This window comes from Bos grunniens, chromosome X (genome assembly GCF_055505025.1).
Source record: "Bos grunniens cultivar Pamir isolate PY7600 chromosome X, Bosgru_T2T1.0, whole genome shotgun sequence".
Lineage (NCBI taxonomy): Eukaryota > Metazoa > Chordata > Mammalia > Artiodactyla > Bovidae > Bos > Bos grunniens.
Window position 1 is genome coordinate 87,885,133 of NC_141194.1, and position 144,179 is coordinate 88,029,311.

A 144,179-nucleotide genomic window follows, 5' to 3' on the forward strand; every position below is an offset into this window, starting at 1 on the left:
ATCATCCCTGTCATGGAGCAGCAGATTATGGGTGAAGGCTTTTTACACACGTCTCCCTAATGGTCACATGCTGTTGTAAACTGTAATTTTAAAAATATCCACCTTTCTTTCCTGTACAGCCTTCTATGTTGGCTTCCATTTATTGTTCTCTTTTAGATAACCTATAATCCAGGTTTTTACCTTGTGCATTTAAAACTCTTTTTACCTTTCTTCACTGTTCCCTAGCTTTCCTCCCGTTACATATCCTCCTCCCACTTTTCCTTATCCTTTGGATTCAAATATCCAGGATACTTAAGGCTGGCCCGGTTTGCAGCCCCACTGCCTCATAACTATCTGGAAAAGGCATTTGGGCAAAAATATATTGATGACCACAACCTCTCCACAGGCAGCCCCATCCTCCACGGTACCAGCATCCACCAGGTTCTGTTGCATTTTGCTGCCCAAGAGTACAAATTGGTCTTCTCTCTACCAATACTTCTCTCGCCCTGGCCACCCTCATCTCTCCCTTGGACAACTGCATGGCTCCATAACTGACCTTCCTCCACACTTAGCTCCACCCAATCCATTCTTCACATACTGCCAGTCTATTTTATCTGTCTGGATCTGATCCTGTCAGGTCCCTCTTCCAACTTTCAGGGGTTCTTCTCTGCTCCTAGAATGAAGTTCACACTCCTTAGTATGTCTTACAAGTAGGATAGCATGTGATAGCTGACTCATTTATCCAAACCAGGACAGCATGGAGGGGGTGCTGTTACTAAGTGCCCTGGGAAGACAGGCATCCAGTCATTCTTATACCATCCGTTATGATCTGGTCTTCCCACCCCCGTTACTCATTACAGCTCCCCATCTTACCTGTAAACACACACACATACCAGCCCCATTCTTGTGTTTTTTTTTTTTTGGCTACCCTGGGTCTTCATTGCCATGCAAAGAATTAGTTGCCCCAGGGCATGGGGAATCTTAGTTCCCCAACCAGGGATCAAATCCACATCCCCTGCATTGGAAGAGTCTTAACCACTGGACCACCAGGGAAGTCCTCCTCAGCTGCATTCTTTTTTGCTATTTTTTTGCCTGAAAGACCCTTCTCCCCAAACCCCTTTGGCCAACTTGTAAGCAACTGCTTTAAGTCAAAATGTTTTCCTTGAGGAAGCTTTCCCTGACTTCCACCACTGGCTCAGGTGACCCTCTTGTGCTCCCATCGCACTTGGCTCTTCCCTCATCATAATCTCTATCACACCAAGTTGTAATGCCTTATTTCACCCTCTAGACAAGTGCTTCGGGTAAATAAGAGTTTCCTTTCTGAGTTCTAAGCATCTAGCACAGCACTTGGAATGTGCTTACACTGTGTGCACTTTCCTGTCTGCTGAATGAGTGAGAATTGAGCACCGTGTTGTCACCCTGACTGCTGGCGACATAAAGGGAAAGAGGGGACCTGGAGAGCTCTAAGCTCTTAGCAGGTGCTTAGAGCCCTAAGCAGGTTTGGCTCCCCCTGGTGGCAGCTGAGTAGTAGTAACAGGCCCCGTGGGAGACGGCTGCAGGAAAAGGATGGGAGGGGGAATCCTCCTCAAGCCAGGCTTCAGCAGCTCTCCCCATGGCTGCAGCCCTCCTGCATAGTAAGTCCCCAACCCCTGTCATCAGAGGCCCTACCCCAAGAACTTTGAGGATGAGAACTACAGTTCAGTGGAGTGGCTCCAGGCTGACTTACTGCTCTGTGTATTGCCCGGGTGAAATGGACAAGGCTGACTGTCCTGTTTTTACATTCAAACCATGAATCGAAACCCCAGTATGTGTGTGAGCTCATGGCAACTGTATGGGTGAAGTGACAAGACCTGGCTGGAACAGCAGGTGTGGAGGTGAACTTGGAGAATACAGACACAGAACTGAGCCAGTTGAAAAAACGAAGGACAGAGAGGAATGGGAAAAAGGCTTCTTGTCACTCTGCAGGGCTTCAGACATTTTTGTTTCAAAAGGAGCCTTCCCCTCCGTTTTTTTTTTTCAACATGTCACTCTTTACCTTTTAAAATTTTTACTTTTTGGCCATGCTGTGAGAAATGTGGGAATCAGTTCCCTGACCAGAGATCAAACCCATGCCCCCTGCATTTGGCTGTGTGGTCTTAACACTGGATTGGAAGTTCCCCTTCCCGCCCCTTCTGTTTTTCACAGGTGGCTGCCTAGCTACTGAAGAAATGTGCTGGGGAAAAGACCTCGGGGAAAGGGAAAGATGAACAGTCAGACTCTGATGGCTGGCTTTGGTCTCCCTCGGGGCATGGGGCTGGGGACAGTGAGCTGTCACTGGGGGGGCATATAATAGATCAGCAGCAAAGAGGATCAGCTGGAAGAGGAGCTAGCCACAGGGACTCAGCTGGAAGAGGAGCCAGCCAGCTTTCTGAGGCTCTGGGGCGGGTAAGGTTACCAAGGGTTGGGATGGAAAGTTTCCCTGCCCCTCTGGGTTTCCTTTCCTTTCATTCTGGAATCTAAAAACCAAGGGAACATACTCAAAAACACAGGGCCTAAAGACCTTCATGGCATAATCAATGTCCTTAGGAACATCAGAGACTAAGGGCATCCAGGCAGGAGAATGGGGGTTGGGGGAATGGAAGGTGGTAGACAGGCCCTCAGTGCTGAGACAGGAAAGCAGCCTCGGGAAGGGAGAAGCAGCAGGGCCTGTTCAGCCCCTGCAAGGCCTTTGCAATCTTAGAGGCCAATTCAACTTCCTGAAAGCTTTAAGGAAAGAACCCTACCCTTGCTTCTTTTAACCTCTGTAGGTTGATATCACCCTCTGTATCTCCCGCCCTTCATTTCAATCCTTCTCATTAACATACACTCGAGGGAGGGAGGGGAAGTATTTATACTGATTCATGCTGATGTATGGCAGATACCAACACAACATTGTAGAGCAATTATCTTCCAATAAAAACAAAAACAAAAACATACACTCATGGGGATTCCTGGTGGTCCTGTGGTTAGGACTCAGCTCTTTCACTGCCGGGCCTGGGTCCAATCCTTTGTTGGGGAGCTAAGATCTTGCAAGCCACAAAGTGCAGCCAAAAGAAAAAAGCATACAGTGGGCCCACCACCATCCAAATGAACCAAAAGAAAGTGAAAGTAAAGTCGCTCAGTCGTGTCCGACTCTTTCCCCGTGGACTGTAGCCTACCAGGCTTCTCCATCCATGGGATTCTGCAGGCAAGAATACTGGAGTGGGTTACCATTTCCTTCTCCAGGGGATCTTCCCGACCCAGGGATCGAACCTGGGTCTCCTGCATTGGAGGCAGACGCTTTAACCTCTGAGCCACCAGGAAAGCCCCAATGTTACCTCAAATCAGTCTCCTGGTTATCAGATTTATGAGAAACTGACTTTACACTGCAATTTCCTTGAGATTCGACAACACCCGGCCTTACATTCAATTTTATCCCTGAAATAAGTTTTTCTAACAACAGGTTTTTCTTAACAGCATAAAGGTCTGAGGCAGCTAACATCACTTGTCCCAGCAGAAATCACCCCAGAAGGGCAACCCAAGAACCAATGGCAAGGCCTGATGGATCCTAACTCTCATGTGTGCCTAGTACAAGGGATCTGAACATACCTATTAGCATCTTAACTCCCCTGCAGTTGTCCTACCAAGACCTAGACTTTGGAAAAGGTGATTTTTTAGAAGAAATATTTGAACCAAGCAAGATTTTACAGAACATCAAGTCATCAAAAATCTGTCATAATTTGGAGAATTTGCTTTATTTTTAAACAAGGCGTGTAAGACTTGCAAGAAAAGCCCAAGAGAAAACAAGCCTCAAAACCTAGCCAAAGAATAAAGCAGGAGGAAGAATCTTTAGCTGTAGCTCCGTTTCAATCATGACTGTCAAAAGAACCTGTTTCAGGCTTCCCTTGTGGTCCAGTGGCGAGGACTCCACGCTCCCAATGCAAGGGGCCTGGGTTTGAACCCTGGTCAGGGAACTAGATCCTACATACCACAACTCAGAGTTCACATGCTACAACTAAAGATCCTGCACACTGCAACAAAGATAGAAGATTCTGCGTGCCACAACTCAAACCCAGCACAGCCAAACCAATAATTTAAAAACCCGTCTCCTACAATGGCAGGCGGATTCTTTACCACGGAGCCACCAGGGGAAGCCCCTTTGCAATCCTTAGAGGATCCCAGACACAGGGCCCTCCTATAAGGACCTCTTTTGGTCCTTGATGCACAGGTTGAAAAAGGCCTGTGCCTTTTTTCATGGTAATGAAAATGAATCCCTGGCAAAGGCGGGGCAAGGGAAAACCAGACACAGAGGAGACTGGGGCTCAGGGCTGCAAGAGCCAATCATCAGGGCTGAAGAAGCATCCATCTTAAGACTGGAGGTGCAGATTCAAGCCAGGGTAGGGGGCTGGCTCCAATTTCTGACCGCGGACATAAGGGCTATTCTTGCAAATAGGGTACTTACACTTTTAGTGGTCTCCAGTCCAAGCAGTGGGGCCTCGGGGTGGCAATACAGTGCTTTCTATCCTGCCCCCACAGCCCACAACGTGACTTCTTTCTGGAGGTCTCTTCCCCCTCCCCCACAACCAAGAGCGAGATGGTAGGAGGGCAAGTTAATAGGAGAGCTTTTTCTTTAATTTCAACTTTTACATGATTCTAATAACCCTCAGGTTAAGGGCTACATACTATTGATGGGCAAGTTAAAAAAACTCGAGCAGAAAATGCTTTTATTTCAAATCTGGAAAAGCCCCAACTTGAGATGAAATAAACCTCTGATAAAGACATTAGGTTTGAGAGTTGCCCAGTTCAGCCTTGGTCTAAGTAATCTCCTTTTCTCTGGTTCTAAGGGTAAGGGGAGGTGAGGGCATGTGAAATTAAACCTGGTGATGTCTTTTGCTCAGAAGTAATTACAAAGCTATTAAGGCTACAGTTTCTTCTAAACTGTGCTTTCCTTGCAACTCCATTCAGCTTTTGTGCCTCCTCCCTGGCCCCTCCAGGCCTGTTCCTGCTACTGTTCTCCAGTTAAGAACTGCTTGCCATCCAGGACACTTGGGACTCTCTCACTGGAGGGAAAAAACAGTCCTGGCAGTACTTCAGGCACTGCTGGGTGTCACAGGGAATTGAATCTTGACCTTCCCTCAGGCATAGGAATCAAAGATGGGGGCTAAGGGCCTTTCTTGAGGGCCTCAAAACCTCATCCTAGAAACTGGATTGCCCAAGGCCCAGAGAAGAGGGTCTTGATGTCAAAAAAATTCTGACCTAGCAAACCCTGATTCACTGAACCAATACTTCAAGAAATAGCAGAATCAGCAATTTATGGCATCAGTGTTCCACGTCAGCTGGCCCCAGAGCAAAGACCTGAAATAGAAGAGGCCTAGAGGGTCAGAGGAACACATTTCACAGCTCAATTTGGTTCCCTTTTGAATCACTTTTTCCAAAAGATCATTGTAAATACCCTGATATTCAATATAAAACAAAAACAAAAGCCAAACCAGGCTTCAAAGACAAGGCAGCACCCTTCACAAAGCTCTAGAAGCATTTAGTTTCCCAAAAAGTCAGTGCGCTTATTTGATGATGCACACACACACTCACACACAAAACCCTCATGTAACATTTTGGAATGCATTATAATTAGAAGAGCTGAAATTAAATGCTAAATGTGTGTCAACTACAGATGGAGGGAAGTTTTAACCACATTCGGCAAAACTGGCTCAAAAATGAATAAATTATAAAAACTACTCTCTTCCTCTAAGAAAAGACCTAATTCCTATCATCAGGATTAAGAACCAGAGATCCAACAGGCATATACAGCCTACAACTCAGGTATAATGCGAAGAATTACACTATACCTAGTTCTCAATTAACCCCAGGCATCTTCAATTCTTATAACTGAAGAAAAGTGCAGCTGTGTCTATTCTTGGCTTAACAATACAGTTAACAGCTTGGAAACAAAGAAGTAAGAACCATGATTGGGCGGCCAAGACACCTAAACCAAAGCTTCAGCAGGGAGACCAGTACAGATATAGACCCACAATCAAAGAGATAACTTTATTAGTTTCTTCTACAAGAGACAGTAATACCAACTTTTTTTAAACAGAAATCTCAGGTCATTTGAGAGGCCAAATAGATCCAAAGAAGAAAGATGATAAACAGTTAAATTAATCAAAAGGCACTACACCACAGTGGTAGTGGGCTAAGGAAGATCAAGCTACAGCAAAATCATCTCATGTTAATGTTACAGATCATAGAGCAGGAATTGAGTTTGCTTTCCAGAAAATGATGGCACAACAATCACTTGGGACCAAGTGGATAGAAGATCAGGCCAAATGGAAAGGAATAGGGACAAAAAAGAATCCAAGTAACAGAATCCAAGCAAAGGGTGATGGATCAGGCTTTTTCCTCCCAAGAAGCATTTGCTCTATGGTGGGCTGCTTCCCCTCAGGGTCCTGCCCTAGGGCTTCTCCAGCCTACAGGGGCTCAGCAACCAGATCTGGGTTCAGGTTGCCCTAGGTTCTTTTATAATTTAGTACAGACTTTAGAGAACTTATCACACATTGCAGGGGGGTGGGTGTGCTGAAGCATTCACATACAAAGTAGTCTGAGCTTCCCCAAACATATTTGGACACTCTACAAAAAGCTTTCCAAAGTCCAACATCTTGTAGCAGCCGAACAGTTAAAGCTGCAAGGCTCACAAGATCAAAGAAGCCAGGATGAGACAATACAGGTAGAAAATCCCAGCGGCTAATGTCACTCTATATTTCTCTAACGTATTTGGTTGACCAAGAAGTTCATTCAGGTTTTCCCATAAGCTGTTAAGGAACAACCCAAATGAACTTTTTGGCCAACACAATAGTAGTAACGCTCATATAACTGATGAGGGATGTAGAAAGCTACACTGCAACAAGCTGGGTCTTCTGCTGGATTTTTCATCAAATACCAAAGAAAAAAACAAGGGGTGAGGCTCACTTTATTTTTGAAAAGCCTCAGGAGTTATTCTATTATAAAGGGACATGGCTGAACAGATAGGAGACGGATTCTCCATTGTGAGTTCTCCTGATGGCTTCTGCGAGGATCATGGAGATGTCAATCACCTAGGAAGGCAAGGGGAGCATCGGGTTAGTATACAGACAGAGATGATTGACTGGTCATTGCAGACACTGATGAGCAGCCCAATGAGGGTCCTTCCTCTTAAGACTGTGCACTGTGCTGTTTCCCCAAGTGAGCCCACAACCAGCTGCTCTTCATACTCACATTTTAAATATAACCAACCGCTTAAGAAAGAGTCAAAATGCTAATGGAGGAAACACTCTTGACTCACCAAGATGGCGGTGGGCTGGCATTTAAAAACCAGTTTGAAGGTTTCACATTATGTTTGCAGGGGCTGACAGACAAGAGTGACACACACAAACGGTAAAGCATGGACCTGATGTGCATCACAAACACTGGGAGAGTCTGTTAGAACACAAAATTCTGGGTTCCATCCTCCAGAGAGTCTGAGGTCAAGCTGTTTGAATTTTTAGACACATGATCCTTCCTTTTGGGTCACAGATCCTAATGGTTAACCCTTGAGAGCAATGGAGGAAATCTTCAGAACCCACCCAGACACCTAATTCAACACATGTAATCACCTCCTAAATACTCAGGGGAGTCTTGTTTTGCAAGAATCTCAGTCTCACCTGTATTTTGGAGCAATGCTTCATCTTATCCTCCTGAGGTATGGTATTGGTGACTACTACTGCTTCAAAGCATGCATTATTAATACGAGAAATGGCTGGGCCAGAAAAGATTCCATGAGTCAGGATAGCATAAACCCTGGTGGCTCCAGCTGAGAGAAGTCTAGAGGAAAAAGGAGAGTTGATTAGGAGTAATCTTACTTGTTACTATAAAACCAAAGTTAGTGAAGAGGAATGTTTTAGTCAGCTTGCACTGCCATAACAGAATACCACAGACTGGATGACTTACACTGAATTTTATTTCTCGCTTGTTTCTGGAGGTTGGGAAGTCTAAGATCAAGGGGCCAGCAAGGTAGGTTTTGTTCTGAGACCTCTTCTCTTGGTTTGTTGGTGGCCATCTCACTATGTGCTTATGTGATCTCTTTGTGTGCACAGATTGAGAGGAGGAATGAGGTTGGGAAGAGCTCTCTGGTGTCTCTGCTTATAAGGACACCAATATCATCATGAGGGCCCCACCCTCATGCCCTCACCTAAACCTAATTACCTCCCAAAGGTCCCATCTCCAAATACCATCACACTGGGGGTTAGGGTTGAATTTTCGGGTGATACAGTTCAGTCAATAACTTATCTGAATAGGTTTGGATTAGTGTAAAAGGACTGTGGCACAGACAGCTATGCTCAACAAAATCTGTCTCTTCTTTCTAGTACACAGCTGGACACTTCCCAGCCTCCCTTGCATAGTTAGGTATAGCCAAGTGACTTACTTCTGGCTATCTAAATGTGGACAGATTCTTATAAAAAACTTCCCATGGATGATCCTCCATGCTCTTTTCCCTTTCTGGCTGGCCACAATGGAAATGTTAAAGATGCAATGCCATAAGACTGAAAGGGGCATACTTGCACTGGAGAATACCATGAACAAGTAACTTTACTGTGTTAAGGGAGCTGATCTGTTATGAGCAATTAGCATTATCTTACTAATATGATAAAAGGAGTTTTATAAATGCATACTCCAGGATCCAAGCCAGGAAATCACTCCACATACAAGTTTTGTTTTTAGCACACACATACACACACACACACATATATATATATACACATATATACACACACACACACACACTGGAGAAGAAAATTGCAGCCCACTCCAGTATTCTTGCCTGGAAAATCCCATGGATAGAAGAGCCTGGCAGGCTACAGCCCATGGGGGTGCAAAAGAGTCAGACACGGCTTAGCAATTAAACAACAACAAATATATATGAGATTTTTAAAAATTATGAGAAACAATGCTGTCCATAGTGACTTGGATTATAAGCAATGGGTAGCCACTTACAGTTTTAAAGGAGGCATGAGTGGAATCTAGTTTTAGGAAGATAAGCCAGTGGGGCAGCAATGTGAAAAATGGACTGGGAGGTAAGAGACTGGTGAATGGCAGCAGAGAAGAGAGGCAAGGTAGTTCAGAACAGTGCAGGCAAACGATGAGAAGGAGTAAGAATGAAGGAAGTAGCAGCAAAATGGTCTAGAGGTAAGGCCAGGGCTTTCAGCTTAGATAAAATATGAAAATGGGAATGTATTTCTGTCTGCTCAGGACTCTGGATTTCTTACCTTAACCTCTTTTAAAGAACTATCAAAAGTAGATTACTCAGGGAATTCCCTGGCAGTTTGGTGGTTAGGACTCCATACACTTTCACTGCCGAGGGCACAGGCTCAATCCCTGGTCAGGAAACTGAGATCCCACAAGCCACAAAATATGGTCAAAAAAAAGTACAATACTCAGAGAGATAAGATAGTTTTTTGGAAATACAGTGGTGATAGTTGCACAACATTGTGACTATAACTAATGTCACTGAGCTGCACACTTAAAAATGATTAAAATGGGGAATTTCCTGGTAATCCAGTGATTAGGACTCTGTTTTCAGTGCTGTGAGCATGGGTTCAATCCCTGGTCAGAGAACTAAAATCCCACAAGCTGCACGACACCGCCCCCCCCAAAAAAAAAAGTTAAAATGTCAAATTTCATGTTGTATACAGTCTAGCACAATAACAAGGAAAAATAAAACTAAGAAACTAGAGAAAAAAAAGTAAGAATACTCATCAATTTACATGCATTGCAATTCAAGCCTAGGGTGACAAAACAGTCAGTTAGAATTCCCTAAACTGAGTTGCAAAGAAAATCAACAGGCTTAGGGCAGTCAGGCAGTAGTTTTTCACGTCCAGCGCCCAGCCCCACCAGCAGGCACTCACTTGTCAGCTGCATGGCAGATTGTGCCACAAGTGTCAGCCATGTCATCCACGAGGATGGCCACACGGTCCTTCACGTCTCCTACGAGCACCATGCGGTCCACTTCATTGGCCTTCTTCCGTTCTTTGTGAATCAAGGCAAAGTCCACATTCAACCGGTCTGCGATGGAAGTCACTCTGCAACATAGGGTATTCACAGGTAAAACCTCACTTAAAACCACTGTGTGTGTGTATCTTAAGACAAAGAAAGGAACTAAAGGACGGACTTATTTTCTAGGTGAGAATACTCCATGAAACTCAACAGGTCCCAGGGTTGGAAGAAAGTAACTGCAATTAATTGGCATCACAAATTGGGTTTCATAGACTAATGCCTCCATACTCCAAGATGTAGATGCCTCCCACATCCTAAGAGCAGTTTATGAATTATTAGTCAAACTTAGATTAAAATTCACTCTGGGTTACAGTAGGAGATAGACAATTCTCACCAATCCCAGGAAGCAGTATAATGAATGCTAGGGCATGTTCATTTACTGGACTGGCAGCAGAAGTGGAGAGATATACGACTTGGTTAACTAATGCCAGGAGTGTAGATGGTCCCATTATGACATGCAAATGTGGTGAGAAGTGAACCTGAATTTGGGGGGAGAGAAGCAGTGCCCAGCCTGTTCTGTTGTGCCCTCATCACACTCAGTTCAGTGATCTACCAACTGTCATTGTCAACTGTACCTGGACACCAAGCTTGGGAGTTCCTTTAATGACTGCTAGAAAGAAAGTTATACCAATTAAGCAGGCAAACTGGGCATCTTGCTGTACAGACCAAAGGATTTCCAAATCAAAACAGAATTCCTTTTGTTTAAATTACAAGGTAATACAAACCAGACTAGAAGGTGGGATAGAAGACAAATCTGTCTGGTGACAAAGTACCACGTAATCTCTCAATCAGCAATGACTGCTGCCTGTGACATCTGTGGCCACATTCCACCCTGCCATCTTGTTATATGTGAAGAGGCCTGTGCTTTGGGCTTTGTTTTTTAATGTAGTGCTGATCCAACCAAGTATCAAGTCCTATTTCCCTTGTGACTATGCTCACATATTTTGAGTTTGTGCAAAATATGGGAGAAGCTGTGACCATGTAATAGAGAACAGACAAGACCTGGACCACAACCTAGGCAGCATCTGCACCTGACCTAAACGACCCATATCCTGTGTGCTCTCCACCCCCACTGTGCAGGCACATAACATCAAGAGCTACCAATCTGCTTGGAATGATTACTTAGATGAGGCAAATGCATGATCACTTAGTTCAAGCATCCTAAGCCATCCATACTCAGTGGCCAACAAACTCAGTGACCGACAAAGTGTAAAGGGCTCAAAAAAGTCACTCCCTATATCCTTGAGGGGAGAACTACATGCAAGTCACAACTGCACAGGCATTTCTACCTAGTCCCCAAACCCTGCCAAGACAGATGTGATAGCCACTCACTTTGAAAAGATTCCATCACTAAAAGAAAATTACAGGACTTCCCTGGTTAACAATCTGTCTGCCAATGCAGGGGACATGGATAGGATCCCTGGTCCAGGAAGATTCCACATGCCTCAGGGCAACTGAGCCCACGCACCACAACTACTGAACCTGTGCTCCACGAGAGAAGCCACCACCACGAGAAGTCCACACAGCACAACTAGCCCCCACTTGCCACAACTAGAGAAAGTCCGAGAGCAGCAATGAAGACCCAGTACAGTAATAAATAATTTAAAAAAGAAAACAGTAAACAAAATTATGGAGCAATAAACCATCTACTGAAGGCAGTTTTTCTATACCCAACTTTGGAAAGAAAATTGTGCTTGATTACTTATTTCAAATGAGACTGTTTGCTCAGTCTCTGTAGAAGATGATCTTCACAAGTATGACAACCACTGTGAGGGGATGTGTTTTAGGCTCTATCTCTAGTATTACAGATGGTAACTAGCAACAACAAGGGACTCGCAAAGCCATGCATCTGGCTGGAGAACAGAACTCAAGCTCTCAGCTTATCAGTTCTGTTGAAGTTCCTGAAATAAAGAGGTCGTTGAGAAATAGTCATTGAAAATTTGAATGGCTTTTGCAAAGATGTGAATTGGCATTTCCTAATCATCTGTGTTTTGTAGCTCTTCATTCTATTTCCACAACAAGAAGAACATGTGTCACACTTCTGAATGCATTACTAATGAGTGAGCCACTAAGGAAATGAAAAGCTCTTAGTCTGTACCACGTGAGCTGAAGCACTGCAACTAGCGATCCCTGGCAATCAGTTTGTTTCGAATGTTCAGCGCTTGGCTTAAATAAAATCACCACACTTTCTTTTCCGTCCTGCTTAGTATTCTAATTCAAAAGATCAAAATGGTTTAACCAACAACATTAAGAGATATGTAAAAGCTTGTGCATGAGTGCTAGGCTGCTTCAGTGTGTCCGACTGTTTGTGACCCTCTGGACTGTAGCCTGCCAGGCTCCTCTGTCCATGGGATTCTCCAGGCAAGAATACTAGAGTGGGTAGCCATGCCCTCCTCTGAGGGATCTTCCTGACCCAGGGATTGAACCCATGTCTCCTGCATTGAAGGCGGATCCTTTACCGCTGAGCCACAGGGGAAGTCCATGTAAAAGCTTACTTGTTCACTATCATCATGGGTTTTGATAGCAAGTGGCATTCATTAGAAAATCAAATTGCCTCCTCCTCCTAATGGGTCATAGTGCTGTCACTGACCCTGCAGTGCTGAGTCACTAATGGGTTTTGGTCAAGCCCATGATCCCAGACTATTTTGTGCCCCTCTGCTGCTATCTTATCTTTCAGGCAGTGACTCAGATCAGTAAAAGAGTGAGTAAAACCATATCCAGCCTGTGTCCTAAGCTATCAGAACATCCAAATACTTAAAAACTGTTGCTTCTCAGTATCTTGTAATCACCTATACTGAAAAAGAATTGGAAAAAGACTTTATATATATGTAGTCTTTATAGTCTTTTTCAGACCACTTTGCTGTATACTTGAAACTTAACACTGTAAATCAACTATACTTCAAGAAAAGAAAAACTCAGTTCAACAATAAAAGATCACTTTCTGACACAACTGTCTGAAAACTTTCCCCAGTACATTGGGAATAATATGAATTTCAACCATACCTCTTTGCTCCTCCAGCATCAGGTGAGACAATTGTGCAGTTCCTCCACTCAGAGATGTTCTCCCTTATCCACTTGAGGACCGCTGGCTCTGCATACAAATTGTCGACTGGGATATCAAAAAAGCCCTGCAGAAAGAAAGAACCTGGGTCAGTTTGGCTTGTTTTCCTTCTCTTCCATTTACAAATAATGAACACAAAGAGAATAGTAACTTGCCCAAAGAATATTTTACTGGAACATTCAAACTGATCCAAAAACATGCCTGGTATGGCAGACTGTAAAAGCAGACTCCTAAAGTGTGGGTTGTGCAAGAAAGCCCAGCCACAAAGTGAGCCCCCGGCTAACCCACAACTGACCATAGACACATGAACAAGCTCCTGAGGAAAACACCCAAGTCCAGCCAAGATCAGAAATACCCAGCCAATGTGCAGACCCACAGGGTAATACATACTTACTACCTTCTGCCACTCAGTGTTGGGCTGGCTTGTTAAGAGAGCCAAAGCTAACTGGTAAACCAGTTAGAGATGCTATGGTATATAAACCTAGTGGAAGGCATTTATAATAAATGGTCACAGTAACTAGTAGTCAGGAGATTTGTGTTCTAATACTAGTTGCTACAGATTTGTTGTACTTCACAACTAATCTGTCCCTCTTCTATAAAATGGCTGTATAATCATCTGGCCTATATCTCACTGAATTCCCAGAAGCCTCCAAAGATAATGATTTCAAAGTCTCTTTAAAAAGTATCAACTATAAGGTAGTATTCTGCTCCCCAAACTCTTTTAATGCTAGAAAGTAGGCTCCAACATCTATAGATCTAAATTTAATGATGACAATAACAACTCCCATTTATTTCATATCTTTCATGAGCCAGGTGTTTCACTATGAATTTTACATCTTGTTTGATACTCACGATAACAAAGCAGTGTGTATTCAGAGAAGTTAAATAACCTGCCCAAGGTTACAAAATTTGTAAGTGTCAGAGCCAGTATTCAAACTCAGATTGATGCCAAAGCCTACTACGCTCTTCCCAGAATCCCAAACTGCCTCCCTGTACAACCAGCCCACATGACTAAGACCATAAACTATGCTTCAGTTGAGGATGTTGAAAATGTCATCAATGTCTAGTTTATCTGAGCTGTACTTGGGCAGTTTTTGCTTCCCTGTGATTTTCAGCATTCAGTCCTCTCTAACCCCATGTCTAATCCCTAATAATCCCTAAGCTAATATTTAGCTCCCAATGATACCTGAATTTGAGAAGCATGAAGGTCCATGGTGATAATATGATCCGCGCCTGCTACAGACAGCATATTTGCAACCAGCTTGGCTGAGATTGGAGCCCGGCTCTAAATGGAGGGAAGGAAAGAGGAAAAAAAGCCAATCTGAAAAACAATTCATTTGCTCAGGAAGCATTTATTTATTGTATACCTATTGTGTTTAAGGCACTGAGCTAACAGAAAATTCATACAAAGTGACATAGCCACTGATTTTCACTTCATCACAATCTGGCACAAATAGGAAGTGGAATATCATTTTTCCAAATCAGGATACATACATCAGAAAAAACCTTCCCAATGTTTCACTTTCTTCATGTATATATTTTCAGCCTATTCAAGTCTTTCCAATGCTCAATTATTTATATTAGGCAGACTGTATACAAATTTTTTTGAAAGAATTGTATTAAAATCTCTTTTAAGACATACATACTCAAACCTGTACAACATCTAACATGTCAACATTTAAAGGCACATCAAAGGATGAAAAGTATAGTTTTATTTTATTAATTACACCACTCCCCTTACTCATCCGGAGGCCCAACTTCCAGTAACCTCAATCCCCTTAAATAACAGGTAAACACACCTGACTGCACCATAAAATAACAAGGCCCATGTCCTACACTCTACTCCTTCAGTCAGTTCAGTCCCTCAGTCATGTCCAACTTTTTGCCACCCCATGAATTGCAGCAAGCCAGGCTTCCCTGTCCATCACCAATTCCCAGAGTTCACTCAAACTCACATCCATCGAGTAAGTGATGCCATCCAGCCATCTCATCCTCTGTTGTCTCCTTTTCCTCCTGCCCCCAATCCCTCCCAGCATCAGAGTCTTTTCCAATGAGTCAACTCTTCGCATGAGGTGGCCAAAGTACTGGAGTTTCAGCTTTAGCATCATTCCTTCCAAAGAACACCCAGGGCTGATCTCCTTTAGAATGGACTGGTTGGATCTCCTTGCAGTCCAAGGGACTCTCTAGAGTCTTCTCTACCACCACAGTTCAAAAGCATCAATTCTTCGGTGCTCAGCCTTCTTCACAGTCCAACTCTCACATCCATACATGACCACAGGAAAAACCATAGCCTTGACCAGACGAACCTTTGTTGGCAAAGTAATGTTTCTGCTTTTGAATATGCTATCTAGGTTGGTCATAACTTTTCTTCCAAGGAGTAAGCATCTTTTAATTTCATGGCTGCAGTCACCATCTGCAGTGATTTTGGAGCTCAAAAAAAAATAAAGTCTGACACTGTTTCCCCGTCTATTTCCCATGAAGTGATGGGACCAGATGCCATGATCTTCGTCTTAGCAGCACTGTATTCTATTGAAATAAAAATATCTAGGCTTCTCCCAGGTATTGTACATATTAATAAAATTTGGGCACCAATGACCATGGACCAGCAAAGTTTTACCTGTATGCTTTATCTTCTAATACTCCAAAGAAGGTGAGGTGTGCGTGTGTGTATTCATGTAACAGACTTCAAGTTATACGAAGAGGTCACAACTATAACCAAGAGGGTCCCAGAGGATCTACCAGTTTAAAAAAATACTCTGCTCCATGGGAGCTTGTGCTTAGTCTTACTGATACAATGAAAAAAATATCACTGAGTTAGCCAAAAGTCACATATGTATGACTGGGATAAAACAGACAGACTGCAAATGTGTTGCTTTATACAAACCAATCACATCAATTGTTTAGAAAATCAGGTAATGCCTAAGATAAAAAAATAATATCCTCTAAACATACATTTGATAATTAAGGAAGGTTTTTTTGACTTTGGGCAAGTGCTCCTGCTTCTCCTGATTTAAGAAAAGAAAGAATTAAAAAAAAAAAGAGAGAGATTCCACTCCTACCTTATCCTTCTTATCCTGCCGGGCATAAGGGAAGCATGGGATGACTGCAGTAACCCGGCTGGCTGAAGCAATCTTGCAGGCATTAATCATAATCAAAAGTTCCATGAGATTGTCATTGATTTCACCGCAGCCACTCTGAACAATGTAGACATCTTCTCCACGAACACTTTCTCCGATTTCCACACTATAGGAAAAGGAAGGACAACAAAAACAGATTTTAAAGCACTATACTGTACATCTACAGTAAGGTCTAAAAGTCACAGCTTCCCCACTAGTATGCTATGAATGGATTACAGGAGATTCCCCTGGAGGAGCCCCTGTACCAGAAACTGTGTACTGCCTGTTTACTCCAGTGTACTATACCTGTTTTTATAGGTGACACGACATGAAAAAAATTGGCTAAGGTACTTAGTAATTGGACCATAATTTCAGTAAGCAGGCTGTATCTCATTTCATATGTGTGAATGCAAATTAGATACAGCATCTATGACTGTCATCAGTATATAATAAAGGAATCAGAAAACTCATACAAGGAATGAATCACTACTGTTTTAGAATGATGCCTTCTACAGAAGACCGTACCACGTCTACCACACTGGCAGTTCACTGAACAAATGTTCATATGCCAGTCACTGTGCTAGGTGCCAGGGACACGATGGAGAACAGACATGGTCCTTGCCTTCATTCTATGCTAACTGTACGCTGGTCCAATTAGTAAGTCTTATTTTAAAAGAATTCCATAGGAAGTTACTCTAATTATGGAGTAAAGCTATATTTTACTATAAAATAGTAAAATATTTTATTTACTATATTTAATATTTTATTTTATTTTATTTTATTACTTTAAATAAAATTTTATTTTATTATTATATATTTTATTATTTTAAATAAAATATTTTATTTACTATAAATATTTAATATTTATTTACTATAAAATGCAAGTTTTAATATTTGTACTTGGATCCTTACCAAAAATAACTTCTTAAAAATAACCTCAGTGATACCTCAAAGCAAAACCATTTCCCCAATTAATATCGTAGGTGACGAGGGGGAGAGGGGGGTGTGTGGGTATATGTACGTGCATGCTTGTGTAGCAAGTAGATCACAACAGTTAATAACCTGTACTGATGAAGAGGAAAACTTCAACAGGACATAATTCCATTGTCAGAAGCTGATATCAGAGATAATTATTATTTAAAACTTATTTGTTCCCAATCCAAGTAACAGTTGTAAGGATCCTACTTTTTAAAAGAATGGGGTTACTTTATATTGTAAAGCAAGAAAAATAAAAGCAAATGGTAAAAATCAAACCAGAAACCAGTTAGAACAGGGATGCTGAAATTCACAGTAGTCCAAACAAAGACAAAAACATATTAGTCTGGAATATCTGGAGAGAAACCTTCAGGCACTGAAAAATGGGCAAAATGAACCCAAAATAAGCAGAAGGAAGAAATCAGACATAAGAGCAGAAACCAATGAAACAGTAAAACAATAAAGAAAAACCACTGAAACAAAAAGCTCTTGGTGGGGGGGGGAGGAATCAATACAATTGATAAACCTCTAGAAAGGCTGACCTAAAATAACTTTACAAGAGAAGCTTACCAAACATTTAAAGAATTAACACGAATTTGGGGGACTTCCCTGGTGGTCCAGTGGCTAAGACTCCAAGCTGCCAATGCAGGGGGCCTAAGTTAGATCCCTGGTCAGGGAACTAGATCCCACATGCCCCAACTAAGGCCTGACACAGCCAAATAAATAAATAAAAACTGATTTTTGCGTAATCTTTTCAAGAAAATAGATGAGAATACTTTGCAACTCATTTTATGAGGCCACTTATTACCCAGATACCAAAGCCAGACAAAGGCAATATAAAAAAAGAAATCTACAGAGGAGGAGGAAGACAAAAATGGGTGTGGTTGCAACAGGGCAACAGGGAGGATCCTTGCGATGACAGAATGGTTTTGTTTTTCGTTGACTCTATCAATGTCAATATCTTGTGGTTGCATTATACAACAGCAACAGCCAAGAAAACTACAGTTTGGAAAAACTAGAGTTGGGAACCTTGGGAAAACTGCATAATGGGTACACAGGATCTCTCTGTGTTATTTCTTACAATTCCATGCTAATCTAGGATGACTTCAAAATTCTATTTTAACAAAATGTGTATTGTTATACCTTGTGTATACTTGAGTAAATTACTGCAACCCTCAGTGAAAGCTGAGGTCATAAAAGTACTGGGTTGACCAAACAGTTCGTTCGGGTTTTTCTGTAACATTCTATGGAAAGAACTTTTTGGCCAATCCAATATATCTTAAAACAGGCACTTCTGTAGTAAGTCAAAAGAAACTAGTTCGATTGTATCAATATTTTCTGAGAAATGAGTTCTAGTTTGAGGTTAACTTGAGTAGTAGCTCATCTGGAAAAATATTTTCTCCCCAGTTTACTAGGCATCAGTCAAACCGTCTTCCTTTACATTCCTTGATTCACCCTTTCCTGCCTTTGCACACATATTCCCACTATCTGGAATGCTCTACCTGCAACTAACTCATTAATTTCTTAGGTCTCCAATCAAAATATCATTTCTGACCATCTTAATACAAGTGACTTCCTTAAGAACCTATAACATTAAAAATGACTTTAAAAATATCAACCAATTGCACTGTGTGAACCTTATGTGCATACTAATTCAAGCAACTGTTAAAAAAACCACATTACTGTTAATTTGTTTTAGGCGAGAAAATGGTATTGTGGTCAATGATATGTATGCAGATGATATGACAGAATATCGAGGTTTGCTTCAAAATAATCCAATTATGGGGAGTGTGGCGAGGTGGAATATTAGATGAAACAAGATTAGCCATGAATTGATAACTGCTGAACCAGTACTGGAGTTTCAGCTTCAATATCAGTCCTTCCAATGAACACCCAGGACTGATCTCCTTTAGGATGGACTGGTTGGATCTCCTTGCAGTTCAAGGGACTCTCAAGAGTCTTCTCCAACACCAAAGTTCAAAAGCATCAATTCTTCGGTGCTCAGCTTTCTTTATAGTCCAACTCTCGCAACCATACATGACTACTGGAAAAGCCATAGCTTTGACTAGATGGACCTCTGTTGGCAAAGTAATGTCTCTGCTTTTTAATATGCTGTCTAGGTTGGTCATAGCTTTTCTTCCAAGGAGCAAGTGTCTTTTAATTTCATGGCTGCAGTCACTATTTGCAGTGATTTCAGAGTCCAAGAAAATAGACACTCACTGTTTCCATTGCTTCCCCATCTATATTCAATGAAGTGATGGGGCCAGATGCCATGATCTTAGTTTTCTGAATGTTGAGTTTTAAGCCAGCTTTTTCATTCTCCTTTTTCACTTTCATCAAGAGGCTCTTTAGTTCTTCACTTTCTGCCATAAGGATGGTGTCATCTGTGTATCTGAGATTATTGATATTTCTCCCGGCAATCTTGATTCCAACTTGTGCTTCATCCAGCCCAGTGTTTCTCATGATGTACTCTGCATATAAGTTAAATAAGCAGGGTGACAATACACAGCCTTGACGTACTCCTTTTCCTATTTGGAACCAGTCTGTTGTTCCATGTCCAGTTCTAATTGTTGCTTCTTGACCTGCATACGGATTTCTCAGGAGGCAGGTCAGGTGGTCTGGTATTCTCATCTCTTTAAGAATTTTCCACAGTTTGTTGTAGTGTTGGAGAAGACTCTTGAGAGTCCCTTGGACTGCAAGGAGATCCAACTGGTCCATCTGAAAGGAAATCAGTCCTGAATATTCATTGGAAGGACTGATGCTGAAGCTGAAACTCCAATACTTTGGCCACCTGATGCAAAGAACTGACTCATTGGAAAAGGCTCTGATGCTGGGAAAGATTGAGGGCAGGAGGAGAAGGGGACGACAGAGGATGAGATGCTTGGATGGCATCACCGACTTGATGGACATGAGTTTGAGTAAGCTCCCGGAGTTGGTGATGGATAGGGAAGCCTGGCGTGTTGCAATCCATGGGGTCACAGAGTTGGACACGACTGAGCTAATGAACTAAACTGAACTGGGTGATGGGAGGAAGGTACCATCCTTGCAAGGTAGGAAGATCATTTATTCTACTTCTGCAGGTATGTTTGAAATGTTCTATAACTGAGTTAAATAAATAAAGTGACTCTCCCCAGGCATTCTCTCATTATCCTGGTTATTCTCTGCAGAACACATCACAGTTTCTCATCACCTTGTATTTTGCGCACTTGTTTATCTGTCACCCTTACTAGAATGCAAGCCAGCCCCATGAAGGCAGGAACCGGATCTGTCATGCCCAACCGGCCATTGTCAATAACACAAAGAAAGAATGAATACCACTCAGGATTAGGATGCCCCTTGAGTCTGCTCACTTTAAGGCAGAATATGAACCTTCTGCACGCCTGCTGTTGTGAATTCAGAAGACAGTTGATTGTCCCTCACAAACTAACTCACCTCACACTAGAGGTAAGTGGGTCCAACATGTTTCTTCAAAAGGTTTTAACAGATCTGCTCATCCCTTTAACAGATACTCAGCTGACAGATATTTAATGGGGGTGGAACTACAACCTGATGAGTTCACCAGGATTTGATGGCTACAAAGAATTTTATGGTGGGATCCTGAAACAGTGATGCCAAGGAACATAATGAGCCAAACATCAATTTTGTGGACCCTAAGACATAGTTGAACAGACATCTATTAATCACCAAGATCAGCCTTAAGAAACAACTAATGTGGGCTTCCCTGGTAGTTCAGTGGTAAAGAATCTGCCTGCCAATGCAAGAGACTTGAGTTTGATCTGGGAAGACCCCACATGGGGTGGGGCAACTAAGCCCACGCACCACAACTACTGAGCCCACCTGCTGAAACTACCGAAGCTGCAAAGCCTAGAGCCCAGGCTCCACCACCACAATGAGAGGCCCGCGCACAACTAGAGCCCAGCACAGCCAAAAATAATACATTTTAAAAATTATTAAAAAAAAAAAAAAGAAAAGCAACTAAAGGGACTTCCCTGGTGGTCCACACTCCCAATGCAGGGAGCCCATACTCAATCCCTGCTCAGGGAACTAGATCCTCCATGGCACAACTAAAGAGCCCACATGCTGAAGAAGACTGAACATCTGTGTGCCACAACTAAGACCTGGTGCAATCAAATAAATATTTTTAAAAAAGAAAGAAAGAAACAACTAAATCTGTCGGCAACGTCAACTACGCTAATGCCAAAATTGCTTTCGGGAGACGCTGTTCTAAATTCAAATGGGCACGCAGGAGGAGACCAGGGAAAGCTTCCTGGAAGAACAACTTGCATGTTGTCTAAAAGTAGGCCCAAGAGCACTACTGTCCAATGTGGGAGTCACTGGCCTCGTGTGGTTATTGAGCACCTGGATGTGGCTACTGCAACTGAGGAAGGGAACTGAGATGCGAAGTAATATTAACACCATACCTTCCTGTAAAGACAGTAAAAAAATTTTAAATGTATTGATTTTTATATTGATTATATGTTAACTTAAAAAAATACCACTCAAATGGATAGAATTCAGTAACACCTGTGGAGCTAAGCCTGCTCTGCAAGTTCCTCACTGAGGAGGGCCAAACAAGAGGCCGAGGGAGTTTCAAGGTACTTCCAAATCTCCTTTACCAACACTGCCTGCCCTTTGAGAGGTTCCAGGCTAAGAGTCCCTTCTATGCTTTATGGTGCACAACTCTATGGTCCTGACAAAGTAGTATTTCAAATATCTGAGCAACTTCAAAACTCAAGAAAATTTTAGTCCTGCCCACTGTCATCCCCACTACATCATCTCCTTGTCCAAGACCAAGCTCTCCACTTCTCTGGGGGAGAATGAAAGTCAGGCACATTGATTGCCCATAAAGCCAATTGGATCTTCCATATCTGGTATAGGAAGCCTATGGCTCTCGTTTGAGTCAAGAACACTAAGAGAATCATCTGTGCTCCATTCACTCACCAGTCAGACTGCTGGATTAGGAGCCAGGAAAGAGCAGTTTGACAATTGATCTAAGACAGTATAAGGGACAGGCTAATTATCTACTACTCTAAAGCTGTCTTTTTATCAAATAAGGCCAGAAAGCAACATACCTAACACCATGGTGGCTTATCTCTTTTTAACAAATGCCTCCACTATCAAAGTCAATATAAAAAATTGCTTACATTGTTCATTATGTTACTGGGTATCATTATTTAAGGATCCCACCCAAAAACTTCAAAAAATTGTGTGTCTGGAAGTAGTATCTAAAGATTGTTATGAAAATAAAAATTACATAATTTACTGTACAAGCCTTTATGCCTTTATCCCTTTGGCTGCCAGGAAGCCAAGGGATACAGTTAAAGTAACACTAAATAAACTTCAGTAATCACTTTATGCCAAATTCTTCACATAGTTACTATAGTCCTTTGTTCTAATAGGCTTCTGCTGTACTTATCTAACTTTTTGTACCTGTGAGCATCATGAAACACTAAACCTTTCTTGAAAGCAGGCAAGGTATTAATTACAAAATTAAATTTTCACTGCCAACTTGTACCACTTTTGTATTATATCACCTAAGGATAATCAACCAACAGTGCGGCCGTTTCCCAAAGCCAAACTTAGGACTAGCACTTACCTTTCAAGCACAGGAGGATGTTATGACCAGACATGCATTTAATAACTAGAAAAAGTTATTTAACTATATGAAAAATAAAAGTAGCATATGTAAATTAGGACACTGTCCTTGTTTTACGGTATGCAATTCCAATCTCACTAATCAAGACCAATCTTTTCCTCCAGTTAGTACTATGATGTACTTTCATAAAGTCTTTTTCAAAAGCCCAGGAACTACACTTAGATTATACAGCTTGGTCAATGAACAGTTCAATGAATCCTCAAAAAACCTTAATATTATTCTTATGGTTTCCTCTAAGTCTCAGAGATAATAAGTTAGGCAGTGATGTATGGCAGAAGAATTGATGGTGTGCCTGAAACCTGTTTGCTTTTAAACCAGGTAGGAAGACCTGGTTTAGCAACTGAAAGGTAACACTTCTTGCTCTTTCCCTCTAGCTAATGGCTGCTGCTGCTGCTAAGTCACTTTAGTCGTGTCCGACTCCATGCAACCCCACAGACGGTGGCCCAACAGGCTCTTCCATCACCAGGATTCTCCAGGCAAGAATACTGGAGTGGGTTGCCATTTCCTTCTCCTAGCTAATGGCATGTCCTCCAAATTGGCTTTGGGCCAGTGATTCTCTCAGCTGTTCTGGGGAGGCCAGGTGACTAGCTCCATCCATTCCATTTAAACATAAAACAGAAAATAAAGTGAATTTAAAAATGCCTTTTAATTGGTGGTATTTTTAAGAAAATCTCAAGAATTTAGATGGGTGCTGGCACATGCAAAACAAGGATTAACTATAGGAAAATCCTAGGTAACCAAGGTTAGTCACCGCCCTTTCAGCCTATCTAGAGTAACCAAATAAAACAAAGTTATTTAACAATATTGAAGAGAATTGAATCCAAACATTCAGTATATATCTTTTTGCCTTTTCATACTGTTCATGGGGTTCTCAAGGCAAGAATACTTAAGTGGTTTGCCATTCCCTTCTCCAGTGGACCATGTTTTGTCATTGGAAAAGCCCCGATACTGGGAAAGATTGAAGGCAGGTGGAGAAGGGGACGACAGAGGATGAGATGGTTGGATGGCATCACCGACTCAATGGACATGAGTCTGAGCAAGCTGCGGGAGTTGGTGATGGACAGGGAAGCCTGGTGTGCTGCAGTCCATGGGGTCACAAAGAGCTAGACATGACTGAGTGACTGAACTGATTTAGTACATATAATAAAAAAAGAAAAAGACCCAGGGGACTTCCCTGGTGGTTCAATGGTTAAGAATCTGCCTTACAATGCAGGGAGTGCAGGTTAGATCCCTGATTGGGGAACTAAGATCACATGTGCAGCAAGGCAACTAAGCCCACGCACCACAACAAAGAGCCTGCATGCTGCAACTAAGACCCGACACAGCCAAAATAGTTCCGAAAAAGAAAGAAACAGAATCACATACAAAGAACCAACCAGTGGTTACCAATGAAGAAGGGAAAGGGGGGAAGATAAGGGTAGGAGATTAAGAGTACAAACTACTGTGTATAAAATAAGCTAAAAGGGTATTTGTACAACACAGGGAATATAGCCAACATTTTATAATAACTATAAATGGACTATAACATTAAAAAATTATTTATCACTTTGTTGTACACCTGAAACCTTATATAAATACTGCATGTCAACTACACCTCAGGTAAAAAACTTAATACATTCAGAAGTTCCAAAATCCAGATAAATATTGTATCAGCAAAAAAATTAAAGGACTTGCCCCAGAGGTGGGCAAGGTACCCTCTGAATCGTAGTTCCTTCATCCATAAAATGGAGATTGTAAGAGTAATCTCTTACAGCAGTGTTGAGGGGATTAAATGTGAAATGTGTATAAAGTACTCAGCATAGGAACTAGCACATTTTAAGCACTCAGTATTTATTATTATTAGTATCACCATTACTAATAGCAGAAACTTGTTCAACTTTTTTGGAGATCAATTTGGCAATAAGTATTAAAAAGCCTGAAAAGTAGTGTATACCTTTTAACCTAGTAATTCTAGAGATCCAGGAGTTTTCATTTAAAAGCATTAGATCAAAAATTATAAATATTGAATAGGGACTTGGTGATCTAAAATTATAGTAAAATCATGACAAGACTGTACAGCTATTTAAAACAATGGAGACTAAATATTAAGAGAAGTGTTCAAAATATAGTGCTGAGTGAAGAAAGCTATAAACAATATGCCATACTTTTTTGAAAAAGTATATAAACACACAAACACCTGGAAGGTCATAAACTCAAATGTGAACCGTTTGTCTTGGGTGGTAGAATTATTTGGGACATCTTTTATCCTATATTCCCCACATTTTTTGCAATACCATCACCATCCCTTACCAACACTGAGAATCTGTTAAGACAATGTTCCAAGAATTTTACTCCCATCTCATTTAATTGTCACAAAAGACTCTAAAAAACGTGTATGCTCAATCATGTCCAACTCTTTGAGACCCCCATGGACTGTAGCCTACCAGGCTTCTCTGTCCATGGGATTTTCCAGGCAAGAATACTGGAGTGGGTTGCTATCTCCCCATCCAAGGGTTCTTCACGACCCAGGGATGGAATCCGAGTCTCCTGCATTGGCAGCTGGATTCTTTATCACTGAGCCACCTGGGAAGCCCATATTTATTATTTTAAAGTTTTATAGAGCCATTCCCTTGGTCTTCAAACCTAGGTCTTCCACATTGCAGGCACATTCTTTACTGTCTGAGCCACCACAATACTCTGGGTAGATAATATTTTACAGGTGAGATTACTGAGGCAAAGAAAGGCTTAGGATTCAAATCCAGCTTCTCTGACTCCAGAGCCGGAACCCTCAATCTCTTTCATAGCTATCTGTGTGCCATACACCCACATATATGTATGCATGTTTCTCCTTAAAAACTTGACAGCAGGAACTCCCTGGTGGCACAGTGGTTAAGAATCTGCCTGCCAATGCAGGGGACATCGGTTTGATCCCTCCTGAGAAGATACCACACACCACGAGGCAACTAAGCCCATGTGCCACAACTACTGAGCCCACGTTCTAGAGCCCGGGAGCTGCAACAACTGAGTCTATGTGCCCCAACTACTGAAGCCCTTCTCTGACAACAAGACAAGCCACCGTGATGAGAAGTCTGTTCACAGCAATGAAGAGTAGTGCCCCCACCCCACTCCCCTGCCAACTGCTACTCGCTGCAAATAGAAAAAGCCCACTCACAGCAAGGAAGACCCAGCGCAATCAAAAATTAATTAATTAAAAAAAACTGGACAGCAAAGGATGATCCTGACTTCACGAGAAAACTACTCAGGAGAGCATCAACCCCTGAGATTGTGCCAAATTGCAGCAAAACAGTCTCATCTGAGGATGGGCTCTGCAGTTCCCCATCTAATGACCCATAGCACCCACTGTGGGTAGGGGCTATCCTGTCCATGACCTTTAGATCCCAGAGTCAGGGCAGCAATTACCACTTCTGCACTGCAGAAAAGCCAAAGGTTGGGGGAGGGAGGTGAGGGGAAGCTCCATCAGCAACATATTCGATTATGTTCAATGAAGATTTCAGAACATCTAAGGAGCCAAAAAGCTAATGATAAAGCCAGAAACAAAGCAACTGAACCAGTCAGCAATTTTCCACATTGTGCTTAATCTTATCCAGTGTTTCCAAGCATGTTACTGTCTGGTTATTTAAAAATGAAATCAGCCTTTTAGCTCAGTCTCAGTAGACTGGGACTCCAGACAATTTTAGAGAAATCAATCAGTAGACCACTAAACTGTTCTCCTCCTCCCCTCTCCCAATTTAGCCTCAGGTTCTGATGTGGTGCACTAGGCAGAGGGTGCACAGGGAAAATAAAGTCTTTGTATTTTTCCTGGAAGCATAGAAAAAAGATTTAATAGTCACAGTTCTCTAGGGAACAACAAAAAACCTCCAAATGAAAATCATTCTGGTCCCCTAGCTATACTGCCACTTGCAAAGTCTGGTCCCGTTTTATTACAGCCCATGAGTCATAATGGTGTGGTTAAAGCTAAAGACAGCAGCTTGGCGAGCCTTTCGACTAAGGTATTGTCTGGTTACAGAGGGCATCAGGGCTTGCACCATCATTTGCATCACAACCAATGGCATGATGATCAAGCATCCAGAAGGAAGCTGTCCACTACAGATGAATGCTTTTACCAGCAGGGTCTACAAAGGACAGGGGAAGTTACACTTTGGGAAGAGAAAAGGAAAACAAAAGCACTTAGGAAAAAATGTTCAAGGCAATCTTCACTAATTTAACTGACTCATTAGGTTTGGTGTGAATTTTCCCCTTAATAGAGGACTGACTGTGGGTACTGCTCTGACTTGATCAACAGGGTAACAACAAAACACAGAAAAACACTTATCAGAACCAGAAGATTCTAGATTTAGATGGAAGTGGTACTGAAAGGATTTGGTGACCAAGTTATCTCTAAGATGGCCCCAAGGTTCAGGAGCATGGTGGAAGTGGGGGGAGGGAGCAAATGTAATCAGCAAAGCAATGACAAAAAAGTCATTGCAATTAACTATGCATTTCCAGCCTTCCACTCCATTATCTTTCTTCTATTATCTTAATATTCAGGGATAAAAATGTTTCTTAAATCCCCCACACATTAGAAGAGGGCAAGTTCAGGATAGACTTTGGTTCTGAAAAATATGCTTTTGCACTGTTTTACAAACAGCTATGCTTGGGAAGATCAAGGATTCCAGAATTAAGGTTCCCTATTATTTTCTGGATGGCTCAAACCAAGATGCTGGCAATCGGGATGCAGTTAACGCATCATTTTATTCAAGCGACTAGATTTAACTTCGAGTTTAAAGATGTGAAAATTCAACACTCGCCAATCTAAGGAAGTCCTCAGTATTAATTTTGGCGCCCTCAGCACATGATGTCAAGTTCCCTCAACAGTAAATCCGATCAACACGGTTTCAAATTGAAAAGCTGCTTCTCAGACGCTAGGGGAAACACCACGAGGGTTCAGTACGCAGTAAGATCTCCCAAGCGAGCCGGTCTAAGAGCAGAAGAGAACCCAGTCTGGATGGCTCAACAGCTAAGCGGCAAAGCCACGTGTCCCCACCGCGGAGCCTAGGCGTTCTTCCCCTCTAGCCGCTCTAGGAAGCCACCATCCCCGCGTTGGGTCCTCCGGCGATTGGCGTCAAACCCAGTAGCTTCGCCTCCTGCTCCATCTTGACTCCACCCCACCTCACAGTGAGAATGAACGTGACCCTCCCGCGAGAGGTAAAATAACGGAAACAGCCCGTGAGGCACGCTCGTCACAGAGCTGCCCCTTCCCCCCAAACCCGGCCCTTTGGAACTCATGCTGTGACCTCATCCCCCTACCCTCGGTTGCCCTGGCCTCTCCGGCAGGTGAGGCCGGTCGGCGTCCCAACTTCATCCTCACCAGGTCTCCTGGTTGCTGAATTTCTTAGTCACCACCTTGCCCAGTTCCAGGCCCAGGCGGTCGGCAATCTTCTGGGATAGGTCCTGGTGGGAGCTGCCGCTGAAGATTTTGATATTCGGCATCTTGGCCAACTACCCTAGGCTCTCTTTGCTTAACGATCACTGGTGCTGCCTCCGAGACCCGAACCGAGTCGGCCCTGAGACTCAGTACTAAGCACTCGCGTTTCTACTCCGCCATCTTACATTCCCGCCCGGTGCGCGGCTCTAAATCGCCCAGCGCTGGGTAGGCGGAGTCAGAGAGGAAGTTAACACCCAGCCCTCTCCGATTGGCTGAGCGCTAGCGGGGGGGGCGGGTCCTTGTTGTAGTTCCGCCTACCCCCGACTGTCTCGAGGATTGACTGGAGGCCCTGAAGGGGGCGAGGCTAACGAATCGCCCCGCCCCCTGCAGCGAGGCAGTTGGGGAGGGCAGAACGCCTAGAAGCCCGGGTTCGGATGAGGGTGGAGGGATGCTGGTGACGCGTAGGGCCAGATCTTTCCTGCAAGCGGGAAATCAGCCACGCTTTTTTTTTTTTTTTTCCTTCAGCACCTGAAAGTAAGCCTGGCTCTGGTTTACAATTCCTTTTTCTTTTCTTTTTTACAGTTTCTTTTAAAAATATCTATTTCTCAGGATAGCAGCCGCAGTTCTGAACATGATTTTTATCTTTTTGTAAGGATGGAGCTGAACTTAAAGCATGATTGCCTCACAGACAGACGCCCATAGCACAGGCTCATCCAAAGGGCACACCGGTAATTTCACTATCCCCTGTGCCTGATAGACAAGTCCCAAGGGGTAAGTGACTGAGGGCAAGCTACCTGAGTCATCCAGAGACACTGCAAGAGAAGTCACATTTCGTTTTTAGCACTGGGACCAAGTACGTTCAAACAGGTGCTGGAGTATGGATTTTCCACAATATCTGGGTGATAAATGGTCTGATTTATCTGACCCTTGGAAAGGAAAGAAAGTACAGTATACTTATAGGACTTCAGATAAAGATCCCCGAAGGAGTCAGAAAACCTAGTTTTTGGTCCTATCTGCCTGATGTTATCCTCAGCATCATATTCTACCTGTTGCTAATGTGTTGTTTTACACCACTATTTTATTACTTGTGTGATGATACCAGCTAATTAGACCAAAGACAGCCTTTATTCTCACACCACATTTTCATTAAGCATATCCCAAACATGGGTTAGAAGTAAGACAAAACTCATGTAATTTTAGAATCATACAATTTTAGTTAGAAGTGCCATAATACTCATAACTACAAGCTGTAAAAATAGAAGGGACTTCAGAAATCATCTAGTCTACTAGCTTCATTTTACATACGGTTGAAACGGAGACCAGACATGGAAAGGAATTTGTCCAAGTGGCAAAGGCAAAAAATATTTCAGGCAGCACCCTAGCTTTCTCTTCCTGCCATTTTCAGCAGTGCCCACAGAGGACCTCTCCTTCTGATCTTTTGTTATAATGTTATGAGTTCAGAAATTCAATATAAGCCCAGGAGTACAGGAATACTTGAAGAAGGAAGTAGACTACAGGCAGAATATTAGCAGTGTTCCATCACAATTCATTCATCAAATATTTACTGAGTGCTTCATTGCATACAAGGCAGCATACTAGGCATTGAGGGGACTATAAAATATTTGCCTCCAGGGAATTTGCTCATTCAATATTTATTGAAATTTTTGTTGAATTCTTCTAATGTACCAGGCCCTGTTCTGGGCACAAGAATGCAGTAGTAAACAATCAGAAACCCCTGCTCTCATAGAGTTTACATTCTCAAACAATAAACATGTAAGTGAAGAAACTGTGTAATATATCAAGTGGTGATAAACCATATGGAGAAAAATCAGGGGAAATGTGCCATGGTGCTTGTGGAGGAAAGGGAGAGTCTAATTTCAAGTAGGGGAGTCAGAGAAGGCCTATCTGGGAAGGTGACATTTGAGCAAAGACCTCATGGAGATAAAGGAATGAGGCCTGTTGGTATCTGGGACAAGCAGAAGGCACAGCAAAAACTCTAGGGAAGGAGTGCACCTAACTTGTAAGACTAGTTAGTTAGTAGACTAAACTACTCACAGACTAGTAAGGAGATTGGTGTGTCTGGTACAGAGTGAATATTGGGACCACAGGGGTGGAGCACACCTGTAAGAGAAAATAAGATCAGTGAGATAAGAGTGATTGGTGGGAAGATGTCAACCATGTAGGACTGTGAAGATCATTTAAAGGATTTTTGCTATTACTAAGTAAGGGTTTTTACCAAAGAATGCCATGAGCTGACTTCTTTCTTAAAAGGAATAGAGTGTAAGCAACAAGCCTTTGACTGTGTGGATCACAATAAACTGTGGAAAATTCTTCAAGAAATGGGAATACCAGACCACCTGACCTGCCTCTTGAGAAACCTATATGCAGGTCAGGAAGCAACAGTTAGAACTGGACATGAAACAACAGACTGGTTCCAAATCAGAAAAGGAGTACGTCAAGGCTGTATATTGTCACCCTGCTTATTTAACTTCTATGCAGAGTACATCATGAGAAACGCTGGGCTGGAAGAAGCACAAGCTGGAATCAAGATTGCCAGGAGAAATATCAATAACCTCAGATATGCAGATGACACCACCCTTATGGCAGAAAGTGAAGAGGAACCAAAAAGCCTGTTGATAAAAGTGAAAGAGGAGAGCAAAAAAGTTGGCTTAAAGCTCAACATTCATCATGGCATCTGGTCCCATCACTTCATGGGAAATAGATGGGGAAACAGTGGAAACAGTGTCAGACTTTATTTTTTTGGACTCCAAAATCACTGCAGATGGTGATTGCAGCCATGAAATTAAAAGATGCTTACTCCTTGGAAGGAAAGTCATGACCAACCTAGATAGCATATTGGAGAAGGCAATGGCACCCCACTCCAGTACTCTTGCCTGGAAAATCCCATGGATGGAGGAGCCTGGTAGGCTGCAGTCCATGAGGTCGATGAGGGTCGGACACGACTGAGCGACTTAACTTTTACTTTTAACTTTCATGCATTGGAGAAGGAAATGGCAACCCACTCCAGTGTTCTTGCCTGGAGAATCCCAGGGATGGGGGAGCCTGGTGGGCTGCCATCTATGGGGTCGCACAGAGTCGGACACGATTGAAGTGACTTAGCAGCAGCGGCAGCAGATAGCATATTCAAAAGCAGAGACATTACTTTGCCAACAAAGGTCCGTCTAGTCAAGGCTATAGTTTTTCCAGTGGTCATATATGGATGTGAGAGTTGGACTGTGAAGAAAGCTGAGAGCCGAAGAATTGATGCTTTTGAACTGTGGTGTTGGTGAAGACTCTTGAGAGTCCCTTGGACTGCAAGGAGATCCAACCAGTCCATTCTAAAGGAGATTAGTCCTGGGTGTTCTTTGGAAGGACCGATTCTAAAGCTGAAACTCCAATATTTTGGCCACTTCATGCGAAGAGTTGACTCATTGGAAAAGACTCTGATGCTGGGAGGGATTGGGGGCAGGAGGAGAAGGGGACGACAGAGGATGAGATGGCTGGATGGCATCACCAACTCGGTGGACATGAGTTTGGGTGAACTCCAGGAGTTGGTGATGGACAGGGAGGCCTGGTGTGCTGTGATTCATGGGATTTCGAAGAGTCAGAGACTGAACAAGATAAGAAGCAGAGAGTCCAATTAGGAGATGACTTCCTAGTAAAGAAGATGAGACATTTATACAAATATTTAAGACACAGTACAATTTAATACACTACCTTACAGAACTCTGTGTTCGGGTAAAGAGCAAGGTGCTGTAACCTAGACCCTAAAACACAGTGGCTCAAAGAACACAGACTATTTCTCTCTTGTATAACATGCTCCCAGGCTGATGGGACCATTCTGCTCCATGCTATGTCATGAGCACATCCACCTTCCAGTCTGTGGGAAGGAGGAAAGAGAAGAGGTCCAGAGAAGGGATTTCTTTTTAATCAAGTCACGTGGAATTTCCCAGATGGTGCTAGTGGTAAAGAACTCGAGTGCCAATGCAGTAGACGTAAGAGACACAAGTTTGATCCCTGGGTTGGGAAGATACCCTGGAGGAGGGCATGGCAACTCCATATTCTTTCCTGGAGAATCCCATGGACAGAGGAGTCTGGCGGGCTACAGTCCCTGGGGTTGCAAAGAGTCAGACTTGACTGAAGGGCTATGGAAATTGCTCATTTCATTTTCCATCACATCCCTTTGGAATGAGCTTAGTCACATGGCAAGAGCTTAGTTGCAAGTCACACCTACCTGCAAGAAAGACTAGGAAATGTCTTATACTCAGGATGCAGAGGAAAAAGGGATTTTGGAGGTACAACTAGACATGCAACCCAAACAAAGTGATAATGCAGACTCTGGTAAAAAATGTCTCCTCTACCTGGGATATCCTGAGTCTTTCTGGCAGTGAAAGCACATGAGCTAGGCCTTGAAGGATGGGCAGGGTTTTGGCAGTGATGAAATAAAATTCATATTTTGTGTCAAGACAAAATTCTTCTCTGCCCATCTGGGACTCCTCCTTCCCTTTTAGTGTGTATTATTATTATTAACCAGACCTCTCTAGAAGATAAACTTCCTTCTCATTCTTGTGATGGGTCATGATGACCCACTACTCACTTTGTATGCACAGATCAGGATTATGTAAGCTGTCAATCAAACTGTGATTTGATGTATAACTCTATGTCTCAGGGAGGCCTGGCGTGCTGCAGTCCATGGGATCACAAAAAGTCAGCTATGACTGGACAACTGAAAGTGAAGTCGCTCAGTGGTGTCCAACTCTTTGCGACCCCATGAACTGTAGCCTGCCAGCCTCCTCCATCCATGGGATTTTCCAGGCAAGAATCTTGGAGTGGTTTGCCATTTCCTTCTCCAGGGGATCTTCCTGACCCTGGGATTGAACCTGGGTCTTCCACATTGCAGACAGACTCTTTACCATCTGAGCCACCAGGGAATCCCTGACCGGGCAACTGAACAACAACAAATGTCTCAGAAACTTATATAACTGCTTTGACCTGTGATGGGCAGAACAGTCCTTAGTGCTGTCTGAAAGACTGTTTCCCAGATTACAATCCTCAGGTTGGCTTGAATAAAATTTTTCATTCTTTCTTAGGTCGATTGTTGATTAATTTTTTTGCTGACAGCAGACAATGATTGGGAGGAGGTGGTTCTCCCCTGACAAGAAGAAAAGGTGAGGAAGTAGATGTGTTGAAGAAAGGTAAGTAGTCTGCCTTGACTAGCATATCAGGTACCATATTGATTTTATTCTGCAGGTGATGGGAAGCCATTTCCTATTCTGGAATAAGGGAATGACATGATCATAATTGTGCTTTTGGCAAGTTTAACTGTGTGGGTTAATAATAGGGAAGAGAAGATTGGAGGCAGGCAAACCAGCTTGGGAGGGTAAGTTAGTAATGTCCTTAATTGGGCCAGTAGCTGTAGGTTTAAGAAGAGGGATGAGAGATGTAAATCTCAACCTTTTGGATGTCATGGACCCCTTGGAGAACTTTATGAACACAAGGGATCTTCTCCCCATATAAATGATCAAAGAACCCTGGGCTTATTGGATTAAAACTAATAATGATCCCATTAGGACAAAAACTAAGTCACCTAATCAGAGAATTCCAGAATATAAATGTGTGTGGGGAAAATGCTGTTATCTTTATTCAATTTTTCTCTCTCTAGAAAGGTAAACAACCTTAGGGCATGGGGGATGGGAGTCTTAGTCCTTATTTTAGGTAAGGTAATCCTGAGGAGAAAGTTTAAAGGAGACTTGAATTAAAGTCATCCAGGAAAAAATGTCCACAGACCTTTAGGGATGGATGAACATGGCCAAATTTGTTGTTCAGTTGCTCAGTCATGTCTGACTCTTTGTGACCCCATGGACACAGCATGCCAGGCTTCCCTGTCCTTCGCCCTCTCCCTGAATTTTCTCAAACTCATGTCCATTGAGTCGGTGATGCCATCCAACCATCTCATCCTCTGCCACCCTCTTCTCCTCTTGCTTTCAATCTTTCCCAGCATGAGTTTTCTCCAATGAGTTGACTCTTCACATCAGGTGGCCAAAGTATTGGAGCTTCAGCATCAGTCCTTCCAATGAATATAGAGTTGATTTCCTTTAGGATTGAATGGTTTGATCTCCTTGCTGTCCAAGGGACTCTCAAGAGTCTTCTCCAGCACCCAGTTCTAAAGCATCAATCAAAGGTGCTCAGCCTTCCTTATGGTCCAGCTCTCTTATCTGTGCATGACTACTGGAAATTAGGTCATCAGAATAGGAACAATGTATGTGAGGCTGGCATAAGTATCCTAAAATACGAAATTTAGAAAAGAGTGTGCTGAGTTATATGTAAATGGTGATGAGTTCTGTAAGTTTGATATTATTCCAAAGAAATATGCTGAGATCCTTCTATATGTCAGGGCTTCTATATGGAGGGCGGAAATGCAAACAGTACACATTCTTTTCTTCCTAGCATGCAAGACAGATACAGAAATAAGGTTAAATATGGGGGGCAGGGGTGTGAGAAATGCAGTCAAGTTGAGAAGATGTAGGAAGAGTCTTGAAGGAAATGGGTCTCTTAAGATTAGTGAGGTTTGTTGCGTGGGAAAAAAGGATGGTCACATCCCAGGTCTGAGGTGAGTCCCTGGGATGGGCCATGAACTGTGAGTTCTTGGCTTCATGCAGGAAAGAATTCAAGAGCAAGCCATAGTAAAATGAAACTTGTTTTACTTAACAATATACATGCCACAGACAGAATGAGGTCTGTCTCAGAAAGTGAGAGAGGCCTTGGGAGAAACACATTCCACAGAGTGTGGGCCATCTCAGAAAGTGAGAGACCCTGAAATATGGGATGGTTAGTTTTTTTCCAACCTTTTATTTTATATTGGAGTATAGCCAATTAACAGTGCTGTAATAGTTTCAAGTGGACAACAAAGAGACTCAGCCATACATATACATGTATCCTGCTGCTGCTGCTAAGTCGCTTCAGACGTGTCCGACTCTGTGTGACCCCATAGATGGCAGCCCACCAGGCTCCCCTGTCCCTGGGATTCTCCAGGCAAGAACACTGGAGTGGGTTGCCATTTCCTTCTCCAATGCATGAAAGTGAAAAGTGAAAGTGAAGTCGCTCAGTTGTGTCCGACTCTTAGCGACCCCATGGACTGCAGCCCACCAGGCTTCTCCGTCCATTGGATTTTCTAGGCAGGAGTACTGGAGTAGGGTTCCATTGCCTTCTCCGATACATGTATCCATTCTCCCCCAAACACCCCTCCCATCCAGGCTGCCACATAACATTGAAGAGAGTTCCCTGTGCTATACAGTAGGACCTTGTTGGTTATCCATTTTAAATATAGCAGTGTGTACATGTCCATCCCAAACTCCCTAACTAACCCTTTCCCTCACCCTTGGGGTGGTTAGGTTTTATGGGCTGAGTAATTTCATAGCTAATGAGTTGGAGGATTAGGATTAGTCCAACTATTTGGGGAAAGGGGCAGAGATTTCCAGGGAATTGGGTCACCATCCACTTTTTAGTCTTTTATGGCTAGCCTCAGAACTGTCATGGCGCTGGTGGGTGTGTCTCTCTCTCTCTTTTTTTTTTTTTGGCACACCACATGGTATGTGGGATTTTACTCCCCCATCTAGGGATCTAACCCATGCCCCCTGTAGTGGAATTGCATGTGTGTGTGCTAAGTTGCTTCATTTGTGTTAGACTCTTTGTAACCCTATAGACTGTAGCCCTCCAGGCTCCTCTGTCCATGGGATTCTCCAGGCAAGAATACTGGAGTGGATTGCCATGCCCTCCTCCAGGGGATCTTCCCAACCCATGCAGAGTCCTAAACACTGAACTGCCAGGGAATTCCCAAGGGTGTCATTTAGGAAAGTTGATGTATTACAATGGGCATTTAATGAGGTTCAAGCTCTTCTAGTGGAAGTTGACTCTTCTACCATCTTGGGCTTACTTACTTCTAACCAGTTTATATTGTGTTCTCAACATCTAAGTCATTCTTTTAAAGGTTGTGCCCTGCCCCTTTCCTGTCTCAGGTTTATCAAAGGCCTTGGGGCAGGTAAATGCACAGATGGGGAGGTGAAGTAAGGGAAGGTATGTTTGGAGCTCAGGCAAGAAAGCAACTCAGAAGCTTATGATGGTCAGTTTTATGTATCAACTTTTCTAGGCAGTGGTCTTAGTTATTGTATCAAACACTAATCTGGGGGTTGCTGTGACAGTATTTGGTAGATGTGATTTATATTTCTAATGATTGTCTTTAAGTAAAGGAGATTTTCCTAGACAATTTGGGTGGGTCTGATTCAATCAGTTGAAATGTCTTAAGAGGACAATTTCAGTTTCCCTGAGGATAAAGGTATTCCACCAGTAGAATTCTAATCTCCCCTTCCTGGTGACTGGCCTACAAATCTCAGACTTGTCCAGCCAGCCCCTGCAATGGTGTAAGCCAATTCCTTATAATAAATCCCTTAATATACACCTCCTACTGGGTCTGTTTCTCTGGTTGACACTGAGTTATACACAACCAGGTTGTGGAGGGTTTTGAATGCCAGTTTCAGGCTGCTAAGGGTAAAGGACTAGAGTCCTGGTCCCCAAATAGGAGAGAAGGGGAGGGGAGAATTCAAACTATTTTGTTCTAGAAAGGGCTGAGAAATGTCCTCTTGCCTGTTTCATATTTCCAACTAACTCCAAAGCTCAGGGCTAGTGGGAGAATTTTGTAAGCACCTTCCTCACTGAGAGAGTCCCCTCCCTCCTCTATAGGGCAGGTCTGGTTTTGCTTCCTTCTGAGATTCCAGGCATTATGTTGTTATTGCCAGGCTTCTCTGTCCTCCACTGTCTCCCAGAGTTTGCTCAGATTCATGTCCTTTGAGTTAGTGATGCTATCCAACAATCTCATCCTCTGCCACCCCTTTCTCCAGACATTATAAAAGTGAAAGTGTTAATCGCTCCATCGTGTCCAACTCTTTGTGACCCTAAGGACTATAGCCTGCCAGGCCCCTCTGTCCATGGAGTTTTCCAGGCAAGAATACTAGAGTGGGTAGCCATGCCCTTCTCCAGGGGATCTTCCAGACCCAGGGATCAAACCCCTGTCTCACTGCCTTGGAGGCAGATTCTTTACTGTCTGAGCCACCAGGGAAGCAGGCATTATCCATCCTAAGTCACTTCAGTTGTGTCTGACTCTTTCGATACCATAGACTGTAACCCATCAGGCTTCTCTGTCCATGGGATCCTCCAGGCAAGAATACTGGAGTGAGTTGCCATTTCCTTCTTCAGGGGATTTTCGCGACCCCAGGGATCAAACCCTTGTCTCTTATGTCTCCTGCACTGGCAGGCAGGTTCTTTACCACTAGCGCCACCTGGGAAGACTGTAGCATTATTCAGTTCAGTTCAGCCGCTCAATCGTGTCCAACTCTTTGCGACCCCATGAATCGCAGCACGCCAGGCCTCCCTGTCCATCACCAACTCCCGGAGTTCACCCAGACTCACGTCCATCAAGTCAGTGATGCCATCCAGCCATCTCATCCTCTGTCGTCCCCTTCTCTTCCTGCCCCCAATCCCTCCCAGCATCACAGTCTTTTCCAATGAGTCAACTCTTCGCATGAGGTGGCCAAAGTACTGGAGTTTCAGCTTTAGCATCATTCCTTCCAAAGAACACCCAGGACTGATCTCCTTTAGAATGGACTGGTTGGATCTCCTTGCAGTCCAAGGGACTCTCAAAAGTCTTCTCCAACACCACAGTTCAAAAGCATCAACTCTTCGGCGCTCAGCCTTCTTCACAGTCCAACTCTCACATCCATACATGACCACAGGAAAAACCATAGCCTTATAGGAGGGTCTAAATTTATCCATTTATTCAGTCACTTCTTCTGCAGGGATTTCTTGGGCAGCAACTATGGGCAAGATAACAGTGGTCAGCCTTTGGATTACAGAAATGAATAAAACATGACCTTTTCCTTGAGAAGCTTTACAGATTCGTAAATGACTACTTTAACAGCAGGCAGAGAGAAAGTTATGGTTCTCTCCTCCCATCCCCTGCAAGAATATAAGGAAGGAGTCACAGTAGAGTCTCTTCTGGTCCTGCCAGTTCAATCCCAGTGCGCAGGGCTCCTTCTAAGCAGCGGCTTTGACCAGCTGGACTTCCTTGTCATCTTCAAGCAAACTTTCCTGCTCCTTCTGGGTATTAGCATTTCTTTCAAGCTATTTTCTCTTTTCTGTCTCCTGCCTTAGTTCTGTCTCTTTCCCTCTCGAGGCCAGTGTGGCCTCTCATTGTTCATATCCTCACCTTCACATTTTCAGCCAACTCCTAACTCAGTGCCAGGGTGATGGCAGGTGGGTGTCTCTCTTTTGTCAGCACACCAGAGGGCTTTCAAAGGCCACCACAAAGCACATTACATCTGTAGAGACAGCCCGATGTGCTGAGCCCACACTGAGTGCACCAACTCTCAAGAGTTAGCCCTTCTGTGGGCCCTGAACTCCCAATTTATGTTCTCTGTGTCTTCAGTGAGCACACAAACTCTTTGAGGCCAGAGACCATGCATCTCTCACAGCCCTTAGCACAGACCCTTAGAGTGGATGCATTTTAAAGATTTAAGAATTTGAACTGAAAATCTGAACTGATGCCAAAGATATATTACGAGGTGAGTAGTAACAGCTTTTCAAAAGGATTAACTTTAGTAGTCCTTTGAAAGAGCAAAAGGCATAAATGTAAGTCATGGTTTTATTAACAAAAGTCTTCTTTTTTTTTTTCCATGTGCCTTGTGGGATTTTTAGTTCCCTGTCCAGGGATTGAACTGGGGCCCTCAGCATTGAGAGTTCAGAGGGCTAACCACTGGACTGCCAAGGAATTCTCAACAGTTTATCTTTAGGTTTACTTTTTCTTTTCCTCTAATTTTTGGCTGCACCCTGTAGCATGTGGGATCTTAGTTCCCTGACCAGGGACCGAACCTGTACCCCCTGCATTGTCATTCAGTCGCTAAGTCATGTCTGACTCTTTGTGACCCCATGGACTGCAGCATGCCAAGCTTCCCTGTCCTTCACCATCTCCCAAAGTTTGCTCAAACTCATCCATTGAGTCAGTGATGCCATCCAACCATCTCATCCTCTGTCATCCCCTTCTCCTTTTGCCTGCAATCTTTCCCAGAATCAGGATCTTTTCTAATGAGTCAGCACTTCACATCAGGTGGCCAAAATATTGGAGCTTCAGCCTCAGTCCTTCCAATGAATATTCAGGGTTGACTTCCTTTAGGATGAACTGGTTTGATCTCCTTGCTGTCCAAGGAATTCTCAAGAATCTTCTCCAGAACCACAGTTCAAAAGCATCAGTTTTTCGGCTCTCAGCCTTCTTCATCATCCAACTCACACCCGTACATGACTACTGGAAAAAGGTGGAATCTTATCCACTGGATCACCGGGAAAGTCCAACAGAAGTCTTTTAAATCCAGTTCTGGGACTTCCCTGGCACTCCAATGGTTAGGACTTTGTGCTTTCATTGCGAAGTTTATTCCAGTCTATTCCTGGTCGGGGAAGTAAGACCCCACAAGCCATGCAGCAAGGCCAAACAAACAAAAACAAACAGACAAACAAAACGCAGTCCTGTTGCAGAAGATTTATCTCATAAAGCCAAGTTTGCTGCTTTACCTCAGGATTTGCCTGAACCCTTTAGATGGATTTCACTCTCTAGGGTTCTTGTGAGTTGGTTTCATGTGAATGTAGGCTTTATTGTACAAGGTCAGTATTCCAGGGAGTGAGAATCATCTAGGGATTTAAGAAACAGGAGATTTTATCCCCCTTGACAGAAGGGGATTAGATGAAAGCAGCAGGGCCAAGCTGGCTCGGTGGTCTGTTCTGGTGCTTACATTTTATGAGTTGCGGAGTTCTCCCAGTTTAATTACTGACCTGGGGAATGTTTGGGTGATGCTAGAAGTACTTGTCTTTGTCTAAAAAAATGCTTATATGAAAGAATGTAGGGAAAATGTGCTCTTTTAAAGCTAATAGGCCCTCTAGTTCAACCCACTCCTTTTATTAACGTATAGCAAGACACTGATACTCAGGGGAGGGAAGTGAATGCCCAAGGTCACACAGCTAGTTCTTGAAAGAGCTGCAAGTAGAACCCAAATCTCCTGGCTCCTAGTGCCGCTCTGTTACAGAGCCAAGCTAGCATGGGCTCAGGGCTGCAGAAACGGCGAGTCAGATCACAGCCTCTTCCACTGTTCAGCACGGGGAACATCTGCCTGTTTTTGACTCAGTTCTTTGAATTTTTCCAGGTCCCTGGAGGCACTGTACATTCCTGCTGTGCCAGGCAAGGAAAGGGGCAGGAATGCTTGTCCTTGTCTCGGTTTCCTACCAATTCTCCTGTCCTTGGGGGCCAAGAATCACGTCATTGCCATATGGCATTTCCCCCCTTTTCCTCTAAATTGTACTAGGAAGCAGGAATTTATAGGAAATGTACCATTTCCTAAAAATTGTACTAGGAAACAAGAATCTGCAAACAGCTTGCCCATACTGCAGATTTACCTTCAAATTTATATGAGGGAAATTCCCTGGTTGTCCAGTGGTTAGAACTCTGTATTTCCATTGATGGGGGCATGAATTCAGTCCCTGGATGGGGAACTCAGATCTCACAAGCTGTGTGGCTTGCCCCCCACCCCAATATTTTTCATATGAGGTAGGGAGAGGTGGGTGGGTTTCTGAATTTACAAGTAGACAGGCTGAGGGATTGAATGATTAGGATTCCAGAGAAGGCAAAGAGAGCTCTGTTTACCTCAGTGGCTTAGACCATCCCCACTGGCATAATGCCATAACCGAGAGAAGGGATTTCCAATGGCCATGTTACCTAGGTCACAGGCATGCATACAAATTCAAATATCACATTCATTGCATCCTGCACTGGTTATCACTAAAGCTAGCTTTATAGGAAGCCATGAGGCATGGTATAAATTGATTTGTGTGTTAATCAGATGGCTCCGAAACCAAACATAGGCCTGTAATACTAGTTTTTATGTGGGGAGAGGAAGAGGAGGAAGAGGTCATTTTGTAGGGGGGGGAATGCCTAGAGGGTTATTACCATGTAGGGCATTGACCGGAGAAGGCAATGGCACCCCACTCCAGTACTCTTGCCTGGAAAATCCCATGGACGGAGGAGCCTGGTAGGCTGCAGTCCATAGGGTCGCTAGGAGTCGGACACGACTGAGCAACTTCACTTTCACTTTTCACTTTCATGCATTGGAGAAGGAAATGGCAACCCACTCCAGTGTTCTTGCCTGGAGAATCCCAGGGATGGGGGAGCCTGGTGGGCTGCCATCTATGGGGTCACACAGAGTCGGACACGACTGAAGCGACTTAGCAGCAGCAGGGCATTGACAAGCTAGAGGAATGCTTGAGGGCCCAGAGTGTCCTGGCAAGGGAGAACCAGGGGTAGGGAAAGAACCAGGGGGTGGGAACCAAAGCCAGCTTTGCCTTCTAAGCCGTCTTGCTGTGATCTGGGAGCTGAACTGCTTCCCCACCCCCTGCCCCCATGGGTCTTCAAAAATCATTTCTCCTGCTGCCCTTGGCCCACTGCCATAGGTTGGCAAACTTCTAAGGTGGGAGTGGGATGCACAGGAGCTAAACACAGGCACTGCAGCAAGAACTCGAAGCTGTCCTTGAGAAGCTGGCTAAGAATCTGAAATGGAAAGTTGTTTCCTGTGAACTAAGCCTGAATGTTGAAAAAAAAAAAAAAATGAGAAGCTCAAGTTTCCTTGAATTATAGCTGCTTTAAAGCAAAGAGGATGAGAATGGAGAGGAGAGGAAGGTGTCAGAGAAACAAGCTGGGGTACTGGCCAATGGCTGAAAAGAGCGTTGGGTCTGCCTGACAGGGAGCCTTGGGTCCAGGATGGGAGTGTGTACTGAGGGAGCAGGTGGGCTTCCCAATTTCAAAAGAAAGGCCCGAGAGGGCAGAGACCTCACACATGCCTTTTTGAGGGGAAGGTGGTTTTTGTCAGAAAATAATGGATATTTGAAGGAAATAGACACCCAATTTCCTAGTGGCAGGCTCTTGGTACAAACTTAATTAGTTTCTGTGGACTGGCTGCAAACGGAGCAGTTCGATTTGTACTTGTTAAGCTCTACAGCTAGGACTTTTTACAGCTGTTTTTTTCAGTACCACCTCATTAATCCTCCCAGCTGCAGAGGGAGGCTGAAGACTCAGTCATCTTCGTTTTAGAGAAGAGATCCAAAGAGAAGAAATGATTTGTACTCCCATCAGATGACAAGTCAGCGGCCGGGCTGAAAATAGAACTGAGCCCTGATTCTAGGGGGAACCACTCACTTTACGCACATGGCCACCCTGCTTTGCCTGCTCATTGCAGAGGAAGAAATTTTGGGTGGCATAGAATCTGACTTCCCTGTCTGTACCCAGGGCTGTGGTTGGTGGTTTATTTGCAAAGTCGTGTCTGACTCTTAGCGATCCCATGAACTGTAGCCTGCCAGGCTCCTATGTCCATGGGATTTCCCCAGGCAAGAATACTGGCGTGGGTTGCCATTTCCTCCCCCGGGGATCTTCCCGACCCAGGGATCGAACCCATGTCTCCTGTATATTGCAGGCAGATTCTTTACCACTAAATCATGGGACTGACCCTGTGCTAAAGTGTGTCAGAGGCAACACTGGGGCTGAGAAGGAGACTTTGATAATGTACTCAATCTCCTCCTGGCACCCCTTCCTGGCACTCTGTCATGCCAGGTGTCTCATACCCAAAGAGGTGCCTGACCGCCAGGGCCCAGATGCACAGAAATAGGTGAGCCTTAGCTGTCCTCCCCTTGGGGCCTACATCACTATATAGTTCATCTGATGGACTCAGAGCGTGTCCAGCATTTTCACCAACGCACATCTAGGGGTAGAGAAGGGTGAACCTGGACGCTGGTGCAGTAGACATGGTAATGAAGCCAGAAGTATCAACCATGCGTCTCGAGTGTCTTTTGAAATGATATGTTTTCTTTACAGCAAGTTCAACTTCTTCATTCCTCTCCAAAGTTTTACATAAAAACATTGAAGATAGGGACGTCCCTGGTGGCCCAGTGGCTGAGACTCTGCACTCCCAATGCAGGGAGTGGTTCAATCCCTGGTCAGGGAACTAGATCCTGCATGCTGCAACTACAACCCTTTTCAGCCAAATAAAAAAATAATAAGTAAAATAAATATTTTTGAAAAGTTAAATATATCATTCATGTGGTATTTGCCTACAAAATCTTTGAGAAAAATGCCAGTGCATAATGAGTATGGGTCATACCCATAGGAAACTCAGATTCCCATTTGAGGAACATGGGGGAGGGATGTTCCCCTCATTTTGATGATGGTGACTTTTTGGACACAGCTGCTCTGTATGACTCCACTGCTTCTGAGAGTCACATGGCACTGGGGCCGCTGGGTGAAGAGTCAGCTGGGCTTGCAGTATCCTGCACCTTCCACCCCAACCTTATCAATGACCCACACGCTGCCTGTACCTTGAGCAACAGTTATAGGCCATCCTCTGACGAGTGTGGCTGCGCCTGTGCCTCTGTTTTCAGGGGGAGGGGCTTTAAATTTGGCGCTAGGCTGAGTACTGCAGGGTAGCAGGTGAAAGCTTGGTCTGAGTTTGGAAACCAGCTAGCTTACTGCTTACCAGCTGTATGACCAAGGTAGTGACTTAACCTCTCTAGGCTTCAGTTTCTTCCAAGAAAAGTGGATATGCTTGTGGTATTTCTCTCTAACGATCTTAGAAAGTTTAAATAAGAACATGCATGTGTGCATGTGTGCTAAGTCACTGAGTTGTGTCCGACTCTTTGTGACCCCATGGTCTGTAGCCCACCACCAGGCTCCTCTGTCCATGGGATTCTCTAGGCAAGAATACTGGAGTGGGTTGCCATGCCCTCCTCCAGGGGATCTTCCTGACCCAGGGATCGAACCCATGTCTCTTGTGTCTGCTGCATTGGCAGGTAAGTTCTTTACCACTAGCGCTACCTGGGAAACCCGATAAGATCATGCATGTAAAGTACTTAACACAGTGCCCAGCATAGGATAGATACTCATACACGTTTGTGTGTGTGTGTGCATGCGCACACATTTAAAGGCAGGGATCAAATTTTTCTGTGCTGTGGAAGGCTCCCAACTTATTCATATTCCTTTCAGCCAAAGCAGTGAACATTAGAATGAGGCGTCAGTATGCAGAAGGAAGGACAGTCATCGCAGATGGGAGGGCAAGAAGCTCACAGTGAGCACACTGCTAAGTGGTAGGTCCAAAACCTGCAGCTGGAAAGGTCAGTGAGGGTGCCCGGCAGTGTCCCTGAGATACTGGGAGCATGGGCAGCACCTGCAGACTTACTGGTGTATGGGCCGTGATCATGAGTGGGAAGCAGAAACCCAAACTGAAACAAGAAGTTCTGTACCTGTGAGAAGTCAGGCCTCCATGGTTTCCATGTAATGGTTGCTCCCAGCAGGTCAGGGCGTTGAAACCAAGAAACCCACCTGGAATCCAGGACATTTTGCCCAGACCCGAGACTGAACCCTCAGGGGTCATTTCCTCTGAAGACACACACACACACACACAGTCTGGCTCCCAGGCTGACAGGATGGGGCATGGGATGGAGTTAGTACTCCCATCCTAGTGGCTCTTTGGAGAAATTTGATCCTAAGACAGAAAACCATACCCCTTCCTAGTGCTGGTAGCCAATCCTCCCCGGTCCCTTTGGCAGTAGAAGTTCTGGCTCAGGCGGCCCCTTTCAATTCATTGTTGATGAAATTGACTATGATCCACAGTGTCTTGATAGCAGTTTGGGAAAAAAAATGTGATTGTGCCAACACCACTGGCATCCTGGGCCCACGCCAGTAGTGTGAACCCATTTTCCTCGAATGGCCTGAAGTTGGAAAGGCAGGAGGCAGGCTCTGGGGACTTGTGTCAGGTACAGGATGGCTGGAGAGGATCAGCTTCCGGCTCCAGCTCAGGCCAAAGATGGTGAGGAAGGTGCTTGTGGGGAGAAGCCTGTGCCACCCCCCACCCAGGTCTCCCAGCTACTGCAGAGAACCACCCCAGGTCAGGAGAAAAGGAGTCCATTGAGCACCTCAGGAGAGTTTGTGAAGCTTTTGGAAAGTAACTGGTGAAACTCAGCTCTGAGTCTGTGGTACACTTTTCCTAGTTGGCACAAAGGTATCTCATAGACTTGTGGGGACCTGTGATTACCACAAGGACCCAGAACAGGAGAAATAGAATCAGCACCCACCATTAGATATCTCTGAAAAACCAGAGATGTCAGGTCTGCTTAGGGTCCTGCTGCTTCTATTGTACGGAAATACCCCTCTCCCTAGAAATCGCCAGAGGCCATTGCAAAGTCTGTAATGAACGTGACTCCTCATCTTTGATAGGAGGATGCCAGGTTGCTGGGCCTCATCCAACTGCACTGACTAGGGTTAGCCATTCCCAGAGAGAGGACCTTTTTCACGAGGGTCAGAGGTCTGGCAGGACTCTCTCACGGCAGTCATCTCATTCAACACATTCATTCAACAAATGTTTATTGAACACCTACTATGTGCCAGGCAGGTACTGTGTGGGTGCACACCCAGACTATAGAACTGAATAAGATATGCTTTCTGACTATAAGGAGCTACCAGTGTGGTACAGGACCACAAGTTTCTGGACTGTCCAATCAGGTCATTTTGAGTGGTGGCCTCTGTTCACACTGGGACTGACTTCAAGAGTCCCAACATTGATGTCATGGGATGTATCCCTGGTGGGTATTTCCCCAAAGAGTTCTGCCACCAGGTCACCCTAGGTAGCCTCCCACATGCAGAGCCACCCAGCCTGACTGCTGTCTCTGGTTCCTCCTCCATGTGTGGCTTCCAAACCACTTTAGCCATGACCTTTGCAAACATGAGGAAAAGCATCTGTGTCCAAGCTTTGGGAGGAAGTGACTCATTAGGGCTGCTGTACACAGTTGTATAGGATGTACACTCGGCCAGGGAAGCAAGTGGGGCTGAAATTACCAAGCTATGTGTCCAAAGGCCTAGCATCACCCAGAGGACTGGATCTGCCTCCCCTAATTCGTCATGGCAGGTGGGTGCAGCAGGGAGAAACTTCCTAGTTGGCACAAAGGTATCTCATAGACTTGTGGAATCTGTGATTACCACAAGGACCCAGAACAGGAGAAATAGAATCACCACCCTCCACTAGGTAACTCTCTGAAAAACCATCTCTGCTTAGGGTCCTGTTGCTTCTATTGTATGAAAATACCCCTGTCCCTAGAAATTGCCAGAGGCCATTGCAAAGGATTGGCTAGCTTTAACTACAGGCTAGTTCTGAGGTAACTGGGTGCAGTTTCAGAGGGAGAGGCCCCATTTCCCAAAGCAACTTGAAAGCTGACCTGAACCTCTGTCTCCTAGCTCCCAGGCTGCCCAGTTCTCCCAGCACAGAGCACATGGTGTTTCTGTGCTGCCCTTGCTGGCAGCCACGGTGGCCAGTGGAGCCAAAGGCCCCAGGGTCAAGTGAAAGGAGCACAGTATCCAACTCCTGTGACCAACAGGAGACTTCTAAGAGGGGCAAAGGGGAGGCTGGAAGAGCAGGGTTCTCAGCTCTCCTTGTCCACCGGGGCCCAGATAGATGGGTGAGGGGCCCAGTGGGAGCATTCAGAGGGCTGCCAGCAATCAACAATTCAAGGACACAAGGACTCCCACACAGAGGCACTGCAAAGACTTATTGGGATAGTAAGATGAATAGATTTAATCATTCTTGTTTGAAAAACAAGACATAAATTAGTATATATATAGAATTTATATATTTTATGTAGTATATATACTATATACAGACATTAGAAAATGTGTCCTCTCCATGAGGTTGAGGGAGAGGTGAAGGATGGCGGTGGAATGAATGACACAGGCGGGACCTAAGTGGTGAAGAGGCAGGATCAAGAGGTTGGGAGAAGAGGGAGACCATGTCAGCAAGTGGGCTCACAGTGGTCGTGGGGGCAAGGGTTCCCCACCTGGCTGCATCTCTGGCCCATTAAACAACTTGGTCCTGTGGGAGGAGAGGCAAGGAAGAGCGGGGGGCGCTGGCTTTTGCAGAACGAGCTCCTCTAATCCTTGCCGGGAGGAATTGCCACTCAGGGGGTCTTTTATCACACTCGGGGGTACCAAGGATAGGTGGGGGTTGAGCACAGTGTACATCTTTATAAAACTCACATAAGAACGGGAGGTTTCACATGAGCCCCTCACAGAACGATGAATGAGGCAGACACAGGGCACGAGCATGTGGGAAATGGGGAATATGGAGAGGTGCATGAGAAGCAATCTATACAGAAGAAACATTGGCTTTCTTTGTTCCCTACAATGGGCAATTAGTAGGGACTCCGTGTCTTCACTCCCAGGAACACTGTGGGGGGATGGTGACGGCAGCAGATGTGTGTCAAGAAGAATGCGAAACAGTGTGAATTCCCTTCCAGATAACTCCAGGGGAGGGGAGAGAGAGAGAGAGAGAAAGGGAGAGAGAGAGGTGCAGGACTGCACCGGGTAAGGCGCTCAGCTTCTTTTCTTAGAGAGACAAATCCACAGGGTCAATACACAGCCAAAAGCATATACTCAGGATTAACATATCACGCTAGCTTCCAGAAGTTTAAGATATAGTCATCGACACCCCCCCACCCCCGACCCCCTGCCCCCCACCCCCCACCCCCCACCCCCAATCTGTAGCTAAGTCGGACTCCTAAGGACAGTCTGTCTGGTAGAGAGATGTTGAGAGGAGTCGCATGCTGGCAGCGACAGCCCCTGTGCTGGGCCGGGCTGGGCAGGGTGGGCTCCAAGGCCTGCACTGGGTCTCCCCAGGGCAGACATGGTCACCAGGTACCTTACCCAGGACGAGCGGGGTAATCCCAGATGCCTGCTCCCTAGTGGACTGAGCTGCCCTGCCCGTCAGCGAGGGACAGGGCACTTTGGGAATGGCTGGTGTGGAGCTACTGGGCCCAGGGGCGAGTGCTCCCAAGGCTGCCAGCCTGTAGAGCTGGCCGCCAACAGCCCAGAGTGGCTGTTTTCTGCAGACCCACCACCTGGGCACCAGCCCTCAGGGTGGCTCCTGCCAAGTGAGTGAGAGCTTGGGCACATCTGGGCTGTGTGCCCTCTCCCCTCTGCTCGCTCGGCACCGCCGTGGCCCTGGAGGGAAACAGGTGCCAAGAGGAGCTCGAGACCCACGGGCCTCTGGCTTCAGGCCTGCCTCCCTCTGACTCCCACGATGGAGCAGGAAGTGGACCTGACGTCACGTCTCAGCCCTAGAGAAGAGAGAAAATACAGCTCTGTGACGGGCGTAGTGACGGGGGGGCCGTGGCCCTCACAGTGACACCCAGAGGCCAGGGAAGGGGCGAGGATACCCAGGGTGGCAGCTGCCTGGAGCCCTCAGGGACAGCCTCCAATCCAGGGACTTCTCAGTCCCTGGAGACTGAGGACTCAGGGGGGCCCTGACTGGCCCAGCAGACACATATACTCACCACAAGATGCAAAGACCACAAAGCTCAAACCTGGGGCCACGGTTGGAGAAGGGGGGCAGGCCTGGGCAGATGGCCTACTTAATAAGGGTCTTTAAGGAGCGGGTGAATGTGCTCATAACAGTCGCTGAAGTTGGGGAGCCTGGCGGGTGGCCCCCAGCTGCCCCCAAAGCTGTTGCTGCCTGCTGTTGCTGCTGCTGCTGCTGGTTAAGGTTCCGGGCAGTGGACTCTTCAGCTGCACGCAGCAGGAAGGTGTAGTTCCTCACCACTTCCTCCACCTTGGCCAGCAGCTCCTGGCGCTGGGCCTCAGAGCGCACGATGAACACCAGCCGCACAAAGGTCTCAATGAGGCTGCTCAGCACCTGGAAGCTGCCCGTGATGGCCGCCAGCATGTGCGTGGGGCTCTTGTCCACGTTGGCCACACGGCGGCAGGAGGCCCGGAGCTCCTTGAACTTGAGAGCCAGTTCCAGTTTGTATTCAGAGATCTGGGAGACGTAGGGCTTGGGGGCGCGGGCCTCAGGACTGGCCACACACTGCCGTAGGACCGTCAGCAGCTCGTTGGTGTCCAGCCGGGCGGCCAGGAAGCCGTCGGGCAGGCCATAGGCATGGGCCCGCAGGGCATTGATTTTGGCCAGGCTTCCCTCGAAGGTGGACACCCGCAGGTCGATCTCCTGGGTGCGGGATGCCTCGGGGCTGCTGCTGCTGCAGGTGGTGGCATCCAGCACCTGCAGGGTCCTGCTCACCACGGGCACTACCTGCTCATCCAGCTTCATGCCGGGCAGGATCTTCATGGGGATGGAGTACGAGAGCTCATCCTTGCCATCACTGGCATCATCTGCCATGTCACACTTGCGGTAGTAGAAGCAGTAGCGGATGGAGCAGCACTTGCCATTCTCACTGTCCTCATCCAGCTCTGCGGGCTTCCGGTACACCTCTTCTGGCAGTGAGAACACGGCCATCTGTCGGGGCCCTTTGGTCTCAGGGGCGACATGGACGTAAGAGGGGTCTCCCAAGGTCGGGGACTCCAGCGACTTGCTTTTGGGACCCATGCCTAGGGGGAGGCCCGCCTCTACCTCCTTGGCCTCCCTGGGCAGCATGCCCAGGGGTGGGTGCGGGTAGATGTCTGAGGTCAGTGAGGCCCTGTCACCCTGGTCCAGCTCACTGATGCTGTAGCGGCGCATCAGTTTCCTGTAGTTGGGAGCTCCGAGACACTCGCCCCCGGAGGCACACGTGGTCAGGCAAGAAACACCACTCTCAGGGTCCGATCGGCACTCTCGGGACTCCAGGCTGGTGGAGCGGATGCGCCTGACACTGGTGGGGGTGTCGAGGCTCAAGCCTGGGCCGGCCTCTGGCTGCCTCTGGGTAGGGGGGACCCTGTCCCGATCCTTCCCCCGGAGGCTGGGCACTGGCGTCTGGGGAGCCTGAGGCCAGGCCCCCCTGCACATGCGCTTGCAATCGCAGCTGCGCCTCTGCTCACGGGACATGCCAGGTCCCTGCTGCACAGGGCTGCTGCGGAGCTGGCAGCTGCAGCGGCCTGGCGCTGGGGGTTGCAGGTACTCGGCTCCTGGCAGCTCCCCCTGGCTTGGCGGCTTAAGGAGTTCCTCGAGGAACTCCAGCTCATACTGCTTCACCTTCTGCAGCTGGGCCTGCCGCTCATCGGTCTCCTTCTTCTGGCGTGTTGGGAAGGTGGCAGAGAATAAATTACGGAGCCGGAAAGGACCCCGGGAAGATTTGGGCTTGACAGGACCTTCGGAGGCTGACTGGCCTCCATCCAGGGTGGTTTCGATCTTTCTGGAGGGCATAGTGCTCACCTGCCGGTTGATGGCTTGAGGCCTCAGTGGGCTCTGGCCTCGTGTCAGGCAGCTGGGGCTCTGCAGAATCATGGGGTAGCCGACTCTGGGGACCAGGCTGGTCTCCTCAAGTTTGCTGCTTTGGGGGGTGCTCTCCAGCTGCCCCTTCTCCCCATGGCCAGAGACAGTGCCCTGTTTGTGCACAGAAGGCTTGGCACCCTCGGGCCCACCCTTGCCTGCCACCTCCCCAGTACCTTGCTTGCCTGCTGACTCTCGACTCGCTCGAGACAGATAGGTTTTGGGAGGGAAAGTTTGAACAGGCAGCCTGTCCTCTTGTGGGGAGAGGTGCAGGCTCTCAGCTCGGCTGCCTGTGGGTGCTCTGGAGCTGGAAGAGACCTCTGGGCTCAGCTGCTGCTGGGAACTGCGTGAGGTCTCCAGAGCACCGGGGCTCATTTTGAACTTCAGATTCTTAGTGGCACTGCCACTCATTGTGCTAATTTCTGGCCTTACTAGGCTGACCTCTGACCTCCCCATGCTGGCCTCTAGCCTTCTCTCTCCACTGCTGGGAGTGTTCCCCAAGGCTCCGGCAGGGGCAGGTAGGCTCTTAGTGTGAACCACCTGCTGGAGGGCAGCTGAGATGATGGCTGGGGTCATGCTGCCCTTTGGGTCCAGGATAAGCTTGGGGCTCAACCTGACCTCCTTGGGCAGATTCTCCCTTAGCTCAGAGACCTGCTCTTCACTAAGGGATGGCGTGGCTGCCCTCAGTGACATCTCTAGGCCTGCCCTAGTGTGGCCAGGCCCTTTGTCCTCAGGAACTGGGGACAGCAGGCTCAGATTCTTCGGCTCACTCAGCTGTGGGGACAGTGCTGGGTGCACTGCCAGGGCATATGTTCGTTCACGCTGTGGCTGGGCCTCCGATGAGGGCAGCTTCCTCCGAGCACCAGGGGGACCGGGACTCTGACCTGCAACCACTGGCTGGAGGGATGAGTTGGGATCCGGGCGCCCGAGAGAATAAGGGGCCGTGAGAACAGCCTGGGCCGCACAACTCTGGATCCGGAAGGGCAGGTCCTTGCGGGCCAGGAGGCTGTCCTTGTTGAGGTGCTGGGCCAGGAAGTAGGTGGTGTTCTGGTGCTGCTTCATGGCCGACATCATCTCCGACATGTCTGTGAGCTCTGAAGAATTGGTCTCATGGCCCGAGTCCAGTGATGATTCAGGGGTGATTGTGGCCAGCACAATCAGACCTGGGGGGACAGGAAGAGGGGTCTGCAGCACTTACTCAGGTCAAGTCCTTTCCGATCATATGTAGACGGTCTGTGAGGGTAAAGGTTAGTCAATAGGATTTCAAGCTGGGAAAATCCAGTCAGCCCTGGGGGGCCTGCAGGGCTGAGGGTGTGAAGCGGGGAGGGGACAAAGAGAGGCAAGCTGGGAGAGGGGTGATGAAGGGCTGGAATCCAAAAGAGAAACAAAAGAGGCCAGAGAGAAGATCTGGGCAGTTTGATGGCAAATTAACATGCAAATCACAGGCAACATAACATGCTAATAATCATCACTATTTTTAGACTCAACAGCCTAGGAAATTTTTGTTAATTGTCCTGAAGAGAGCTGACAAAGAGAGCTCCCTCTCTCTGGCACTCCTCATTTGGCCAGGCCAGCCTACTGTCCCCGCAGCTGAGACCATTTAGCAGACCTTGGCCTCTCTCTGGCTACCACATGGGCCTCTAGCCTGGGAGCAGCTAGTGCTTGGAGCTCCAGACTCTGAGTAGAGAGTCACGCTAGGCCTAGGGGCCGAACACATAGGGGCTGCCCAACACCAAGGATGCTCTTACAGACAGAAAAGGCACACGCTCGCCCTGGTCAGCTAGGCTCCCTCTGACCCCAATAGCTTCACTTTCTGTCCACACTTGTCCTTGCCTCACATGCTTTCCCATATGCCTTCTTCCTCCCTATTTCTTTCCTTTCACTACAGCATTGACCTCTTTTAGGCATATGTGTATGGAAGGATGTACATGTGGCTATGGGTGCATGTCAGACATGTGGGCTTGTTTATAAGATGGATGTATGTGGGTCTATAACAGGGAATAACATGCATGTTGTATGGCTTGCCTACCAAATAATAATAACAATGGCTACAATTTACTGAATCCCTACAATGTACTAGGAAGTGTTTATGTACTTTGCAAGAATGATCTCAATTTAATCCTCACAACACCCCTATGAGATAGGACTGTTCTCAGATCCATTTAAGATGACGAAAGTGAGGCTCAGAGAAGGTTAAGTGGCTTGGAAAAGCAAAGGTGACACCGAAAAGTGGTGAAGGAGCCAGGACTTGGGTGCCTCTGACTGAGAGCCAAAACTCTGAGGTGGGATAAAGGCCTTAGCCCTGAGCAGTGATGGCTCCTGGCTCCTCTGATCCCAGGTCCCTACGTGGTTAGTTGGTCATTTTGTTTTTCTTCCAGACACATGCATGCTGGATGCTCTTTGCCTGTCTTCTATCTCTCTCACAATTTTGCTCTGATCCTCCATCCTGGCCTGGCTCCGTAGCTGTCATGGCCCCAATCCCTGGGGTCCATCCGCAAGACATTTCCAAAGCGATGGGATGGTGAGAGCCAGACCTGTAGTGGGGGCTGAGCAGTAGCTCCCTGTCACAGCATCATCGCTCCCCTGACCCTATCTGAACTGCCTCTGGGCCATCCACTGCCCTGACACACCACGCTGACTTTGACCTCTGCTTGGGAAGAAGAAATGTCACCTGCTGGCCCTGCCTGGCCAGGACAAGGAAGGGGAGGCAAGAGAGAGGAGGAACGGGCTGTTACCTGCAGTCTGTGGGGGTGGGGGATGTGGTCCATCCTCTGAGGCTGCCAGGGCTTCCAGAGCCTGCAGAGTGGACACCAGGGCATCATCTAGCTCCTGGGCATGATCTCGGACTGTCCGGGTCTGCACGCTGTCAATCAGTGTCACTGGAATCTCATCGTACAGGAGCCCCCGCAGGTGGCGTCCTTGCTCTTGGCTCTGGGCAGCCCGGCGCTTGGGGTCATCCTCATCAGAACTGTTGTCTCGGAAACCAGGAGGTGGGGCAGCAATGGCAGGCAACAGCGAAGTGCTCTCATCTTCTTCCTCTTCCTCCTCCTCACTCCCAGGGGGTGGGAGAGACATCAAGTCCACCATATTGTCACGAGAGGAGCCAGACCTCCCACCTTTGCGAGGGCCCAGCTGCTCCTGGAGTTTGGCTTTGCAAGAGTCACAGTAGAAGTTCAGGGCTTCAGCCCCAAGGGAATTGTCCAAGGTGTAGGAGCGGGCCCTGCTGGCACAGGGCTCGTGGTCTAGGCTAGCTGCATCAAAGTCATCAGGGATCGCCTCATAACCTTGGCCAGAGCTCTTGGACGTGGGGTCAGACTTGGTCCGGGGCCTGGTCTCCTCAAAAAAGATTAAGTTTTCATTGACATCCATCCGGCTTTCCTGTTCCTTCCTTTGTTCCCGCATGTGGAGGTAGCAAAAGCTGACAAGCTCAGAGTCGGCAGGTGGGGGCGTGCAGCGGCTCGACTTCCTGGGGCTGGTGCCCACGCTGCCCACATAACTACTCTCCTTTTTCCCCAGGTGGCCCCCAGTGACAGGGCGGTGGGCGCTGTGCATGTAATCTAAACCCAGAAAGAGAATCAACAGATGAGTCCTGGTGCTGAGGACTGTGGCTGAGTTCACATGGCGTCTTGGGCCTGGGTCTCTGGCGCCCAGCTGGGTGGTGGGTACTGAGAAAGAGCATGATTTGGCTCCTAGAGATGAGGGGAGGGGCAGCCAGGCTGCTGCTGACCCTGAAAGTAGAGTGAGTAGAATTGAATGGCCTGGGTGGCTAAGAGCCCCCAGGGATGGGGGCAATGGGGGCCCCCATGGGGGGCCTTTTCTGCAATGGGCAAAGGCATGGGGTGAGGTGGTGTAGGGATGAACACCTTGGTGTCTGGGCACAGCTGGACTCTTACATGGGTATATGTCTGGTCCAAGAGTCAGCTGTACGGGTGAGGTTTGTTTCATGTTCCCTCGGAACTGTCACTGTCTCCAACCCCCTCTATTCAGAGCCTGTGTTATACTTGTGTGAGGTTGTATCTCTTCTAGCAGAAGGAAATGAGTCTGACAAGTTAGTAGTGCTTTAGTGAGAAAGTGTACAACAGGTAGTACAATTCCAAGAGTGTGTATTTCAAAGAGGATGGTCAATGGAGGGCACCTAAAAGAACAGAGCTCTACTAGCAGAATTTGGGGCATCTGAATGTGTCAAGCATATGAGAGAGATGCTGGCATGTATATTATGTGGGAGGAGAGTAGGAAGAGCATTTTTTTCAATTCCTCAAATCACATCACTTCTCTGTATTCATACAGGGCTAGCCTGCCTGCTCTATGTACATGTGGCAAAATATTCTAGTCAAGTATTTATTTTCCTGACCATGCCTCACTTAAGAGGAATCTTAGTTTCCTGACCAGGGATGGAACCCATGCCCCATGCATTGGAAGCACAGAGTCTTAACCACTGGACTGCCATGGAAGTCTGCTACCAAATGTATTTTAGAGACAGTAAGTGCAGGAGGAGTTCACAGAAGAGAGAGAGGCCTTCAGTCTAGAATGATCAGAGAAGACTTTCACAGAGGAGATTTAACAATGGTAAGTATGTAGATCTGAGGATTATTCATAGCAAATGCTTTCTTTCTGAATGGCTTCTCTCTTTTAGGCTGCTTTTTGGCCCCTTCCCATGTTACTTGTGAGAATATATTCAGACAATGCCAGTTTTCTTTGCTATCAGCAGACAGACCGATGGCAAACACTATCTTAGGCTAAGGCTATATACCTGATCCAATTTAATCCTCACAACAACCCAATGACGTAGATGCTATCATTATCCCCATTTTACAGAGAAAGAAACTGATCCATTCATTTTGTGACTTACCTAAGGTCACATGAATTGTAAATGGCAGTCTGGATTTTTTTTTGGGGGGGGGGCGTTATGCTACACAGCTTTTGGGGTCTTAGTTTCCCAACCAGAGATTGAACCCACGACCTTGGAAGTGAACGCTCAGAGCCTTAACCACTGGACCAGCTGGGAATTCCCTGGCAGTCTGTATTTGAGCCCAGGTTTGAAAGACTACAAAGCCCATGTATTTTTTTTTTCTTAAACTTTTTACTTTATGTTGGAGTATAGACAGTTAACAGTGTTGTGATAGTTTCACTTGGACAGCAAAGGGACTCAGGCATATTTATACGTGTATCAGAGCTAGTGGAGGTGATGGAATTCCAGTTGAGCTATTTCAAATTCTAAAAGATGAAGCTGTGAAAATGCTACACTCAATATGTCAGCAAATGTGGAAAACTCAGCAGTGGCCACAGGACTGGAAAAGGTCAGTTTTCATTCTAATTCCAAAGAAAGGCAATGCCAAATGCTCAAACTACTGCACAAGTATACTCATCTCACACGGTACTAAAGTAATGCTCAAAATTCTCCAAGCCAGGCTTCAGCAATACATGAACCTTGAACTTCCAGATGTTTAAGCTGGTTTTAGAAAAGGCAGAGGAACCAGAGATCAAATTGCCAACATCTGCTGGATCATCAAAAAAGCAAGAGAGTTCCAGAAAAACATCTATTTCTGCTTTATTGACTATGCCAAAGCCTTTGACTGTGTGGATCACAATAAACTGTGGAAAATTCTGAAAGAGATGGGCATACAAGACCACCTGACCTGCCTCTTGAGAAACCTGTGTGCAGGTCAGGAAGCAACAGTTAGAACTGGACATGGAACAACAGACTGGTTCCAAATCGGAAAAGGAGTATGTCAAGGTTGTATATGTCACCCTGCTTATTTAACTTCTATGCAGAGTACATCATGAGAAACGCTGGGCTGGAAGAAGCACAAGCTGGAATCAAGATTGCCGGGAGAAATATCAATAACCTGAGATATGCAGATGACACCACCCTTATGGCAGGAAGTGAAGAACTAAAGAGCCTCTTGATGAAAGTGAGAGAGGAGAGTGAAAAAGTTGGCTTAAAGCTCAACATTCAGAAAACTAAGATCATGGCATCCGGTCCCATCACTTCATGGCAAATAGATGGGGAAACAGTGGAAACAGTGGCTGACTTTATATTTCGGGGCTCCAAAATCCCTGCAGATGGTGATTGCAGCCATGAAGTTAAAAGACCCTCCTTGGAAGGAAAGTTATGACCAACCTAGACAGCATATGAAAAAGCAGAGACATTACTTTGCCAACAAAGGTCCATCTAGTTAAGGCTATGGTTTTTCCAGTGGTCATGTATGGATGTGAGAGTTGGACTATAAAGAAAGCTGAGTGCCAAAGAATTGATGCTTTTGAACTGCGGTGTTGGAGAAGACTCTTGAGAATCCCTTGAACTGCAAGGAGATCCAATCAGTCCATCCTAAAGGAGATCAGTCCTGGGTGTTCATTGGAAGGACTGATATTGAAGCTGAAACTCCAGTACTTTGCCCACCTGATGCAAAGATCTGACTCATTGGAAAAGACCCTGATGCTGGGAAAGATTGAGGGCAGGAGAAGGGGACAACAGAGGATGAGAGGGTTGGATGGCATCACCGACTCAGTGGACATGGGTTTGTGTGCACTCCAGGAGTTGGTGATGGACAGGGTGGCCTGGCGTGCTGCAGTTTGTGGGGCTGCAAAGAGTCGGACACGACTGAGTGACTAAACTGAACTGAACTGATACTGTTTCTTTCCTTCTGCTTGTTTTGAGTTTAGTTCACTGATTTTGTTTGTTTGGGGTTTATTTTGTCTATGCCTTGTGGCTTACAGGATCTTAGTTTTCCCACCAGGGATTAAACCTGAGCCATAGCAGTGAACGTCCCATGGCCTAACAACTGGATTGCCAAGGAATTCCCATACTTTGTCTTCTTCAAGTTTTGTAAGGTGGAAGGTCAGGTTACTGATATGAAGTCTTTTTTTCTTTTTAAATCCAGGTGTTTATAAATTTCCCTCTAAACCCTACATTAGTTAGATCTCATAAGTTTTCATGCATTGTATCTTCATTTTCATCCATGTCAAAGTATTTTCCAATTTCCCTTGTGATTTATTTTTTGACCCATTGGTTATTTATGAATGCTTTATTTAATTTCCATGTACATATGAATTTCCCAGATTTCTTTCTGTTATTATTTTTTTCTATTTCTGTTGTGCTCAAAAAACATACTTTATAAGATTTCATTCCTTTTAAATTTGTTGAGGTTTATTTTATGACCTAATAATGTATGGTCTGTCCAGGAGAATGTTCCAGGTGTACTTAAGAAGAGTGTATATTCTGCTATTGTTAAATGACATATTCTATAGATTTCTGTTAGGTCTAATTGGTTCATGGTGCTGTTCAGGTCCTCTGTTTCTCCACTGATCTTCTGCCTAGTTGTTCTATCCATTATTGAAAGTAGGGTATTGAATTCTCCAGCTATTGCAGTTTTATTGTGTTTTTCTCTTTTCAATTCAATCAGGTTTTGCTTCATGTATTTTGGGGCTCCATTATTAAGTGACATCATCACAGTTTTGTGATGGCTGTAAGCTCTAGTGAAAAGCAACACTGATTCATTGCCCCCGTCAAACTGGAATTTGAAAGGCATTTGGAAGTTTTTTTTTTCCCCCCAGCATCTAGACCACTATGATGAACTATAGGGTAATGGTTAAAAACATAGGCTTATATAGTTATATGACAGCCTATATGTGAGGAGAGTTTGGGGAAGAATCCATTCAGTTCAGTCGCTCAGTTGTGTCCGACTCTTTGCCACTCCATGAACCACAGCATGCCAGGCCTCCCTGTCCATCACCAATTCCCAGAGTTTACCCAAACTCATGTCTACTGAGTCAGTGATGCCATCCAACCCTCTCATCCTCTGTTGTCCCCTTCTCCTGCCCTCAATCTTTCCCAGCATCAGGGTCTTTTCCAGTGAGTCAGATCTTTGCATCAGGTGGGCAAAGTACTGGAGTTTCAGCTTCAATATCAGTCCTTCCAATGAACACCCAGGACTGATCTCCTTTAGGATGGACTGATTGGATCTCCTTGCAGTTCAAGGGATTCTCAAGAGTCTTCTCCAACACCAAAGTTCAAAAGCATCAATTCTTCGGTGCTCAGCTTTCTTTATAGTCCAACTCTCACATCCATACATGACCACTGGAAAAACCATAGCCTTAACTAGATGGACCTTTGTTGGCAAAGTAATGTCTCTGCTTTTTCATATGCTGTCTAGGTTGGTCATAACTTTCCTTCCAAGGAGGGTCTTTTAACTTCATGGCTGCAATCACCATCTGCAGGGATTTTGGAGCCCCGAAATATAAAGTCAGCCACTGTTTCCACTGTTTCCCCATCTATTTGCCATGAAGTGATGGGACCGGATGCCATGATCTTAGTTTTCTGAATGTTGAGCTTTAAGCCAACTTTTTCACTCTCCTCTCTCACTTTCATCAAGAGGCTCTTTAGTTCTTCACTTCCTGCCATAAGGGTGGTGTCATCTGCATATCTCAGGTTATTGATATTTCTCCCAGCAATCTTGATTCCAGCTTGTGCTTCTTCCAGCCCAGCGTTTCTCATGATGTACTCTGCATAGAAGTTAAATAAGCAGGGTGACATATACAACCTTGACATACTCCTTTTCCGATTTGGAACCAGTCTGTTGTTCCATGTCCAGTTCTAACTGTTGCTTCCTGACCTGCACACAGGTTTCTCAAGAGGCAGGTCAGGTGGTCTTGTACGCCCATCTCTTTCAGAATTTTCCACAGTTTATTGTGATCCACACAGTCAAAGGCTTTGGCATAGTCAATAAAGCAGAAATAGATGTTTTTCTGGAACTCTCTTGCTTTTTTGATGATCCAGCAGATGTTGGCAATTTGATCTCTGCTTTGCTGGAGCAGCCGTGAAGAGATACCCCACATCCAAGGTAAGAGAAAACCAAGTAAGAGGTAGGCACTGACAGAGGGCATCAGAGGGCAGACAGACTGAAAGCACAATCACAGACAACTAGCCAATCTGATCACATGGACCATGGCCTTGTCTAACTCAGTGAAACTATGCCATGCTGTGTGGGGCCACCCAAGATGGACAGCTCATGGTGGAGAGGTCTGACAGAATGTGGTCCACTGGAGAAGGGAATGGCAAACCACTTCAGTATTCTTGCCTTGAGAACCCCATGAACATTTTGAAAAGGCAAAAAGATAGGACACTGAAAGATGAACTGAAAGATGAACTCCCCAGGTCGGTAGGTGCTCAATATGCTACTGGAGATCAGTGGAGAAATAACTCCAGAAAGAATGAAGGGATGGAGCCAAAGCAAAAACAACACCCAGTTGTGGATGGGACTGGTGATAGAAGCAAGGTTCCATGTTGTAAAGAGCAATATTGCATAGGAACCTGGAATGTTAGGTCCATGAATCAAGGCAAATTGGAAGTGGTCAAACAGGAGATGACAAGAGTGAACATAGACATTCTAGGAATCGGCAAACTAAAATGGACTGGAATGTGTGAATTTAATTCAGATGACCATTATAATTACTACTGTGGGCAGGAATCCCTTAGAAGAAATGAAGTAGCCATTATAGTCAACAAAAGAGTCTGAAATGCAGTACTTGGATGCAGTCTCAAAAATGACAGAATGATCTATGCTTGTTTCCAAGGCAAACCATTCAATATCACGGTAATCTAAGTCTATGCCCCGACCAGTAATGCTGAAGAAGCTGAAGTTGAACAGTTATATGAAGACCTACAAGACCTTCTAGAACTAACACCCAAAAAAGATGTCCTTTTCATTATAGGAGACTGGAATGCAAAAGTAGGAAGTCAAGAAACACCTGGAGTAACAGGCAAATTTGGCCTTGGAGTACAGAATGAAGCAGGGCAAAGGCTGATAGAGTTCTGCCAAGAGAAAGCACTGGTCATAGCAAACACCCTCTTCTAACAACACAAGAGAAGACTCTACACATGGACATCACCAGATGGTCGACACCGAAATCAGACTGATTATATTCTTTGCAGCCAAAGATGGAGAAGCTCTATATAGTCAGCAAAAACAAGACCAGGAGCTGACTGTGGCTCAGATCATGAACTCCTTATTGCCAAATTCAGACTGAAATTGAAGAAAGTGGAGAAAAGCACTAGACCATTCAGGTATGACCTAAATCAAATCCCTTATGACTATACAGTGTAAGTGAGAAATAGATTTAAGGGACTAGATCTGATAGACAGAGTGCCTGATGAACTATGAATGGAGGTTTGTGACATTGTACAGGAGACAGGAATCAAGACCATCCCCAAGAAAAAGAAATGCAAAAAAGCAAAACGGCTGTCTGAGGAGGCCTTACAAATAGCTGTGAAAAGAAGGGAAGCAAAAAGTAAAGGGGAAAAGGAAAGATATAACCATTTGAATGCAGAGTTCCAAAGAACAGCAAGGAGAGATAAGAAAGCCTTCTTCAGTGATCAATGCAAAGAAATAGAAGAAAACAATAGAACGGGAAAGACTAGAGATATCTTCAAGAAAATTAGAGATACCAAGGGAACATTTCATGCAAAGATGGGCTTAATAAAGGACAGAACTGGTATGGACCTAACAGAAGCAGAAGATATTAAGAAGAGGTGGCAAGAATACATAGAAGAACTGTACAAAAAAGATCTTCACGACCCAGATAATCATGTTGGTGTTATCACTCACCTAGAGCCAGACATCCTGGAATGTGAAGTCAAATGGGCCTTAGGAAGCATCACTACAAAGCTAGTGGAGGTGATGGAATTCCAGTTGAGCTGTTTCAAATCCTGAAAGATGATGCTGTGATAGTGCTGCACTCAATATGCCAGCAAATTTGGAAAACTCAGCAGTGGCCACAGGACTGGAAAAGGTCAGTTTTCATTCCAATCCCAAAGAAAGGCAATGCCAAAGAATGTTCAGACTACTGCACAATTGTACTCATCTCACACGGTAGTAAAGTAATGCTTAAAATTCTCCAAGCCAGGCTTCAGCAATACGTGAACCATAAACTTCCAGATGTTCAAGCTAGTTTTAGAAAAGGCAGAGGAACCAGAGATCAAATTGCCAACATCTGCTGGATCATCGAAAAAGCAAGAGAGTTCCAGAAAAACATCTATTTCTGCTTTATTGACTATGCCAAAGAAACAGTATAGAGGACAGAAAAATAGAGAAACATCAGTGAATCTAAAAGTTGGTTTTTTGAAAAGATCGATAATACCAACAAACTTTTAGCTGTACAGACCAAGCTCAAAGAGAGACAATTCAAATTATTAAAATCAGGAGTGAAAGAAAGGACATTACTACTCACTCTCCATCAATAGAATCATTTATAAGGTGAATATTTTGAATAAGCTTATGCCAACAAATTAGATAAGCTAAGATAAAATGGACAAATTCCTAGAAATACACCAATTACCAGAACTGAATTAAGAAGATAGAAAATCTAAATAGGCCAATAGCAAGAAGATAAATTGAATCAGTAATTAACTCTCCCCAAATTAATCAAGTCAGTCAGTCAGTCAGTCCAAGCCCAAAATGACTTCACTGGTGAATTTCATAAAGTGCTCAAAGAAGTAATTTATAGTATTCTTCACAAACCCTTCCAAGAAATGATAAGGAACAGATACTTCTCAGCTCATTTTATGATTGTCAATATTACCTTGATACTAAAGCAGACAAAAACATCACACAAGAGAACTACAGACCAATATTCTTTATGAATATAGATACAAAATATAGTCCTCAACAAAATACTAGCAATCAGAATCCAGCAACATATATCAAGAATTACACATCATGCCCAAGAGGGATTTATTGCAGGAATGCAGCATTGGTTTAACATCTGAAAATCAATTAATGTAATATACCACGTTAATAGAATAGAGGACAAAAACCACATGATCATCTCAACAGACACAAAAAAATCATTTGACAAAGTCCAACATCTTTCATGATAAAACTCAACAAGATAGCAATAAAAGGAAATGTCCTCAACATGATAAAGGTTAACTGTGAAAAACCTAAGTTAATTTCATACTTGATGGTGAAAGACTGAAAGCTTCCCCCTAAAATAAGGAAAAAGTCCAGGATTTCTACTTTCACCACTTCTATTCAACACCGTACTTGGATTTCTTGCTAGGACAATTATTAAAATGAAATACAGTCATCCAAATTGGAAAGAAAGAAGTAAAACTATTTCTATTTGTAGATCTTATATATAGAAAATCCCAAGGAATCCACTAATAAAATATTAGAACTAATAAACAATCTCAGCAAGACATCCCTGGCAGTCCAGTGGTTAAGGCTGTGCTTCCACTGCAGGGGGCACAGGTTCCATCCCTGGCTGGGGAACTAAGATCCTGCATGCCACACTGTGCAGCCAGAAAAACAAAAAAAGCCCAATATCAGCAAGGTTACAGTATAAAAACTTAATATATAAAAATCAATTGTATGTTTATGCAGCAGCAATAAATAATCTGATAATAAAATTAGGAAACAATTCTATTTACAATAGCATAAAAATAATATACTTAGGTATAAATTTAATAAAAGAAACTGGAAACTACTGGAAACTACAAAACATTTATGAAAGAAATTGAAGAAGATTTAAATAAATGGAAAGATACTATGTGTTCATGGACTGGAAGACTTAATATTGCTAAGATAGCAATACTTCCCAAATTGATCTACAGATTCAACACAGTCCCTATCAGAATTCCAGCTGACTTTATAGAAGTGAAGTGAAAGTCACTCAGTCACATCCAACTCTTTGCAACCCCATGGACTATACTCCATGGAATTCTCCAGACAAGAATACTGGAGTGGGTTGCTGTTCCTGTCTCCAGGGGATCTTCCCAACCCAGGGATAGAACTCAGGTCTCTTGCATTGCAGGTGGATTCTTTACCAGCTGAGCCACAAGTAGAAATTACAAGCTAAGTAGAAACTGACAAGCTAATTCAAAAATTCACATGGAATCACGAGATCCAGAATAACTGAAACAATCTTAAAAAGATCAAAGTAGGAGGACTCATATGTCCTGATTTTAAAACTCACTACGAAGCAATGGTAATTCAAACTGTGGTACTGGCATAAGTTTAGACATTATAGGTCATATGGAATAGAACTGAGAGTCCAGAAAAAAAATCCCTTTTTTATGGTCAAATAGGCCAATTTAAGAGCTTCCCTGGTGGCTCAGTGGTTAAAAAAATCTGCCTGCCAATGCAGGAGACATGAGTTCGATCCCTGGGTTGGGAAGATCTCCTGGAGAAGGGCATGGCAACCCACTCCAGTATTCTTGCCTGGAGAATTCCCTGGACAGAGGAGCCTGGTGGGCTACAGTCCATGGTGTTGAAAAGAGTTAGACACAACTGAGCACACACACACACATGCTGCCTCTCTAAACATACAGTCAATGTAACCACATTGAGTGGGTTTAATTTAGATCACAGTGGCTGACTCTAGGGAACTCTAGGTCAGCGGGAGAATGGTATGTAATGACCTCTGTGCTTTAGGTAAGAAGTGCTCTAGGGGAGCACCAAGCCAGGAGCACGAACTAGCAGTTCAGGAGGTCTCTATCCACAGGCACTGTTCACAGGGCTCAGCCATGTACCAGGTGCTAACTCCCTTTGAGGCAGATGAATAATCAGCATAGCCAGCCTGGCAACAAGCTGCCATCATAGGTGGGTCCCAGGGGCATGTGCACTAAGCAGGTGGTGACTTCTCTCAGCCAAGGTCCTGATGTCCAAAGGTGGCTTCCCTCCCTGCAAGATGGAAACATCTCCCAGCACCAGGTTGTCAAGGCCAGATGAAACACAGCCTGCCACTTGGTGCTGTGATGTGCAGATCCAAGGAGCAGCATGGGGCTGTGTGGCAGAGACAGTGTGCCTGCAAAAGCCCACATCTGAGGACAGAAGGTTACAGATGCCAGTAAAGTCAGCTATGATATGCTGACGGCTGGGACAGCATGCCTCTCAGACTGAATCTGCTGTAAATTGCTCATCAGCTTTCCCCAAGAGGGATGCCCTAGTCTAGCCCTCTGTACTCAGTTACTCTCAAGGGTAACTTAAATGCTTGCAAAGAAATAGGATAGTGATTCAACTGTGCTGTGCTTAGTTGCTCAGTTGTGTCCGACTCTTTGTGACCCCGTGGGCTGTAGCCCCCCAGGCTTCTCTGTCCATGGGGATTCTCCAGGCAAGAATGCTGGAGTGGATTGCCATGCCCTCCTCCAGGGGATCTTCCCAACTCAGTGATTGAACTGAGGTCTCCCGCATTGGTGGTGGTTTGTTTACCGTCTGAGCCACCAGGGAAGCCTGGTGGTCCAACTAGATCACTATATAAGTATATGTGTGTGTGTGTGTGTGTGTGTGCACGTGTGCTCAGTTGTGTCCAACCCTTTGCAACCCCACAGACTGTAGCCTGCCAGGCTCATCTGTCCACGGACTTTTCCAGGAAAGCATACTGGAACAGATTGCTATTTCCTCCTCCAGGGGATCTTCCTGGCCCAGGGATCAAACCCGCATCTCTTGCGTCTCCTGCATTGGCAGGCGGGTTCTTTACCTATATATGCTCAAGTATATCTCACACACATACACACACACACACATACAGCAGGATGTTGACTTAGCTAGCCTCCTATTACTTGGCCTTGCTATATTCTACAGTCCAGTAATCATTACTGGTTATAATAATGACCTAGAGGCTTTGGAATAAGTTCATGTTCTTTCTGACTCATCATTAAAAAAGCCTGTTATGTTCAATCCAGCTTTAGCACTCTGTGCATGTCATGGAGTTTTAACTTCATGAAAATCAGTAAGCCATGCATGGGCTATGTAGTAGCCATTAAGCATAATACTTGATTCACTAGACCAAACTGCCTTATAACCGTGAGAGAAAACGTAGAGTGAGTTCCTCCAACTGTCATCCCAGTTGGGGCCCCCAAACCTTATTTTCATGGATTTCCCCAGGATACAAGGGAATTCAAGGCTGGAGAGAGAAGGTAGCTGCCTCTGGATTTCCCACAGCTGGAGAACAGGCATTTGTCTGAGTCTTTCTCAAGCCCAGGTATTGTTCTGTTGTGTCAGCTGAATTTCCCCTAAATAAATGCAAAGGCACTTACTGCACTGACATTATCCATTTCATCATCTGTCCGTATTCCCCCGCTGGACTGTAAGCTTGGCGAGGACAAAGACCATGTCTGTTACTCCTGGCTCTATCCGCACTGCCTGGCACATAGTGAATACTAGAGAAAGAGTTGTTGAGTGAATAAATGAAATACCTCCTGTGGGGAAACTACTGATAAAACCCAAGAGGTAATCCCTTCCTTCCCACATCCCCATTTTCCTTTTTCATTCAGTCTCAGAGGAGAGGAGGTGCTTTCTCTTTTCTACTTGTGGGTTTAACAGCATCCTTTTGGCCCAGCCAGCTGAGAACTGAGTCGAGCTAGCTGGCAGCCAGTAACTGCCGAGGGACAAGAATAGAGAGCAGGCCAGGGATACCAGGCCCTGAGTGGTCTGGAGCTTTCGTTCCTGAAGGTAAAGCCCAACTGAAGTTGGCAGGATTCCTTTTCCCTATAGGCCTTGGCTAAGTAACACAGCACTGGGCCTTGTGTTCTGAAATGAAAGTGCGGGCCAACAGAGGAAAGCCATCTCAGCTTTGTACCAGGGACTGATGGCCCCTCACTGTAATCTGGGCAGAGGGCTCCTCAGTGGTACCCATTGCTGTCTTTCTAGCCTGTCCTTGGGGCCAAGGGAGAAGAAGTGCACACCAGCCCCTGACAGGCAGAGCCGGGAGGCTTGCCCTGTGCCACTGGCTGAGAACACTGGGTGGCTGTTGTTGAACCCAGCATCTGACAGTCCCAAAGGCCACACAACTAGGCCCTGCTGTGGACTCAAGGCCTTGGGGAGGTGAAGCACTGCAAACAGCAGGGACACCACTGTGGTCTGTGTGGTTCCCACATGGACAAGTGAGGCCCTATGGTAGAGACAGCCTGAGCCCCCATCACTCTGCAGGCCCAAGGGGGCTCTCAGGAATCGGGAAGGACCAAAACCCACATCCAGTTTTTTGGAAACCTCTTTCCAGGCTGCAACACCTCCATGAGAAATGGATTTGCCTTTGGAATAGCAGCAGGGTTGCAACATACAATGTGCTCAATGGAACTGCCAGGACACAGAAGACTGTGCTGCTTACTTGGTGCCATTGTCCCCACAGCAAGGAGAGTATTTAAGGACAGCATTGGCTAGGGTGGGATGACAGAAACACTTTGTCAGGCCGGGTGGGACTGGCAGAGTCACTCCCAGGGTCTTGTGAAAGTGGATCCCTTTAAACAACTGTCATTTCCACACCTGGTCCTCAGCTGGGTTCCAGGCTTTTCTTTCTGGCTTTCCTTTTCCATGTCTCCCTCTTGGTGCTGTTCAGTAAGAGGTATCACTGGATGTGATGACAGAGAGGAAGACCACAGGTGACACTGACAAGGTTAACGCTGGCCTTGGCATCCTTTGACCATCAGAGGTTTGATAGTGCAGATGGCAGCTCAGCCCCTTGGCTCCTTCTATTCTAAGTCACTTCCTATGCTTCTCTACGTAGAACCTCCTTCATGTGCCTTAAGGCCACTGATCCTTTCCTACATCTGTGTTTGGTGGATTGCCTTCTAATTCCTTTGGTCAGGGGCTTCCCCAGTGGTCCAGTGGCTAAGACTCCGAGCTCCCAATGAAAGGGAGCCTGGGTTTGATCCCTGGTCAGGGGACTAGATCTCACATGCCATAACTAAGATTTCACATGCCACAACTTTAAAAAAAAAAAAAAAAGATCCTGCATGCCACACAAAGATGGAATATCCCACATGCTGCAGCTAAAACCTGGCACAGCCAAATAAAATAATAATAATTCCTGTGAACAATGCGATGAGATGTAAACACAGGCTTGTCACCACGTTCGTGAAGAGATCATGAAGTGAGAGGGTGGGTGTGAGTGTACACAGCCCACAGGCTGCTGGTTCATCCCCTGAAAGTGTGTTTCTACTCCTCACTCTACATCACAGGTAACCATACTGCAAACCAAGACAGCCTTAAAGAGAAGAGACAAGCGGCAAGGCAAGCGGATGGAGTCATCAGCATGTGAGGAAGGCGACTCCTGGGCAGTCAGTCTCAACTTCTGCCCACGATGTTTGGGTGCTGGGACAAGGCAAGCCTCGGGTGTAATACATGGAATGTCTGTTCTTTGGGTCTCCTCCCTCTCCTCCTACTGTGGTTCAGGACAGCAGTATCTGGACTGGGCTGATCTGTCCTAAGGCCCCTATGTGTCACATCACCAGCACAGCTCTGGGTGATACACTGAGTTGCCTCACTGGGAAGCCTTCTGTTGGGGGGCAGCCCTTGACTCTATCTGATCCTAGTGATCATTCCCTCCTATCTCTGAGCCTCTTGCTGGGCTTGCATAGCCCTTCCTACCCCCGCCTTCCATGGCCTCTTACTCCAGGCAGCTCCGTCAGTGCCCACTCTGATGAACAAAAGAAAGGTTTTAGCTTCATTTTCAACTGCGCCAGGACATCTGTGCATCTCTCCTAGATCACTGTACCTCTAAAGCTTTGCCTTAGATCCCATGTGATTCTCCAATTGGTTCTATGCATTGCTCATTTGCTATTTTTATGTTATGCTTGTTGACCAACTCAGACACAAAGTATTGTCACCGGCATCCTTTGTGGGACAGGCCCATATGAAGGCCAGCTGTCTTTTCCACTGGCTTGGGCCAGGGGAGACGCAATGGTGTATCAGGGACTCCTGGTAAACCAGGAGCTGGAAGAAAGGGGTGAGCCTTCCTCCATGTCTGCAGGGTCCAAAGGGCCTCTGAGACACTGAAAACTCAGGCTGAGCCCTACCTGCCTTGATCATTGGAGGTGGTAGAGGCTGGCTGGCGGGCCTGGAGAAGACCATCTTCTTGGAATCCAGCAGGAGGCGGCAGTACCCCGCAATCAGGCAGGCAAAGTTGGTGGCTTCGGGCCACTCCATCAACAGCACCAGAGGCTGGGGGAGAGACAGGAGAAAACGTGAGGAGGCAGGAGGGAGGGGAACAGGTACATGTCCAGGAGAACAACAGCAAAGACAAGATGACTTGTATAGTTATGAGAACATCCTTTCTGAATCCCACATTAAGGCACCTAGGCTGACAGATAATTTCTTCTGATTTGAGAATTTATTTATAGTCAACTCTTCCCCAGGTATCAAAACTAAATCAACCTTTAATTACACATTTAATGAACCACTTTTACTGAAACAGACTAAAATTATATAACATCACATGACTGCTGTGTGGCTGTTTGGGTTTACTGAGGCTCGGCAGATGGGCAAGCCTGCTGAGAGAACAAGGCTAAACCTGGGAGTCTAGGCTAGGTTGGGGAAGATCCTTGACAGGAAGTTCCTCAAATGCATGAACTATCTCTTACTCAACTCTATAACCTGCTATGATACCCAGAAGAGCTCCCCGGACATGGACACTCTGAGCAATCCCGTCCTCCCTGTGTCTTCTGGGCCACAAAGTCTTTCTGGTCTGTAGTCCTGCTCAGACCTGCATGCTGGCCCCGCATTTCCCTCTATTTCCCTAAGTGCCCTCACAGTGTTAATCGGTGCCACTTAAAAGAGTTTCTTGGTCAAATATGTATGTGAAACAATGAGTTAAACAAAGCTATGCACACAATTATACTTATGGGAATTCTCAGATCCTTTAATGTGCGCTGTGAAACTGCAAGAGGAGGGCTTTAATACTGCAACTTTTTCCAATTATTTGATCAAAAAAATCTATTTTTATAGAACATCTCATAGTAGCAGGGCTGCTTTTTTTTGGGGGGGGGTTGTTTTATTTAACCCACACTGGAAAATACTAGCATACTCTGTTGATTTCTGTTCCTGACCCTAAATCAGTCAAATTAATCTTGGGGTTAGCTAGCTGACTACTTCAAAGACCTGGCAATGATATATCAAAAAAAAAAAAAAAACACACACACACAAAAAAACACAAAAAAAACCCCCAACCCCAAAAAACACCTACACCTTTTCCAGAAACCTTCCCAATATCTGTATTCTTCAAGTGTGGCTTGAAAATAAATTTGGGTCAGACTGAAGCCAGCCATGAGAGTATTTTCCCTGCCATAGGGAAGTGGCCTCCAGGTAAAGACCACTGAAGACTAGCTAAAGAGGAAGCCATGGGGTCATGCATCATCTTGTCTTTTGAGTGTTTCTGGACCAAGCATTAAGAGCAAAAGGAATTAAGAGGAGGGAATGAGCCTCCTCTGACTAGTGAAGAAGCTACTGCAACAGTACAGGTGAGGGGTGATTAGGACCCTACTAGGGGATTTCTTGATAGCTCAGACAGTAAAGAATCTGCCTGCAATTCAGGAGACCTGGGTTCGATCCCTGGGTCAGGAAGATCCCTTGCAGAAAGGAGTGGCTACCTATTCTAGTATTGTTGCCTGGAGAAACCCCACGGACAGAGGAGCCTGGTCGGCTACAGTCCATGGGGTCACAGAGTTGGACACAAATGAGCGACTAACACTTCTACTTTCAGGGCAGTAGCAGTAAAAAGGCACATCACAAACACTTGATGGAACTTGGTCACCAACTTGACGAGCCCTGTTTGGCTGGACCCTCACCTTGGGAACAATTCTGAATCCAAACCAGCTCAGCTTTTAGCTAAAGTTGCAGCAGTCAGTTTTTTTGCTATCTCTCAGGATCCTGAAACATAGCTTGCATTGAATATTTTCAGTTCATATAGACCAGGGATTGGCAAACTTTTTCTGCAAAGGGCTAGATAGTAAATATTTTAGGCCTGGTAGGCCACACAGGCTGTGTTATAGCTCTGCTATTGTAATGTGAAAAAAGCCATAGATAATCTGTAGGCTAAACAAATGGGTGTGGTGGTCTTCTCCAAAAACTATTTCTAGAAACAAGTGCTGCTGGGTCAGGTTTGCTTCATAGTTTGCCACCTAATCTATGAGTAAAGCTACTTTCCAACTAAATACAATAGTCTGTATTCACATTCACACCTCTCAGCTTGTTTCATTTGTCAACAGTGATCTCATAGTCCTTTGGAAATTCTTCTCTGGACTTCTGTTTCCGAGAGATGACACTGTGCTCTAGTTCTATAAGCTCTGACTACATTTGTCTCTCTCTCTCTGGGTCTCTTCTTGTCTCAGGCTCAGTCCTCAGGCATCAACTTTCATTTTTGAGCTAGGGATCCCAAAGTCACTATTTCTAGTCCATTCCCCTCTTGAACTCTTTTCCTATCTCAGAGCTTGTACCGTGCTGGGTCTATATCACACAGTCTTGTGCTGGATCGAATCCTATCTTAAGTTGTTTAATAGTTATTGTTCATCTAATTATACTGCACGCCACAGTAAGACATTTTGGATTCTGCCCCACAGACAGTGAGTTAGTGATGTTCCTGTGGAACTCATTCAACACCATCAGGAAAAAAACAAAAAGGAACCATCTTTACCCAGAAGAGCAATACTCTATTCTCCAGTGATAAAGGGACCAGGGATGAGACACTACCTTTGAATCATTGTTTGGAAGGGGTAGAGGAGATGTTTGTACCTCCAGTTAACACATGCTTCTCAATCACCACAGAATGGTCAACTTTGTGTACAACAAAGCAGAGGCAGAGGGGAATGGGATGGGGTGGTGAGGCAGGGGGAGAATAAGATCCCCTTCCTTTCTGCGTCACCCCCGCCACCAACAGCAGAAGGATACATAGAGTGGGTGTAGATAGCTGCTACTGCCATTACTAAGGCCTCTTGCCATTACTACAAGCTAGGCTGGCCTCTGGAGCATTCACACACATCATGGCCATTGCTTCATTCTGGACCCTCATAATCTTCCTCTAAGACCAAATCTTCTCAAGGTACATGTAAATGGGTCACAAGTGTGCTGAGATCCTGAGCCCCTCAGCCTCTGGCCAAAACTGCCTCATCTGTTTATTCCAGTGGGCCATACAAATTGTGATATTTTCATGATTAAGAAAAGGTGAGGATACACTTAACCTGAGGACCTTTGATAGCCTCCTGATTGGCCTGCCTTTTTTTTTTTTTTTTTTTTTTCTGGCCATGCTGCACAGCATATGGGACCTCAGTTCCTGACCAGGGAGCAAACCCATGCCCCTGTAGTAGAAGCACAGAGTCCTAACTACTGGACTACCAGGGAAGTCCCAGCCTCTTTGCTTCCAGTCTCTACTCACTTCACCTCCATCCTGCGGCCTGAGCATCTGTCTAAAACACAACTCTCACTTAAAATCTTTAATATCTCATCACCTAAAATCTACTGCCTTCCAACATCACACAAAGCCTCTCGTGACCCAACCTACAGCTCCAAGCACATCTTCCACTAACTCTGACTCCTCTCATCACTGTCCTTCACCATATGCTACAGCAACACCACATCATTTACAAGGTGCTAGACAGGCCTTGTGTCTTTGCCCTCTCATACCTTAACCTATGCTGTTCCCTCTGGCTGAAATGCTCCCATGCCCTGTCCACCTAGCAAGCCACTACACACTGGCTAAATGGCTCAAGGACCACATGACCCCCTGAGAGATGCAGCCGTTCATCCTAGAGTGGGGCCAACGTAGGTCCTGCCCTCATGGAGCTTATAATCCATCAGGAAATAAGATATAAACGAAGGGAACTTCCTCAGTGACTAGGACTCAGCACTTTCACTGTGGTGGTCTCAGTTCAATACCTGGTTGGGGAACTAAGATCCCACAAGCCTCTCAGTGCAGCCAAAAAATAAATGAAGTAATCATACAAAGGAATATGATTACAAGGTGTGATAAGCACTACGAAGGGAAAGTGTGTGTGCATGCTAAGTTACTTCAGTCGTGTCTGACTCTTTCCGACCCCATGGACTGTAGCCTGCCAGGCTCCTCTATGCATGGGATTCCCCAGGCAAGAATACTGGAGTGGGTTGCCATTCCCTTCCCCAGGGGATCTTCCTGAGCCAGGGATTAAACCCTTGTCTCTCTGTATCCTGCCTTGGCAAGTGGTTCTTTACAACTAGTGCCACCCAATATGAAGGGAAAGTAGAGAGACCGATCAGAACATAGAATGTACTGGACTGGTGGGTGGGTGGGTGTGAATGTGTGCATGGGTGACTACTTTGGGTTCAGAAGCTGGAGAGAGGTTCTTTGTGGAAATGGCATTGACTGACAAATAGAACGAGAGACCACTGGACCAAAGCACAGGCTGACTGACTGATGGACAGACTGATGACAGACTAGCTGGCTGCAAGCAGTCTGACTCACTGATACACTGGCTGATGAGCTGGCTGCAGGGCAGGCAGAATGCCTAACAGCCTGACATCTTGACTGGTTAGCTGGCTAGCTGGCCAATGGATAGATCAGAGGCTGAGTGCCTAACTGGCTGATTGACTGAACTGTCTGCCTTCAATGTCCCCTCTTCTCTCCTACCCCCACTATGGCCCAATGTCAGTAATAAAACAGTATGAAACAAAATCTTATGCCCAGAGAGGGCCAAACATAGCCTGAGTTGGCTCAGCAAAGCACATCAGCATCCTCTCATCTGCATCGCCATACAACCCAATCGGCTCCAGCAGGGGCCAAATGTAGCTCATGAAAGGAACAGAGGCAGTTTTTGCCATCAGGGGTAAAAAAAAAAAAAATCTAATCAGAGGCAGGCAAGCAGAGAGATTGGATAGGTTTTCTTAGAAACCTTCAAAAACAACATTTTATTTTAAATAGGATTTTAATGATCATGACGCCTAATGTAATGCTTGTCCTGACAGAAACCACTAGAGCAATAAGGCTCAAACATGAGAACAGGAGACACACTGGGCCACAAGAGATCCTTTGGGACTTTAGCGTGATGATTTCTTTCTCCCCCTTACGGGTTTCCGTGGTAATGGGGTATGGTAATGGCCCAGAGCCATCTCAGTCCCAGACTGCTGTCTCCTGGAGAAAGATATTTGCAGACTACCTCATGTTTACCTCACTCAGAGCAAGTAAACTGAGTGAAAACTGTAACTAAATAGGCCCAGTGAAAAAGTGAAAGTGACAGTCGCGTCCAGCTCTTTGCAACCCCATGGATGTAGCCTACCAGGCTCCTCTGTCCATGGGATTCTCCAGGTAAGAATACTGGCGTGGGCTACCATTCCCTTCTCCAGGGAATCTTCCTGACCCAGGGATTGAACCCAGGTCTCTGACATTGCAGGTGGATTCTTCACTGTGTGAGCCACTGGGGAAGCCCTTAAATAGGCCCAAGCCATCTTCAAATGGAAAAGAGGAGAATGGAGTTGGAGGCATGGCCAGCCCTGAGAAGGTACAGCAGGGATTCATCTGACATGCTCTAGCACCACCTTCCTGGGGTGCCCTGGGAGTTTGAAGGCACCCAGCACTTGGGGATGCCAGCTAGGGAGGGGACTGGCCTTGGGGGAGCCTCAGCTCACACTAGCATCCCTGAAAACAGGAAAAAATGGAAATTTAGAGGCCTGGAGGAGTAAGGAACAAGATGGTTGTCCTTGAGTCCCAGGGGACTGGTGCCTTTGCATTCTTGCCTCCACAGCACCAGGAAAGGCTAATTGTAATAGTCGGCCACTTCGGGGGCAAGGCAGAATATCACTTTAAGGCAGTGGTTCTCAGGCCAGATGCACATTAGAATCACCTGGGAAGCTTTAAAAACTTATCTACTCCTGACCTCATCCCCAGAAATTCTGGTTTTTAAATGGTTCGAAAAGAAGGGCCTGGGCAGCCAGTGGTTTTTAAATCTCCATACGTGAATCAAATGTGCAGTCAGAGCTGACTGCCTTAAGTGAACAGTCTCAGTTATTAAGGCCCTTCCAGAATATTCCCAAACCAGAATAGCACATCTAGGGGGAAATGGCCAATTCTGGTTTGTAACTTCATGTTCCTTGTTCAGGAAGTTCAAAGAGTCTTTCCTCAGTGTACCTCATGCAGTGGTGTGCTGGTAAACATTTAACAACCAGTTCTCCAAAGTTCTGATTTGTAGCGTTTGCTAACTTCCCTGGCATACATACTCCCACCATGGCTGCTTTCCAGTTATCAATATGACCTCACTGAATGCAGAGTTGGGAGAGATACATATGCCCAATCAGGTCTTATGTGCCTGTGTGAGTTGGGTCCAGCACGACACTGGCCCTACAGAGAGACTCCTACTGAGCCCAGGAAGTCACCCTCCAGTGCAGAGCTTCCCAGACTGTCTTCCCAAATCCTCCTCCTTGTGCACATATATGGAAGAGGCACTGCTTGGTAACCACAGATCCTGCTAATATAAAGTGCCTGCTGGAAGCTTCCTTAATCCCCCAGCCAGAATTAATTTCACACTCCTCTGTATTCTAACATGGTCTTCCCATGTTAAGAACCTGGCAGCCAATGCAGGAGACTCAAGAGACACAGTTTCAGTCTCTGCATCGAGGAGGAAATGGTAACCCACCCCAGTGTTCTTGCCTGGGAAATCCCATGGACAGAGGAGCCTGGTGGGCTACAGTCCATGGGGTCACAAAAAGTTGGATGTGACTGAGCATGCATGCACATACTCTAACATGATCTTGCTACCTCTTCTAAGGTACCTTCTTTGGTATGCATATAAGGGTGTACTTCTTTCTCTCCTACAAGACAGTAAGCTTCTTGAGGGCTAGGAGCCATTTTTTTTTTTTCATCTTTGTATCTCCCATTGGGTTTAGTGTCCTTCCAAGCAACAGTAAATTCACAGTAAATGACTGCCTAATGAAACCTGGATCATTTTGTCCCCACCCTTCCTCTTTTCCTCCTACCAGTATATCACCAATTCTGCCAGTTTACCCAAGAAAGGGACACTTCCCTGTCCATTTCATAGGGCACTGACTTGTAAATAGAGATGCTCATGTCAGACATCTCTGAACACAGATGCATCAGATTTTATGTTAACAGAAGTTGGGTTGCAGATGAAACATTTATCAAAGAAATGACACTTTAACGGAGTGAATGAGAGCTTCCTATTTGAAGGAATCTTAGTTTCCTGTTGCTTCTGTAACAAATTAAACTTAGTGATTTAAACAGTACATGTGTGTTCTCTTACAGTTCTGGATATCAGAAGTTTGACACAAGTCTCATAGGCTAAAATCAAGGGTAGGCAGGCCTGCATCCCTTCTGGAGGCTTTAGAGGAGAACAGGTTTCCTTGCCTTTTCTGGCTTCTAGAGGCTGTCCACATTCCTTGTTTCATGGTCCCTTCTTCCATCTTCAAGGCCAGCAAGGTTGGGCTGATTCCTTCTCACATCACACCACTCTGACCTTCTCTTCTGTCTCCCTCTTCCACTTACAAGGACCCTTATGTTGACACTGGGCCCACCTGGATAATCCAGGCTAATCTATTTATTTTAAAGTCAGCTGACTAGCAATCTTAATTCCATCTACAACCACAATTCCCCTTGCCATATAACATAGTGTATTCACAGGATCTTGGGCTTAGGGCATGGGAATTTTAGGGGAGGTGTATGATTCTGCTTACCACACATGATAAACCTTTTGACAAAATAGAAACATTTTAATATAAATTAGAATTCTCCCGTGGTTTCTCATATGCATTTTATCAGCACCTTTAAGTAGAGCCAATCTGATCTATCTACCACTTGATGGTTGTATCATCTACCTAATGATTTGCTGCTTTTCACTCAGCAAAGCATAACCTTCTCATACCCACCTCCATGCACCAACAAGATGTCCTGTTTACCCTGCGATGTAGTGTCTCACCACCTCACCCAGCCACAGTGTGGACCGTCTGTGAGCCGTCTGCACAGCACTGTGCTTCAGTGCATTCAGAATACAGGCAGCAGGCAGCAAGGGTTAGGTATAAGACCTCTGCATTGTGTGTGGAAGAGAGGAATGTGTATGGGGATATGCAAGCAAACTCGTAGTAATTCTATGTTTCACCCTCACTCTTGTCCATTATCACAGCTATTCCTCCAGTTCAGACCCTGCCCTGGTCACTTCACCCTTGTACTTGCACTACTTTCCCCTCTCTGCCTCCCTGGCTTCACATTAGCCTTGCAAACATCCATCTGGTACACTGGTCCCAGTCAGCTTTTGGCCTGTCATTCCTCTCTTCAAGGGCCTACAGTGGATTCCTAGTATTCTAACACATTGAATCTCAATTCCTCGGACTGGCCTTTGAAACTTTTCACCAGCTCGTTCTGCCCACCCCCAATCTCTCTCCAATCTCTTTTCTCATTATTCTCCTCTCCAGCCAAGCAACTATGCTTATCGACCCGCACATATGGCTTACTTATTTCCGTGCTTGCTCTCTGTCTGTGAACACATCCCACTTCTCCTTGCTAATCCATGCCTATCACTTCAAGATCCAGCTTCAAACACTCTCCTGTGGGAAGCAAGTTCTGATTAACCCCTTCCTCTTCTTTTGTTCCAGGTTCCACACCACTGCTGCTGCTGCTGCTGCTAAGTCACTTCAGTCATGTCCGACTCTGTGTGACCCCATAGACGGCAGCCCACCAGGCTCCCCCATCCCTGAGATTCTCCAGGCAAGAACACTGGAGTGGGTTGCCATTGCCTTCTCCAATGGTTCCACACCACACTTAACCACAAAATTGACTTCATATGAACTTTTCCTCAGTGCTGTTTTGCATTGGCAAAAATAATAGGTTGCATTTGTTGAGTACTTGTTCTGTGTCAGACAGTGTCCTAAGACATTTTACCTCATTTTCTCATTTAATCCTGAATGACGACCTTTGGAGACAGGCACTCCATTTTGCAGTTGAAGAAATCAGTGTTCAGAGAGGTTAAGACACGTTCTCAAGGCCACACAGCTAGGAAGTGGCAGAGCTGAGATTTGAACCTGGTCCGTCTGATTCCAGAGGTCCATACATGTTCTGATGTGGTATGATTAAGGCAGGTCATGTGCCTTTGTGAGTCTCCCCAATAAGAGTGTGACCCCTCCTGGGTGGCATTCATGCCCACAACTGTGGCCAGATCACTCCTAGAAATGAGAGGAGGGTTCCTCACTCAGGCAACACCCAGCAACTCTGCTGGGGCTGGTTCCTCCCAGAACCACAGATGCAGAGGTCAGTGGTTCTCAAACTTGACTGTACTACCGAATCACCAGGGAACTGAAAAAGAAAGAAATCCTGATGCTCGGGCTGCAGCCTGACCAATTAAATCACAAACTCTGGGAACAGGGTTCAGTCATCTGTATTTAAAAAAAAAAAAAAAAACTCTAAAGGAAATTCTGTTGTGTAGCCAATGTTGAGAATCACTCTCCAAACAGGAGACTCAGCTGGAAACCCGTTTCTCAGTTTTAAACCCTTTTAATTTCTCAGGAAGTCATATCTTCCCTGTATGTCTTGTCTTTCCTCCCCTACTTCCCTGTCTGTTTTGCTTTTCACCCAACAACATCTGAGGAGGCCAGCAATCATTGGTTGAGGAAGTGGCCACAAGCCAATTAAATACTGGCTCCAGGAAGGTTCCTAAACCAATGGAAAGCCTATGAATCACAGGTGGAAAAAATTAATATATTAAAGCTTCCTGGGTTTCACAAAGACAAAAATAAATAATTTGCTCTTTTAGAAACAGCAAACATTCCACCTCTTAATCTGCTAACAATATCTCCCCCTGGGAAATCCTTTAAGATTAAGAAAGGAAACTTGCACCTCCTCTAACAGCTTCCACCAGCTGGCAGGCAGGCCTGCCCCCCATCCACACTGGTCACTGGGTATTCAAACAGGAGAGCCATAGAGGGGGCGGCTGATCACGGCTGCCAGATTCTGTACAGGCGACAGCTGCTTGCCAGTCTGAAGGAGCTGATCTATGGGAAAGGTTGTAAGATCCTAGAAGAACTTGACTCTGGAAGGTGAAATGGGGACGAGGCTCTGCCTGCTCCCTGTCCCCCCAGGACCCCTTGGTTCTGTCCACACACTCAGACACTCCCCTCCTCGATGAATCCAAGTGTGTGCACCTATGGCACCCAAATGGTGTGCACACATCCCTTCAGCCTTGGGGGAAGCCAGGGGCGGCGGCGGGGCTGGGGAGGCCAGAGTCCCAGGGGCTGGTCCATTTACCCCAATGCCCCACATGAATATCAAGTTCTATGTGTGCTGTGACATGAGAAGGATTGGGAAGAGATGGCCTAGGGGTAATTCCAAGTTCCCCAATCTCTGTGCCCATTGCTAAAAACCTCTCACGGGTAGATCAGACACTTTCTAGCCTTCCCTAGCATGGGCTGACCTTAATAGGGGGTCAAGGGCCTCCCTGGTGGCTCAGTGGTAAAGAACCTGCCTGCCAATGCAGGAGACTCCGGTTGAATCTCTGGTCTTGGAAGATCCCACAACTGAGCCTGTACTCTTGAGTCCAGAAGCTGCAACTACTGTGCCCTAGAGCCCATGTTCCACAATGAGGGGCAACGAGAAGCCCATGCACCGAAACGAAGAGTAGCCCCCACTCATCGCAACTAGAGAAAAGCCCATGCAGAAAAGCCTGTGCAGCAATGAAGATCCAGTACAGCTGATAAATAAATAAATCAAAAATTGTTTTAAATTGCAAAGGTGGTTAAAAAAAAATGAGGTCAAGATAGCATGTCCCAGAGGGTTGAAAAGAGGAAGAAAGATAAGCCCCCAAAGGCCCAGGATCTGAACCACTTCAGAATCACTGAACCTCACCTCATGGGCTAAAACTATTTGTCAAGTTTACTTCTTCCTCTCTTCCCCAGGCCTGTTCCTGGGAAGGAACCCCTCGAGGCTGGACTTACCTTGGCATCCATGATGCTGGTCTCCACCCGGGCCACGCCCTGGTTCTCCCGGAACAGCTGGATCTTGCTGATCTTGCTGAACTCGGACAGCACAGTGGTGAGGTTGGTTTTGAGGTCAATAACATGGCTGATGCCGTGTCGGGGTCCCACCAGGAGGGTGGTGGCTGACTGCTTCTCATCCTGGGGCCCCAGCGTGGTGCACAGCATTCACAGAAAGAAGGGCAAAGGAAGTGGGGAAGAGGAGGTGGAAGGCGGAAAGACAAAACAGGCATTGGACTGGTTCTGTTGGGAGATCTGGAAATATCTGGAGCTCAGGGTCAGGGCAAGAAGACAACCTCGAAGGGAAAATGGTCTGGGATGCCCCTGTTCCCAGGACAGGGCCCTGGATCATCGGTCTAAATGGACACATTAGCCTCAGTAGCAGGGAGAGTGAAGTGGGCAGCAACAGGGCTAGTTCTAGCAAAATCATCAAATAGGTGAGGTCTGTTTTGGTGCCTTTGAAGTACCCTTGTCCTACTAAACCCCAGAGATTTTTCCATTGGTTGCCTTGGGCCACTCAAGTCTCCCTTGGTGCTCTGTCTGAACAGGTGGCATCCGGTGTTTGGTCTTTACCCTCCCCCACCAACAGCTTGCACTTCTCACCTCGTGCTAAAAGCTAAACTGACAAAGTAGCCTGGAGGGGGATCTCCCTCCCTAAGAAGCTATTTGCTGTCTTGAATAGGCACTATGGGCTTCCCCAGTTGACTCAACAGTAAAGAATCCCCTGCAATGCAGGAGATATGGGTTCGATCCGTGGGTCAGGAAGATCCCCTGGAGAAGGGAATGGCTACCCACTCCATTATTCTTGCCTGGGAAATCCCATGGACAGAGGAGACTGGTGGGCTACAGTCTATTGGGTCGCAAAGAGTCGGACACGACTAAGTGCACACACACACGTAATAGGGACCACAGTAGTCTTACCCCAGAGGAATGATCTATAAGAATTTCAGCAGTGGACTTCCCAGGATCCTCAAATCTCAGTACGTAAATGGTCACCTCTGTGCCTGATGGACTAGATTCCCTTAAGTGGTCCTGACAGGCTCCTTGGTGCCATCAAGCCTGAGTCCTCTGCCAGCCCATTCCCTGGCATTAGCATCACCCCAAGGAACCTCTTCCATCTGTTCTAGACACTTTGATAAGTGGCTTTCCATCAGTGTGCCCCACGAGCATGACAGTGTGTTCCCCAGAGCATGACTAACACCTGGATCCAGTAAGCAAATGATTTGAATTTCCTTTCACAGAAGCACACTAGGGTAAACTAGCCCGGGGCACAGTCTTAGGGGGACCACTTATGCCCTACCTCAGGCGAGCATTGCTATACTGAAGGCCCTGGGTGGGGGCTGGTGCAAGGGGCATCCAGGCTGGGGGACTGAGGGAATATGGGTAAGAACAATGAAATAGGGCAGGGGTTGGCAAATTCTGGCCCACAGGCCAATCCAGTCCTCTGCCAGTTTTTGTCCAACCCACAAACTGAGAATGGTTTTGTACATTCTTAAATGCGTGGAAACAATTCCAAAGAACCATATTTTGTGACACATAAAAATCACATGAAATTCACATTTCAGCATCCGTAAACAAAGAGATATTGGAACAGAGCCAGGCCCATTTGTTTATGCACTGTTGATGGCCACTCTTGTGCTACAATGGCAGGGCTGAGTGGTTGCGACAGGGACCCTTGTGGCCTGCCTGCCAAGCCTATGCAATTCACTTATCTGGCCCTTTACAAAAAAAGTTTGCTGACCCCTGAAATTGAGAATAGGAGGCACAAAAGAGCCTGGAGGGATGCTGAAAACAAATATTGTCTCCTACTTTACATTTTATTTTTGGGCTGCACCACATGGCCTGTGGGATCTTAGTTCCCCAACCAGGGATCGAACCCAGGGCCTTGGCAGCAACAGCACCATGTTCTAACCACTGGACTGCCAGGGAATTCCCGAAAGTTTTTACATTTTACTTTATTTATTTATTAATTTTTGCCTCCTACTTTAACCATTTTACCAGAGGTGGGACCAGAACACCACAGGACCCAATGGGGAGAAGGAGGAAGGGGAGGGAAGTCTTTTAGAAATATTCACTGATAGGGAATGCCACCCAAAAGATCTAATGGAGTCCCTTCTGTCCCCCCACCCAAGGACAAGTGCCCCTAAAGAGCTCCCACCCCCTCACTGGCCTCACTTACCAGGCCCACAGTGTTGAACAAAACGCCCGTGAACGTTGGAAGTTCATTCAGAATTCGAAGATACTGGAGTTTGGCCTGAATTGCAGAGCCCTGTGGAAACAACCCACCCAGAAGTGTGAGAAACTTGAGGTGCAGAGGAAAAGCAAACCCATGTTTTCAGGAAGGAGGGTCAACAGCTTTGGATAGGCAGTAGTCAGACCAGCCAGCAAGCCCCACTGTGGGACCTTTGGGAAAAAATCACAGGAAGGTTCCAGTTTGGACAGCTCTTGCCAGACTTTAGCATCCCACCCGCCTTCCTAAACCCTCCTGCTACCTCCAGGTCCTCATTCCTGAAGAATTCAGCTTACTCATTTTTTTCCTGGGTTAATCTCAATGCATTTCCCCAACTTCAACACCCCATGACATCTATACCTCTCTCCTGAGATCCCTGACGACCACTAGGTGCTGGCCATCCCCTACTCGATACCTTTATCCTGAGCACTCCTAAGTCCCCACCCTGCTCTTCCTCTGGCAGAAAAATTTCCAACAGTGGTCCAGGCATTCCCTGGGCATTCAGGCCAGAAACCTGCGAGTCACACTGGACTCTTCCCTCAGCCTCTCATGTCACCAAATCATCTTGATTCTACCTCTTAACTCCCTCTCCACCCTACCATCCCTCTTCTCTAGCTCCATGGTCATTGCCTCAAGGTCTGCCATTTGCATCTGTCAGCCATGTTACCTTCAGTACCAACACTCATTTCCCTTCACATCTTCAGTGAGAGGGAGCAGCCTAAAACTTAAATCACATCAGCTGCCCAATTAAACCCTTTGATGGCTGTGTGCTGCTTACAGGATGAAGGATAATCCCTTTCCACAGCACATGAGGCCCTCCATGAACAGGTTCCTGCCAACCTCTCTGGCCTCTTCTCTTGTCTGCACCCTACCCAGGAAGGTTTCTTGAACCCTCTCTACTGGTTTATGTCAGATTTCTCTGCCTGGGGATGTTCCTCCCTGCAACTCGTCTAGACAAACTCCTATCTGTACTTTAAGACCCATCTCTGGCATTAGATGGCATCACCAACTCAATGCACATGAGTTTGAGCCAACTCTAGGAGATAGTGAGGACAGGGAGGCCTGGCATGCTGCAGTCCATGGGGTCTCAGAGTCGGACACGACTGAGACTGAACAACTGGCATCAAATGCACCAGTTCCTGGCTTTTTCCATCTCCTTCAGGATGGGCTGGCTGTTCCTCCTCTAAGCTTCCAGGGAACCTGCATGAGTTGGATTGCACTGTTGTGACTGCCTCTGGTTTTCCCACCAGCCTATGCTTGACTCAGGGCAGAGACTCGGCTTTCTTCATCTTCATGTCTCTCGCCCAAGTGCTGGGCGGGGGTGCGGCGGGGGTGGGGGGGTGGTGGCGCTCACAAATGATGTTTGCTGAGGAGACGGTTAGGAGCCCTGAAACTCTCCACTGGGAAGAAAACAATCTGATTAAATATGCACAGCAAGGTAGGAATGGCTTAACTCTCCGGGGAAATTTGCATCTTAAAAGAGAAGCTAGTTGGGAATGCAGGGAATCTGGAATGGGTGTGATATAAGAGGGCAACTGTGTCTTGTGTCTCCATCTGCATGTGGATTCTGGGGCCTCTCACCACCGCCTCTTAGGAGGCAAGTGGATTGAGCCTTACAAGTCAGAGAAGGGCCTGCAGGGCTGGGGAGGCAGGGAGTGGGAGTCCCTCAGAGGGCACCCCAGAAAGGGAAGGAAAGTACAGCAGTGACCTGAGCCCTCAACGTGACCTGGAGTGACCAGCAGTGATCTGGAGTCCTGTTATCCAGGTCAGACCTTGTCCCATGGGGTTGGGCTTTTATCTCCCTGTACCAGGACTGATGAACTAGAAAGCTAATGGAGGACAGAGTAGTCATTTCCGTGGGAAATGTGTCTATTCAGGGTTCGGGGCTTGTCCACACAACAGGTGCTTCATCAGCAATGACTAAATCGGTGAAACAACCCAAGAATTTTTTCTGCCTGCATCTTGGTCCCTTTGCTTTGAGGATCCTGGGCTCTCCCAGTAACTTGCCACTGAGCTGTCTCTGGGGGAGGCTCAGGCTTGGGGAAAAATCTCCACAGTCATCCTCCATATCTGGTCAAGCTGGATGTGTATCCAGGTCAAAAACAGCGGGGAGAGTCCCCAGAAGACCAGACTTGCTGGGAAACCAAGCAGGAGTCCCCCAATGCCACTAGTGCCCCAGCAGGGGGCCCCGGGGCTGACTCTGGATACCTTGGTGCCACTGGAAGGATGTGTTTGGTGTGCCTTCAGCTGCTGAGAGAGAGATTTCCGGAGGGTCTTCTCTTTGATGCCCTGTAGGAGGGAGGGGGGAAGAAAGGGTTCCAGGCCCCACTCCTTCCTAAAAGCAGAAGAAAAGTAGGAAATTAGAGGGACAAAGTGAGACAGGAAAGGAAGATGGCAAGACAGAAACGGAGTGAAATTGGAGACAGAGGTGGAGGAATGGAGACTAGGGGGCGGGCAGGAGGCAGGCAAGTAGGAGCTGGAGCTCAAGGGCATCTTGGTCTAGGGGGTTTGAGGAAGTCCAGTTCTCACTCCCATCCCAGGCCCATGGTCCTCAAAAGCATAGCACAGCTCAACCACTGTACCTTCTCCCTGTGTGGCTATGTGCCCCCCTCCTGAAGGGCCCTGGCACAACTCACTCCACATTCTTGAGCGAGATCTTCTGACTAGGTCGAGTAGCTGAGACAGTGATATAGATGTGGAGGGCAGCAAGGCCCAAAAGCATCTCCGGCTTGGGGTCCATTCCAAAGCGTTCTCGGATGACATCATTCCGACTCTGTGAGAGAGGGCAGTCCAAACCCATCAGTTAGAGATCTTTCAGCCACTGCACCACGGACTCCCTTACATCCCAGAAGAGAATCCTGGTGTCACTAAGAATCCCAGATCAAAGGGAAGAGGAAGGTTCTGCCCTTGGGGAAGAGATACTATTTGCTTCATTCAGCAGATAGTTGACTGCCCCCTTCTCAGTGCCAGGTACACACGATGGCAAGGCACAAACAGGTAGGATGTCTAGGGCACTACAGAAGTGAGACATGGCAATACTCCCCTTCTTTCCTCCTGTTCCAAGAGACCTTTCTGCCTTTTCTCTGGGGCCTATACTCACCACTGTTCACCCCCAGCCATCTGAGGCTCCTCTACCAGCTTAGATAAGAACAAAATAAGAGAGACACTGGGAGGGATTCTCTATAGGGCTCTGGCCCAGAAGCCCACAGTGAGAGACGGATGGCAGGCATGGGGCAGATATTCTTTTCCTTGGTGTCTGAAGATCAAAAGCAATAGTGAGTCAGTCTTCCCTCAGTTCAGTTCAGTCGCTCAATTGTGTCCAACTCTTTGCGACCCCATGAATCACAGTACGCCAGGCCTCCCTGTCCATCACCAACTCCCGGAGTTCACCCAAACTCATGTCCATCGAGTCGGTGATGCCATCCAGCCATCTCATCCTCTGTCGTCCCCTTCTCCTCCTGCCCCCAATCCCTCCCAACATCAGAATCTTTTCCAATGAGTCAACTCTTCGCATGAGGTGGCCAAAGTACTGGAGTTTCAGCTTTAGCATCATTCCTTCCAAAGAAATCCCAGGACTGATCTCCTTTAGAATGGACTGGTTGGATCTCCTTGCAGTCCAAGGGACTCTCAAGAGTCTTCTCCAACACCACAGTTCAAAAGCATCAATTCTTCAGTGCTCAGCCTTCTTCACAGTCCAACTCTTACATCCATACATGACCACTGGAAAAACCATAGCCTTGACTAGACAGACCTTTGTTGGCAAAGTAATGTCTCTGCTTTTTAATATGCTATCTAGGTTGGTCATAACTTTCCTTCCAAGGAGTAAGCATCTTTTAATTTCATGGCTGCAATCACCATGTACAGTGATTTTGGAGCCCCCAAAAATAAAGTCTGACACTGTTTCCACTGTTTCCCCATCTGTTTCCCATGAAGTGATGGGACCAGATGCCATGATCTTCCCTATGCTATCCTAAAAAGGATCTCCTGGAATTAATGGCCAAAGGTAAGAAAACCCTCAGACCCTGAAGGTCAGAATCCCAGCTATCAAGGATCAGCCTAGGTTAGACCAGTTGCCCATTGTGTTGAGGTGGAACCAGAATAAGCTGAGAGACTAGAGAGCCACAGTGGTATCACTACAGCAGAGGAGAGAGTGTAAAAGGAATGCTTCATCAATGATCATCTATGTAGAAAATCCAACAGAATCAACAAAAAAATCTACTAGAAATAATGAGTTAACAAGGTTGCAGGATATAATCAATATTTCAGTATCAACATAATCAATATACAAAACCAGCCATATTTCTACATGTTTGCGACCATCAGAACCTAAAATTGAAAATCAAAACCATTTCTAATAGCATCAAAAACATGAAATTATTAAGGACAATCTGTCAAAACATGTGAAAGACCTAACACTGAAAAGTACAAAAAACTGTTGAGAAAAATTACGGAAGACCTTAAGAAATATAGAAATATACTGTCTTCATGGGTTGGAAGATTCAAACCAATGTATAGATTCAACACAATCTCGATCAGAAGCACAGCAGGTTTAGGATAGAAACTAACCATCTAATTCTAAAATTCACACACAAATGCAAAGGTCCTAGAATGGCCAAAACAGTTTTGAAAAAGAATAAATTTGGAGGACAAACACTACCTGATTTTAAGACTTGTTAAAAAGCTTCAGTAATCAATAAAAATAATAATAATCAATAAAAAGCCTTAGTAATCAAAAAAGTGTGATGGTGGCATAAAGATCGACAAGCAGCTCAACAGAATAGAATAGAGACTTCAGAAATGACCCACACATATACAGACAACTGATTTTTCACATAAGCACAAAGGCAACTAATGGGAAGAAAGGATGCTCTTTTTAATAAATGGTCTGGGGGGGAAGGCGCCAAGATGGCGGAGGAGTAGGATGGGGAAAACACTTTCTCCCCCACAAATTCATCAAAAGAGCATTTAAACGTCGAGTAAATTCCACAAAACAACTTCTGAATGCCGGCAGAGGACATCAGGCACCCAGAAAAGCAACCCAACTCCTCGAAAGGAGGTAGGAAAAAATATTAAAGACAATAAAAGAGACAAAAGAGGGAGGGACGGAGTTCCGTCCCGAGAAGGGAGTCTTAAAAAGAGAGAAGTTTCCAAACACCAGGAAACTTTCTCACTGCCGAATCCGTGCCGAGCTTTGGAAGCACAGAGGACAACATAACAGGGAGAAAAAATAAATAAACAATTAAAACTCGCAGATTGCGAGCCCTACGGTAACTCCTCCAGCGGAGAAGCAGCGCAGACGCCTGCATCCGCCATTAGCAAGCGGGGGTTGGGCAGGGAGGCGCAGCGCGGGCTGCATCGCTGAGAGTAAGAATCTGGCCTGAATACCTTGAGCACTATCTGAGCGAAATAATTTGGGCTAGCAAACCAGACTGTGGGATATCTACCATGCGAAAAGCCAGCCCTAACCTAAGACACCGCCAGCCCGCGCACGGAACAAAGGACTAAACAGAGGTAGCCGGCTGCAAACCTTCCCCCTCCGGTGACAGGCAGCCAGAGCCGGAAGTGGGCAATCACAGCCCCAGAGAGACATTATCTATAAAACTGGCTTCTTTGCTAACTAAAACTTATTGGGGGTCTGGACGGTTAACATCTGCCTGAGAAGGTGTGCCGGTTTTACACCCAGATAACCAAGTGGCGGGGAGGCGATAAGTTGCAGCATTGGCGCTCGCCAAACACCTCATCACCTGAGCTGCTCGGACCTGGGAAGAGCACAAAACGCAGCCCCAACTGAGTCTGCGCCTCTGAGGACTACCTGAGTGCCTGAACCTGAGCGGCTTGGACCTGGGAGGTGCATGCAACCCAGGGCCAGCCTCGGATTGTTCCCGGCGGAACAACCTAGAGCCTGAGCAGTGTGGGCAGGGAGGCTACACGCGCCGTGAGCGGGGGCAGACCCAGTGTGGCTGAGGCACTGCGAGCGCACGCCAGTGTCATTTGTTTGCAGCATCCCTCCCTCCCTCCCCATAGCGCGACTGAACAAAGAGAAGAAATACAGCTCCACCCACCAGAACACCGACACAAGCTTCCCTACCCAGGAAACCTTGACAAGCCACCTCTACATACCCACACACAGCGAGGAAACGCCACAATAAAGAGAACTCCACAAACTGCCAGAATACAGAAAGGACTCCCAAACTTAGCAATTTAAACAAGATGAAGAGACAGAGGAATACCCAGCAGATAAAGGAACAGGATAAATGCCCACCAAACCAAACAAAAGAGGAAGAGATAGGGAATCTACTTGATAAAGAATTCCAAATAATGATAGTGAAATTGATCCAAAATCTTGAAATTAAAATGGAATCACAGATAAATAGCCTGGAGACAAGGATTGAGAAGATGCAAGAAAAGTTTAACAAGGACCTAGAAGAAATAAAAAAGAGTCAATATATAATGAATAATGCAATAAATGAAATTAAAAACACTCTGGAGCCAACAAATAGTAGAATAACAGAGGCAGAAGATAGGATTAGTGAATTAGAAGATAGAATGGTAGAAATAAATGAATCAGAGAGAATAAAAGAAAAACGAATTAAAAGAAATGAGGACAATCTCAGAGACCTCCAGGACAATATTAAACGCTACAACATTCAAATCATAGGGGTTCCAGAAGAAGAAGACAAAAAGAAAGACCATGAGAAAATACTTGAGGAGATAATAGTTGAAAACTTCCCTAAAATGGGGAAGGAAATAATCACCCAAGTCCAAGAAACCCAGAGAGTCCCAAACAGGATAAACCCAAGGAGAAACACCCCAAGACACATATTAATCAAATTAACAAAGATCAAACACAAAGAACAAATATTAAAAGCAGCAAGGGAAAAACAACAAATAACACACAAGGGAATTCCCATAAGGATAACAGCTGATCTTTCAATAGAAACTCTTCAAGCCAGGAGGGAATGGCAAGACATACTTAAAATGATGAAAGAAAATAACCTACAGCCCAGATTACTGTATGCAGCAAGGATCTCATTCAAGTATGAAGGAGAAATCAAAAGCTTTTCAGACAAGCAAAAGCTGAGAGAATTTTGCACCACCAAACCAGCTCTCCAACAAATACTAAAGGATATTCTCTAGACAGGAAACACAAAAATGGTGTATAAACTCGAATCCAGAACAATAAAGTAAATGGCAACGGGATCATACTTATTAGTAATTACCTTAAACGTAAATGGGTTGAATGCCCCAACCAAAAGACAAAGACTGGCTGAATGGATACAAAAACAAGACCCCTACATATGTTGTCTACAAGAGACCCACCTCAAAACAGGGGACACATACAGACTGAAAGTGAAGGGCTGGAAAAAGATTTTCCATGCAAATTGGGACCAAAAGAAAGCAGGAGTCACAATACTCGTATCAGATAAATTAGACTTTAAAACAAAGGCTGTGAAAAGAGACAAAGAAGGTCACTACATAATGATCAAAGGATCAATCCAAGTAGAAGATATAACAATTATAAATATATATCCACCCAACATGGGAGCACCGCAGTATGTAAGACAAATCCTAACAAGTATGAAAGGAGAAATTAACAATAACACAATAATAGTGGGAGACTTTAATACCCCACTCACACTTATGGATAGATCAACTAAACAGAAAATTAACAAGGAAAAAAAAAAAAACAACATGTATCTATAAAGCTCACTAAAGCAAAGCACAGTAAAATGAGGTACGGCAATAAAAAAAAAAAAAAAAAAATCACCACTGAAATCCCATATTGAGCAGGTGATATGCAGGGCAATTTCACATACTTTGTCTTATTTAATCCTAATGGTAGCCCTGTGATAGACATAAAAAAAAAAAAAAAAATGAAAATAAGAGAGTAGAAACTCTATGGGTACCATTTCCCGAACTTGTACTTTCAGCTTGAGGACCCAGTGTGGGAGGAATAGGGCATGGAATTGTTGCAAAGAACCCTTAAATCCTTAGACATGTTGTGCATTTTCTGAGAATGGAAATAAGCATGGTTTTCCACTTCTAGACATACTATTGGATTTATTGTTGATGCAACCAATAAAGTGTGAGCTCATCTAAAAAAAAAAATAAAAAAATAAAAAAATAAAAAGAAAACCCTTATAAAAAAAAAAAAAAAAAGAGACAGATGGGAGACAAGGAAGAGATGGGCTGTAAGAAGGACAGGAGACTCAGCAGATGTGTAGGTGGCAGGGTCTACAGGTCTGCTCTGGAGCAGATCAACTTCAAATTAAAGTGTGAATTATCCCTGTGCATAAGAAAAAAAAAAAAAAAAAAAATAAATGGTCTGGAACAACTGGATATCCATATGGAAAAAAGAAAGAAATCTGATCAATACTTTGTACCACATACTAAAGTTACCTCAAAATGGATCACAGATCTAAATGCAGAGCCTAAAATGATAATGCTTTTAGAAAAAAACAATAGCAAAATCTTTGTGAACTTGGGCTCGGCAAAGATTTCTTAAATATGACACCATAAGCACAATCCATAAAACAAATTGACAAATTGGACTTCATCAGAATTCAAACTTCTGCTCTGTGAAAGACACTGTTTAGAGATTGGGATGAAATAATTGCAAATAACACATCCAATAAACAACTTGTATCTAGAATACACAAATAACTCTCAAAACTTCCTAATAAGTAAACAAACAACCCCAACTTAAAAAGTGGGCAAAAGATTTGAACAGATACTTCACCAAAAATGATGCATGATGACAAAGAGGCACATGAAAAGGTGTTCAACATCATTAGTCATTAGGGAAATGCAAATGAAAACCAGAATGAGATACTTCTATACCCTATTAGAATGATGGAAATTTAAAAATACTGCCAAGTGCTGATGAGGGTGTAGAGAAACTGGGACTCTAGCACATGGCTGGTGTGAATGTAAAATGGCACAGCCACCTTGGAAAACAGTATTGGAATTTCTTCAAGAAATTAAGGAAAGATAGATCTACCATATGATCAGGTCATTCCATTCTTAGGTATTTACCCAAGAGAAAAGAAAGCATATATCATACAAAGACTTGTATATGAATGTTCATAGAACCTTTATTTGTAGTAGCCAAAACCAGACAACCCAAATATCCATCAGCAGGTGGACTGGTAAACAAATTTTTGTATATCCATACCATAGAACAGTACTCAACAATAAAAAGGAATGAATTACTGATACACATAACAACATGAGTGGGCCTCAAAATCATGCTGAGTGAAAGAAGCAAGATCAAAATAAGTGTTTATACTGTATGATTTCGTTCCTATAAAATCTAGAAAATGCAAACTAATCTACAGTGACAGAAAGCATGTCAGTGGCTGCCTGGGGATAGGGGTACGAATTACAAAGGAGACTGAGGAGACTTTTGGGGGTGTTGGATGTGTTTAATATCTTGATTGCGGTGATGGCTTCAAGGATATAAACATATGTCAAAACTTACCAAATTGTCATTTTAAATATGTGCAGTTTGCTATGTGTCAATTAGACCTCACTAAAACTATCTTCAGTATAAAAGGAATATAGCTGAACACATCATCATAAAGGGGAAAGGCAAGGTGGACAAGGTCTTGTCACCAAATTCCAAAATATCTGAACCAAACATCCATCTCTGCGCCCAGCAAACATTCACTCATCCTTCAAGGCTAAGAACACGCATCTATCCCTTCCACTGTGAAGCCTTCACTATGCCTCACCCAGGAAGAGTTGGCAAATTGCTTCCTGAGCACCCCTACTGACATTGTAGCCTGCCATCCTCATAGTGCCTGTCACACTGTCTTGTATTTATTTGTGCACATATCTGTCTGAGCTCTAGCAATCTGCGACAGTTCTTTGATCATTGTGATTGCCAGCACCTAGCACAGGGCCTGGCCCAGAGTAAGTGCTTGGCAAATGTTTCTGGATGAACTGATTTGGGAACTGTCTCCTTACTGGAGCTTAGAACTGAGGAGTGGAACCTCCTGGTACCCAAATGCACTTGTTAAACCAGGGTATCCTGCGAAGATGCCAGAGTTACCAGGGTTGCTTCCTCCTGAATGTTGATGGGATCTGTCTAGACAAACAGACAAACAGACTGGCGCCCCAGACAGCCCAAGTTGCCAGGCCAACTAACTTGACCATGCCCTACCATGGTAGCCAAAAAGGAAAGAGCTACCTGAAGGTTGGAAAAATTTACATAGCAACTTCATTGTGACAGCAGAGCAGCCTGCCTGCTTGTTTGTCCATTGGTCTGTTTGTCTGTGTACCCCAAAACCAGACTCTACCTGGATGTACAGGTACTCGAAAGCAGCAGGATCCCGACGCAGCAGCTCCACGGGGTCTTTGGGAAAGAAGCTTATCCGGAAGAGGCATTTCATTCCATGATAGTGTGTCCGCTGCACTACCTGAATCCCGGAAGTGAGAGGTGGGAGGAAAAGAGATCAGGAATCAATGGCTGGGGTGGCAGGAGTCTGCTCAGGGCCCCCCGAACAGAGCTAGGTGCTATTTCCTACTCTGTCTTCTGCCTGGCTGATTCCAATTACCCTCGGGGAAAGTGATGAGGAGCCGAGTCTTTTTTGCTCTTCTGACCCAAAGTGATTAGAATTTTTCAAACCACTGATCCATGACTTGGTCTTTATCAACAACCCAAGGCCCAGGACACAAGGTAGGAAGAAAGAGCTCCCGGCAACTTCTCTGACTCTTCTTGCTGTGGGGCCTTTGCCTTGCAGAGGCGCTCAGCCTCTGGCAGAGGAAGTTGCTGATGAGCAACGAAATCAAAGAGTTAAAATCCTATTTGGAGGTGTAGCTGAAACAAGCCAGCAATATGCCAGTAACTGCTGAAGCTGGGATGGGTAATGAGGGTTCATTATCCAATTCCTTCTACTTTGGTGTATGTTTGAGATTTTTTAAATTATAAATTTATTTATTTTATTTGGAGGCTAATTACTTTACAATATTGTATTGGTTTTGCCATACATCAACATGAATCCGTAATAAAAATGCTTAAAAATCCCATTTGGAACAAGAGATCAGTTGGATCCATAAGCTCCCCTGATGGGCAGGGAGGTGATTAGGCCTCCATCCAGGCAGGCCATCCACCTTTTTTCCTTCATAGATGGGAACCTAAGTCTCTGGACTACATTTGGCTGAGAACTACCCTTGAAGAATTCCTCTCTCTTAAATCCTTTCATTTTGGTGTGTCTCATTTCAGCTTTTGCTTTGCTTCCTTTAGACATTTCTTTCTGGCCGTCCCTCTCCAACTCCTTCTCTCCCTCTCTGAGAATATTCTTTTTTTTAAAGCAAATGAGAGATTCTTTCTTTCTTTGGCCATGCCATGTGGCATGTGGGATCTTAGTTCCCTGACCAAGGACCAAACCTGTGTCCCCCTGCATTGGGAGAACAGACTCTTAACCACTGGACCGCCAGGGAAGTCTGCATTGCCTGGGAATACTGATTGGCCCTGGTTGCCTGTCTTCCTCTTCGTGGTGAATCACCATTAGTGAAACGTTATCCAGCAATCCTGGATTTCACTGGCTTTTTTCCATAGGCGGGGAAGATAAGACACTTCCCCCTACTCCACTGTGGAACCTGACATGGCTGTCACATGGGTGACACGGGTGACACACTGTCCATTCTTGGCTTCACTCAGCCCCTCCTCAGTCCACGTGTCAGCCTCGGGGGTTTCACTAGACTCCACTCGCCGACTCCTCCATATTACAGCGCTAATCTGAAGGTTGAGTGTCCTCTCAGAGGCAGAAACGTCTAGCAGGCAGGGACTCCATGAGATGGTGGAGTTGACACTGCTCTTCAACTCAGCCTTCCACACAATGAATTGCCACTCCATGCCTTCCCTAACTAGTGACCACCAAGACTAACAACCGTCATGCCTTTTTTAGGTTACAAGAGACATTTTAAAGAATTTATTTATTTATTTTGGCTGAGCTGAGTGGCTTGTGGGATCTTAGTTCCCCAAGCAGGGATTGAACGTGGGCCCTCAGCATGGAAAACATAGGGAGTCCTAACCACTGGACCACCAGGGAATTCCCAAGAGACATTTTCTTTAAAACTTTTTTGGGATATGGACCATTTTTAAAGTCTCTATTGAATTTGTTACAATGTTGCTTCTATTATGTTCTGTTTTTAATTTTTTTTTTTTGGTCATGAGGCATGTGGGATCTTAGCTCCCTGACCAGGGATCAAACCCACACCCCCTATATTGGAAGGTAAAGTCTTAACCACCAGACTTCCAGGAAAGTCCCTCAAGGGACATTTTTAAAGGCCTCTGTGGGTGGTTGGGACAGATCTTGATTGAGAACTGGGACTTCTAGGAGCTGGCTGAGCAAGTCATGATGAATTTTCCAGTAAGAGATTGCCTGGTGGCCTCTTGTCTACTAGAGGCCACTTGCAAAGGTATGAAGCTGTGACAGAGGAATTACTTACATAAGCCAGGGGCTGCTTGTCCTGGAGAAGCAGGAACTTTTGGTTCTGTTCTGGTCCGGCATACTCAAGGACAAGAGCAAAGTGCTCAATGTACCTCAGGGAAAGCCGGTCCTGTAATGTCACCATCACATCCTATAAAGACAAAGGAGCCTTGAGAGAGAGAGATCCCTTCCAGCTCTAAGATACTTTCTGTACCCAACATGGCAGAAGGGGACTGAACATCAAGAGAGTCCTGGGGAGAAGGCTGAGGGTGGGAAAGTGGGTCAGACAGAGCCACTGGCCTTCAGGGTGGCCCAGGCACAGGGCTCCAGGACGAGGAGAGTGACCTAGGAGTGTTGTTCAGAGGCCTAGGCCCTGGAGAACACAGAAGGGGTGAAGGGAGGTCTTCCTAAACTTGGTTGGTCCATGTAGATGGCAAAAGAAGGTCATGGCCCTTCCTCCCCCTCCCCCCTCTCCATTCAACCAATGATCTCCTGAGCCTGTCCTTAGTGCCATGTGTGGTGTGGGTTCTTCCCTCAGCTTCTCACGTAAATGAGGATGTTCCCTCTGGTTTGTCCAGCAACTCTTTACTTAGGAATCAACAAAAGCCAAGGCCACAATTACATGATTTCAAAGGTACATGATTTCTGGATTCATAATCTAAATTGAATGACTTGCAGTTACTGGCAAAATATTCATCTTTGTCACTGGCTTTTAGAGATGATCAATTTACCAACTTGAAAAATGTGTCCATGCAGAGGAACAACATCACATGTTCTATGTACAGTCAGGAATCTGATGACTTCCAAGCTCCGTCTGCTCTGCTGCCTGCCTTTTAATATTAGGGTGTCTGGAACAGATCTGTGGGGGCTGCCCACATGTCAGTTCTGAGACTTCCCATCTACCTGCTGTGACTTTGGCATACACCGACCTCTAACACGTGTGTTTTAGAGTCAGCGTGGCTCAAGCCTCCAAGGGCCAGAGAGAAGCAGACTTGGGAATGCAAAGCTCCCTTCTAGCCAGGGTTGCCAAACAAGCCCCTCAGTGAACACTGAAAGCCGATTTGCTATTCAAATGCCAGGCTGGAAACTGGCGGGTACTTGAGAGTATCTCTTTGTATTATGCAAGTAGTCACAGAGGCCCCAGTGTTGCTGGAGTGCTGGCACAGACAAATGAGGTTGTCTTTGCCTTTCAACTGCAGTGGGACTGTGGGTGGCCAAGCTGGTGATTGCCAAATTGTATTACAAGTGTAATGGCCCCCGTGCCAGGCTGTCAATTCACCCAGGTACCTCTCCAGGACAAGTGGCTGGGCAACCTGTCCAAGTTCCAATGAAGCAGCCAGTGCACCCTGAAGTCAGGGTATGGTCACCAACCAGGGGCTGCCATTGTTTTGGAAAGCTGGGGCTACCTGGAAGCACCAATGGTGGTGACATTGTGAGGGGAGAGAATGCTTAGAGAAGCTACTCAGGCAAAAGAGAGTGGTAAATGCTCCAGTGTGGGAACAGATCAACATGGCCATACCAGTCCATGATGTAACACACAGGAAGATTCTGACACACCCATACCCACTTCTTGGACTTGGACTTGGGAGGGCACTTGGACATCAATGGGTGGCTTAGTTTTAATGTCTGTCCCATAGACGGAAGCCTTCAACAGTCAAGAGACCACCTCAGGACAGCTTTGGGAGTGTGTTTTAGTCCTAGGTTCCCTGGGGAATCCACCCAGGCCTAAGCCTTCCAAAGAAACTCTTGGTTCAACCAACACAGGTTAAATAAAGCCTAGAGTTTTGCAACTTGGCTGCTACTAGCGCTTTGGACAGGACAATTCTTCATCATTTGGGGACTATTCCATTTCTTGTGGGACACTTGGCATCTCTGACCCTGAGACACTAAATGCCAGTAGCACGCCAAACCATGGGGATGACCCCACATACACTCAGACATTCCCAAAAACTACCTGGGAGGGGGCAACGCTGACCCAGGCTGAGAATCGCTGGCAAAGTCAATTCTGAACACCTGGTAACTCCTCTTAGGGAAAGTTTCCTGGCCCACAGCTTGCTTTAGTGCAGGGTTGTATTGGTCTCAGCAGGGGTACCCCAGGAGAGCCCTGGGCCAAGTGGGTTTTCTGGGCAGGTGCTGTAGCTGCCTGGCAGTCTTGTTGTTCAGTCACTAAGTCGTATCCGACTCTTGTGACTCCGTGGACTGCAGCCTGCCAGGCTCTGGGAAGCATTAACTGCATGGAAACATTCACTCTGAGGATGGCATTCTCTTTCTGGAGAGAATCCAGAAGGAGCAGGAACAGATATTTCTGTCCCAGAGCAGAGTAGATCCAGGTGGTTAATGGTACATACTTCTCATCCTCAGAACTAAGGGAATCGCTACAACTTCGCTGCTGCTGCTGCTGCTGCTGCTAAGTCGCTTCAGTCATGTCCAACTCTGTGCGACCCCATAGACTGCAGCCCACCAGGCTCCCCCGTCCCTGGGATTCTCCAGGCAAGAACACTGGAGTGGGTTGCCATTTCCTTCTCCAATGCATAAAAGTGAAAAGGGAAAGTGAAGTCACTCGGTCGTGTCTGACTCTTAGCGACCCCATGGACTGCAGCCTACCAGGCTCCTCCGCCCATGGGATTTTCCAGGCAAGAGTACTGGAGTGGGGTGCCATTGCCTTCTCTCCAAATGCCTGGCTGAGTTGTTAAGAATCAGAGCTCTTTAGTTGCTCTTCTTGTGAAAGGAATAGCCAAAGGGACTGTTGGTGGACTTTTTTCAATCTTGGTTCAGTGCTTAAGAGCTGGCTGTTATTTAAAAAGCAAGGCATGGCTAAGCTAATCTCCTGAGAGATCATTTGTTGATTTCTGTGTGTAAACTTGAATAGGTGTTATTGTAGCAATACAAATCACTTTTGCTTTATAAATGGTTTAATGATCATCACACTCCTTAGCTCCTACAAGTCATGAAGGATGCAAGGTAACATGACACAAAGCAGTTTGTTAACAGATGTGTGCACACATGCATGCCTACCCACATGCATGCACATGTACATGAATGCACGCACACACACATTTACAATCACTAGCACACAGTTGGGCAGGCAACTTTCCCCCCACCACAGTCATCCAACAACTGTACGTTTTTACAACCAGGTACTTCCAGGAGCAGGAGGTCAAAGACCAAGAGCACCTTGCTCTGGCAGTGAGCAGCCCTGTGCAGACTCAGAGGAACTCTGAGACCAGCGGCTGTGTGTGCTCCAGAGAGTACAGTACCGACCCGCGAGAGGAGATTTTGTAGGTACCTTAACAGTAGTCCGGCCATCAAACGTGAATGACTTGATCTGCCCATTTTCTAAGAAAACCTTCAGGACATTGGGGATGAGGAGGAGAGCTTCTTTCTTCATCATTTTCTGTGAAAGGACAAGAAGGGGGCTCATTTAGAAGGAGGAGGGAAGCAGAAAGGAAGAGAGAGGAGTGAGTGAAGGAGAGGGAGCCAAAGGTATGGAAGGACAGAGACAGAAGAAAGAACTGATCAAAGATAACATTACACAGAGACCAAAAGCAAATTCTCCAAGAAGACAATGGGCCATATCCAAAGCTCACCCTTCATTTGATGTCACAGCACACCCACGGTCTACTGTGGCTCAAAGCTCCACAGCTCAGAGGGGGCTTGGCCAATAGAGACCACCACACACTGAAGGGCTGATGGGAGGTCTTAGGAGCCCACCTCACTCACCAGCTCCTATCTCCTGCCTCCTTCCTTTCCACCGGGCCCCTCACACATTGAGATCACTTCCATGCCTTTGCCCTGCCAGTCTCCCTCCGTCCAAGCATCTTAGGTCTTCTCTGACCTAGTCCATGCCTACTTCTCCAGTCATGTCTTATCATTCCTGGTACCCACACTGTTCTTTCATACCTGTATACCTCTAGCAACTCATCATTTGAGGACTGCCTCACTCCCCAAAGGACATTTAGCATCTCTGACTCTGAGACACTAAATGCAATAACAAGCCAAATCATTGGGATGACCCCAAACACCCTCCAGATATTCCCAAAAGCTCTCTGAGAGTGGGCAGTACTGACCCTGATTGAGAACCACTTGCAAAGCCCAGTTCTGAACACCTGACAACTCCTTAAAGCTTTCCTGGCTTAGGCATTTCTGTATTTATAGAGTGGTTCATGTTAGGCTCTTGATAAACCTTTATTAAATAAAGACTGTTTCCTCTGCCTCCCTCTTTTGATACCTGGAAAACTTCTACTCATCCTTCAAAACCCAGCTTAAATATGAATTCTGTAAAGCCTGTCTAATATCATTAGGTACTTGAACCTGGTGTTCCCACATTGTTCTTTTAGCAACTTATACACACCTATCAGTTGTTGTCGTTCAGTCGCTAAGTCATGTCCAACTCTTTGCCACCCCATGGACTACAGCATGCCAGACCTCCTTGTCCTTCACACACCTCTCTAAGTGCTCTTAAATATTTAAGTATTTCCTTATGCATTCATTTTTTTAAATTTTTTTTAATCTTTTGGCCACACTGTGTGGCATGTGGGATCTTAGTTCCCTGACTAGGGATTGAAACCACATCCCCTGCATTGGCAGCATGGAGTCTTAACCACTAGACTGCCAGGGAAGTCCCAGTGCTCTTTTTGAAGAATGTGTGTCTTTTGTAACCAAACAGTTAACTCAGCACTGGGACTATGTCCTATTCAATCTTTGTGGCCCTGACATTGAGCAGAGTTCCCAGCACACAGATGGTGCTCAATAAATGGCTGCTGAACATATGAGCAGGAGGTGCTTAATATGTGCTTGCTTGATTAGACTCATTACGGAAATCCAACCATTTCCTTGGGCCAACATCATCAGTTCTAGAGGACCTGAAAAGCTGCCTCAGACGTGCAGTGTCCTGAATTCTCTGAGCCTCTGCTACACACTCAGCACTATACTAAGCCTCATGAGGGTACAGCAAAAGCAGAGGACCAGGGTCTAGCCTTATACTGTTTTTAAAAACATTATTTATTTATGGCTGTGCTGGGTTTTTGCTGCTGCAAGCAGCCTTTCTCTAGTTGCTGGTGAGCAGGGGCGCTTCTCTCGTTGCAGAGCATGGGCTCAGTAGTGGTGGTGCATGGGCTTAGTTGCTCCGTGGGATGTAGGATCTTCCCTGACTGGGATTGAACCTGTGACCCCTGCACTGGCAAGTGGATTCTTAACCACTAGACCACTAGGGAACTCCAAGCCTTACACTCTTACAGTGACGTGGCACACACATGATCCACTAGAGAACAATAAAACCAAAACAAACCAAAAGGTATAAGTTAAGGTCTCCTAGATGGCGTGAATTGGATTTTGATTGTAAAGGAGATGGCAGGCGTGGACTATCAGAGAGGCCAGACAAGAACAGTCCAGATCTAGGGACTGTCATGGACAAGTACAAAAACATAAAGCAAGTCCTCTTGGGTCGGGATGTGGTAAGAGGAGGGGGTGGTGCTGTTGTGACATCAGGTCATTTCCTGATGGAGTCAAGCCACAGCGGGGAGTGATGGGATCTAAAGTTAGAAAAGTGACTCCCTGGTTCTCTCCCTGATCCCAAGATGCTTCACTCCCACCAAGCCCAGAGGCCCCAGATTCCCAGGCTGATGACGCTCTGTGGTGGCAGGTTTTATTTAGCACACTGGGTTGGACTCAGATAATTACTTAATTGATTTTGCTTAAAAATAGAGTTGGCAAGGAATGCCCACAGGATTTATTTTTGCTCTTGTTGCTTAATAAAGTCTGGAACAACAAGAGAAAGGGATTCTGGAGTCACCTGGGCCTGGACACCCCGCCCCACCCCCAACCCTGGACCTAAACAATGGGGAGGCTGCTATGGTCCACGCTGGTGGCAGCGGTGGTCGGGGGGGAGTGTTGTGACATCAGGTCATTTCCTGAGCACAGCTAGGGTAGGAAGGTTGATGTCTCGGTCTCTCCCAAACAAGAGCCTGCCACCACCTCTGGTTTACCTGACCAGGAGCAACAGAGTAACCTGGGGTGGGTTCTAGCCACTCTGCGGCATTTATGTCTAGATTGGTCTGGAGTGGGGGCTTGCTTCTGCCTGTGGCTAGATGTGACATATGGAGAGGCGAGTCATGGTAGAGGGGAGAACACGAGGGAGAGGAAGAAAGGGGAGAAAAAAGGGGGGAAAGAATGGAAGGGGGAGGAGGGATAGGATTCTTCACTGGGTGACCAGGCCTTGGTGGGTTTTTCTGTGATGTTGATAGCTCAGTTGGTAAAGAATCCACCTGCAATGTGGGAGACCTGGGTTCAATCCCTGGGTTGGGAAGATCCCCTGGAGAAGGGAAAGGCTACCCACTCTAGTATTCTGGCCTGGAGAATTCCATGAACTATATAGTCCATAGGGTTGCAAAGAGTTAGACATGACTGAGCAACTTTCACTTCACTGAGATGGGAGAAGCTGCACCTGTCTATTGTGTGTGCTAAGTCTCTTCAGTCCTGTCTGATTCTTTGCGACCCTATGGACTGTAGCCCGCCAGGATCCTCTGTCCATGGGATTCTCCAGGCAAGAAAACTGGAGTGTGTAGCCATGCCCTATCCTTCAGGAGATCTTCCCAACCCAGGGATCAAACCATCTGTCTTATGTCTCCGGCACTGGCAGGTGGGCTCTTTACCACTAGCACCACCTAGACCCTCCAAATTCAGGTCTCATTTCCTTTGGGTGTTCAGGGCTCAGGACACAAATGTACCCTTAGTGACTTGTACCTCAGCTGACACACAAGGACTCCACACAGCTCCCTTTCCTCTCTGTGGCCCCTGCTTTTCCTCAACCTCTTCTGCTGAGACTGACATGAAGCCCAGCCACCAATTATTCAGTTGGCTTAGCCAGTGGGGCCCAGTTGTCCCTTGGGCCTCACAGTCTTCCTCAAACGGGGAGGGAGGAGGGCCTTGGCAGAGTTTGGGGATAAGGGTCAGGGAAATTGAGTCGTAAGACATCTCTGACCTCTATCCATACCATCCTCTGGGTGGTTCTGCCTCAAAGAACTAGAGGGGTGCTGGTGCCCCACTGATTCTCCACTCAGGCTGGGCCTCCTACCTTGTCTCAGCTGCAGCTGTGCTTCACTACAGAAATGCCATGGGCCTCCCGAGAGCCCAGTCCATGACAGCCTGTGAAAGCACACAGCACCTGTTAGCGCTGCTGGCCTCCTCCCACCCACCCCCATGGGATATCACCAACTTCTGCCGACTCCTAGAGGACTTGAAGTTATCATCCATGGCCACCTAATACACATCTTTGTGTGTTCTACCCGCCTCTTCTCATTTGCTTATCTGAAGCAGACAGCTCAGTTCATGTTAACCCCACAAGGCAGTAAGAAAGACAGTGGGCTGGCCATGACCCCTCCAGACTGGCTGCTGCATGACATGGGTGGTCAAACACCACCTGCTCCTCAAAACCCTACCACCCAGGGGTGGATTCTATACTGTCTCAATCTGAGTTGCCTGTCCTCCCAACATCACTGAGAGGAATCCAGAGGCAGGGAACAGGTATCTGTTTTGCATCCCTTGTAGTGCTGGGAACACAGCAGGCATCTAGTATTAATAAAAGTTCTGTGACTTAATGAGAGTCTATATCATTTCCCCTAGACTGCTTCGCCCTTCACTGCCCAGTCTTCTCCAAATGAGACCTGGAGTTGCAGGATCACTTCAACATGCCGAGGGCTCAATTTCGCCGCATTTACAGAAAACCACTACTTCCTTCCTGTTTCTATCAAGTAGCCAAATGTTTATGGAGCACTTGTTCCGAGTACTGTGCTAGAGGTGAAAATTTCTTGAAGTACCATGAAGATTCTGAGTGAATTGATACATATTCCTTCTCCCCATGATGCCCAGGGCTTCTCTGGATGCCACACACCCCTCACTCGCTCCCCACCCAGAGCCCCAAGGTCCCTCCTCTGACCCCTTCATAATGCTGTCCACTTTGAGGAGCAGCAGATGAGCAACTGGCCCAGAGGGATACTTCGACAGCCTGGCTGACTCTGGCCAAGGGCTGAGGGGAGGAGGCGAAAGCTCACTTACTGCATCTGTTTCTCCAACTGCCACCTGCTCGGAAAATCGGACCTTCACAGGATTGGATCTCAGCTTGGCCTTCTTTGCCGCACTAATGAAGGCAGATTTGGGGGACTGGAAAAAACAGAGAGGGCTCATGAGTTCACCATACTTGGAGAAAACCTGACATCTGCTGCATGGAGTTAAGACGTCTCAGTTCGGGTACCCCCTTTTGCCTTGTGGATCAATAAGCCAATAAATAAGTATTGATTCCCTACTAGGTGCAAGACAATGTGCTAAGTGCTTCCTTAGATGATTGGTATGTTCTGAGCAAGCTGGGCATGAATCGAATTTGAGTAAATTGAATCCCATTATTAATGCTCTAGGCCTACGGGAGTTTGCAAAAATTCTTTGTAATAACGTACACTGAAATTTTATATATTTGGTTTCCTTAATGTGAGATATACCTAAATGGTGATTTTTATTACATTTGAATATGAACATTGCAAAGGATTTACGGAAATAATCTTATTCATTTCAAAGATATGTCCTGCCCCTAGGAAGGAGGTTCATAGAAAATATTATTTTAGATGCAGAAGAAAGGAGGCTTAGCATGCCAAAATGATTTATCCACAGTTTCTACACTATTTGACAGAACAGACATTAGCGATTTTACCCAGGTGTCCTGGCTTCCTAGTTCTAGGCTTTCTACTACTTTGTTCATCCAACTCTGTAAGAGACACTCAAACAATCAGCTAGGGTCTCTCGTTTTTGAAAACTCCCACAAATTCAGCAGGATGCATGGTTAGCAAATGCTGGAAACTGAGTCTTTCCTGGGTGTACTGTGGATTTGAGAAAATGCAGGAGTCCTAGGGAGGGGCACCCTCATGTCTCTGGGGCATTTATTCATTCGTGTAACAAATTTTGGGAGGGCCCACTCTGTGCCAAGCACTGTTCTACATGACGAGGATCTAGCAGTGAATAAGATGGACAAAACTCTCTGGCTTCAAGGAGTGCCTATCCTAGCAGGGACAGACAGACAGATAAGAAATACTGAAACACCTCTTAGGAGGCAAATAAGGGCTATGAGAACAAATTGAGCAGACTGAAGGACTACAGCAGAGATTGAAGTCGTGAGGGAGAGAGTGGTGGGGTTGTTATTTTAGACAAGACAGGCAGGGAAGACCTCTTTCAGGAGGTGACATTTAAGCAGAGGTCTGAAGGAAATGAGGGAGAGACAACCATGAGGATATCTGGAGAAAGAGCCTTCCAAACAGAAAGAAGAAGAAAGTGTCTGAGGTGGGAGGAGGAGTGGGGTGCATGGGGAACAGTCAGGAAGCCAAGTGTAGCCACAGCTGAGTGAGTGGGGAGCTGAAGAGGTTGTGCTCAGAGAGGGAGCCGGGGGCTGCGTCAGGTAGGGCCTTGTGCGTCCATGCATGCGTGCTAAGTCATTCTGGTCATGTTCGACTCTGTGCGACCTTATGGACTGTAGCCTGCCAGGCTCTTCTGTCCATGGGCTTCTCAGGCAAGAATATTGGAATGGGTTATCATGCCCTCTTCCAGGGGATCTTCCCAACCCAGGGATCGAACCTGCGTCTCTTATATCTCCTGCATTGGCAGGCAGATTCTTTACCTCTAGTGCCACCTGGGAAGCCCAGGGCCTTGTAAGCCATGGCAAAAACTTTGGATCTTGCTCCACCGGAAGGCTTTGAACAGTTTTGCTCAGTCATGTCTGACTCTTTGTGACCCCATGGACTGTAGCCTGCCAGGCTCTCTGTCCATGGAATTCTCCAGGCAAGAGTATTCGAGTGGGTTGCCATGCCCTTCTCCAGGGGATCTCCCTGACCCAGGGATTGAACCCAGGTCTCCCATATTTCAGGCAGATTCTTTGCCATCTGAGCCACCAGGGAAGCCCTTTTCCTCATCTCAGTATATGGCATCTCCAGTCTTCCAGTTGACTCCTTTCTTTTTCTCACCTCCCACAACCGATCCATCAACATAACTTCTTGGTGCTATCTTCAGAATCTAGCCAGAATCCACTCACTCGTCATCATAGCACCATTATTACCATCCTGGCGCAAGCCTCCATCATGTTTTAACTGTATTCTTGCAGGAGACTCCAAACTAGTCTCCCTCCTCCGGCCGCCAGCCTCTGGTACTATTTTCCACACAGCAGACAGAGGCGTCCTTTTTAAATGCAAGTCAGACCCTGTCTGTTCAAAACCTTCCGGTGGAACAAAATCCAAAGTTTTTGCCATGGCTTACAAGGCCTGGACTTCCCAGGCGGCACTAGTGGTAAAAATCTGCCTATCAATGCAGGAGACATAAGAGATGCAGGTTCGATCCCTGGGTTGGGAAGATCCCCTGGAGTCGGACACGACAGAAATGACTTAGCATGCAGGAACGCACAAGGCCCTACTGGACGCAGCCCCCAGCTGCCTCTCTGAGCAGGACCTCTCCAGTAAGGAAGGAGAAAATCAGGTTTGGGGCTCTTTCAAACCACCACCACTACCAGCCTTGCCATGCAGCCTGTGAGCCCTACAATCAAGCATTCCTTTGTGTTCCCAGCCCTGAAGGGTCCCTGCCAGCTGGGAAGGCAATACATTAAGCAATTTTCTGCCATTAATGCTGTAGTTGAGATTCATTTACCAGATCAGCCACAGGAGGGCAGGGCCCTAAGATAAAGACACACCAGAAACAAACGTCCTCATCAGCTCTTGGGCCCTGGTCCCAGCTGTGTTCTCTTCCGGAGCCAACAATCTCATTCCCCACGGAGGGCAGATTGCAGAAAGCCACCTGTTCAACCCAAGTCCAGCCGAACCTCAGGCAGTGGGTCTCCGTCCTGGCTAGAGGGCAGAAACACCGGAGGGAGGAGCTTTACAAAGCACCAGTACCCAGTCCCCACCCCCGATCAATGACGTCAAATTCCTGAGGATAGGACCCAGGTATTAAGCTTCGAATGATTTCAAAATACAGCTAAGGTTGGGAACCACTGTGCTAAAGGAATCTTAGACTTCTCATCCTGAGCCACAGGGACAATTTGTTGGCAGCAGACAATATAGCACAAGGAAATCCAGGGCTGGAGATGGCTGCAGAAAGTGATTATAGTATCGATTGTTCACAGGAGTCCAGAAATGCCTTTGTGTTACACAGCTTGGTACTCAGACCCTAGGGGCGGGGGTGGAGGGGGCATGGGCTATGGCAGGAACAAGGGAAGGGGCGAGGCAGAAAGATCTGTAGTTCTGTTCAGGCAGCTCTGCTTGACTCGTCTCCACAGTAGTCCCATTTCCACTGGAGGTGCCAGACACAAGGTAGGGGAACTCTTTGTTCCACCCGACAGTCACCCTGTATTTTCTCTGTGATCATCTGTCATCCTCGAATATCCTCATGTACAGTGTGGAATGAGGCATCTCTAGAGACCTGAATGGGCCATGTAGTCCACCCTTCATTTTTACATAGGAAATGGAGCCCAGGGAAGAGGCTATGGTTTATTCAAAGTATCAAAATAATTGAGTAGTGGAGCAAAACCCAGAACCTAGATTTTCTGAGTCTTGGATTAGCTATATAATCCCCTGCAGTGGACTGAAGCTGGAAGTCCATTCCTGGTCTTTTGTTCAATGGTCTGGTTCTATCTTGGTCCCAGCGAATGGATTTGCACAAATAAAGAACCCTAACTGGTACCCTATAGGCAGAGGGGACAGCCTCTTTGCTATCTCTACCAAAAGTCCATGATTATATCCTGTCCTAGAGATACAACAACAAAAAATTCAGATATTTATAGGAGCAAAATCAGAAAGTGGGATTGCCAGTATTTTCAAGGATTTTAGTCATTTCCAGTGTCTGTTGTACAGCCATTTTCAGCTTGTTTGTGCCTCATTACTCACTGACCCCTGCCTGTTGGTTTCTAAGACTCCATCCTACTCTCAGTCTTCAGCCTTGATCACTGACAGTGACTCACTCATTGCCAGCTGGTCTCTGCTATATGTCATAGAGTCATGTCTAGCCTTGTGCTTTGACACAGATGACGCCTGCCTTGCAGTGTGACATGAGTGGCTCTCAAAGGTTGCCCTGTCCCAAAGCATCTTCAAAGTGCAACTATGGGGCCTGAGGTTTTTGATACTAGAGTGGCCCATCTGAACTAAAGTATTAAGAATTGGGAAGGCCCTGGCCCAAATTCAAATGTACCTGGAAGGAGTAATGAACACATTTCAGAGGTCAGCAGATTATGGGCCTGTGTGGGCCAGCTCCTGTCTACCACTTGTTTTTTGTAAATAAAGCTTTATTAGAACACAGCCATTCTCTTCATTTCTGCATTGCCTATGGCTACTTCTGTAGTACCACATATGGTCTGCATGCATGTGTGCTAAGTCACTTAAATTGTGTCTGACTCTTTTGTGATCCCATGGACTGCAGTCTGCCAGGCTCCTCTATCCGTAGGATTTCCCAAGTAAGAATACTGCAGTGGGTTGGCATTTCCTTTTCCAGGGGATCTTCCTGACCCAGGAATTGAACCCGTGGCTCCTGACATGTCTCCTGCATTGCAGGAAAATTTTTTACTGCTGAACCCCTGGGGAAGCACAAAGCCTAGAGTATTTACTTTATGGTCCGTTACAGAAGAAGTTCACAGACTCCTGCACTAACTCATTAGCATACTCTCACTCATGTTTCTAAACCTTACCTGATGCTAAAAATCACCAGGAAATGCTTATTAAAACACAGATTTCTTTGGGAATTCTCTGGAAGTCCAGTGGTTAGGGCTCTACACTGTCATTGCCAGGGCACAGGTTCAGTCTCTGGTCAGGAACTAAGAACCCACAAGCCGAGTGGCATGGCCAAAAACAAAACAAACACAGATTTCTCAGCCCATTTCAGACTTCAAAGGTCAGACTCTCTGAGAGGGTAGGGCCGAGGAATTGCTGAAAATGTCCTAATCCACGAAGCATAGATTAATTGAGTACCTTAAAGCTGGGACATCTGAGCTCTTGACTGACCCCATTTTTCCTCTAAGCAGCTGGAAGTCTCATTTTGCAACAGGCACCCTTTCTAGCAAAAATGAATTTTGGCTTGAAACACGGGACTAGAATTTCTAAGTACCTCCAGGGCCATTGCAAGCCCCTTGAAGTAAATATGAAGCCAGCAGCTTGGTGGAATAAGCAATAGAGGAGAGAGTCTGCCTTCTCCCTCAGGGCTGAATTCAGCAGCTGGTGATTCTTTGACCATTTTTTAATTTGGTGACTCTATTAGTACAGATTTCAGGGTTGTGTTCACATATCTTGGCCGAAGACAGGTATATGGCTGAATGTTTTAAGTGTACGATAGGGCCCCACTTTGATAATTGTGAAAGGATTTTAAGAACATGGAGCTCAGGTTCCTGAAGCTTTAACAGCCTCCTGATTTCCCTTTCTGCTGCCTCATTTTCTTTGACACCTGAACCTACTTATAAGCAATTCCCACTGCAACCATTGTGGGAGCCTGGGACTATGGAGGGCCATCCTGATTCCAGGGGTCCACTGATAAGGGACCTGGGGGTCCTTCCTTGCTGCATTCAGGACTGCCTACAGGGGAACATGTCCTCTCCCTGGATTTCAAGGCCCCTGACAAACCACACATAACCCTCACTTCCCATCAATCACCTAATCGAGTTATTCTGCCCACAGCTTCTTCCCGTTTCTGTGCCTATGTCATGCTGTCTCTTCACCATCCCCACTCTTCAGGGCCCCCTCGTGTCCCTCTTGCTCAATAAATGCCATCTCCAAAACCCAGCTCAAATCCTACCTTAGTCCTGAATCCTTTCCCAACCTTGCCGTTCCCTTCCCTGGATTTCCTATAGTCCTCCTTTGTGAATCCACATAGCCATTACTTATCTCTCCAACTAGGTTGTAAAAGAAGAGGTGACATTTTGCATTACTGTGTCTCCCCCAGCACCGAGCACAGAGGAGGCACAGAAGAGAAGACAGTCGTTGATTGCAGGGGCTAGTACTGAATTAATTCATCAATTAAGCAAATAGGACTTGAGTACCTACTGTCTGCCAGGCCCTATACTCAAGAAGCTCTATGGAAAACCAGTTCTTCTGCAGTGGTTCCCATGATTTTGGCTTTTTTCTGGACAGGTGGCTTCAAGCAGAGGGGACTGAGACTCTCTGGGTACAGGCTGTTTTCAAAACCAGAAAACTAGTTTCATTTGAAGGGACTGTCTGCTTGCTTTGCCAGGACTGTTCTAGGTCACCAGTCAGTACTTTATTTTAAAATATTTATTGAGGACAAATGATGTGTCAAGGTCTAAGGATACCGAAATTAATACATATTCAGTCAATCATGGGGAATAGTTGGTCACTCAAAGATTAAAGAACATTCTTAAATACATCTAGACTTAGTAAGTGGCTACCTATGCAATATTGTTTGAGGGTCCCTGGGAAAGGATCTCTATGGCCGCTCAAAATACTCCCCAATGGTCTGCTACGGTAGGAGTCACTCTCTTAAAAAGAAAATGCCATCTGAAAGAGACTACACATTAGACCACGCACCTTGGCTACATATCAGAATCATTTGGGGAGCCTTTTTAAAAGATCAATACCTGGGCTCCATCCCCACAGCTTGTAATTCAATTGGTCAGGGCTAGAGCCCAAGGATCAATATGTTTAAGAGTTCTCAGAAAGTTCTAATGTATATATAGCCAGGGTAGAGAACCACTGTGGAGAAGGCAATGGCACCCCACTCCAGCACTCTTGCCTGGAAAATCCCATGGATGGAGGAGCCTGGTGGGCTGCAGTCCGTGGGGTCGCTAAGAGTCGGACACGACTGAGCGACTTCATTTTCACTTTTTCACTTTCATGCATTGGAGAAGGAAATGGCAACCCACTCCAGTCTTCTTGCCTGGAGAATTCCAGGGGCAGGAGAGCCTGGTGGGCTGACGTCTATGGGGTCACACAGAGTCGGACACGACTGAAGTGACTTAGCAGCAGCGGCAGAGAACCACTGTATTAGACCATTGCCAGCCACACAATGTACGAGTGGTAGCAGCCTTAAAGATAGTCTGGTTCAATGTTTCCCAGATTCTACCGAGCATCAGAATTACTTACTTGTGGCTCTTATTAAAAGTACAGATTCTTGAGCCACAACGTGAACCTATCAGGAGGAGACTGTCCTCTGGGAGACTGTCAAGCCTTCACAGGAGAGTTTGATAAGAAGAAGCAGTCTTCATGCACCCATGAGATATCAAGTGTAACCTTGTTACGTGATGCAGGAGCTACAACAGTAACGTCTGGTGGGGGGGGGGGGGCGGTGCGGTCTTCAAGGAGTTTTCACTTCAGTGTAAGAGAGAAGATTTTCTCACTTGATTTTTGTTATTCACAGTTGTGTTAACACTGAACTAATGAATACTGAACAACTGTTCTTAGGGGGATTGTGTGTGTGTCTCACATAGATTATAATCTTAAATTCTAAAAACAATTCATCCTGGTAGATTCGATTTTATTTCACCAGGAGAAAATGAGGTTCTGAAGTGTTAAGTGATTTGCCTGATGCCGCCCCTCTAACAGGTATCAGAGCTGGCATTCAAACCCCATCCCACTGTCCCCGGGCCGGAGTTTCCTGGACTACACTGCACTGCCCACTACCATCTCCATCCTCAGGACAACTCTGCATGACAACTAAAACAAGACAGAGCATCATTTTGCCTGACCTCAGCTGGGAACAGGTACATTGGGAGACTCAAATTTTTCATGCTCTGCATATGTCAGCAAACGACCAGGAAAGCGCCGTAAGTCTCGATTTTGGAGTCACAAGTAAATTTTAGGAAGTGGGCAAATTGGAAAATATGGAATCTGTGAATAATGAGGACTGACTATACAAGTTTGCAAGGCTGATATTTGGTCAGGACGTGCTGGGATGGCCATACCTATTGTAAAACATTGAGGGACTTTTGCTCACTGTCTGATAAGTAGTCTGTGCCCTAAGCTTTTTGGGTGCCACCTGATCTCTCCCCTGGAACCTCTTTATAAAAGATCAAATAACAAAGGGTTAACACCTGGCACAGTTAGGTGGCCTGCAAGACTCTGCTCCACCGCCTGTGGCTGGCTTACATTCTCACTGGAAGGCCCTTCCTGTACAGGTTGCTAACTGTTTTGACTATCACTTCTGTGTATATGTGCCCCCATACTTTTCTATGTTTCTAGGGTTTAGAGGGGTTTCTCCGGTGGCTCAGTGGTAAAGAATCTGCCTGCAATGCAGGAGACCCGGCTTCAAACCCTGGGTCAGGAAGATCCCCTGGAGAAGGTAATGGCAACTCCAGTATTCTTGCCTGGAGAATCCCCATGGACAGAGGAGCCTGGTGGGCTACAATCCACAGGGTCACAAAGAGTCAGACATGACTGAAGCAACTTAGCAGGAGCAGCAGGGTTTAGAGGGCACAAGGCCAATAACTAGAATGTAAGCTCTCCAAGGGTAGGAAGCATGTTTGTCCTGTGCACTGCTATATTCCCAGCCTGGAAGAGTGCCTAGAACAGTGGGCATTCAGTAAATGTCTGATGAACAAATTAATGAACTAGAAACTCTCATTGAGGTTAGTCAGGCAAAGACGTTTGGAAGACATAAGTCTTAAGGCAGGTATTCAAGGAAAGAGCCATGTGTTACAAGAGATGTGGATCACAACAAGGATAGAAGTCTACAGGGTGGTGAGAACCAAGAAATGTACAAGGAAGAGAAGGACAGCACCCTGGCCATGACAAAGAGGTGTTGGGGGCACTGGGATGAGAGTTGGGACAGAGATGGGGGAGCGTTAGGCTCTTTATTCTGCACCTAAGTTTGGACACTTGAGTTTGATTTAGGTTTCCTTTATTCCAACAAATACTGAGCACCTATTCTATGTCAGATGCTGTTCCAGGTGCTAGTGATACAGCAGTGAACCACAGTCTACTCTCATGGAAAGCAGTCTGGCTGTTTCTTAATAAACTAAACGTACACTTAGTATATGACTGGACAATCACACTTTGGGGCATTTGTCCTAGAGAAACGAAAACTTATGCTCACAAAAAACCCTGTACATGAATGTTTATAGCAGCTTTAATATCATGCTAGCCAAAGCCTGGAAGGAACCAAGATGTTTTTCAACAGGTGGATGACTAAACAGTGGTACATCCATACCATGGAATACTACTCAGCAATAAAAAAGGAGCAAACTGTTAATACAAGCAATGGCTTGGATGAATTTCAAGGGCATTGTGCAGAGTGAAAAAATCCAATCCCCAAAGGTTACATACTTTGTGATTCCATTTATATAATATTCTTGACATGATGAAATTACAGGAATGGAGAACAGATTAGTGGTTGACACGGATTGAGGGTAGGGAGTAGGTGCCCCCAAAAAGGGCAACATGAGGCATCCTTTCAGTAATAGAACTCTCCAGTATCTTGACTGTGTTGATACATGAACCCACACATGTGACAGAGTAACACTGAACCATTCACATCACTGTACCGACATCAATGTCCCAGTTCTGATATAGTACTGTTAGGGATGTAACATGTAACCACTGGGAGAGACAGGGTAAAGGATACACAGGGATGTCACTGTACTAGCTTTGCAACTTCCTATGAATCTACAATGATATCAAACTAAAAAGTAAAAAAAATCAGGGATTCCCTGGTGGTCCAGTGGTTAGGACTCCATGCTTTCACTGTGGAGGATACAGGTTTGATCTCTGGTCAGAGAACTAAGATCCCACAAAGATTACTACGAGGAAGTGACCTAGTAACAGACACAGTGCCTCTGGATTCCAACTTTTGAGAAGGGCCTGGGGACTTCCATTTTTAATAAATAGTCCTGGTGACTATTATGATCAGGCAAGCATGGGGAACACTGATCTAGTCTAAATCCCTCAATTTACAGATGAGGAAACAGGTTCAGAAAAGGGAACTGACTCCCCCAAGGTCATACAGGCAGTTAGTAATTGAACCTAGACAAAGATGAACCTATTTGTCCAACTGCACCTCCCCAGCAACTTTATAGTAAATCCTCCACATACAGTGTTGTGTCTCATACACCGTAGGCCATTTAGTATATACCTGTATAAAATGAATGAATAAGATTAGCACCCAGAGTCTACAAGGATTAATGGAATTGGACACTGGACAGGTAAATTTTGATGGGACATAGCAAAAAAGAGGTAGAAAATATGTCTGGAACTGGGGCAGTGGTGGGGTAGCTTAAGTGGGGGAAAGCAGAGCACACAGGGCAGCACACAGCACTATGGAGCCCTTCAAAATCCTCAAGTCTGGGATGTGAGCATAGACAAGATGTGCAGAAGGTACGATTTTAAGTTCACTCCTAAACCCTTGGCTCACAATAATGCTGGTCCTAGTCTCTCCCGTCTCCCTCTCCCATCACTGTCACTTTCCAATGTGGGAATGCTCTTGTCTCAATCAGGAGGAAGGGTGGATGGCAAAGAGGCTCACTCACCTGATGAGTGTGCAGAACTGTAAGAACGATGAATTCCTTAGCGCTCCTACAGAGAGAAGAGGGAACAGGAGAGTAGTGTATCATGCACTGGGTATTCATCTAGCACAAGAAGGAACACCAGAATTCTCCCCTGGGCTGCATTCAGGTATATGGATTAGGACAGAGGGCAATCTAAATATCTGCATGGCTGCCTCGCCTCCCATCATTTGTGCCAGCTGACATCCACCATCCATAGAGGTTCACACAGGCTTCTGAAAATGGTATTATCATTACCTCTGGGTTGTCATTTTTCAGGTCTTTTTATATTCCTTCTCACATTCTCTCTGTAGAAATCCTCAAACCCTAGGAACCTTTTATCTATAGGCAAAAAAGTTTGCAAGGAAAACGAAAGACCTGAATTAAGGAACTCAAAGGGAGCACAATCAGAGTCCTGGGAACCGTGTACCATGATTATTGGCAATTTGGTATTTAAGTAAGAGGAGAAACTCAAAGGAAAAACCCAAAGGAGGTCATTTGGTCATCATGACTCATACTCAGCAGAGCTGTTTTAATTGAAGGACCAAAAAAAATGAGAGCCAGAGAGCAACAGATGGAAGACAAGACTCTCCAGATAGCAAACATTCAAAAGGATGAAGAATTTGAAACTCTTCAGACAAGAATTATGCCAATGATCCAACAAGCTGTGAGGTATGAAAATTCTCTCCCAAGAATACATCATCCTTTAAAAGAACTAAAAGAAATGGAAAGAGTTCGCCTTGAAGGAGCTTCCCCTCTTTGCTGGTCTTTTTACAAATGTTTCTGGGAACAAAGGTGTTCAGGAAGCAGAGTCAAGACACCCTTGATTCTGGGTATTCAAGAAAAGCCCGGGCTTCCCTGGTGGCTCAGTGGTAAAGAATCCGCCTGCCAACACAGGAGACTCAGGTTCGATCCCTGATCCGGGAAGATCCCACATACTGTGGAGCAACTAAGCCCATGTACCACAACTACTGAGCCATGCTCCACAACAGGATAAGCTACTGTAATGAGAAGCCCATGCATTGCAACTCGAGAGTAGCCCCTGCTCTCCACAACTAGAAGCAATGAAGATTCAGCACAAAAATAACAAATAAATAAAATTATTTTTAAAAAAAGAAAAGAAAAGCCCAGGGCCCCTGCTCGAGGACTTGGACTGGTACCATATTCAATGAGGCAGAGTCCAGGGATGTTGTCAGCTCCTGGGTCTGGGAAGCTCCTCGAGTAAGGAAGGAGCTGCGTTCCAAGGAAAACACCTGGAAAGTCCTGTCTCTTGGCCAGGGCAGGGAACTAGTACAGATTGAATTATGTGACTCCTGTGCTCCAGCCCCTGCCACGTCTCCCCATATCATGTAGAACAAAGCTAAAGTCCTTGCAGTAGCTACAACTACCCCGTTCCTTAGCCCACTCCACACGTGGGCTTCTCCCATGTTCCCCAAACATATCACACACACTCCTGCCTTAGGGCCTCTACACTGGGTTCTTCTTGCCTTCTCTGATATCCTCATTTCCTCCAAGTCTTTCTTCAAATGTCACCTCCTCATTGAGGCCAACACTGGCCATGCTATTTAAAGTTGTACTCTGCACCCGTGTTCCCAGCATTCCTGATCTTTATCTTGTCCCCCTTTCTATTCTTCAATAACATTCATCAACTTCTAATATACTGTGCAATATTTATTTATCATGTTTACTGCTTATGATGTGTCTTCTTCCACTAGAATGTAAACTCCAATGGGCAAGGATTTTTGTCTGTCTTATTCACTGCTGTATATTCAGTGCCTAGAACAACAACTGATGCGCAGGAGACACTCAATATAATAAATATTCACTGAATGAATGAATGATTTGCTAGTCCCAGAGATTATCAAATGTGTGAGCTCTAACTTGACCCAGAAGGTGCTCTGAGCAGTCTCACAAAATTGGGCTACCTTGGTATGGGGTACAAAGATATCCACAAGAAGCAAAGCAAAGACTTCTGAGGGGTCAGCCTGAAAGAACCCCCAACATGCCCTGATGGGGTTGAAAGAATTCACCCCATGGTGATGTGGTGGTGGACCATGAAGGGTAGAGAGTGGGGGAATGCAATGGACAAACTGAACTTGGAGAAGAGCCAAACTAAGGGTCACTAGGGACCAGACACATACCAGGATATTGGGCTGGAGTGGGGAGCCTATGGAGGAAGACCTGCTCTGGACTTCAGGAAGGGGCAGTGCAAACCCTTCCAGAAGTAGCAAGGGGGCGTCACTCCTCTGCCTTTGAAGTGGAGGGAGGGGCCCTGGAGGCAGGTGGGCTTTGGGAGAACAAGAAAGACGAGTGGAATGAAAACACTCCAAATGGAGAAGGGTTGAAGGAGATGGAGGCAGAGATGGAGCAGACTACGTCAGACAGAGAGAGAGAGAGAGAAAGAGAGCAAGCATGTGAGGATAGATAGCTGAGGTCCCCCAAACTGAGGTTATCCCCTGGAATTTAGAGCTGAAAGAATCTAATTCCGTTCTCTCAGTTCTATTGTCTTACTCCTTATCAAAGTGTCTATGCAAGGCGGCGTGGGGTGGTATGTGTGTGTGTGCATGTGATAGGCGTGTGGGGTGGGGGAGTATCTATGGCATAGGTGTGTGTGTGTGCGCGCATGTGGTACCTGTGGGTATGGGTGTATTTTTAGCGCATGGTGTGTGTGTGTGTGTATGTGGTGTGTGGTGGCATGGTGTATGGGGGGGAAGAGGTATGTAGTGTCTGTGTGATATGTGGTGGTATGGTATATACAGAGGTTGTTGTTGTTTAGTCGCTCAGTCGTGTCCAACTCTGAGACCCTGTGGACTGTAGCCCACCAGGCTCCTCTGTCCATGGGATTCTCCAGGCAAGAATACTGGAGTGGGTTGCCATGCCTTCCTCCAGGGGATCGTCACCACCCAGGGATCGAACCTGCATCTTCTGCCTTGGCAGGTGGGTTCTTTACTACTGAGCCACAAGGGAAGCCCCATATACAGAAGTAAGGGAGGGTAAAAGTCAGTGTGATGACTCCATGGACAGTGGTGGTCCTCCTCACATTCCTTTCTCTCTCTGACCTGCCCCCATCTGGGGAGGGCACTACACACACTGTGAGCAAAATCCAACATGGCAGGTTCCATGCCTCAACCTGCTGGCCAGGCATTTGGATTTTATTCTCCTTGTGGTTTTTTTTTTTTGGGGGGGGTGCGGTGCGGGGAGGGAGTGGCGGGTGGGAAATAATGTCTTGCTCACATTGATTCTGCTTATCTCAGAATGTTGTTTGAATGGCTTGTTTATTTCTTATTCTTTACTCACTTGGTCTGTGTCATTGGTCACTCACTTGTTCTCAGTAGTCACTGCACAGGTAAGTTGAAAACCAAAGGGCTTGGGTGAGGGGAGTTGTTGGGTGAAGGGAGGTGAGGTGAACTTCCAGGAGGCTGTTCTTTGTGTCTCTTCACATCACTGAATGAGGTTAAGCCAGAGTGTGTGAGGGCCCTCAGTCCCTGGAAGTTCTGGGTACCCAGGAGCCCTGGCTCAGGTTGCTCTCCCTGGGAAGACCCCTCTCTCTTAGCCAGGGAGGGCTGTGGCAGTCATAGTTACACTACTGGTGGGATGGGGATAGCCGTGCTCAGCTCTCGCAAGGCCCAAGAGGCTCCTATTACCTGATGAGTTCTATGAACCTCTCCCTGGGGGCTTCACTCACGTCCTCCTCATTAATGGCCACAATCTGGTCACCAGCCAGGAGCTTGTCCTCAGAGGGGCCTCCTGTGGAGGAGAGGAGAGAGGCGTGAGGCCTGGGTGGGAGGGAGTTGCCAGTGCCTGAGGGAGTGGCTGCAGGCACTGAGGCCTGCAGGAGATGCGGGCCGAGTGGTGCCACTGACAGGCAACTCTTCGAGCCCTGGGCCACTGTTGCCTGTAGCAAGTGGAGGGCAGAGGGCTGGAGAAAGAGAATGGAATGGCCCTGCCTAGGCTGGGAGTGGTGTGGTAGCAAAGGCCTGGTGCTCAAGCAAGGTTCACCAGTGATTCCCGGCTCGGACCTAGTGAGGAGCACAAACTTCGGTTTCATCAGGAAGGATCTGCTTGGGCACAAGGCATGGCTTCCAGACTACTGGAGGGGTTACAGGTGACAGGAGCGGGTAAGGAATCTTCTTACTTGAACATAATTCATACTTACTGGTCTGGAAGGATGTAGGCATTCACTTCCCTGGAGACAGGGGGATGAACTAAAGAACCTAAAGTGAAAGTGTTAGTGTCCAACTCTGTAACTCCAGTAGCCCGTCCACCAGGCTCCTCAGTCCATGGAATTCTCCAGGCAAGAATACTTGAGTGGGTAGCCATTCCCTTCTCCAGGGGATTTTCTCAATCCAGGGATCAAACCCAGGTCTCCTGGATTGCAGGCAAACTCTTTACCATCTGAGCCACCAGAGAAGCCCTAAAGGCATTTATTTTCTTTCACCTAAGAGACATGCTGCTGTCTGAGAAATGAGAAGAACAAGGCACAGACCCTAAATCACTGGCAGTTGGAAATTTGCTTTCTCTCCTCCTCACGTCTACTGTTGAGGTTTAGAAAGCAGACCTGCCTGAGGGCCCTACCTTCCTGATGGGGGTAAAGGGTGGGTTGGAGGGGCGCCCTGGGCTGTGCTGCCTCTGGTGCTTAGCAAAGATCTCCTTGGAGAAAAGGATTTTAGAGATTTAAGGAGAATGACAAGTAGAACTCAGCTTAACTCAAACCCAAAATAGGACATGTCTAAGGACATGTTTAAGGACATGTCTCACTCTCAACCCAGCCTGGATGCTTGTTGGGATCCACTTGAAAGGGTCAGATCCCAACTGTTCCTCTCTCTGCAAAAAAGTGTGCTGTGTAAATGCAACAAACATGAACAACAACCAGGTCACCATGTCAGTTGAGCATCACTCTGTGGCTCTGGAGAGTGGGGCCTGTGTGCTGAGGGTGAGGCCTGTATGCTCAGCGAGCAGGATTCCCCACTCCAACTGCAAAGACCCTCAACCCACTCTTCTGACAGCACAGGGATGTCAGAAACAGGAAGCCTGCTGGTGAAGAGCCCATTCTTTGCAGCAAGTCAGGCTTGGACGCTCAACTCAAATCTACAACTCAATGGCTGTGGGACCTCGGATGAGACATTTCATCTCTCTGAATCTCTCTTTCCTCATCTAAGAAATGGAAAAATAACAGCAGAAGAAAGATGGGAGGATAAATGGGATGATGGATGTAGAGCATTTAAAACAGTTGATTGATGTTGGTAAGAATTCAATAAATGGTACTTATTATGTCTTCCAAGGGACAGTTCCTTCCACTCATTTCATTCCTCCTATTTGTTGTCGTTTAGTCGCTTCAGTCATGTCCCACTCTGTGCGACCCCATGGACTGTAGTCTGCCAGGCTCCTCTGTGCATGGGATTCTCTAGGCAAAAAATACTGGAGTGGGTTGCCATTTCTTTCTCCAGGGGATCTTCCCGACACAGGATCAAACCCACATCTCCTGCATTGGCTGTACTGTGCTTATTTACTCAGTTGTGCCCAACTCCCTGTGACCTTTGGATAGCAGCCTGTCAGGCTCCTCTGTCCATGGGATTTTTCAGGCAAGAATACTGGAGTGGGTTGCCATTTCCTCCTCCAGGGGATCTTCCTCACTCAGGGATTGAACCCATGTCTCCTGTGTTTCCTGCATTGCAGGTGGGTTCTTTACCCGCTGAGCCAGGTAGATTCTTCACAACTGAGCCACCAGGAAAGATATTCCTCCTATCTACTTCTGCCAAATATGCCAATCTTTTAGGTGCAGACCACTCTACCTATTCCCTCCCTCCCTTCTTTCCTTTCTCCTGTCCATCCATTCATCCCTCCATCCTTCCTTTCAATGGAGGAGGTCCTCATAGAACTTGGTCTCCATCACAGGCCTTGGCTCTCTGATGGCAGTGGTAAGCTCAGTCTACTTACTATTTTCATGGAATTGTTTGTTGGCTTGTTCAGCCTTAACTGTTCCTCTCTGCTGCTGCTGCTGCTAAGTCGCTTCAGTCGTGTCCGACTCTGTGCGACCCCATAGATGGCAGCCCATCAGGCTCCCCCGTCCCTGGGATTCTCCAGGCAAGAACACTGGAGTGGGTTGCCATTTCCTTCTCCGATGCATGAAAGGGAAAAGTGAAAGTGAAGTCACTCAGTCGTGTCCGACTCTTCTCGACCCCATGGTCTGCAGCCTACCAGGCTCCTCCGTCCATGGTATTTTCCAGGCAAGGGTACTGGAGTGGGGTACCATTGCCTTCTCCTGTTCCTCTATAGGATGCATCTTATCTTTTCTTGTGGCCTCAAAATCAAGTTTTCTGCATTGGATGGAGGGGCACCTGGGTTGGAGGCAGGTCTGAGATCAGCCTGCTGGCCCCATGGCCTCCTGTGGTCTCCTTTGTGGCTTTTCTTCTCTCCACTCCTCCAACCCCTTCTTATTCATTCTCAGACCACCTGCAGCAACCCTGTGAATTCTGTCTCCTCTAAAGTTAAACCAGGGTCTCCTGGTGATCTGTTACTAAGTTTTATATGGTCCCTCTTTCCCAGGATAAATTTGATTTTGGATCAGAGACTCAAAAACCTTTTGCAAAACTGCATGACTACCTCAGGAGCCTTAGGTCAGCCACAAACTCCTGTACCGAATTGTTTTTTTACTTTATGCCCTCCAGTTGAAGAGCAAGCTTACAAAAATCTTTTTCTTTTCCTTGGAGGATTGCAAAATTCATCAAATTTCTGCTAGACCAGTTTGTACTCCGGCTGCTCCTCTTGACTGAGCAAGAAACTGTTGTAAACATCTAAAGCCTCAGGCCCAGCAATTCAGGAATAGAGCTCCTTTCCGTCTGTCTTTTCTTGTCAATGCCTAGCAAGATTTGGAACAAAACAGTGCTCAGGCCCTTTCCCATTTCATTCACAACAGCAGGCTTTCACAGTTCTGGTGGGCTCGCACTTGGTCCACCCCGTATGGTCCCATTCAAGCCCTGCTTCCCTCCCCACCCCCCTCAGTGGCATCACACAGGCACAGGTGCAAATCCTAGCTCTGCTACTTCTTAGTGGAGTGACCCTGGACATGCCATTTCTCTTCCTCTCTGCCTCAGTTTTCTCATCTGTAAAATGGGAATGGTATTACTTACCTTGTGGACATAGCCGCAAGCACTGAACAAGATGATGTAAATTTGTACACTCTAGGGGGCTTCATCAATGGTAGGTGTTGTATTGCTACTGTGGCTTCAGAGATTTCACTTCCTCTCCCTTTCTCTGCCACCTATGGTCTATATCCTGACTCCAGCCTTCACTGGATGACCTATTTGGTGAGCGTGTACTGGTCTCCACAGCCTGATGATTAGATTCTTGGGGGCAGGAACTCTGTCTTGTTATTTCCCTATAACCTTGCTTAGAGTAGGCAGTCAATACATACTTGTTGAATTGAATCAGATCGGTATGTCTCACTCAAGGCAGTATGGCTCTTCTGTGAAGGTTCTATGCAAAGGGAAGTTTTGTTAAGACCCAGACCCTACTAAATTATCAACTGCAGCGTCAGTGTTGTGTGTGGATAAATCTTTAAAAACCAGCTCCCTCACACAGTTATTGGCTGGCAAGTCTTCACCCACTCTTCATGAATTCCTTGGCAACACAGTATACTTGGGTGCTCTTTTCTCTGGGATGATGTGTGGGTGTTTGGTGGGGGTGGGAGCCAGGGCCAGGGGGACACTCTGGGTGACACCTACCTGGCCTCACAGATCGCACCACCACAGGCCTCTCACTGCCAGCCACGAAGCCAAAGCCATATATAGGGTCCCGGTGAATGGTCACTTGTCGCAGCGTCTCTGCCGGCAGCTGCTCACATTCCATATCATTTGCGTTCTCTTCCTGCATCACATGACTGAGGGGGAGGGGAAGATGGGAGCAAAAGAAGACGCAAAGGCAGCTAAGCCTCAGAGCAGCTGGGAAGGATGCTGATAAGGGTGCTGGCCATGGCACCTGGGAGTTCACGCACATTGCTTCCTACATCCTCTGGCACCAGCAGAAGGGATGACCAATGCATATTTCACACTGGAGAAAGAAGAGTCTAGAAAGGAGAAGCCACTTGTCTATAGGGCCAGGGCCAACAGAGGACATGGGTGCCATGGAGCCTGACATTAGAGTCTGTCCTTTACTCAAGATACTGGGACTCAGAAGGAGCCTAAAAGCAAATGTGTTGTTGGAAGGTTAACCGGTATCACCCATGGAATCGGCTATTAACTCCCTGAGAGAAACCAAAACCTTGAGGGAAGGGACTGCAAAACAGGCAAGGCCGTGGGGAAGGAATGTGAAGTCATTTCAGAGTGTGGAGCACCTTCACGAAGTCCTTGTGTAATTTTAAACTTTAAAATCCCTTAGGTCATATATAAAAAGAAAATATTGAGATGCCATATGAAAACAAACAGGCTCACATGGAGGACCAGTCCCTTACACAACTGTGCATAATGCTAACTTCTGTTTTTTGTTTTTTTGGCCACACCAAACAGCATGTGGGATCTTAGTTCCCCAATCAGGGATCAAACCCATGTCCACTGCAGCAGAAGTGCAGATTCTTAACCACTGGACCACCAGGGGAGTCCCAATGCCAACTTATTTCAGTTAATAGGACAGCTGGAGAATAGCTGCCAAGGGCAAGTGGGAAGAGCCACCGCTGGAGGCTGTCAGCAGACCTGAACCCAGGTGAGCTGGGAGAAGAGAAATCGCTGCCCTGATACTTGGGAGAGATTATAGATGGCGCTCCAATGCCCGTAATAGATCTTACTGAAGCTTCAGAATTACGCCAGGACTTTATAAAGGGTTAACATCAAGGGCAAGGGTGAAGCATATTGCAGGCAAGGATGGGTCTGAGCTCAGTATTTGAATGAAGAGCCCTAAGGAGTGAAGGCATGGGGACCCTGGGCTATGTGAAGGCACTGGGTTTAGGGGCAGAAAAGAGGAGAAAAGGGAAATGAATGACCAGGAGGCAGGATAGGGCAGGTGGAGGTGGAAGAGAGGGGACCAGAGCCAAGAGGCTTTCTGGTCTAATAAATGAGGTTGAGTTTCCTAGTCTCGGCGTGTGTTTCTGAAACACTAAGGTTCCAGGCAGGGCCCTTCTGAACAAGATACAGAGGGCCAGGAGCTAATTAATCAAACTAGTGCAAGATTTGGAAAAGAAGTGGGAGGTTCTGACACTAGGAGAGTGATTGTTGACTAACTAAGAACACCAAATTCCTCAGGAGCAAATGGTTGTAAGCAATTAGGTTGTTTATCAGGACACAGATTTGCTAATTAGAGAGGAGCTTTAGGACTATCGATGGGGAGAGGGTGGGAAGATTTAGAGTAATTGTGTAAAAGAGAAATTCATACTCCCAGACTCATCTCTCTCATTGAAGAACTCAGGAAGAAAGATGGACCGTGGCTGATTGGAATCTGACCACATCAACTATGGCTGCACCCAAGCGGACTTGGGCTCTGTCTGGTGTCCCTTAGGGAGGTGGAAGGGGCTTCCAGGGCTAGGTCAAGGCTCCTGAAGATGAGTTCAGGAACTGGCTTCTTCCATTTCACACTGGGTAAGACAAATGGTCACTCTTTGACAGAAAGTTAGTTGGGAGCTGGAATATGGCTAGTTGGTGTTCTAGAGAGGTACCCTTCCAGGACAAGGGCTCAGCGACGGTGGCCTCAGGCTGGCCCCTCTCTCATTTCTGCTCCTGGGGGCAGGTAGGCACTTGAAGGCTTGAAGGGAGCCACAGAGGATCTTCCTGTGGCTGCCATCGTGCCTCACCATGGAGGCTGCTTCCCAAATGAGCCCTTGGCCTGCTGTTTCCTAATCTCAGCTCACTGGCCCTAAAAGGGCCTCTGCTTGGGATGACACCAGCTCATTTCTGCCATGGGCTCCAGCCAGGGCACCCTGGACAATGAGAGCCTGTCGGGATACACAGGCTGTGGCGTGGGAAGCAAGGACACCACAAGGAAGACCCACACATGCAATGAGAGCGCTCGACACCCTGTCCTTTGCTCAGGGCCCCCTGGTCACTGCAACCTTCCTTTTGGTGCCTTTTTCTTTTTCTAAAGCTAGGGACACTCCAGTCTCCACTGGGCCTTGAAGTACCACCAATACTCATGAAAAGAGACACTCCTGGTGCCAGGGGAACCGACAAGCTAAGAGCCTTTTGTGACCCAAGTGTTCTGCTTTACTGTTTGGACTATGTTAATCCATCAACAAGTATTTATTGAGTGCCTACTCACACAGTTGGAGATTTGGGGAGGAGGCACAAGAAGTTACAGATCTCTGCCTTCAAAGATCTTCCAGTCTGGGGTTGGGGGAGGGGGAACACACAAGTGTACACTGAACAGGAGAAAGAGAGTGGTAACTAAGAATAGTATAAAAAGTCAAAGTGTTAGTTGCTCAGTTGTGTCCCAATTCTTTGCAATGCCGAGGACTGTGGCCCTCCAGGCTCCTCTGTCCATGACATTCTCCAGGCAAGAATACTGAAGTGGGTTGCCATCTCCTTTTCCAGGGGATCATCCCAACCCAGGGATCAAACCCAGGTTTCCTGCATTGCAGACAGATTCTTTACCACTTGAGCCATCAGGGAGCCCATGAGAATAGTATATGAAGTTCATAATTAAGGTCCCAATAGTATGTTCATAGAAGGGAGTGAAGACTGAAGGGCTCCCTGGAGGAGGTAGGACCTATGCTGTGTAGTCAGAAAATGGCACTGATGGGAAGAGAAACACGAGGCTAAGCTCTGTCCATGGGTGGCCCCCATCTTTTCACAGGGGACCCAGCTATTTCTCCCACAGCCACAGGCATGTCTCCAGGTGTGACTGGAGCACTTCATCCCTGGGTTGTGTCTGACAGAGCTGGACTACCTGTCCCTAATTGGTTCTTCTTCCTTGTGCTCAGTTGTGCCCCCATGGGTACCCATGGGTGACCCCCCATGGACCGTAGCCTGCCAGGCTTCTCTGTCCATGGAATTCTCCAGGCAAGAATACTGAAGTGGGTTGCCATTTCCTTCTCCATGGGATCATCCCAAAACAGGGATCAAACCTGTGTCTCCTGCACTGACAGGCAAATTTTTTACCATTACCATGGTGCCAACCACTAGATCCTCCCCCAATTCTGCAAGAAGTCCTTTTTTCACACTGCTTGGGCCTTCCCAGCATCTGTGGTCAGAGAAGAAACCCCTCCTTTAACACACTGGAAGGCCATTTTGCAGTGCAAATTGCAGCTGTCCCCACCCTCCTGGGGTTGGCATCTTTCAGTGTCTGAGGCTCAGTCAGTCCCTCCGAAATTTGCTCAGTGCATAGAGACTTGGGAGTGACATTGAAGGCCAGTGGTGATGGATGACAGCAGCTCAGCTGTCCACGGGCCACGTGACTGCCCTCCTGGGGGAAATATGCACTTTGACTTTGAAAGATGTTTGGCTTCTGGTCTCATCAAACCGGGCAACTCTGAACAAAATTATGAAGCAGCCACAGCTTATGGTCCTCTCTCCCCACCCTCCACCCAGCTTTGTTTCTGGGATTGGCTATTTTGTTCTTCAAACCACACAGTGCCTTCAATCTGTCCTGTTCCTACCCAAGGTCTCCAAAGGTATATCCCTTCAGCCTGCACCAGGCTTGCCCTCTCTGGTCAGTGACCTGGGTAAAGGTCTAGCCTTTTCTCTTCTGCCTAATGATAACACTTTATAGCCAAGTGGTTATTTCTTTTTTATTCTTAAACCCATTATCTCATCCAACAAAAAGATCCTTTCACATCCATTATCACTTCCTAGTCGCCAAACAGACTAGGTCTCTGCCCCTCCTCCAGCCCAGACTCCAAGGCGGAGGCCAATGAGGGACTCAGCTGGGGCCAGATTTCTTGGACAGGGCTCACAATCCCAGTACCCTCATCTATACCCACCCAGGGTCCCGGACCTTCTGGCTATTTAGTCTCCATCGCAGGATTGGCCTAACCCTGCAGCCAGCAGCTCTCCACATCCTGGCCAAGTCTGACGGGCTGGCCCTCATCTTAATTCATCTGTCTTGGATCCCATTCACTCAGCGTCACTGGGAGAAGGAAATGAGATCATAGTTACAGCAACCCTTTAGAAGGTTAAACATATCATGTAGATGTAGAGGTGGTGATCTTACCAGTGGCATCATTTGGGGTGGCAGGCAGAGCAGAGAATAAGGGCTGAAGATAAACTTCGCTTTCTACAGTCCGGGCCCTTCCCCCACCAACTCCTGGCCTCTAAGTGGCAGCCCCAAGAAGTGCTCTGCCCCCTCATTTTCCAAGCAACTGTCCCCACTATCAGATGACCTGGCTCCCTATGGACACCCTGGCACCAGTTCCTTTGTGGGCTAAATTGATCCCCTACACCACCACCACTAACAACTCCCACCCTCCACCCCGCATCTCTGTCTAAAGAGGAGCTGGTGGCTGGAGCTCATGCTGACAACTGTTGCTAGGCAGGATGTGGTTGAAGGACAGGTGAACTGAGAAGATGGACTGATTGTGAGCTGCTGCTCTCTCCCCTGCACTTCTGGGCAGGAAGATAGAAATGTTAACAGCTTAACTCCCAGGCATCAGCTTTGAGCTCCCCATCCCTCCTTGCCTTTGGCTCCTTCTTCTTTACATTTATTGGCTCCTTGGGGAGTCTTGTTGCTCCCCTCGAAACTGGCAGGCTGTGGAGACACATGGGGCCAATTAGCCCTCTGCTTCCAGTCATAGGAGGCTGATTCTCCTGAAAGCTCCAGAGATCCCACGTGGCAGCTGGGACCCCAGGAGATGCCATCTTCTCCTTGTGGTAGGAATGGGAGATCCTGGGTGAAGGAGCTGCTCTGGGTGCCCTCTTTTCAGGAGCTTGAACACAAAACCCTTCTTTTGCTAAAGGAGCCCTCACTTGGGCTCACTTACTCTAAGCAGGGTGGCTCACCCTTGAGTGTGTAGTTGCACCACCTGGGAGTAGTACTAGAATGATTCTGATGCAGTAGGTCTGGAGTTAAGTTTAAGATTCTAGCAAATTCCAGGGTGCTGCCCAGGTGGCTTGTTCATGGACCACACTTTGAGGAACAAGATATAAAAGAACACCTTTGTCAGACAATGGGAGGGCCACAATCAAGTGGGAGGGATAAGGTGCTTTCATTCCGTTGGTTTATGGCATTGAAGGCACAGTTAAAACACAAATGCTATCTTGGGGAAACGATACAGAAAGCCATGCAAACAAATGACTGACTGGCTGAATCAGATTTACCCCAGGAGAGAATAGCGAGTGATCTATAAGGATAAGAAGTGACAGGTAAGGCTGAATTAGGGGAAAGGAGAGAAAGATCTGGAGAGATGGGGCACCATTTACCCTGAAGAGTCTGGTCAGTCAAAGAACAGCCTGAGGTCTCACACAACATCTGGGAGTAAGGTGAGGACAATGCTGAGAGAGGACAGTGCTGAAAACAACAGCTACCATTTACTGAGGACTTGTGGTGTGCCAGGTACTATGCACATATTGCCTCACTCCAGCCTCACGACAACCCCATGAGCAGAAGATCTTATTGCCATTTTACAGATGAGGAAACCGAGATTGGGGAAGAGAGATTAATTTACTCCACGACATCCACCTATTTACACTGTGGTGTAGCTACAATGTCAACCCAGGTCCGTCCAACTCCAGAGCCAATTTTCTCACACGATTTGGGCCAAGAACCTGTGGGTAAGTAACGGGCATGAAGAGATGTTGGGGGAGAGTCAGCAGACTGCTCCTCTGCCAGGGAACAGAAGGCCACGCCAGTGCTGTGTGTCAGAGCAGCCTCCCCTGAAGCCACCACAGCAGAGGGGACAGGTGGGAGACTCCAGCCCCAGAACTGACTTCCTACCTGCCTCCAAGTCCACCCTCCTACATGGGAGACTCAGCCCAGGGGGCCTCCCATGCCTGTTAACCTCAGTCACCACCAGAGAGAAGTGCACTCAACTCTGGTCATCCCTCAGAACCCAGGGGTTCTCATCCCCGTGGGCATCTGTTCACCCTCTAATGCCACCCTTCTCTTCTCTTCGAACTCTTTTGCGGTGCCCTCGGGAATTCTCAGTCAATAGCAAACTCCTCTGTATCTTTCACTGACTCTCTGAAAGTGCCCTTTCGCTTCTTTCTCAATGGAAGCCGGCTTTATTCCTTGAGGACATCACTTGCCCACCAAGCCCTCTCAACAGGAAGCTGGACTTTTTTCCCTCTCAAATCTCAAGACCCTCAGGGCCTGTGTGTGGGGGGGGGGGTGGGGAGGGCGGGTAGGTGTCTCCTTGCTTGCCAGTGCCATTCCTCCTCCTTCCTTCTGCCTAAATCCTGCTCCCTTGTGGAATACGCCTGCCACCCACCTCTACCTCTCCCTCTCCATTGCTGTCTATGATATCCTGGGTAGTCTCCACAGTGACATTGATTTATGTTACTAGTCATATGTGATCTTCCCCTCTGCTCTAACTTTTTATTTTATTATGAGAAAATGTGTCTAACATAAAATTTATCATCTTAATAATTTTTTAAAGCACATAGTTCAGTGGCATCAAATACACTTACACTGTTGTGCCACGATCACCACCACCTGTGTCCAGAATTTTTCATCATCCCAAAGTGAAATTGTGTACCCATTAAATACTGACATCCTATTTCCCCCCTCCCCACGGTCACTGACAACCGTTATTCTATTGAGCTGGTCAAAAGTTTGTTTGAGTTTTTCCATTACATCATATGGAAAACTCCAAATAAAGTTTTTGGCCAGCCCAATACCATCTCCACTGTCTGACCACCACTTTCTCACTCTCTAAGATGACTATTTTATAGGTCTTCCTCTCCTCCATCTGCCCCACCTCCCCATTTATCCCAATGAATCTCATCTGATGACCTTGTCCTATATGTTATTGAGAAAACACAAGCCATCAAATGGGAGCTCCTTTATCTTACCACCACTAAATCTATACACCACCCTGTCTGCATCTGTACCCATGACTCTGTTTTCCCTCCTACTAAAATGGAGGATCTTTAGTTTCTTGTGTCAATGGCAGATCTGCTCAGTTATGCCCTAGTACCATAAAGAAGACTCTTGTCTTCTCAAAGACTTCCCTCCTTTGGCCATTCACTCTCTTCCCTAAGTCATCAATCTCTTCATCTCTCCAGAATCATGCTAGCATACTGATGGAAATCATCTATCCTTAAGAAAACTAACAGAAATGACCTGGTTCCACTCCATAATCCCCTTACACTGCTCCCCGTCATGGCAAAATTGCTCGAGTTTTCTACAAATATTTTCTCCACGTCTTCATCTTCTACTTGCTCCTCAATCCACTCTAATCTGGTTCCTACATATCTCAACTCCACAGAATCACTCTTGTTAAGGCCACCAACGGCCTTCATGGTTCTCTCTCAGTCCTTATCTTACTCAGCCTCTAACCACCCTTGGACACAGTTGACCACTCCTTCCTTTTGAGGAGGCTCTCCTCCTCTGGTTTCTGTGGCTACTCCAACTACCTTTCTGCCCAATATTTCTTAGTTTCCTTTGTGGGCTTCTCCTCCTACACCGAATCACTGGATACCACAATTCTTGCGAACTCAGAACTTCTTACCAACTTCCCAGACCTTCTCTCTAGACTCTCTTTCCCAGGTGATCTCATCGGTCCCCTGGCTTGAAATACAATCTATGTGCAGACAACGCCCAAATTTCCATTCTATCCACACCTCTTCTGTGAGCCCCCAAACTCCTACATTCCAACGATCTACTTTGACATGTCTGCTCCCATGTCTCAAGGGAACTGCAAATTTAACATGTCCAAAACTGAACTCAAATTTTTCCCCCTCAAGCCTAGGCCTCTCTCAGCCCTCCTCATCTCAGTACATGGCACCATCATCTCTTCAGTGACTCAAGCCAGAAACCTCAGAGTCATTCTTGTGTCCTGTCTCTCTGTTTCCCTCACCCTCATCTCTAACCTCTCAGTAAATGCTTGCAGCTATTCCTTCAGAATCTGACCAACTCTCTCAATCTCCATGACTGTCACCCAGTTCAAGCCACCATCATCTCTCTCCTTCATTGCTGCAGCAGCCTTCTTTCTGGTCTCCCTATAGACATTGCTGCCCCCCTTTAAGCCTGTTCCCTATAGATATTGCAAAAGCCCAAATCATATCCCGTCATTCTTCTGCTTAACACCCTGAAGACATTTCCCACTGCAAGTGAAGAACATCCAAAGTTCTTTTCCATGGCCTACGAGGCCCTGTTGTGATCTCTTCCTTGCCAACCTCTCTTGTACGTGTGTGCTAAGTCACTTCAATCATGTCCGACTCTGTGTGACCCTATGGACTGTAGCCTGCCAGGCTCCTCTGTCCATGGGATTCTCCAGGCAAGGACACTGGAGTGGGTTGCTGTGCCCTCCTCCAAGGGATCTTTCTTACTCTTGCCTAGAACAATCTGGCCCCACTAGCCTCCTTTCAGTTTCTGATCAAGCTCTATGCTACCTTGAAGTCTTCCCAGTTGGTACTCCTTTCTTCCTGGAAACCTCTTTCCCTATTCTTCACGTGGCCAATCATCCTTCCTTCAAGTCTCATGTAAATATCACCTCCTCGAAGGGGTCTTCCCTGAAAACTCTGCCCCTTGATAGTCCTAACACTGTAAACTGATCTGTTTCCTTCATGATATTCATCAGGATCAGTAACTATAGACTCATTTCTGTGATTATTTGCCTGTAAACCTCATAAGAGTATTATGTATCTTTTGTTCAACAGTATATCTCCACCTTCTAGTGTGTACATGGCACATAGTGGGTGCTATAATAAATATTTTATAAATGGCTTGATGGATGGATTTTGAGGCATAAGGATTAGAATCCTCTGGCTAGTCCATGTAGTTCATTATCAAATGCCTACTGGCTCTGCCTCAGGTTTCTAAATGGGGAGTCTGGTCCATGGAAGAAAGCTTTCAACATCTCTGACCAAAGACAAAAAGAGGGAGAGAATGGAGTAAAAGCAAGCACACAAGGAGGGCTACAGTTTAAGAAGAAATGGCTACAGTTCTTAGAAGAGTATCAGGGCGGGGAATCTAATGACTATTCCTTCCTGGGACAGAAAAGTCTCTTTAAAGGGCAACAACTCTTCTTTCAGAATGGCCAGAGGCCCAGGGGTGGGCAGGATGACTTTGGATAGTCTTTTCCCTTCCAAGAGCCTCTAGGCAGACAATTCAGTCGATTACTGTCCCAGGGCTGCCTCCAGGGCTTTCCGCCCTCTTTCCCTCCAGGTCTTCATGGCCCTGACACTTCTTTCTCAGCTGAGACTGGAGAGGCATCTCCCGGAAAACCTGCTGGTGTCTGGATTTATTTTCTCATTGTCCAAACAGTTGTTCTTCCCCAGAGGGCTGGAATGGAGACACCTGTCACCCATTCTAGCAGGTCACAAGGGAGCAGGTAGAGAGACCAAAGCCATTCGTCCTTCCACAAATACCCGTGAACCTGGAGTCACCTCACAAAAGACCATCCCCATGATCCTTCTGAGAGGAGGCTGCAGTGGACCCTCTGGGCAGCCGCCTCCTCCCCTCCCTACTTCTCCCCCTCAGGGGCTACACATTCAAGAAACTCAGACATGTTGTCTAATAGGCCCAGATATGCTCCTCAGCCCTCCCTGCCAGCCCAGTGACAGATGTGAGGGCTGTGCCAGTTGTGAGGCTGGTACCATATGGCACCATGGGTCACAAGGTCTGAAGCTGCTGCCACTGAGCTGTGGCGGAGTTTGTGGGGAGATCCTTGCATTTTAGCCCCCACTCACCTGTCACTGGCAGAGGCAGTGAGGGGGAACTGGAGCTATGAAATATTCACAGGAGCTTGCAGGAATTGTCATGTCACCCCAAAGAGCACCCTGGCCCCCACCCTCCACTTACACATGAAGTATTTCTGAGGAAGGCTGAGAGAAAGACTGACCGAGCCAGTGCGGGAGAGGTGAGGAGTGGAGGGGAAGACAGGAGTGGGGGCCAGACAGAGCCAGGAGGGAGAAGAGAGGTGAGGTGAAGCCCAGAAACCCAGACAGAAGCAGAGATATGAGATAAGAGGAGGGCTTTGGAGACAGTGAAGAAGAAAAGACAGGGCTGAAGAAGGCAAGCCTGGCAGAGAAACTGTGCCCGCCAACTCATTTGCCTTAGCTTTTTGGAGGCCCACTTCTGTGCCTCGCCTGTTCTCTAAATACCCTCAAGCTGCTCCCAGCTCTGTCCTCAGGCTCTGGCAGTAGGCCACACGGTAACAAGAGCCCTCTGTTATAGGACTTCCAGTGCTCCATCTCTCTGGGGAAGGGTACTGCTATTCTGCCACACTGACTGCATCCATTTCATGGATGGGGATGTGGGTGAGCAAGGGGCAAATCTGAAGTAGGCTGAAGAAGAAAACCCAGGACACTGTCCCAACTGGGGCCAATTCCCCAGCCACAAGAAGCTGTATTTTTTGGGGGAAAGAGATCAAGAGGAGAAAATAGGATGGAGAGAACATTCCAGAAGGTGGGAGGGAATGGTCATGATGGGAAAAGTGGAGCTGGCAGGGAAGGGAGCAGCAGGCCTGAATTCTTCCCCTCAGCGAGCATACCTCTCTGAGGCCAGGCCGGGCTGCAGAGCCCTGGCACAGAACACTAAGCTAGGAGAGGGTCCCTGGCCACCCAGATCTTTCTCTTTTCTTGGATCGCAGTCTCTAGTCTGCCCATGGCTGAACTGTAAACAAGGCTTGGAGGCCAGAGAGGGGGAGCAGGTGTGAACACGGGCTTCTGGGAATATCCCCATAAGTAGCTACCTCCAGCAGCCAAAGACCTGGGACTCCAACAGTGGCCCTATGGGGTCTGCTTGGCAGGCACCAGCTGCACAGGGCTCCAGGCAAAATCTCCTGAAGCCAAATGAGGGCCCGCTCCTCGGCAGGCTGGCTGCGCTATCTCCCTCCACTCTGTGAGCCTGCCAGGCATCCATGGCCTGGGCCGCCAGCCTGAGAGGTCCCAGCCTAACTCCAATTAAACAGCTGGAGAGTCTTGGAGTTGCCAGGGCCCTGGGAAGAAGTTATTTATTTCACCTTTATTCACTCTCTGAAGATTTGCAGAATGACAGGGGAAGGCTTTCTGGAGAAATTGCAGCTGGGGGTTATAGGAGGGGCCAGATTTGGACCCTGAGATAGAAGTGGGTGGTGAGGGGCTGTGGCAGGAGGCAGAGGAGACAGCCCAAGTGCAAGGCGCTGGGGAGAAGTGGGCCGGGGGAGCAGGCAGCTGGAGCTGACCCAGAGAGACAGTGGGTAAACTTTCTCCTCCCTCCCTTGCTCACGTCTGGCTCTGCTGGGGCATTATGTCCTCTCTGCAGTGCCCTCTTAGGGAGCCAGTCTAGTTGTGGCTGGACAGAGAAAGGCACATCCATCCCGCTGCTTTGCCTAGATGGCCCATCTGCCCCCTCTTTGCCTGAGATGATGCAGGTGGTAGCTGAAGCCCAGGCACCAAGCCCAGCAGGCACCAGGCTCACCTCTTGCGAGGGAACAAACTGGAGCAAGCCCCGGCTTCCCCCACTGTGCACTGGCTCCAAACTCTGTTCATTGGGTCCATGGGGGGAGGGGTGGCAGGGCAGAAATCAGGCCAAGAAGCAACTCAATAAAAGAGGTTATGTGAGCAGAGGCCTGGTAAATTCATGTCACCCCGTCTGGAGGCATCCAGAGATGCCAACTACAGCTTCAGGGCAAAGAGATACCTTTTATTCTGCCTAATTGCATCTTCCTGCAGAGAGTGAGTAAGAAATTAGAAGGTTTTTCCTAAAGCAAAGAGAAGATTCTATGGGATCAGAGAAAGGGAAACAAGGTTGGTGAACCCTCCACCTAAGAATAAAAGTAAAGGGCAGGTACTTCCCTGGTGGCTCAGTGGTAAAGAATCTACCTGCCAACGTAGGAGGCACAGGTTCGATTCCTGGTACAGGAAGACACCACATGCCTTGGAACAACACTGTGTGCAACACTATTGAGCCTGTGTTCTAGAGACTGGGAGTCGCAATTACTGAGCCCATGCGCCGCAACTACTGAAGCTGTGCACCCTAGAGCCTGTGCTCTGCAACAAGAGAAGCCATCACAATGAGAAGCCTGTGCACTGCAGTGAAGAGTAGCTCCGGCTTGCCATAACTAGAGAAAAGCCCGCGGAGCAGTGAAGACCCAGCATAGCCAAAAAATAAAAATAAATAAATAAAATTATTTTTAACAAAGTTAAGGGCAAGGGCAGGTGCCGATCTCATAAGGCGTGAGTTAGCCAGCACCTCCTCCACGTTGTTAGTTGGTTTCCAGGATGTGAATGGCAGTAAAACTGCAAAACTCAAAGGGCCTGTAGACTTGTTTTTGACTGGCTGTGAGGGTGATAAGGAGATTACACCCAACTATGCAACCAGGCTTGAGGGAGACAGGATCCTAAGGAATTCCAAGAACCCACAGGCTGCCTACTTGGCAACACTGCTTCAATGGTGGACCCCCCAGATTCAACTCATTATTTCTGGTTTTAAAACTAGACCCAGACATTGTAGAAAGAACAAAAAAGGGTAAGAAAAATAGCTTTTTTTTAAACCTAATCCTCAGTTACCCAGAACATTCTATTAACCAGAAAAGTCCTTCCCCAAGCATTCAGGTTTTGGCATTACAGGGTATTTGTATTTTTTCAGTGATTCACATATGCAGAGCTGGGACTCTTTGTTACATCATAATGCCAGCTCTGCTCCCACCTGCCCTCTTGTAAGAGGAATAATAGCAGAGCTATTATTATTAGCCATTATGTGCTCAATCACTCAGTAGTGTCTGACTTTTCGACCCTATGGACTGTAGCCCTTCAGGCTCCTCTGTCCATGGGATTTCCCAGGCAAGAATACTGGAGTGGGTTGCCATTTCCTCTTCCAGGGGATCTTCCCAACCCAGGGATTGAACCCATGTCTCCTGAATTGCAGGTGGATTCTTTACCAGTGCCACCTGGGAAGCCTTATTAGCTATTCTCCTCGTTGTAAGTCAGGGGCTCCCTCCACAGGCTCTTACATAGCATTTATTCATACAGACAACAAAAATTTACTGAGCACCTACTATGTGCCAGGCACAGTGCTGGGTACTGAAGAAAAACTAGGGCCAGTCTCTCCCCTCAGGGAGGTTGCAGTCTGAGGTGGAGGCAGGTATGTCAACACACAAATATAAAACCGTGTGTCACCTGGCACCACAGGGGGAAGCAGGGGATGCCATGGGAAAGAGAGGAGGGCTCTTCCCCCGGCCCTATGACTCCCACCACAGCCCCCTCACCCCAAGCTGAGTGGTGAAGGTGAGGAGTCCAGCAGACAGACAAAGCAGAGAAAGGCATTCCAGGAAGGGAAAAGATTCAGTAAAGAGGGAAACCTCTAGCTACTGAAGCTGCTATAATGGAAAAAGGAAGTCATAGGAAAAAAATCAGGCATAACTCGTCAGTCTTTAATTTCTAGGTATGGGAATGAGGGCGGAGGGCTAGTGCTACCCAGTGGCTCCTTTCATGTAGCCTTCTGAGATGATGCACTGAACTCAGAAGAGGTCACAGACACAACCAGGGACACAGCCCAACACTGGGTTACCAGCCACATATCTATACACCAGCCAAAAGCTACACGTGGAAGACCCCTGTCTCATGGGAAGGCAGAAAGGGTGGCCTGCTAGTGGATGCACTGAAATCCAGCCATAGTAATGGAGACCAAAGCTGCAAAGCTCAAACGCCATTATGCCCACATGGCAGCAGGTCTGTGGAAGCCAGCTCTGTGAACAAGACAGGGCTAACAGTACGAAATGACAAACATCCTGACTGCAGGGCCACCTGTGCCCCAGGAAGAGCCCCTCCAAACCTGGCTACATTTCATTCAGTTCACAGGGGCCATCCTGGGGGAAGGAGGGACAAAAATCAATAGAAACAGCAATATTTCTACACAAGCTACAGTCTCAGTTATTGAAGTCCTGCCAGGAAAAAAGGCCCCCTCTCCCTCCCTGGGAGGTAAAGAGATGACTTTGCTCAGCACTGCAAATCAGGCTCTAAAAACTTTTTAGAAAACAATTCTGAACAGAGGTACTCAGATAGAGCCATAATGTCAGATTAACAGCTCCAAACCAGCAGAGCAGACACTTGTCTAATTAATAAAACTTATAAAGCATAACAACTTATTGATGTTACAGGCCCAGCACTTAGTACAACAACAAAACCCAAATCCATGCAGAACGCTCCATGTTCCTTAGGAAACCCTTTCTCCGCCAACTTGTACAATCCTTTCATCAATGCAAACACAGGGCTGGGGGATGGAGGGAACAGTGCAGTTGTTGTTCAGTCGCTCAGTCATATCCAACTCTTTGCCACCCGATGGACTGCAGTGCACCAGGCTTCCCTGTCCTTCACCATCTCCCAGAGTCTGCTCAAACTCATGTCCATTGAGTCAGTGATGCCATCCAACCACCTCACCCTCTGTCGCCCCCTTCTCCTCCTGCCCTCAATCTTTCCCAGCATCAGGGGCTTTTCCAGTGCTGAGCAGAGCCCTGGGCAACTGGCCGGGGAGGAGATGGCTCAAAGAGTTGATGCACATCTGCCAAAGGTCTGGTCCAACCTGGACTTTGGAGCCAGGGGATCTGGGCTGGAATCCCAACTCTGTGGCAAGTTACTTAACCTCTTGAGCCTCAGTTTCCTCGTCTATAAAATGAGGCTCATGATAGTGCCTACTTCAAAGTACCTACATGAGGATGAAAGGTACAAAGTAAGTGTCAATTACTAATGGCTATTAGCAATGACTGTTATGGTTGTTATGTTTAGATACTAATAGGACCTGCTGTCCTGTTACAGCCTGCTAGGTTTGCCTCTCACCACAGAATGTAATGAGGATGATTTGAAATTGTTTCAAATCTCTGTGGACCTTGGGCCCTGACTTCAGATCTACAGAATAAGCAAGCTTTGCTATGGGAAAAACAAAGCCTGTATTATTACTTCATTAAAGTCAAGTTCTCATCCTATTAACAGTGGGGAGTGAAGATCATGGTGGGGCAGGGTAGGAAGCCCAGCTCTGCTTCTCACTAGCTGAGGGACCTTGGGCTTGTCCACCCCTCAGTTTCTACCACTTCAATTTCCTCATGTGTAAAATGGGGAAAATATCAGGTTTTATCTCACAGAGTTGTTCTGAAGATTAAATACAGGTAAAGCACTTACAACAACTGTGTCCCCATACACAGAAAGCACTGAGTGAACACCAGTTACAGTTCTTATTGTACACGACTTCTCATTACTACCTAAAGAGCTTAGCACAATTCTTGGCATATAGTAATAGTGATGGTTGGTACTCTTGAACTCACCTTTGTGATTTCACACACTACCCTCCCCGCCCCCCAACTGTACACAGCTCAAGAAAAAAATGTGACAGGTACAGGCCTACATATTCCCGCCTGCCAAGCTTTCTACAAGTAAGCATCATCTCATAGGGCGGTCTCGTTTCTCAGCCTCACAATGCTTCCTGAACTCGAGAGGGCAGGCCAGCCTGGGTGCATCCGCCCTTGGGAAGACTAGGTGCTGTGAGGAGGGCGGCTAGAAGTCCCCCTCCGGGTCCCCCGGTAGTTCAGATACCCGGCTCCCTCCTGGGGGCTGAGCTTTGGGGGCGGGGCGGCAGCGGGGAGGGTGGGGCCGAGTCCCCTGGAGGGGTAGCCCCTGCTCCCGCGGGCGCGTGCGTCGCGGTTTCCAGCTCTCCTTCCCAACCCCCACCCCCCGCCCCCCAGCCACCCCCACTTCCAGCGGAAAACTTCCCGCTTGCGCTTCCACTGTTCCAGCGGCGTCCAAACCCTCAGCCCCGCGCATCTTGTCTTCCTATTTCATAGCGAGCGGCACTGCGAAGAGGCACGCGGGTGGCCTGTCGACCCGAAGGGTTCCCTGGGGACCCAGGATGGGAGGAGGAGAGATGTCGGCTCTAGACGCGCCAACTCTGTCCCCTCGTCCATCGACTGCTGGCGCCCAGCGGACGCACACCCTGGACCAGGGACCCATGCCAGTGCCGCCCGGAGTCACTGTGTGGCCGGCGAGGACCCCCAGCACCCGACTCCCCCAACCCCACAGACACCGGCCTCATCAGCTGGGCGCCCCACTTTCTGGTCCTTTCCTAGGCGATCTCAAACCCGGCTGCTCAGAGGGCTGTACTTACTGTCGGGGCCCTTTTTTGGGCCGGGGCTGGGCAGCTGCCTGGCCCAGGGAACCCTCTGGCCACCCTCTGGCTGTCTCCCCTCGCGCTACCCCCGGCTGTGCCCAGCACCGACGGTAGCACGGTAGCGGCAGCGGCGTCTGTAGGAAGAGAAAGATCACGCCTGCCTTAGAAACCCAGCCCCTGCTGTGACCAGAATCTTAAAGACAGAGGCGACTGGCTCGGCCCCAGAGGCGCGGCTGAGCTGAGGTGGCGAACTAGCGAGGCAGCTGGTAAACACGGCGTCTGCTGCCTCTAGCTCGCCCGCAATCCGCCGCGGAGGAGCTCCCCCCTCATCCTCCCCCTTGGACGGGCCCCCGCGGGGGAGCAGAGGAGGGGGGCTCCAAGTACTGTGACAGGCGGGTGATCCAGCTGCCGCTGGGTGGGCACTTACTAAGTGCCCGGCACTGTGCTTTCTAATCATCTTCTCATCTCAGCATCCTCCCCATTGTACAGAAAATAAAACCGAGGCTCAGGGGAGCAAAGCAAGTAGACCCAAATGCAGGAGCTGGGAATAAGTGGTGGGAAGCCAAGTTCAGAAACACGAAGAATGGCAAATTCACCGCTACCTGCCTCAAAAGCCACTGCGCTGCTGCAAAGAACTTATTTGAATACCTGTGTCCCCACCTCCTCTTTCCCCATTTTCCAGACAGGACTAGGGACAGGTGGCAACTCCAGGCCAGTTTGCTGGTGGAGGTGGGGGGTAGAGGCCCTGGGAGGTAGGATCCTGACCATTGTGCTAGTGCCCAGGAGTGGGCATCCCTGCTTACAATTCACCTGCTAGTGCCAGGCCTTGTGGAAGACAAAAAGGTCAAGGAGGTATTCTCCAGGTGTTATTCAGGAGACAGCCAGTGAGTCTGTGAGGTGTGGGTTATGCTAGAAAGATCAAAGGTGGCAGGGGTAGAGGCCCTTAAAGGAGCAAGTAGCCAGTGTTCTCAGACACCCATGGGAGAATCTTGGGGAACTGCTGGCAGGGACCACACCATCCACTCCTCTTTAGAGAATGCGTGGAAGGCAGCCTTCTGGGGAGACTGAGCCCCACAGGTTCTTAATAGGAGCTACCCTAATCTCCCTGCCATGGCAATGACATCTGTGAAATGGGAAAGGTCTCTTATTCCTTCCTTCCTGGTTAAAATGATGAAATAACACAGTATTCTTGCCCTTCTATTCTGATCATAAAAAAGAGTTCAAGAACTTGTATTCTTCCCTCCCTTGCCCTGCTTATTCACTCAGTCATTCATTTGGCAAATGTTTATTTGCATCCACTCTGCATCTCCACAGTTCTGTGGGGGAGTCTACATGGGAGGTGGAAGGCACACAGGGCTGGTAGTTAGGAAACACATTTAAAGTCCTAGTTCTTTCGACTAAATAGCTGTGTGACCCTGGATGAGTCATGTATCCTTTCCGGACCTCAGTTTTCTTGTTGGTCAAACAGGGATAATAACACCTTCCCTTCCTACTTCATGGGGGTGTCTTGAGGCTCAATGGAGATAATGGATGTGAAGGAGCTTTGAAAAGTATAAAGCCACTAGACAAATGTCAGGGATTAGTCTGTCTCCAAGGTGGGAGGGGGCTGCTGGGAAGAAAAGCTTAAGAGAAATCCTGGCTGACGCTCCCAAATTGATTGCACTGAATTCCATCTTCCCCGAATCACTGATTCTGCACTCACAGGAGTCTCTGCTCTGTGAAACATCGTCTTCCATCAGCAGTGCCCATGACATCAAGGTTAGTGATGACCTGGTTTTAAGCCAGGGAGATTGTTTGGGGGACTTGAGTGGAACCGGGGTGGGTGGCAGTTTTGCCTCTGGGTCTCTAATTCCCGGCAATGGCAGCATCCTCCCCCTTCCCCACCTCCACTGAGCCCACCAGACGTATCTGGGTAGAAACCATTTGAGGCCCCCAGAGACACCCTTTCAGGAAGCAAAGGGTTCATGTCACACAGCAGTGGTGGCCCTCAGGGTGAATGCTCTACACTTTGGGAAGCTAGGCTTTCTGGGTTCAGTCTAGCTGACTGAAATCTACAACAGAACTAGTGGAGCCTCTGGGAGGGTCTTAAATTTGCTCAGTTCTCTCCTGCAAGTGCCGTCAAATAGACCTATAATCTAAATTACAATAGTACACTTGCTATGCAATACAGTTACGAGACATATTCCCAAATTTCCAAAAGTACTCTCCCCTACCCTCTGCTACCCCAAGTAAACACACAGACTAAGGAAACACAGGGTCTTTCCAGGAAAACCATTTCCAGAAAAATCTGCTAGCCTCTTTCCTTCCTTTCCTTCTTCCCACCAGACTGTCACCCCAAAGCTTCTTCCATATAAAAATACAAAACCAATGTGGAACGGGGAGGCCTCTGGGGACCATGGCTGGCTGAGTCCAGAGCTGCACCCCACAGCTCTGGGGCCAAACCAGGATGGAAGTCAGAGGCAGCGATACAAAGGAGCCCAGCCTTGGGCCAGGGCACCTTCAGTCAGCAGGTCCCTGGGGGAGGTGCAAACTCTACACCCAGCCTTCTTTGGAAGCCTAGAGGCTCCACTCAATGTCTTCACAGATTCCTTTGCCACATCCATTTCACCCAGACTGCTCCTCTTAATAAAGTGTTCCTGCGACCACTCCAGACAGCCTGATGTTATCCTTCACTCTCCCACCCTTCTCCCCAGCATGGGCCACACAGCAGTGATTCAGGCCTCCTAGGTCACAATACAGTTTCCTGAGCACCCAAGCCAGGCTGTGACAAAAGCTTTGGATGTGGGTGTATCAAGTACTCCTTCCTTGCCCGCTCAGGGTGGCCTGGGTGCTGGATTGAGTCTCAGTCCAAGTTCCCACACCTACACCAGCCTGCATCCTCCTCCCTGAGCTGGCTGCCACTGGTCTACCCCCAGCTACATAACCTGAGTCCAATTTGCAAAGTCTTTCCTAGCTGATTGTCAATAAATCGCCCATCCCCCTGAAAGACCAGAAAGCTTCAAGATCTGAAGGAATGAATCACCGATGGTGAAATTCCAGGCACTGTGACAGGCAACTGAGGAAACATATTTGATCACATCATGTTTACCTATGTGTGAGGCTGGCCCTGAGAATATTCTGGCATTTTTCCTCGACTATAATGAAGACTTGGAATAACAGCAAAGGAAGACATAGAAAATACACCAGGCTGGGAGCAGGGACATCTTCCTGCTCATCCCAGCTCCATTAGTAATTAGATATATGGTCCTATACTTTTCCTTCCTAGGGCTCTGTTTCCCCATATGTCAAAAGAGAGCACTGGACTAGCTGATTTCCCCTTCGTGTTTAACAGGCTCAGGTTCTGGGCAATCTGGCATGGAGATAGACTGATGTTCCCTCCAGAGTGGGCCCCTACTAGGAGGACACTGGGCAGGGCACTGTGTATGCACGGGCATCAGAGGGGGCAAAAGGGTTGGCACTGTGTGCATAAGCTTGGTGCTGCTATTCAACAATGTAGCCAGTGTTTGACCCACCTTTGCTAGGAAGCAAAGAGAGGATTTATTCACTGCCCCCACCCCATCTTGCCACCAGGATCCCTCAGGTTCCTAGCTGCATCTTTCTGCCTGTGAACCCCCACTATACCTCCCAGGACTTATTCCAGCTGCCCCAGGATCAGGATTGACATTCTCCAGTGAACACCTGTGCCCCGTCACACGTTCCTGATTGAGTGATGGGTAAACACTGCCCCAAGTTTCCTGAGTGCCCTCCAACTGTCTCCACCACCTTTGGATCCAGTGTGTGTTAGTTGCTCAGTCATGTCCAACTCTTTGCAACCCTATGGACTGCAGCCCGCCAGGCTCCTCCATCCATGGGATTCTTGCCATTTCCTTCCCCAGGGATCCAGTAACTAAAGGGTTAATGCTTGGCCCAGTAAGGGGTGCTGACCATTCTGCCTGTTCAGCCATACAGGTGATATTAAAAAAATAAAATTTTCCAGCCTCATTGGCATGTGGAATCTTAGTCCCCTGATCAGGAATGGAACCCGTGCCCCCTGCAGTGGAAGCACAAAGTCTTAACCACTGGATGGACCACTAAGGAAGTCTGGCGATAGAGTATTTTTAGTATCACTCTACTCTAGGATTCCCCTCTAGTCTAACACACCAGCCCCTTCCCAGGCCATGTCTCCATGAAGATGTGTCAAGGGCTTTCTGGATTGAGGAATGCCCCACTTGCTGCCTCAGTCAGGTGGGTCCTGATTGCTTTGCCAGGAAGGAAGAAAAAGTAGGGAATAGGGGGTGGGGAGACTGGCTCTGTACTTAGCAGCAGCTGCCCTGGTGACTCTGCCCTGAGGTCTGGATCCACTTGCCAGAGGATGAAACCAAATGTGTTGAAACTGGAGGGACACTCCTTTTGGCTATAACCCGAACAGGGTGTTGATTCTGCACCCCTCACTGGTCTCCCCCCATCCCCGCTGCCTCCCACTCCCCAGCCCCTCCCTGGCCACCTCCCACCAAGGGCTGTGGGCACTCTTACCTGCTCCTCAGGCCCACCTGGGGTGCCTGCCACCATTTTCTTTGCCTCCTTCATAGCCGACCCCATCCCTTCTGCTCTTAGCCACGGTGAGCCTCCCCAGCTTTGAAGACCACCTCCCCCCGCCCTTGGCCTGTTTCCCCTCCCTCTGCTCTTCTACTTCCTCTCCCTGCTAAGGTCTGGCTGCTCCAATGGGTGCACTGCCCCTGCGGTGTGAATGTTCTGTTCTCTCAGGGCCCAGTATTAATTTGCTCTCATTTGTGTGCTGCTTTGTTACTGTGCATGGCCTTTTCTTGATGTGCCACGCTGCTCCCGCTGCCTCCATTACCTCCCCACCCACACCCTCCTTAATCTTGTAACATGGGGCCCTTCCCTGTGGAGAGGGGGTTGGGCTTCCTCAAAGCTCTTTCTGGTACAGTCTTTAGTCGTTCAGGACCTCTTCACAACTACCTGAGGAAGCACAGCGGGTGCGAGTACTGATCGCTGGGGGAAACCATGAGGAAACCAAAGCTAGGAACGCTTGCTCGTCTACATGGAGATACAGTGTGATCACTGTCCAGGCCTAGAACATGGCTCTTCCCCACAGGACCCCACATGCTTATGGTTTTCATCTTCAACACTGTTCTTTGAGGCCCTAACCAAGTCCCCAGAAAAGTCCATATACACACACACACCCACATGCACTTTTGCTTATGAATTTGTGAGGGGTCATAGAACCTCAGAGGGTCAAGCCCCAGCACAAGTATTTTTTGGAGCTGCCCAGGTAATTCTAATATGCTGCCAGGGTTGAGACTCACGGCTTGAAAGGAAGATGTAAAAATGAGAGATGAGAGAGTGTAAAAGCCTCAAGAAGCCAAGAGCTTTCTTATAAACGTTGGGCGTCCCCGGTAAGAACTCAGTGTAGACTGGGATGGGAACTTACGATCTAGCTTCCCTGCCTCAGTTTCCTCCCTTCTGCCTGAAGGAAACCATTCTGCAGGCCTTCACCACCCCTCCCTAGCCCTGGACAGGCTCTGTAAACCAGTCAGCACTGATTTTGTTATGTGAAGGGATATTAAGAAGGAAATGCACCTCTCTCTCCAAATACACAGGCTGGCTAACTGCTAGGTAAGCACACCTTTAGTATCCTCTGCCTACAAGCGTGGAGCTGAATTCTGCTGAGTAAGGCATGGGGTCTCTCTCCAGGTGAACAATAGAGACTTCCATGTCAATCATCTAGAATGAGGTACTCCTTAGGTAACAGGCTGGAACCCCTAATAATAATCATATGGATAGCTATTGTGGATCACTTCCTACATTATAGGCAAGAATACTGGAGTGGACAGTCATTTTCTTCTCCAGACCTTGCCCTAGTGAATACATTTACTCCTTTGGGTCTGGCCCTATAGACATCTATGCCTATGAACCCTTCACCCCACTCCTCTGCACTCCTCTTTACTGTGGGGAGAGGGAAGGCTGAGTATCCCAGTTTGGGAGAGTACTCGTTAGTGGTTGGGACTATAGGTGTTCTCTGGCCCATGGAGGTATGCTGGGAGTTAGGAAGGAGGACCCCAGGGACACGGACAGTGAAAGATGACTGAGAGATATTATCTAGGACCGACTGTCTAGTCTAGCATCCTGGCCCTTATCTGTGAAATGGGCATAAAGATGATAACAGTACCATGTCTACGCCATGGGCTTATTATGAGGATTAAAATGAGTATAAATGTACATACACATTTAGAATCATGCCTGGCTCAGAGGAAGTGCTCAACAAACGTTAGCTATTTCATTCTTCTTCTCCATGTTGGTTTCCCAGAATTTTGTCATCTCCTAAGCTTTTAAAAAAATTTTTTTTATCTATTTTTGGTTGAGCTGGGTCTTCATTGCTGTGTGCAGGTTTTCTCTAGTTGCGGTGAGCAGCAGCTACTACTCTTCATTGCAGTGCACCAGCTTCTCATTGTGATGGCTTCTCTTGTTGTGGAGCATGGGTTCTAGGTGCACAGACTTCAGTAGTTGAAGCACGCAGGCTCAGTAGTTGTGGTGCACAGGCTTAGCTGCCCAGTGGCATGTGGAATCTTCCCAGACCAGGGATCAAACCTGTGTCCCCTGCATTGGCAGGTGAACGCGCATCCACTGCACCACCAGGGAAGTTCCTCCTAAGCCTTTGACATATGAAACTATCAGCCTGGTCTAAACAATACTGTAAAGCGTTACTGATAAAAGACTCCTGTGATGGGTCAGTGTTACGGGGGAAGGTGAATCTCACAGATGCTTCTTCCCATGGAAACCATCTCATTCTAGTGCCAATAGTGGAAATTCTGGGTGACATTTTATTAAAGGAGATGACATTTCCTTGCCTTGTTCATGGGACCACATCAGAAGGCCCTCCACCCCCTTGTCTACCTGGCAGTCTCCTACACATCCTTCTGAATTCAGCTCAAATCACTTTATCTGGGAAACCCTCTGTGAGCCTCATCTGCCTCCCCAGGTGGAGTTAATTTCAAAGTCTACCCTACACTAGAATATAAGCTCACTGAAGGCAGGGAGGGCATGACTTGTCCACTGGATCCCCAGTGCCCAGCACAAGTATCAGTATGCAGTAAATGCTGGTTGGATGAACTGGAAGAAGGGGGATGTGGGGAAAAGAAAGGTTCAAGCCACATTTTGGGGGGATTCTCTGGTTCCCAGCACATCTTCTAAGTCTGATTCTGTGTGGCTCCTTAAATTCTTCAAACCATTACCAAACCATCACTTAATGGCAAATAGATGGGGAGACAATGGAAACAGTGACAGACTTTATTTTTGGGGCCCGAAAATCACTGCAGGTGGTGACTGCAGCCATGAAATTAAAAGACGCTTGCTCCTTGGAAGAAAAGTTATGACCAACCTAGATAGCATATTAAAAAGCAGAGACATTACTTTGCCAACAAAGGACCGTCTAGTCAAGGCTATGGTTTTTCCAGTACTCATGTATGGATGTGAGAGTTGGACTATAAAGAAAGCTGAGTGCAGAAGAATTGATGCTTTTGAACTGTGGTGTTGGAGAAGACTCTTGAGAGTCCCTTGGACTGCAAGGAGATCCAACCAGTCCATCCTAAAG

The 144,179-nt window shown here is 46.7% G+C and overlaps 2 protein-coding genes and 1 non-coding gene across 5 annotated transcripts; all 3 read right to left on the reverse strand.

The window, feature by feature from the left end:
* Positions 1–3,227: 3,227 nt before the first annotated feature.
* TRNAW-CCA (transfer RNA tryptophan (anticodon CCA)) lies at positions 3,228–3,300 on the reverse strand. Its single transcript has one exon. It is a non-coding gene; the product is annotated as a tRNA-Trp (tRNA).
* Positions 3,301–5,996: 2,696 nt separating this feature from the next.
* On the reverse strand, positions 5,997–28,433 carry PRPS1 (phosphoribosyl pyrophosphate synthetase 1). The gene is made up of 7 exons (XM_086386690.1): positions 28,194–28,433; positions 16,159–16,342; positions 14,286–14,384; positions 13,042–13,166; positions 9,891–10,064; positions 7,650–7,809; positions 5,997–7,064 (listed from the first exon to the last, which is right to left on the reverse strand). Exons 1-7 carry the CDS (start codon positions 28,313–28,315, stop codon positions 6,972–6,974), a joined length of 957 nt encoding a protein of 318 aa, XP_086242816.1. The 5' UTR covers positions 28,316–28,433; the 3' UTR covers positions 5,997–6,971.
* A 19,485-nt stretch (positions 28,434–47,918) lies between these two features.
* On the reverse strand, positions 47,919–120,946 carry FRMPD3 (FERM and PDZ domain containing 3). 3 transcript variants are annotated; one of them, XM_086386693.1, is made up of 14 exons: positions 120,157–120,946; positions 116,077–116,179; positions 112,418–112,463; positions 101,992–102,096; positions 97,226–97,333; positions 93,959–94,090; positions 91,804–91,923; positions 84,139–84,275; positions 83,711–83,837; positions 81,452–81,541; positions 79,234–79,413; positions 68,358–68,502; positions 53,302–54,123; positions 47,919–51,729 (listed from the first exon to the last, which is right to left on the reverse strand). In XM_086386693.1, exons 1-14 carry the CDS (start codon positions 120,425–120,427, stop codon positions 48,776–48,778), a joined length of 5,340 nt encoding a protein of 1,779 aa, XP_086242819.1. In that variant the 5' UTR covers positions 120,428–120,946; the 3' UTR covers positions 47,919–48,775. The 3 variants fall into 3 exon arrangements, with proteins under 3 accessions (XP_086242819.1, XP_086242817.1, XP_086242818.1); XM_086386691.1 differs by lacking the exons at positions 112,418–112,463; positions 120,157–120,946 and having other exon boundaries at positions 116,077–116,097; XM_086386692.1 differs by lacking the exons at positions 53,302–54,123; positions 112,418–112,463; positions 120,157–120,946 and having other exon boundaries at positions 116,077–116,097.
* Between the last annotated feature and the right edge of the window lie 23,233 nt (positions 120,947–144,179).

Excerpts from the sequence above, each read along its gene's own strand:
- PRPS1 (XM_086386690.1), bottom strand. The coding sequence starts at position 28,315 with ATGCCGAATATCAAAATCTTCAGCGGCAGCTCCCACCAGGACCTATCC. Across the intron at positions 13,167-14,285 it reads TTCATGCTTCTCAAATTCAG|GGCTTTTTTGATATCCCAGT; the intron begins GTATCATTGGGA and ends TTCTTTCTGCAG. Across the intron at positions 10,065-13,041 it reads GATGCTGGAGGAGCAAAGAG|AGTGACTTCCATCGCAGACC; the intron begins GTATGGTTGAAA and ends CCTATGTTGCAG.
- FRMPD3 (XM_086386693.1), bottom strand. The coding sequence starts at position 120,427 with ATGTGCGTGAACTCCCAGGTGCCATGGCCAGCACCCTTATCAGCATCC. Across the intron at positions 84,276-91,803 it reads TCGAGTACCTGTACATCCAG|AGTCGGAATGATGTCATCCG; the intron begins GTAGAGTCTGGT and ends CCTCTCTCACAG. Across the intron at positions 83,838-84,138 it reads ATCTCGCTCAAGAATGTGGA|GAAGGAGTGGGGCCTGGAAC; the intron begins GTGAGTTGTGCC and ends TTCTGCTTTTAG.